At 45.8% G+C, this 121,896-nt stretch overlaps 2 protein-coding genes across 2 annotated transcripts; one reads left to right on the top strand and one right to left on the bottom strand.

The window, feature by feature from the left end:
- The first annotated feature begins 576 nt into the window (after positions 1–576).
- LOC145714371 (transmembrane 9 superfamily member 2-like) lies at positions 577–88,382 on the top strand. The gene is given in 18 exon segments (XM_081793866.1): positions 577–1,078; positions 10,974–11,041; positions 12,627–12,720; positions 17,909–18,036; positions 18,712–18,841; positions 34,863–34,990; positions 39,823–39,934; positions 52,334–52,413; positions 56,274–56,382; positions 57,620–57,704; positions 57,707–57,751; positions 58,997–59,116; positions 59,318–59,375; positions 69,032–69,191; positions 70,812–70,960; positions 73,484–73,595; positions 75,483–75,654; positions 88,217–88,382. Coding segments are annotated over 18 exon segments (2,004 nt in total). The 5' UTR covers positions 577–892; the 3' UTR covers positions 88,285–88,382.
- An 8,870-nt stretch (positions 88,383–97,252) lies between these two features.
- Positions 97,253–98,915, bottom strand: GPR101 (G protein-coupled receptor 101). The gene has a single exon (XM_081792813.1). The coding sequence runs from the start codon at positions 98,913–98,915 to the stop codon at positions 97,464–97,466; it is 1,452 nt and encodes a 483-aa protein (XP_081648939.1). The 3' UTR covers positions 97,253–97,463.
- Positions 98,916–121,896: the final 22,981 nt, after the last annotated feature.

The raw sequence follows: 121,896 nt of genomic DNA, 5'->3' as shown, positions 1-121,896 counted from the left end.
AACAGCTTAACTGGCTAGTTTGTATCACTGAATGGCTTTTTTGGGTCTGCTGTATTTTTTTGTGGCATTTATGTTAAAATTGCTTTAACAAAAAAATATTACGCGAGCCACGTCACTGTAAATATTCTATGTTCTAGCAGCCACACTTTATTTTTAAAAAATGTTTTATTTAACGCAATAGACCCAAAATATTGTCATTTCGACCTGCAATCAATATACGAATGCAGAGGTTTGCACTCCTTTTTCCAGGCAGTCTCTGATATTGGGTGTGCATTTGACACTTATGGAACATCCATTTCGGACTGGCTGCATTTCTAGCGCCTAATACCCATCATCCTGTACGGTCTGGCCCCGGAATTCCCCCCCCTTTCCCTCTTTTTGTCCCCCCACCTCGCAGGAAGAAGTGAAGATGATGGGGGGCGGTAACACTGCTACTTTGGGGCCGAGGCAAAGTCGGGGAGGACGCAAGACCCTGTGATGTGACGTTGAGATGCTGAGAGACCTCTCAGCCAGACTTCCCTGTTCCCCCTCCCCCGCACCGCGAGACAGCGCCAAAGGCAGCTCTCGAGGTACAGCCAACCGCTGGAAAGTGCCGGGCTGCGGGCGGGGGGATGGGGGAATGGGGGACGCGGCGGGGAGGGGGGTGGAAGGCGCAGCGGGGACCCGCACGCATGCGTATTGCATGCGCTCGCAAACACTGCCTGGCGCCCTAGCAACGGGTTCCAAGCCACTGTCTCGCCGGAATAAGTGGCCTTCCCAGGAGTTCTCGTCCAACCAGCCGGTCTAGGCTCCTCCCGGTCCACGGTTCTTCCTTATCATTCCCGCTTCTCCCTTCCACTGGTTCAATCTCGCCTTATGGTGTGCGTTCCCGAGCCCTGAGGCGGTTCCTAAAATGAGTACTCGTTTCCGCCCGGGAACCAACCCCTGGCGCCTCAGGCTCGCCCGGCCCGGGCTGAGGTGGCTGCTGGGGCTGGGGCTGTTCCTGGGGCTTCAGGCTTCCCGCAGCGCAGCTTTCTACCTCCCCGGGTTGGCTCCAGTTAACTTCTGCGAGGCATCCCGAGAGACTGCAACCTGCAAGGTGAGGACCCCTGGGAGGCAGTGAGATGTGAGGGGAAGGCTTTGGGTTGGTGTATCGGGCACACCAGGGGAGACCATGGTCGTGAGCTCTTGGACTCGGACCCGGAACGCCAAAGCCCTGTCCATAGGTCTGTCTCAACGACCCAGTCTCTGAGCCTCGCACTTGGGAGTATCTGGACCTTTCTTGTTCCCGGATTCTATTTCCCTCCCTTTTGGCTCCTGCCCCGTGCTGTGCCTTCGTCCAACTCCCGCTCAGCTCCTCCCTCATAGCTCCTCCTTTCCCCCTTTTCCCTCAGCTCCCTCCCTTTTATCTCAGCTTTCCTCTTCTCTTCACTCTGGGCTCTGCTCCTCCCTTCCCACCTTCCCTGATAGCCTCCCTGTCCATCCAGGCCCTGCCCTTCCCCTTTCTCTCTCCTGTAGGCCCCGCCCCTCCACTTATCTCCCCACTCTAGGCCCCGCCCAGCCACCCAGGCCCCGTCCCGTCCCTTTCCTCTCCCTTCTAGGCCCTGCCCCTCCGCGTTCCTCTCCCCTCAAGGCCCTGCCTCTCGCCCTTATTCTACCCTCTAGACCCCGCCCTTCCGACAAGGCCCCGCCCCTACACCGAGACTCGGTCCCTCGACTTTTATCTCTTGTCTAGGCACCATCCCTCCCCTTTCCTCTCGCCTCTATGACCCTCCACTCTGCATGCCTCTCCCTTCTAGGCCCTCCCCACCCCATTCCTCTCACTTTAATGCCCCACCCCTCCCCTTTCCTCTCCCCTTTGTGCTCCGCCCCTCCTATTTCCTCTCCCATCTAGGCCCCGCCCTTCCACGCAGGCCCGGCCCCTCCGCTTTCCTCTTGCCTCTAGGCCCCGTCCCTTCAACCACGCCCCTCCCACCCACTTTTTTTTTCCCCCCCTCTAGGGTCGCCCCTCCCCTTTCCCTTCTCCTCTAGGCCCCTCCATTTCATGCAGTCCCCGCCCCTCCGCATTCCTCACCCCTCTAGGCCCCGCCCCTGCGGCCAGGCTCCACCCATTACCTTTCTTCTCCACGCTTGGCCACGCCCTTCAACCAGGTCACGCCCCTACTCTATTGGCCATGCCCCTCAAACCCGCCCCACCCATCCAGTTTTTTCTCCCCTCTAGGACTGGCCCCTCAACTTTCCTCTCCCTTCAGTGTTCCCGTCCTCTCCCTAGGCCCCTCCCCTCCCCTCCCTTCCCCTCCTCTCCCCTCCTCTCCCCTCTCGAGGCCCAGGCCCTCCACTTTCCTCTCCACTCTGGGCCCTGTCCTTCCACTAACGCCCCGTCCCTCCACCCAGGCCAGCCTGGCCACTTTCATCTACCCTCTAGGCCCTAGCCCTCTTTTCTCTCCCCTCTAGGCCCGCCTCTCCAACCAGGCCCCGCCCTTCCACTTTCTTCTCCACTCTAGGCCCCTCCACTCCCTGGTCTTGTCTTCTCTAGGCCCTGCCCCTCCACACTGGCCCCACATTTCCCCTCCGCTCTAGGCCCCGCCCTTCCACCCAGGCCCCACCCCTCCACGTTCCTCTACTCTCTAGTCCCCGTCCCTCCAACCACGCCCTGCCCGTCCAGTTTTTTTCTCCCCTCTAGGACTCGCCCCTCAACTTTCTTCTCCCCTCAGTGTTCCCATCCTCCAGCCCCCTCCCCTCCCCTTTCCTCTCCTCTCTAGGCCCAGGCCCTCCACTATCCTCTCCACTCTGGGCCACGCCCTTCCACTATGACCCCGCCCCTTCACCCAGGCCTACCTGGCCACTTTCATCTACCCTCTAGGTCCTGACCCTCTTTTCTCTCCCCTTAGGACCAGCCCCTCCTCTTCTACTCTCTAGGCTCTGGCCCTCCACTTTCCTCGCCCCTCTAGGCCCCGCCTCTCTATCCAGGCCCTCCCCTCCCCTTTCCTCTCCCCTCTATGCCCCACCCCTCTCATTTCCTCTCAAGATTCCCAGCCTCCACACAGGCCCCTCCCCTCCCCTTTCCTATCTTCTCTAGGGCATGCCCCTCCACTTTCTTCTCCACTGTGTAGGCCCCGCAACTCCCTTTTCCTCTCCCCTCTAGACCCTGCCCTTCCACGCAGGCCCTGCCCCTCCGTGTTCCTCTCCCCTCTGGTACTCACCCCTCCAACTACGACCTGCCCCTCGAAGCACGACCTGTCTGTCCAATTTTTTCTACCCTGTAGGACCCGCCCCTCAACTCTCCTCTCCCCTCTGTGAACCTATCCTCCACCCAGGCCCATCCGCTCCCCTTTCCTCTCCTGTCTAGGGCCTGGCCCTCCACTTGCCTCTCCACTCTAGGCTCCACCCCTCTCCCCTCTAGGCCCGCCCCTCCAACCCGGCCGAGTCCATCGACTTTCTTCTCCCTTCTAGGCCCCACCCTTCCACATCACTCTCCCCTCTAATACCTGCCCCTAGAACCGCGACCTGTCTGTCCACTTTTTTCTACCCTCTAGGACCGTCCCTCAACTTTCCTCTCTCCTCCCAGGAGCCTCCCCCGCCTCTCCTCTCTTGTCTAGGCCCTGGCCCTCCACTTTCCTCTCAACTCTAGGCCCTGCCCCTCCACTCCCCTTTTCTCTCCCATCTAGGCCCCGCCCTTCCATGGTCCTCTCCCCTCTTGGCCACGCCCCTCCAACCAGACCTCGCCCAACCATGCTGCTCCCCTCTAGGCCCCGCCCTTCCAACCATGCCCCACCCATCCAGTTTTTTCTCTCCTGTAGGACCAGCCTTTCAACTTTCCTGTCTTCTCTAAGTCCCCATTTTCCACCCAGGCCCCTTACCTCCTCTTTCCTCTTCCCTCTTCCCTCTAGGCCCCACCCCTCCCCTTTCCTCTCTCCTCTAGGCCCAACCTCTCCCCTTTCCTTTCCTTTCGGCCCCTCCTCTTCCTTTTCCTCTCTTTTCTAGGCCCTGCCCTTCCACGGAGAACCTTTCCTTCCAAGTTCCTCTTCCCTCTACGTCCCTCTATGTCCCGCCTCTCCCCTTATCTTTCCCCTATGGCCCTGCCTCTCCACCCAGGCCCCTCTCCTCCCCTTTCCCCTTCCCTCTAAGCCCTACCCCTCCCCTTTTCTCTCTCCTCGTTGCCCAGGCCCTCTCCTTTTCTCTCCCCTCTAGGCCCTTCCACTCCCAGGTCTTGTCCCCTCTAGGCCCCGCCCCTCCACACTGGCCTCCCCCTTCCCCTTTCCCCTCCTATCTAGGCCCTGCCCTTCCACTCAGTCCCCATCCCTCCTAGCTCCTCACCCCTCTAAGCCTTGCCCTTCCAGCCAGGCCCTGCCCATCCACTTTCTTCTCCCCTCTAGGCTCCGCCCCCGCGTTCCTATTCCTTGTAAGCCCTGCCCCTCCAACCATGCCCCATCCTCCCCTCTAGGACCCGCCCCTCAACTCTCCTCTCCCCTATCTACATCCTCCACCCAGGCCCCTCCCCTCCTCTTTCCTCTCCTCTCTAGGACCCGGCCCTCCACTTTCCTACCACTCTAGGCACCCCCCTCCCCTTTCCTCTCCCCTGTAGGCTCCTCCAGTCCCCTTTCCTCTCCCTTGTAGGCCCCGCCCCTCTGCTTTGGTCTCCTCTCTAGGCCCTTCCACTCCCCTTTCCTCTCCCCTCTAAGCCCAGACCTTCCATGCAGGCCCCACCCCTCCACGTTCCTCACTTCTCTAGGCCCCGCCCCTTCAACCAGGCCCCGCCTGACCACTTTCTTGTCCCCTCTAGACCCCGCCCCTCAGCTTTCCTCTCTCCCCCCTTATGTCCCCATCCTCCACCCAGTCCCCTCCCCTTCCCTTTCCTGTCCTCTGTAGGCCCTGGCCCTCCACTTTCCTCTGCAATCTGGGCCCCACCGTTCCACCAAGGCCATGCCCCTCCACCCGGGCAACTTTCCTCTTTCCTCAAGGCCCTGCTTTTCCCCCCAGGCCCCGCCCCTCCCCTTTCCTCTCTTCCCTTGGATTCACCCCTCACTTTTATTCTACCCTCTAGCCCATGCTCCTCCCCTTTCCTCTCCCCTCTAAGAGTCGACCCTCTCCTTTATTCTACCCTGTAGGCCCCGCCTTTCCCCCTTTTTCTACCCTCCAGGCCCCTCCCTTCTACCCAGGCCCCGCCCCTCCATGTTCCTCTCCCCTCTAGGCTTGGCCCCTCCACTCAGGCACCTCCCCTCCCAATTCCTACCTCTCTGTGCTCCCCCCCTCCCCTATAGACCCTGCCACTCCATCCAGGCCCCATCCCCTCCCTCCTCCCTCTAGGCCCCAAGGCTCCCTTCCCACCGCTCCTGTCTGGGTCCCACGTCTCCCACCTAACTCCACCTCGCCCTCTTTCTCTTCCCTCTTGGCTGGCTGTCTTCTCGTAGTTCCTCTGCTTCCTCTTTTCTAGGCTACTTCTCCACTGCCCTTCTGGGCTCCTCCTGGGCCTCCTCCCTCTTCCCCCCTCCCTATTGGCTGCTCCTCCTCCTCTGTCGGGCCCCTCTGCTTTCCCCCTCCTTGGCTCCTCCCTCTTCCTGCCCCTCTCCCTCTCCCTATTCCTTTTCCCTATCCCTGAGCTCAGTGGGTGGCTCAGATCTCTTGCAGGTTTTTGGGTTCAAGTCCTGCCTGGGGCTCTGTGGTGACGGCTCAGGGCCTGGAGCCTGCTTCAGATTCTGTCTCTCTCTCTCTCTCTCTCTCTCTCTCTCTCTCTTTCTCTCTCTCTACCCCTCTCCTACCCAGGATCTGCCTCTCTTTCTCTCTCTCTCTCAAAAATAAATAAACATTAGAAAAGGACTTATTTTTCTGACTCCTAGTTGCCTGATCTAGTGTATGAGGGAGTGTTCTGGCATACCACAAGGGCACTGGGAAGCTCAGAACAGTGCTGGGTGTGGTTTGACTACATTCTTAACCAACTTGAAAGTTCCGGGGTTTTCTAAAGGCCAGTTGTAGGTGCAGCAAGTTTGCTCTTAAAACTTGGAATTTGCCTTTTCCTGCGAGAAGTATTGATAGTAATTTCCTACAGAAATGGCCTTTAGGGGCACCTGGGTGGCTCAGTTGGTTAAGTGTCTGACTCTTGATTTCGGTTCAGGTCATGATCTCACAGTGCATAAGTTCAAGCCCCACATTGGCTCTGCGCTGACCGTGCAGAGCCTGCTTGGAATTCGCTCTCTCCCCCCTCTCTCTGCCCCTACCACGCTTGCTCCCTCTCTCTCTCTCTCTCTCTCAAAATAAATAACAACAAAAAAAGAAATGTCCTTTAAAAAATATTTTTATGTCTGCTTTCTCTCTGGTGATACCTCATCTTGGCTGTCTATTTCAGCAGGCTTCCTAGCAAAGAAACATCTTTAATCATAACAAATATCTGGAGTTTCTTTTCTGTGAGCTCTTTTCTTTTTAGGCTGTTACTTGTATCCCTAATGTGTTCTACTTTTTATTCTGAGATTTTGCCTTCTGTCTTTTGGGGAATCTCTCATTTCTAGGTTCAACACTCCAAACTTCCTTCACTTGCTAGTGTCCAGCCCCTTGATTTTTTGAAATTTTTTAAAATTTTTATTTATTTTTGAGAGAGAGAGAGAGAGAGAGCAAGCACAAGCAGAGGAGGGGCAGAGGAGAAGCGAGACAGGGGAAGGGGAGACCCATGAACTGTGAAATCATGACTTGAGCCGAAGTCGGTCGCTTAACCAACAGCTACCCAGGTGCCCCAAGCCCCTTGATTTTTTAAAAAAGTTTATTTATTTATTTTGAGACACACACACACACACACACACACACACACTCTCTCTCTCTCTCTCTCTCTCTCTCACATGAGAGCCGGGGAGAGGCAGAGAGAGAGGATGAGAGATACAATTCCAAGCAGGTTCTGTGCTTTCAGTGTGGAGCCTGACATGGGACTCGAACTCACGAACCATGAGATTGTGACCTGAGTCAATACCAAGAGCCTGATGCTTAACGAACTGAGCCAGCCAGGCGCCTGTTGATTTTTTTTTTTTTTTAGTTTAAAAATTTTTACTATTACAAAAGCAATAGCGCCTGTTGATTTTTTTTTTAGTTTAAAAATTTTTACTATTACAAAAGCAATAGCAGAGAAGCAAAAATAAGAAAAGAAAAGCATTTATAATAACTATAGAATTACTACTTCTGATATCTTAGTATGTATTCCAGGGGCGTCTGCCTGGCTCAGTTGGAAGAGTGCGTGACTCTTGATCTTAGGGTCACGAGTTTGAGCCCCACATTGGGTGTAGAGATTACTTAAAAAAATAAAACCTTGAAAACCACATATATTGTACATTTTTTTTCTATATATACTAATATCCACATTTGTATATTTAAAATTTGTTTCATGTTTATTTATTTTTGAGAGAGAGAGAGACAGAATGCCAGCAGGGGAGGGGCAGAGAGAAAGGGAGACAAGATCTGAAGCAGGCTGCAGACTCCGAGCTGGCAGCACAGAGCCCAATGCGGGGCTCGAACTCACAAATCATGACATCATGACCTGAGGTGAAGTCACTCCACAGACTGAGCCACCCAGGCCCCCTGCCACATGTTTATTTTTAGTAATATGCATTTAGTGTTCCTTTGTGCCTTTCCATGTCTTAATAGCTCATTTCTTTTCAGTTTTGAATAATATCCCACTGTCTGAACGTACCACAGTTCGTTTATATATTCACCTACTAAAGGACCTCCTGGTTACTTCCATGTTCTGGCAATGATGAATAAAGCCGCTCTAGACATCGTGTAGGTTTTTGTGTGGACGTAAGTTTTCGGCTCCTCTGGCCAAATACCAAAGAGTATCATTGCTGGATTGCACACTAAGGATATGTTTAGTTTTGTAAGAAATTGCCAAGCTGTCTTCCAAAGCGGTTGTACCATTTTGCATTCCCACTAGCAATGAATGAGAGTCCACCTGCATTTTTTACCAACATCAAATCATAATATCCATGTTATTTTGTAACCCGCACTTTTGTATTAACTCCATCTTTCCATATGAACACATTTTTAGGGGCACCTGGGTGGCTCAGTCGGTTAAGCGTCTGACTCTTGGTTTCGGCTTAGGTCACGACCTCACAACTCGTGAGTTTGAGCCCCGCCTAGGGCTCTGTGCTGACAGTGAGGAGCCTGCCTGGGATTCTCTCCCTCTCCCTCTCTCTCTCTGCCCCTCCCCCGCTCGTGCACAAGAGCGTGTGCGCGCTCTCTCTCTCTCAACAAATAAGCATTTAAAAAAATAAAAAACTGGGGCGCATGGGTGGCTCAGACGGTTAAGCGTCCGGCTTCAGCTCAGGTCATGATCTCACAGTTTGTGGGTTCAAGCCCCGCGTTGGGCTCTGTGCTGACAGTTCAGAGCCTAGAGCCTGCTTCAGATTCTGCGTCTCCTCCTCTTCTCTGCCCCTCCCATGCTCATGTTCTGTCTCTCAATAATAAATAAACCTTAAAATTAAAAATAAAATAAAATAAAATAAAATAAAATAAAATAAAATAATAAAAAACTGATTTGTGGACACTTTTAAATTAGGAAATGGGTCCCTTGCCTGTGACATCGTTTTCCTGTTTGTCAGTTGCCTCTTGGTTTTGCTTCTTGTGTTTTGTTTTTGTTTCTGTTTTTTGCCATTTCGAAAAATTGACTTCTAACTTATCAAAAGAAATTTTTAGGGTGGCTCAGTCAGTTAAGTGGCCGACTTCAGCTCAGGTCATGATTGCATGGTCCCTGGGTTCAAGCCCTACATCTGTACTGTCAGTGTAGAACCTGCCTGGGTTCTCTCTTTCCCTCTCTCTGCCCCTCCCCGACTCATGCTGTCTCTCAAAATAAATAAATAAATAAAACAATTTTTTTGGGTCTGAGTTTTGTGCCCTGTTTCAAAAGGTTTTAACTAAGCCAGCTGAGATTCGAAAGTAATTCTCCCCTGGTTTCTTTTATTACTTTCACGGTTTAAATTGTAACACATAAAATTGATATTTCCTGGTGTAATGTATGAGGTAAGCATCCAACTTACCTTTTTTTTCCCTCAATCACCGAACAGTTGTCTCACCACCATTATAGAATAATTTGTCTTTTTTCCACTTGCTCTGAGAAACTATTAAGGTTCTTTTAAATACATTAAGCTCCAAATGTGCATTTTAAAATATAGTTCAAATCTTATGTACGTTGTGTTTTGGGATTCTAGATAAGAAGTATTATCCTTAATTATCTGCTGTCCTTTTGTTTATTTATTTAAAAAAAATTTTTTTTTTTCAACGTTTTTTTTTTTTTTTTTTTTTTTTTTTATTTATTTTTGGGACAGAGAGAGACAGAGCATGAACGGGGGAGGGGCAGAGAGAGAGGGAGACACAGAATCGGAAACAGGCTCCAGGCTCCGAGCCGTCAGCACAGAGCCTGACGCGGGGCTCGAACTCACGGACCGCGAGATCGTGACCTGGCTGAAGTCGGACGCTTAACCGACTGCGCCACCCAGGCGCCCCTAAAAAAAATTTTTTTAATGTTTGTTTATTTTTGAGACAGAGAGAGACAGAGCATGAACGGGGGAGGGTCAGAGAGAGAGGGAGACACAGAATCTGAAGCAGGCTCCAGGCTCCGAGCCGTCCGCCCAGAGCTCGACGCGGGGCTCGAACTCACGGACCGTGAGATCATGACCTGAGCCGAAGTCGGCCGCTCAACCGACTGAGCCACCCAGGCGCCCCTCTGCTGTCCTTTTAGAAACTTTTGCCTGTTCACCTTCGCAAAACTATGACTGATAAATGTTGCTATTGCTAACTGCCTGATTAGATTTCAATTAAGTGAAGATACGATGCTCTTACAGTTATAGTAAGGCTTGTATTTGTTCCCAAACTTGATTTTCTACATCCTTTTATTACAAAAAATCTAACCATATGGTAAAGCAGTTTACGGAATTTTGAATAAAATGATTACCCAAGTTCTGCTGCTCTAGTGGTTTTAAAAATCCTGTCTTGTAAATTATCAGGAACACAGCTGAGGTCCAGGAAAGGAAGAAGAAGTATCCTGTGAAAAGCCAGGATAGATGTCCTAATATTCATGTACCAACTCTCAAGCTCTTTAACAAATCTGCTGATTTATTCCACAAATTGAGGGCTTGCTTTCTAGCAGATGGGGGGGGGGGGTGGGGAGAAGGGAGAAGAGGCGTCACAACAACTGACAGTTGAAAAGAAAGACAAAATCTTTACCAAGAAGTTTAAGTTCTTTGTTAGGGGTGAGGAATGTGGGTATAGGAGTGTGGGTAACACCAATGGCAATTTGGCTTTGGAGTAAATCATTCTCACTTCAGATACTAAGTCACGGAGTCAAAGCTGGCACAAGGACGAGAGTTCAAAGTGACCCTGAACCATCAGGGAAAGTTACACTGTGATCATCACGTTCTGTTTAAGATAGGAAAGAGTGAAGTGTATTTTAGAATGATTCTTATAAAAGTGGTTAAAATAGTACAACAGGTAGCTTTCCGACATGGGGCTTGAGCTCATGAAACTGAGATCATGACCTGAGCCTAAATCAAGAGTCAGATGTTTAACCGGCTGAGCCACCCAGGTGCCCCCCTCCTTTAAAGAAAATAATTATCTCGTTTTCTTAACCTGAATTCCATGGACTCCAAGGGTCCTATGAAGCCTCTTAAAACAGAGCCGTGACTTTGGTGAATACGTGTGCTTTTCCGGGGAGAGGGGCCATGGCTTTCATCAAGTTCTCAAAGGGTTCTATAATTAAAAAGGGTTAAGATGGCTGAGGTATCTGAAAAATTTATGTAGTCAGAGAATCCAATGATTCCGGCCAAATGAAATGTTATGAATTTATAGCTACACTATGTTAAAAATTTATAACACTGTACTAAGTTATACATTTATAATTTCACAGTTATAAATTGATGGGAGCAATAGACCCCATTACCTTTCAGTGACTTCATTATGTATTTTGCAAGTGCTACCTTATTTTATCTTGTATTATTAACGAGTGTTTTCTTTCCATTTTGTAGTCCACAGTAGCACTATTTGTAAATAGATTGGACTCCGTGGAATCTGTCCTACCTTATGAATACAATACGTAAGTTATAAGTATTATAATTATATCTGATATAATTGATATAATTGTGGTTATATCACAATTAGGATATTATTGTGTTAAAATGTGTTAAAAAGATTTTTTAACGTTTATTTATTTTTGAGAGACAGGGAGAGACAGAGCATGAGAGGGAGAGGGGCAGAGAGGGAGGGAGACACAGAATCCGAAGCAGGTTCCAGGCTCTGAGCTGTCAGCACAGAGCCTGATGCGGGGCTCCAACTCACGAACTGTGAGATCATGACCTGAGCAGAAGTCAGACGCTTAACCGACTGAGCCATCTAGGCGCCCTAGAATGTGTTAAAAAGTTTTTAATGATAGTGAATGAAAGCCCTGGATATATTAAAGATTTATGGTGCTAATTTTTGTAATAAAGGTAACAGGAACGAAATGATTAGAATATAGAGATTTCAATGTGAGACAAGTGTTTAAAAATTTAAGAAGTTGCCATATTTGATTTTTCTAAGAAAAGCAAATTATAAATTTACTACCTTTTGAAGTTACAAAAATCTTCACAGATTTGTAATGTATTTCTAAAACATAGGCTAGTTAGGTTTATCCTAAGGTTTTTAATGAATGCACCTGCTTAGTTTAATAGTGAGCATGTATCACATAATCCAGGTTAAGATCAGTCATTTGAGAATAACAACAAATGATGTACTTAAAAATTTTTTTTAATGTTTATTTATTTTTGAGAGAGACGGGCAGAGCACGAGCAGGGGAGGGGCAGAGAAAGAGGGAGACACAGGATCCGAAGCAGGCTCCAGGCTCTGAAATGTCAGCACACAGCCCGCCCGACCTGGGGCTCGAACTCACAAACTGTGGGATGGTGACCTGAGCCGAAGTCAGATGCTCAACCTACTGAACCACCCATGCGCCCCACAAATGATGTACTTTTTAGAAAAATAGTTGTAACTCCCTTTGATATTGCTTTATTTCCATTCATGAAACAGAGGTAAAATCAGGTCTAATTTTCATTAAAATACCAAGTTAAATGTTAAATGTTAGTATAAGCATTTAAAATATTACACAAACCCACCAACTGATTTTATCTTCTACCATTTTATATTCAATTTTGTATATTCACATTTACTTAAAGGCAGTTGTAATTCTTTTCATGTAGTAACCATTTGATCTGTGAGTGAATTTGTGGGCATATATTTGAGGAGGGGTTTTGTTGTTTCAGTTTTCCTTTGATCAGAACCGATAATTGCAGTTTCTAGATGTCTCAGGTTAGAATTACTACACATTTTAAGCTATTGTTTGCTTATTTTTGTGTAATTTGAAGTTTAGCCCTGAAAATACCATTGGTTTTTTTTTTAAGATTGGGATTACCTACATTACAGAAGTCAAGAGCAGTAACATGAGCATTTTAAATAATGAATTCATAGCTATAAAAGATTAAATAATTTTAAAAGGAATCTACAATGAAGTCTATAAATCATAATTAGACACCTCTGGGTCATGTTTTTAGAAGCATCTACCATTAACAGTGGAGACGGTAGACAGATTACAAAGATGGATTTCTTTGCTGATGTTTTTTTTTATCTTATCTGAGCTTCTCTTCTAGCTTTGACTTCTGTAAAGACTCTGAAAAGAGAAATCCTTCTGAAAATCTTGGACAAGTGCTATTTGGAGAACGAATATCATCATCTCCTTATAAGGTTATTCAACTGATCTTCTTATTAAATATTATTTCAAATTGAATCTTTTCAAAACTGGGTGGTTAAACTGTAGCAAAGAGTCTTTGTTTTATTTATTTATTTATTATTATTATTTTTTTTTAGTAATCTCTATACCCAAAGTGGGACTCAAACTTTACAACCCAAGAACAAGAGTTGTGGGCTCCTCTGACTGAGCCAGCCAGGCGCCCCGAAGAGTCTTTGTTTTATATATTTTTCATTTTTTAATGTTTATTTATTTTTGAGAGATAGAGACGGAGCGCAAGTGGGGGAGGGGCAGAGAGAGAGGGAGACACAGAATCTGAAGCAGGCTTCAGGCAGGCTCTGAGCTGTCAGCACAGAGCCGGATGTGGGGCTCGAACTCATGCACCATGAGATCATGACCGGAGCTGGAGTCAGACGCTTAACTGACTGGGCCACCCAGGCCATCCCTAAAGAGTCTTTGTTTTAAAAGGAGGTCGGGAAAAAGGAAAGGAGATAGAATGTGGTGTTGCCAGAAGAATGCATTTAATATGTGCTCTTCAAACTGTCTGAGGTTCCACGTAAAGGTTTTGTCTTTCAGGTTTTACTTTTGCTTTGTAAAGGAAAGAAGCTTAATTTATGGTTCCTGCATATTTTGGGTAGGGTGATAGAAGCAGATGTAATTGGACTGTCGTTCTCTATTGATTTTGCCTTCAATATCTTAATAATATTGGGATAGAGTAAGGATCTTTTCATAAGCAGTTATGATTATGAAGGCATTAACTTTTTCCTTCCTTCTTTCCAAATTCATTGAAATATACTTGAAGTACAGTAAACCGTGTGTATTGAAAGTGTGTAGTTTGGTCAATTTTATTTTTCTTTAATTAATAAAGTTTATTTATTTATTTTGAGAGAGAGAGAAAGAAAGTGCATGTGTGAGTGGGGGAGGGAGACAGAGAGAGGGAGAGAGAGAATCCCAAGCAGGCTCGATGCTGTCAGTGCAGAGCCTGATGCAGGGCTCAATCTCAGGAACCGTAAGATCATGACCTGAGCCGAAATCAAGAGCTGGACATTTAATCAACTGAGCCACCGAAGTGCCCCAATTGTAATATATGTAGACACTTGTGAAACCATCAGGCATTAGTTTCTTTTAAAACTTTTTAGTTTGAGGGGCGCCTGGGTGGCGCAGTCGGTTAAGCGTCCGACTTCAGCCAGGTCACGATCTCGCGGTCCGTGAGTTCGAGCCCCGCGTCGGGCTCTGGGCTGATGGCTCGGAGCCTGGAGCCTGTTTCCGATTCTGTGTCTACCTCTCTCTGCGCCCCTCCCCCGTTCATGCTCTGTCTCTCTCTGTCCCAAAAATAAATTAAAAAACGTTGAAAAAAAAAATTAAAAAAAATAAAACTTTTTAGTTTGAAATGATTATAGATTCACAGGAAGCTACAAAAAAATCTTGAACAAGGAGGTCTTGGTACCTTTGCCCAGATTTGCCCAACGGTAACACCTTCCTGTTTTTAAAGTTTACTCATGTATTATTTCTGAGAGAGAGACAGAATGCAAGCGGGGGGAAGGACCAGGGCGGGGGAGGAAGTCACAGAATCCGCAGCAGGCTCCAGGCTCCGAGCTGTCAGCACAGAGCCCGACGCGGGGCTCCAACCCACGAACTGTGAGATCATGACCTGAGCTGAAGCCGGACACTTAACCGACTGAGCCACCCGGGCACCCCTCTTTTCAAGTCCTTTAATTTATTGCTTTGATTCCAGTGTAATTAATGTACGGTGTTACATGAATTTCACGTGTACAATATACGATTCAGCAATTTTATACATTACCCAGTGCTCATCGCGATAAATGGTTCTCCATACCCATCATCTGTTTCACCCATCCCCCCACCCACCTCCAGTCCTCTCTGTTTCTACCATGTTATTGCAATTATGTTACACAAGTGGAATCATGCTGTCTGCAACCTTCTTGGGATCAGCTTTGTTTTCTGTCAGCATCATCCCCTTGAGATCCACGTGGGTTGTGGGCATTCACAGTAGTAGTGCATGGTGTGGATATTCCGGTTTGACTATTTACCCCGTCGAAGGACACGCGGATTGTTTCTCTAGCGTCCGACTGTGATGAGTAAGACTGCTGTGAACATTCAGGTGGAGGTTTTTTTGTGTGCGGCTGGGTTTTCATTTTTCCGGGGTAAACATCCAAGAGTGTAACTTCCGGGTAATGTGAGAGTGGCCGTGCTTAATTTTGCAAGACACCGCCTTTTTCCAAAGTGGCCATACCATTTACGTTCCGACCAGCAAAGTAGGAGTGACGGCGTTTCTCTGCATCTTTGCCAGCGTTTGGTGTTGTCATGACAAAAATCGTTCTTGAAGTATAGTCGACATACAAGGTGTTGTCATTTTTTGTTTTAACCACTCCGATAGGTGAGTTTCGCCGAAGCTTTCATTTGCATTTTCCTAGCCCCTAATGATGTTGAACACCTTTTCATGTGGGCGTTTACTATCTGTATATGCTCTTCAGTGAGATGTCTCCTCTTCGACCCATTTTCTATTTGAATTGGTTGTTCCTTTACTATGGAGTTGCAGAATTCCTTACATATTCCGGGTGTGATTCCTTTGGTGCAACAGTAGTTCACAAATTGTTTCTCCCAGTCTGCAGCCTGTGTTTTTATCATCTACTTTTAAAAAAGATTTTATTTTTAAGTAATCTCTACACCCAATGTGGGGCTTGAACTCACAACCCCAAGATGGAAAGTCGGGTGCTGTACTGACTGAGCCAGCCAGGTGCCCCTTCTTTTCTTTTAAAGCCTATTTATTTATTTATTTAATGTTTATTTATTTTTGAGAGAGAGAGAGAGAGAGAGAGCACGAGTGGAGGAGGGGCAGAGAGAGAGGGAGACACAGAATTCAAAGCAGGCTCCAGGCTCTCAGCTGTTAGCACAGAGCCCAACATGGGGTTCAAACCCATAAACTTCAAGGTCATGATGTGAGCTGAAGTCAGACGCTCAGCCAACTGAGCCACCTAGGCACACCGACTTATTTATATTTTAGAGACAGGGTGCGAGCAAGAATGGGAGGGACAGAGGGAAGAACAAAGGGAAAGAGAGAGAGAGAGAGAGACAGAAAGAGAGAGAATCCCAAGCAGACTCTACACGTGGAGCCTGACTCGGGTTTCAATCTCATGAGTGTGCTGTCATGACCTGAGCCAAAATCAAGAGTTGACTCTTGACCAACTGAGCCACCCAGGTTCCCCTATTTGTTTATTTTTAAGTAATCTCTATACCCAACATGAGGCTTGAACTCATGACTGAGATCAAGAGTTGCATACTCTTCCAACCGAGCCAGCCAGGCACCCTTATGTTTTTTTTTTTTTTATTTTTTTTTATTTATTTTTTTTTAAATTTTTTTTTCAATGTTTTTTATTTTTATTTTTGGGACAGAGAGAGACAGAGCATGAATGGGGGAGGGGCAGAGAGAGAGGGAGACACAGAATCGGAAACAGACTCCAGGCTCCGAGCCATCAGCCCAGAGCCTGACGCGGGGCTCGAACTCACGGACCGCGAGATCGTGACCTGGCTGAAGTCAGACGCTTAACCGACTGCGCCACCCAGGCGCCCCACCCTTATGTTTTCATCTAAAAAAATTTTTTTAACGTTTTTAATTATTTTTTAGAGAGACTGAGTGAGCAGGAGGGGGACAGAGAGAGGGGGAGACACAGAATCCGAAGCAGGTTCCAGGCTCCGAGCTGTCAGCACAGAGCCCGACGCGGGGCTCGAACTCACGAACCGTGAGATCATGACCTGCGCTGAACTCGGATGCTTAACCGACTGAGCCCTCAGGCACTCCTCACCTTCTTAACAGAGTCTTTCACAGAGCAAACTTCGTTAACTTTTTATGAGGTCCAATAGTCAAGTTTTCTTTTTATGGGTTGTGTTTTTGGTGTCAAGTTGAAGGAGATGTGATACAGCCTTTAGGTCTTGAAGATTTTCTTTTACGTTTTCTTCTAAAAGTTTCATAATTACTTTATATATTTAAGTCTGTGTTCTATTTGAGTTATTTTGTATGAGGTATGAGATTGGGTTGAAATTCTTCTTCTTCTTCTTCTTCTTCTTCTTCTTCTCCTTCTCCTTCTCCTTCTCTTTCTCCTTCTCCTTCTTCTTCCTCCTGTGCCTGCAGATGTCCAATTGCTTCAGCACCTGCCGGTGAAAAGACTATCCTTCCTCCACTGAATTGCTTTTGGACCTTTGTCAAAAAAAATCACATGGACATAGTTATGTAGATCTATTTCTGGGCTCTTTGCTGATCTCTTCCTTTGGTCTCTGTGTCAGGCATTAGCTTTTTGACAATTAAAGTTGCCCAACATACCCTTGTGGCATACCACTGACCTCATGGAAAAGTGAACTTTTTCAAGAAATGGTGTCCCTTGGAATGAAGAAACAAACATGACAGTATTAAAAAGAAAAGAAAGAAGCACGAGAGTGTTCTCCGCAGCTGCCAGTAGGGAACTTTGGGATTAATATTCGTGTGCTTCCAGGATATGAGGTGCTAAATATAACACTTTTCATAGTTTATTCCTGCTCATGATTTCCTGATTAATAACATTGGCACTTTACCCTGAGAATCCCTCATAGCTAGACTTTGTAAACAAGAGGCTTCATATGAAAAATATCAGATATTTTGTTATCACTTTTTTGGGAACAGCTCCACTGAGAGTTTCACATACCAAATAATTCACCCACTTAAAGTGTCCAGTTTTTTGTTAAGTAAGCTCTACACCCCAGGTGAGGCTTGAACTCATGGCTCTGAGATGAAGAGTTGCATGTTCTGTTGACTGAGCCAGCCAGGCACCCCTTAAAGTGTCCACTAAAACGTTTTTAGTATATTGAGAGAGTTGTGTGACCATGACTACAATCACTTCTGTTACCACTTTTAAGTGAAGGGTTCTATATGAGAGTTATTGAAGAAGGCAAATTGGTCTTAGTCATGAAAGCATATTGTGTGTGTGTGTGTGTGTGCGTGTGTGTGTGTGTGTGTGTGTGGTGTAATCATTTCAGGTATAAATGGAAAGTTAAAGAATATAGTGTTGAGGATGATGGCACACTGAAGTCTCTGAAGGAAAGGTTTATCTGTAAGATAAATTGCCTATTTTGCGACCCTTGATTTATAAAGACTTAGTCAAAACTTTTAATCTTTGAATTCTTTCTCAACAGTTTCCTTTTAACAGGACAGGAACATGCATAAAAGTTTGTGTAAAATCCTATGATACAGCAAATGATGACCAGGAGAAAAAGCTGGCCTTTTTGAGGAAAGGAATACGACTGAATTATCAGCATCACTGGTAGGTTTGGCAAATGAGAGGACATGATTTAATTTTTCAAGTCCTTTCAGAAGTAGTTTTTTTAAAAAAAGGAAGTAGGTTTTTAAACATTTTTTTAAGTTTATTTTGAGAGACACAGGGACAGCACGAGAAGGGGGGTGCAGAGAGAGAGAGAGGGAGAGAGAGAATCCCAAGCAGCTTCTACACCATGAGCATAGAGCCGACACAGGGCTTGAGCCCACGTGAGATCATGACTTGAGCTGAAAGAAAGAGTTGGATGCCTGGGTGACTGAGCCACACCCAGGTGCCCCTAAAAAAAAGTAGTAGTTTTTTTAAATTTTTAAAAAGTTTATTTATTTTTGAAGGAGAGAGAGACAGAGTGTGAGTGGGGGAGGGGCAGAGAGAGAGGGAGACACAGAATCCGAAGCAGGCTCCAGGCTCTGAGCTGTCAGCACAGAGCCCGACGCGGGGCTCGAACGCACAAACCGCGAGATCATGACCTGAGCCGAAGTCGGACGCTTAACTGACTGAGCCACCGAGGTGCCCCAAAAGTAGTTTTAATAGGTCCTTGAAATTGTATGCTATTTTTTGTAACTTTGATTAAAAATTTGAACTTAGATCCATGCAAGATGATGTTGGTATTGCTTGGTGTGAAACGCTTGTTAAAACTTTTATTGGTAAAATATTTGTATTTAGGATTATTGACAATATGCCTGTCATATGGTGCCATAATACAGGGGATGGAACCAAGTACTGCACACCAGGATTTCCAGTAGGATGTTTTATTACCAAAAGTGGCGAATCGAAACATGCCTGCCTTATCCATGTAAGTGTTGAGAACTTACTTAGAAATATAAGAATGTTGCTTCACTTAATAATTTGCTTTCTAGGGTAGTCACTTAGCAAACATTAATGGGACACCTACCATCTTCTAGGTTTTGTGCTAGGTGTTGGGAATACAAACTCAAGTAGACGTGGTCTTTGTCCTCTAGAAGTTCACAGTCCTGACTAAGGAGACAGACCTGTAGATAGATCAATACAATAGAATGTTCTATGATAGGAGACTGAGAGACAAGGAGGATATAATGGAGGGAGTGAAAATGTATTTGTGAAATAAATGGGTGGGTGAGCATTTCTAGGAGGGAAATCAGTGTGATCAAGAACTTGGAAGTCTGGGGGCACCTGGGTGGTTCAGTTGGTTGAGCATCTGACTTCAGCTCAGGCCATGATCTCTCGGTTTGTGGGTTCAAGCCCCGCGTCGGGCTCTGTGCCGACAGCTCAGAGCCTGGAGCCTGCTTCAGATTCTGTGTCTCCCTCTTTCTGCTCCTCTCCTGATTGTACTCTGTCTCTCTCTCTCTCTCAAAAATAAATAAACATTAAAAAAAATTAAAAAAAAATAACTTGGAAGTCTGAAACAGGATGCTATGATTGGGGGACTGTGAGTAGTTGAGCATGTCTGTGGCATAAGGTTAGGGTTTGGGAGGTGCAGCTAGAGATGATGCTGAAAAGGTGGCTGGGCAGAAGCTGGGTCATGGAGGGAGGTCCTGTGTGCGATATTACTTCCTACAGTGCCTGATTTAATCCTTAGAACAGCCCTGTTGCTAGGACCCTACTGCTGCCATTTTATAGGTGATGAAACTCAGTCTCTGAGAGGTTAAGTGACATGACTAGAGGCATACAGCTTGTTAAGTGCAGAAGTAGGAATCCAGCTCAGAGCTTTTTACCTTGGAAGTCCCAATCTCACGGTTGGCCTTGTGGCTCTCCAGCAGTCTCCTATATAGGATGACTGCCCAGTTTCTTGCTTGGTTGTCTAACTGATGGTACTCTTTTTTTGTTTTTTTTAATTTGTTTTTTATTTTCTAAAATTTACACCCAAATTAGTTAGCATATAGTGCAACAATGATTTCAGGAGTAGATTCCTTAACGCCCCTTATCCATTTAGCCCATCCCCCTCCCACAATCCCTCCAGTAACCCTCAGTTTGTTCTCCATATTTAAGAGTCTCTTCTGTTTTGTCCCCTTCCCTTTTTTTATATTATTTTTGCTTCCCTTCCCTTATGTTCATCTTTTTTGTCTCTTAAAGTCTTCATCTGAGTGAAGTCATATGATATTTGTCTTTCTCTGACTGACTAATGTCACTTAGCATAATACCCTCCCGTTCCATCCATGTAGTTGCAAATAGCAAGATTTCATTCTTTTCGATTGCCGAGTAATACTCCATTGTGTATATATACCGTATTTTCTTTATCCATTCATCCATCGATGGACATTTGGGCTCTTTCCATACTTTGGCTATTGTTGACAGTGCTGCCATAAACATGGGGGTGCATGTGTCCCTTCGAAACAGCACACCGGTATCCCGTGGATAAATGCCTAATAGTGCAATTGCTGGGTCGTTGGGTAGTTCTATTTTTAATTTTTTGAGGAACCTCCATCCTGTTTTCCAGAGTGGCCACACCAGCTTACATTCCCACCAACAATGCAAAAGAGATCCTCTTTCTCCGAATCCTCACCAACATCTGTTGTTGGCCTGAGTTGTGAATGTTAGCCATTCTGACAGATGTGAGATGATATCTCATTGTGGTTTTGATTTGTATTTCCCTGATGATGAGTGATGTTGAGCACTTTTTCATGTGTCGGTTGGCCATCGGGATGTTTTCCTTGGAGAAGTGTCTATTCATGTCTTTTGCCCATCTCTTCACTGGATTATTTGTTCTTTGGGTGTTGAGTTTGCTAAGTTCTTTATAGATTTTGGATATTAGCCCTTTATCTGATATGTCATTTACAAATATTTTCTCCCATTCTGTCTGTTGCCTTTTAGTTTTGCTGATTGTTTACTTCACTGTGCAGAAGATTTTTATTTTGATGAGGTCCCAGTAGTTCTTTTTTGCTTTTGTTTCCCTCACCTCTGGAGACGTGTTGAGTAAGAAGTTGCTGCGGCCAAGATCAAAGAGGTTTTTGCCTGCTTTCTCCTCGAGGATTTTGGTGGCTTCCTGTCTTACGTTTAGGTCTTTCATCCATCTTGAGTTTATTTTTGTGTCTGGTGTAAGAAAGTGGTCCAGGTTCATTCTTCTGCGTGTCATTGTCCAGTTTTCCCAGCACCACTTGCTAAAGAGACTGTCTTTATTCCATTGGATATTCTTTCCTGCCTTGTCAAAGATCAGATGGCCATACGTTTGTGGGTCCATTTCTGGGTTCTCTATTCTGTTCCATTGATCTGAGTGTCTGTTCTTGTGCCAGTACCATACTGTCTTGATGATTACTGCTTTGTAGTATAGCTTGAAGTCTGAGATTGTGATGCCTCCTGCTTTGGTTTTCTTTTTCAAGATCTCTTTGGCTATTCGGGGTCTTTTCTGGTTCCATACACATGTTAGGAATATTTGTCCTAGCTCTGTGAAGAATGCTGGTGTTACTTTGATAGGAATTGCATTGAATATGTAGATTGCTTTGGGTAGTATTGCCATTTTAACAATATTTGTTCTTCCTATCCTGGAGCATGGAATCTTTTTCCATTTTTTTGTGTCTTCTTCATTGTCTTTCATAAGCTTTCTATAGTTTTCAGTGTATAGATTTTTCACCTCTTTGGTTAGATTTATTCCTAGGTATTTTATGGTTTTTTGTGCAACTGTAAATGGGATCGATTCCTTGATTTCTCTGTCACTTCATTGTTGGTGTATAGGAATGCAACCGATTTCTGTGCATTGATTTTATATCCTGCCACTTTGCTGAATTCATGGATCAGTTCTAGCAGTTTTTTGGTGGAATCTTTTGGATTTTCCATATAGAGTATCATGTCATCTGCGAAGAGTGAACGTTTGACCTCCTCCTGGCCGATTTGGATGCCTTTTATTTCTTTGTGTTGTCTGATTGCAGAGGCTAAGACTTCCAATACTATGTTGAATCCCTGTCTTGTTCCTGACCTTAGGGGGAAAGCTCTCAGTTTTTCCTCGTTGAGGATGATATTAGCATTGGGTTGTTCATATATGGCTTTTATGATCTCGAGGTATGCTCCTTCTATGCCTACTTTCTTGAGGGTTTTTTTTAAAATTTTTTTTAACGTTTATTTATTTTTGAGACAGAGACAGAGCATGAACGGGGGAGGGTCAGAGAGAGGGAGACACAGAATATGAAACAGGCTCCAGGCTCTGAGCTGTCAGCACAGCGGGGCTCGAACTCACGGACCGCGAGATCACGACCTGAGCCGAAGTCGGACGCTTAACCGACTGAGCCACCCAGGCGCCCCTTGAGGCTTTTTATCAAGAAAGGATGCTGTATTTTGTCAAATGCTTTCTCTGCATCTATTGAGAGGATCATATGGTTCTTGTCCTTTCTTTTATTGATGTGATGAATCACATTAATTGTTTTGCGGATATTGAACCAGCCCTGCATCCCAGGTATAAATCCTGCTTGGTTGTGGTGAATAATTTTTTTAATGTATTGTTGGATCCGGTTGGCTCATATCTCGTTGAGGATTTTTGCATCCATATTCATCAGGGAAATTGGTCTATAGTTCTCCTTTTTAGTGGGGTCTCTGTCTGGTTTTGGAATCAAGGTAATGCTGGCTTCATAGAAAGAGTTTGGGAGTTTTCTATTTTTTGGAACATTTCTATTTTTTGGAACAGTTTTAAGAGAATAGGTGTTAACTCTTCCTTAAGTGTTTGATAGAATTCCCCCGGAAAGCCATCTGGCCCTGGACTCTTGTTTTTTGGCAGATTTTTGATTACTAATTCAGTTTCCTTACTGGTTATGGGTCTGTTCAAATTTTCTATTTCTTCCTGTTTCAGTGTTGGTAGTGTATATGTTTCTAGGAATTTGTCCATTTCTTCCAGATTACCCATTTTATTGGCATATAATTGCTCATAATATTCTCTTATTATTGTTTTTATTTCTGCTGTGTTGGTTATGGTCTCTCCTCTTTCATTCTTGATTTTATTTATTTGGGTCCTTTCCTTTTTCTTTTTGATCAAACTGGCTAGTGGTTTATCAATTTTGTTAATTCCGTCAAAGAACCAGCTTCCGGTTTCATTAATCTGTTCTACTGTGTTTTTGGTTTCGATAGCATTAATTTCTGCTCTAATCTTTATACTTCCTGTCTTCTGCTGGTTTTGGGTTTTATTTGCTGTTCTTTTTTCCAGCTTCTTAAGGCATAAGTTTAGGTTGTGTATCTGAGATCTTTCTTCCTTCTTTAGGAAGGCCTGGATTGCTATATACTTTCCTCTTATGACCGCCTTTGCTGCATCCCAGAGGTTTTGGGTTGTGGTGTTATCATTTTCATTGACTTCCATATACTTTTTAATTTCCTCTTTAACTGCTTGGTTAGCCCATTCATTCTTTAGTAGGATGTTCTTCAGTCTCCAAGTATTTGTTACCTTTCCAATTTTTTTCTTGTGGTTGATTTCGAGTTTCATGGCGTTGTGGTCTGAAAATAGGCACGGTATGATCTCCATCTTTTTGTACTTACTTAGGGCTGATTTGGATCCCAGTATATGGTCTATTCTGGAGAACGTTCCATGTGCACTGCAGAAGAATGTATATTCTGCTGCTTTAGGATGAAATGTTCTGAATATATCTGTTAAGTCGATCTGGTCCAGTGTGTCATTCAAAAGCAATTGTTTCCGGGGTGCCTGGGTGGCTCAGTCGGTTGAGCGTCCGACTTCAGCTCAGGTCACGATCTCACGGTCCGTGAGTTCGAGCCCTGCGTCGGGCTCTGGGCTGATGGCTCAGAGCCTGGAGCCTGCTTCCGATTCTGTGTCTCCCTCTCTCTCTGCCACTCCCCCGTTCATGCTCTGTCTCTCTCTGTCTCAAAAATAAATAAACGTTAAAAAAAAAAATTAAAAAAAAAAAAAAAAAAAACAAAAGCAATTGTTTCCTTGTTGATTTTCTGATTAGATGATCTGTCCATTGCTGTGAGTGGGGTGTTGAAGTCTCCTACTATCATGGTATTACTATCGATGAATTTCTTTATGTTTGTGATTAATTGATTTATATATTTGGGTGCTGCCACATTTGGCGCATAAATGTTTACAATTGTTAGGTCTTCTTGGTGGATAGACCCCTTGATTAGGATATAATGCCCTTCTGAATCTCTTGATACAGTCTTTATTTTAAAGTCTAGATTGTCTGATATAAGTATGGCTACTCCGGCTTTCTTTTGTTGACCATGAGCATGATAGATTGTTCTCCATCCCCTTATTTTCAATCTGAAGGTGTCTTTAGGTCTAAAGTGGGTCTCTTTTAAACAGCATATAGATGGATCTTGTTTTCTTATCCATTCTGTTACCCTATGTCTTTTGATTGGAGCATTTAGTCCATTGATGTTTAGAGTGAGTACTGAAACACATGAATTTATTGCCATTATGATGCTTGTAGAGTTGGAGTTTCTGGTGTTCTCTGATCCTTTCTAATCTTTGTTGCTTTTGGTATTTATTTATTTATTTATTTATATATATTTTCATCTTTTCTCCCTTCAGAAAGTCCCCCTTAAAATTTCTTGCAGGGCTGGTTTAGTGGTCACAAACTCCTTTGATTTTTGTTTGTCTGGGAAACTTTTTATCTCTCCTTCTATTTTGAATGACAGCCTTGCTGAATAAAGAATTCTTGGCTGCATATTTTCCTGATTCAGCACACTGAATATATCCCGCCACTCCTTTCTGGCCTGCCAAGTTTCTGTGGATAGGTCTGCTGCAAACCTGATCTGTCTTCCCTTGTAAGTTAAGGACTTTTTTCCTTTGCTGCTTTCATGATTCTCTCCTTGCCTGAGTATTTTGTGAATTTGACTATGATATGCCTTGTTGGTGGTCAGTTTTTGTTGAGTCTAATGGGGGTCCTCTGTGCTTCCTGGATTTTGATGTCTGTGTCTTTCCCCAGGTTAGGAAAGTTTTCCACTGTGATTTGCTCACATAACCCTTCTACCCCTATTTCTCTCTCTTCCTCCTCTGGGACCCCTATGACTCTGATGTTCCTTTTTAATGAGTCACTGATTTCTCTAATTCTTAAATCGTGCTCTTTTGCCTTCATCTCCCTCTTTTTTTCTGCTTCATTATTCTCTATAAGTTTGTCCTCTATATCGCTGATTCTCTGTTCTGCCTCATCCATCCTTGCCGCCACGGCACCCATCCGTGATTGCAGCTCAGTTATAGCATTTTTAATTTCATTCTATTTTTTACTTCTTTTATCTCTGCAGAAAGGGATTCTAATCTATTTTTGACTCTGGCTTGTATTCTTATCGTGATTCTAAATTCTGGCTCAGACATCTTGCTTGTATCTATGTTGGTTAAATCCCTGGCCGTCGTTTCTTCGTGCTCTTTCTTTTGGGGTGAATTCCTTCGTTTTGTCATTTTGAAGGGAGAAAAGGAATTAATGAGGTAGAAAAATTGAAATTAAAAAAACTAAAATTAAAAAAAATTAAAATTAAAAATTACGCACACACACACCCATACAAATTGAATAGATGATGCTAGATCCTAGTTGTATTTTGGTCTGGGTGTTGAAAGTGGTTTGACAGATTAGAGAAAATAAAAGGGGCGGGGGGGAAAGAAAAAAAAGGAAGTCTTTTGAGAATTTGAAAACATGAATACACTGAAGTAGACTAAAATGAGATGATGCAGGTAAAATTGAATTTGAAAAAATATACACAAAAGTGAAGAGTATAGTAAAGTTAAAGAAAAATATTTTTAATAAAAATTAAAAATAAATATGAATTTTTTCTTTTTCTGTATTTAAGAAAAAAGAAAAGAAACAAAGAAGAGAAAAAAGATAAAAAAAGAAAAAAGAAATCGTTTGTAAATTTGAAAAAGTGAATACACTGTATTAGACTAAAATAAAATGATGGAAGTAAATAGAATTTGAAAAAGTTTACATAAAAGTGAAAAATATAGCAACAAAAATTAAAAGTATTTTTAAAAGAAATTGAAAGTAAAACTGAAGTTTTCTCTTTCTGCATTCAAGCAAAAGAAAAGAAAAAAAAGGAAATTGTTTGAAAATTTGAAAAGGTGAATACACTGAAGTAGACTAAAATAAAATGATGGAAGTAAAATAGAATCTGAAAAAATTTACACAAAAGGAAAAAATATAGTAATAAAAGTTAAAGAAAAATATTTTTAATAAAAATTGAAAATAAAAATGCATTTTTTCTCTTTCTGTATTCAAGAAAAAGAACTGTGAAAGAGAAAAAAGAAAAAAAAGAAAGAAAACTGAATAGATGAACCTAACAGATTAAAGTAGGACTGAAATTGCTTTGTTTTCCCTTAGATGTTAGCATATGTAGCATGTTATAGTCCATAAACTAAGCCGGCAGTGAGACTTGTGTTCTTGAGAGCCAGGTTGGCCCAGGTGGGTGGGGCTCAGTGTAACGGCTCCGCTCTCCACTAGATGGCGCCGCTAGCCTACTGGGGTGGATTGTTGCAGTGCTCGTAGGTGCCTATGCGCACGCGCGGGAGTGGTGAAAATGGCGCCACCCAGCCTCCCTGTTTGTTCTCCTGGCTCAGCAGTCACGCACCCGTCCTCTGTCTTCAGCTCTCGTCCACTCCCCGCTTTTTCACTTTCCATGACCAGGCCCCAGGCAGTACCTCTCTCCGAAGTTTTGTCTCAGATGCGGCTGTGGTCCCCGGCCCCTTACTTCCGAAGGACTTCGGCTTTGACCCGTTCCGCCCCTCTGCGGGAGGGTCTCACAGAGCAAAGGCCGAATGAGCGATGGCCGAATGTCGGCTGCACCCAGGAACGCGGGCGGGACCCCTGCCGCTGCCGGAGCCCCGAGACTGCGGCCAGGTGCCAGCCCGCCCCAGAAAAAGTCCGCGAGACAGCGTAGCAGCGGCGTCTCGGGGATGATGGAAAATCACAACGCACACCTGGCACCAGGCTTCCCCCTCAACGACCCTGTTGCAGCACCAGCTAATGTGGCCGTTTTGCGGGGTCTGCCGGGACCAGGTGGCTTCAACAGTCTACCAAATATCCTTCCAGGGGTGGAACCGCTTCTCCCCATGTGGCCCGAGAACCTCCCGGACCCCACCCTGCTCCTGGGGATTTGCCCTTCCCACCAGAGCACCGGCAGGTATCGAACTGCAGAGTTGCAGCCTTTGCTTTCCCCTTGTTTATGGTCCTAATGGAATTTAAGCCCTCTCCTTTCTCTTTTCTCCCTTTTTAGCTCAGTCCCTGCGGCTGTTTCCAATTTTCCACTTTCTCTCCAGCTGCTTTTGGGGAGGGGTGCTGTTCCCGTATTCTCCCCCCCCTCCCCAGTCTCCGTCCTCTCTCCGCCCGCAAAAGCAGTTCCCTACCTTTGGCGGCTTCTCGCTCCCCAAATTCACCTCTCCGCGCCGCGTACCTGCTGAATTCGGTGGTTCAGGTTGTGCAGATGGTTGTGTTTATCCTCCAGTCAGTTTTCTAGGTGTGTAGGATGGTTTAGTGTTGGTCTGGCTGTATTTCATGGACACGAGACACACAAAAAACTTCCGTGCTCTAACTGATGATACTGTCAACTGTTTCTTTCCAGAGAAGAGGGCAGGTGCTTCCTAAATTTCAGTCATTTGTACACCATCTTGGTTATTTTTGCCAGATCTGAGGCACCTGTGTTATTTATCTATTTAAATTAAAAAATTTTTTTTAATGTTTATTTTTTTGAGAGAGAGAGACCGAGTGCCTGGCTAGCTCAGTTGGTAGAGCATTTAACTTTTAATCTCAAGGTTGTGAGTTCGATCCCCACATTGGTGTAGAGATTACTAAAGATAATTAAACTCAAAAAAATTTAAATAGGGGCACCTGGGTGGCCCAGTCGGCTAGGCATCCGACTTCGGCTCGGGTCATGATCTCATGGCTCACGGGTTCGAGTCCCACGTCGGGCTCTGTGCTGAAAGCTGAAAGCCTGGAGCCTGCTTCGGATTCTGGGTCTCCCTTTCTCTCTGCCCCTCCCCTGCTCATACTCTGTTTCTCTCTAGCCCCATTATTTATCTATCTTTAAAAAATGTTTATTTATTGGGACACCTGGGTGGCTTGGTCAGTTGAGTGTCTGACTTCAGCTCAGGTCATGATCGCCTGGTTTGTGAGTTTGAGCCCCACCTCGGGCTTGTGCTGTCAGAGGGGAGCCCACTTCTGATCCTCTGCCCCACTCTCTCTCTCTGCCTCTCCTTCACGCCCGCTTTCTCTTTCAAAAATAAACATGTTTAATTTATCTTGAGAGAGAGAGAGAGAGAGAATCCCAAACGGGCTCCATGCTGTCGCTGCAGAGCCGAAAGCAGGGGCTGGATCCCACAAACCATGAGATCATGACCTGAACCAAAGTTAAGAGTTGGACACTTAACCACCTGAGCCACCCATGCACCCCCTTCTCCCCCTCACATGCATAGAGCCTCCCCCCGGGATCAATATCACTCACCAGAGTGTGGTACATTCGTTATAATTGATGAACCTACATTCGTGCACCATTACCACCCAGTTTATGGTAGGGTTCATTCTTGGTTGTACATTTTGTGGGTTTGGACCAATGTGAGACGACATGTGTCCACTGTTACGGTATCATACCCAGGAGTTTCACTGCCCCACAAATCGCCTGCCTTCTGCTTTCTGCCTATTCCCGGGTAATGGCTGTCCAGCGCCCTCTACTGACGAAACTTCTTTCGGCGCCAGCTTGCAAAGGGAAACTAAAGGGCCTAGATGATTTTCACAGAGACCAAAGGGAATGGATTTGGAGATGAGGGGCAAAAAGACAAGGACTGGCACACTTTATACGCGTGTACTCATCAATACTGTGATGAAAGAGAGCCTTCTGCGTACCTCCAGAAAGCTCTGGGTAGCTCTCTTCTCTCTGGTTTTCTGCCCCACACCATCTAGCCGCTTGGTGTCCCTGGACTGTGAACTTGTTGTCTTCAATTCGGGGAGCCTGCAGGGCGCTGCTTGGGGCCCCTTTCCTTGCACCACAGCCTGGGAACTCTCTCTGGGAAGTAAGCTTGATGCAGTAGTAGGGCTCAGCGTATTTGTTGCCTTTCTCTTGGTGATCACTCTCTTAATGTTCTTTGTTGTCTGAGGGTCAAAAACTGTTGTTTTCATATACTTTATTACCCATTTTGGTTTTAGTTGTTTAAAGTGAAGGCGTAAGCGGCGCCTGGGTGGCTCAGTTGGTTACAAGTCCGACCTGGGCTCAGTTCATGATCTCATGGTTCGTGAGTTCGAGCCCCACGTCGGGCTCTGTTCTGACAGCTCGGAGCCTGGAGCCTGCTTCGGATTCTGTGTCTCCCTCTCTCTCCGCCCCTCCCCTGTTCACACTCTGTAACTTGGCCCTTCCTTTCTTTTTAATTTTTCAGAAACTCTTTATTTTCTTCAAAATTTTTAAGTAGTTTCCACATCCAACATGGGGCTTGAACTCACAACCCTGAGATTAAGAGTCCCGTGCTCTACTGACTGAGCCGGCCAGGCACCCCAGAGCCTTTTTGTTTTAGATGTTTCTCTTATATACAATGTATTGTTGAGTTTTGCTCTGTGGTAACTTCTGAAAGCCCCTTTCCTCTTAATAGGTGAGTTAAACATATTTACATTTATGGATATGACGTTTGGTCTCAGTTCTGTTGTATTATTTTATGCTTTGTAAATTATTTTTATATCCCACATTTTATTGATTCTAAAACTCTATTTTCCCATATTTTAACATTTATGAAATTAGGATGTGTCTCTTTCAGATGATGGGTTGTCAAAGTTTAATTGGCAATGTTTTTTCCTAGTAGCACATAAAATAATGATGTTTTATAATTGGTGGCATTTGGGTTCTGTGAAGTATGATTAAAAATTTTTTTGGGGCGCCTGGGTGGCGCAGTCGGTTAAGCGTCCGACTTCAGCCAGGTCACGATCTCGCGGTCCGTGAGTTCGAGCCCCGCGTCGGGCTCTGGGCTGATGGCTCGGAGCCTGGAGCCTGTTTCCGATTCTGTGTCTCCCTCTCTCTCTGCCCCTCCCCCGTTCATGCTCTGTCTCTCTCTGTCCCAAAAATAAATAAAAGACGTTGAAAAAAAAAAAATTAAAAAAAAAAAAAAATTTTTTTAATGTTCATCTTTGAGAGACGGAGAGACAGAGCTTTAGCTGGGGGAGGGGCAGAGAGGGGGGAGGGGCAGAGAGAGAGAGGGAGACGGAATCCGAAGCAGGCTCCAGGTTCTGAGCTGTCAGCACAGAGTCCGATGCGAGGCTCGAACTCACCAACTGTGAGATCATGACCTGAGCCAAAGTCGGATGCCCAACTGACTGAGCCACCAAGATGCCCTGTAGTATGATTTTTTTTAAGTAGGCTCCATGCCAACATGGAGCCCAATGTGGGGCTTGAACTCACAACCCGGAACCAAGACCTGAGCTGAGATCAAGAGTTGGATGCTTAACTGACTGAGTCACCCAGGTGCCCCTGGATTGGTGCCTTTTATCAGTTCTGGAATTCTCAGCCATTGTCAGAACTTTTCTTCTTTCCTTTTCAGACTCCGATTAAACCTAGGTTAAAAGTTTTTATTTTCTCCTCCGTGTCTCTTAACCTCCCTTCTGTATTTTCCATTTTTTTCCTGTGCCGTGTTCTTCTGCCCTATCTTCTAGTCTATAAATTTTCTTCCTCACTTGTTTCTTCTCTTATGAACACAAACATTGAGTGCACTTGTGATGAGCACTGGGTGTTGTATGTAAGTGATGAATTACTAAGTTATTTCATCCATAAACAAGCCTCAAAAATACTGAAAAAAAATAAACATAGGCATTGATTTTTTTTTTTTTTTTTGAGAGACAGGGAGTGCAAGTGAGCGAGGGGCAGAGGGAGAGAGAGAGAGAAGCGGGGCTCACCCGAAGCAGGGTTCGTGTTTGCCCTAAGCGGGGCTTGTGCTCACCTGAACATAGGGATTGAATTTTTAATTTCAGTAATCATCTCTCTCATTTCTGCAAAAATTTTTAAAAGTTTTTATTTATGTATTTATTTTGAGAGAGAGAGAGAGAGTGTGCATGCAAGCAGGGGAGGGGCAGAGAGAGAGGGAGAGAGTATCTCAAGGAGGCTCCTCACGGTTGGCGTGGAGCCCTACACGGGGCCTCCCATGAACCTTGAGATCATGACCTGAGCCAAAGTCAGACATTTAACCAACGGAGCTACCCAGGCTGAGCTGTCAGCACAGAGCCTGACGAGGGGTTCGAGATCATGACCTGAGCTGAAGTCAGAAGGCTCAACAGACTCACCCACCCAGGTGCCCCAACATACACATTGTTCTCAACAATTGTTTGTGGAGTTTCTTTGAGCCCTGGGGTCAAAGTACTTTCCTCCAGAGAGGATTTTCATTGACTTCTTCCAGGGGTTTTTGGGAAATACCAGTCTGGGGCCGCCTGAAAGCAAATTCATGACTTGACTTTCCTGGGGCCACTTCGGTGATGGGACTCCAAACTGCATATATATGTTAGGGCTGGCCTGTGGCCACAACTGTTCAAGGACAGTTCCCCCACTGCCTTTTCTGTTTAGCACCAAGGCCATCTTCCCTGTAGTCCTTTGGGGGAGGAGAAAAAGCTTGCTTCCTGTTCGTCTTTACCCTGAGGGTATTGGTTTTGAGCGGGGTGGGTGGTCTCAGAGCCTTCTTGCCTGGGAGGGCCCTCCTCGAGTTCTCTGCCCTTTATTCCAGGAGGCTACCTAAACTGTCTTTCCAAGTTTGCCCAGGTCAGATGTCCCCAGGGCAAGAGCACCATCAATGCTCCCTCACAGAGGTTACCTCTCTGGCTTCCTGCTTTAGAATTTGACATGGCAGTTCTTTACTTTCTTGTCAGCTCACGTTTTGTTTTTGTTTTTAATTTAAAAGACTTTACTTTGGGGGCTCCTGGGTGGCTCAGTCGGTTAAGCATCCGACTTTGGCTCAGGTCATGATCTCACCGTTCACCAGTTCATGCCCCGCATTAGGTGAGCTGGAGTCCCACTTCTCTCTCTCTTTCCCTCCCCCTTCCTCTCTGCCCCCATGGGATTCTCTCTCTCTCTCTCTCTCTCTCTCTCTCTGCCCTCCTTCACTTTGCCCTCTCTTTCTCTCAAAAAAAAAAAAAAAAAAAGAAAAATTCATTTCCTGTTATGTGAAAAGAAAGAAAAAGAAAACTAAGGCGAATAAAGACTGACCTACAGAGGATTATATGGGGCAAAATCTGAATTGCATCCCAATGGTTTTTGATCCAAATTCTCATCTCTTTGCAATATACCTAACTACCTCTTGCATTTTTTGACCCCCTGTAGGATATTAGCTCTTCGGACACAGTCAAGAAGTGCCTGGCACATAGTAGATGTTCAAAAATATTTTGCTGAATGGACGAATGGATGAATGAAGCAAAGTTCCCAGCCTTGCGATCCGCTGGGGAACACAGTTGACTAGGGGATGTAAACGTGTGAGTACACTGACTACAATTTGATGTGGTCAGTGACTGGCATACGAGCCCAGTGCTGTGAGAGCACAGCATAAAGAATTCTTTGTAGTCATCTACCTGGTTAGACGTAGAGGCTGTGGCGGCAGATGAGGCTGGAGAGAGAAGCAGGATCCAGATCCTTAAGGGCCTTGTTACCACTTTACCCATCACATTGGACCCTTTTGTGTCCCAGAGTGGGGGAGATGCTGTTCCCGGGGTGATTTAATCCTCACAGTACCCATTAAGATAAGTGCTGTTATTGGGTGCCTGGGTGGTTCAGTCAGCTAAGTGTTCCGCTCTTCATTTGGGCTCAGGTCACGATCTCATGGTTCATGAGATTGAGCCCTGCGCCGAGTGCAGAGCCTGCTTGGGATTCTCTCTCTCCCTCTCTCTCTGCCCCTCCCCCACTCACTCTCTATCTCTAAAATAAAATAAAAAAGGTAAGTACTGTTACGATTTCTGCGTCATAGGTGTAGAAACCCAGACACTGAGGGGTTAAGCGACTTGGTCACACAGGCTAGCGGATGCCGTACCCGAGCTTTCCACCTTAGGCGGTTTGACTGTGGAGTCCACATCCTTAACCACTGTGCTGTGCTGCTTGTGCCGCTTCTGTTAGTACAGATCATGAACATCCAATACCGATACATGGTATCCCTCCATCCTAGTGCATGCAAATCTGCTAGCTGCATTTTATTGCTCTATATGGTTATTCCATATTTCATTTCACTGTACTGATGGTCTTGTTTTCCAGTTTCTAATTCTTTGCAATAATGGACAGCATTGCCGTGAGCAGTACTTACTCTCCACCCCAAGCTGATTGTGATACTCCCCCACGGGGGCACTCTTTTTTTTTAAATATTTTTAAAAGTTTATTCATTTATGTTGAGAGAGAGAGAGAGAGAGAGAGAGAGAGAGGGAGTGTGCACAAGCAGGGGAGGGGCAGAGAGAAGGAGAGACAGAATCTCAAGCAGGCTTTGCACCATCAGCACAGAGCCCGATGCGGGGCTCGAACCCGCAAACTGTGAGATCATGACCTAAGCCAAGATCAAGAGTCAGATGCTCAACGGTCTGAGCCACCCAGTCGCCCAGCCGCCCAGCCGCCCAGCCGCAGTAGGATCACTCTTACCCTCTATCATCACTGTACTAAAGGATCTCAAAAGTTCCTTCAGGCCCGTCACTCTCAGTTCTGGGATTTGCAGAGCCATGATTCTTTTTTTTTTTTTTTTTTTTTTAACATTTATTTATTTTTGAGACAGAGAGAGACAGAGCATGAACAGGGGAGGGGCAGAGAGAGGGAGACACAGAATCCGAAACAGGCTCCAGGCTCTGAGCTGTCAGCACAGAGCCCGATGCGGGGCTCGAACTCACAGACCGTGAGATCATGACCTGAGCCGAAGTCGGGCGCTTAACCGACCAAGCCACCCAGGCGCCCCAACAGAGCCATGATTCTTAATCTAGGAGTCCTGCGTGTTGCAGATGACTCAATATGGTAATTGACAAGGTTCATTTGGACTCATTTTCTGAAGATTGAAGGGCCTGGGTGATGTAACAGCTAGTATTTATTCAAGGCTTCCTATGCTAAGCACTTCACTAAGTACTTTACATACATGATTCTATGTAGTCCTCAACAGTTCTATGAGCAATCTTATTTTTTTAATTAAAAAAAATTTTTTTTAAGTCATCTCTATACCCATCATGGGGCTCAAACTCATGATCCTGAAATCAGGAGTCACATACTGTACCGACTGAGCCAGCCAGGTGTCCCGATTGTCCCTGTTTTTAAAAAGAGGAGGGGTGCCTGGGGAGTTCAGTCTGTTGAATATCCGACTCTTGATTTCGGCTCAGGTTATGATCCCACAGTTTGTGGGATCAAGTCCTGCATGGGGCTCTGTGCTGACAGCATGGAACCTGCTTGGGTTTCTCTCCTCCTCTCTCTGCCAGTCCACTGCACGGGCATACTCTCTCTCTCAAAATAAATAAACATTAAAAAAATTCTTAAAAAAATAAAAAGAGGAAAGTGAGGGTCCAAGAGGTTAAATGACTTGTTTATGGTCATGCAGCTAGTAACCAGCTGTTTGATTGCAAAGCTCATATTGCCAAGCCCCTCGTTTGCTAGGGCTGCTCTAAAAACACACTACAAAATTGGGAGCTCAAACCAACAGAAATTCATTGTCTCACAGTTCTGGAGACTAGAAGTTCAAGATCAAGGCGTCAGCAGCGTTGGTTCCTTCCGAAGGTTCTGAGGGAGAACTGGTGGTTGCCAGAGGGGAGGGGTTGGGGGATGGGCAAAAATAAATGAAGGGGATTATGAGGTACAAGCTTCCAGGTATAAAAAAAAAAGTAAGTTATGGAGATGAAAAACAGAATATAGTCAATAATATTATAGTGTATCTCATTTTTATTCCATGGCCAGATTTTATGTTTTTTAGTTTTTAAGAAAAGTTCAAGCTTCTTTAAAGTTTCTTTATCTTTTTGCAGCCTGAATTCAACAAAAGTCATATTTACTTCCTCTTCAACCACGTTGATATTACTATTGCATACCACGAGGACAGTGGAAGAAATGGGGGTTTTGCGAGATTGGTTTCTGCTAGACTTGAGCCCCAAAGGTAATTAGAGAATATCTTTTTTAATTAGCTCCATTAATTTAAAAATTAATTCAGAATATGGAAGTTCTCAACTAGAATTCTCATTTTTAGGATACATGTGTGATGTCACCTCAGACATACAATTTGAAAAATCAAATAGGCAATTTATTCCCTTCTGCTTGTAGTTAGCATTTGAATACCATGTGATGTGAGAAAGAATTGACAGATCTGGAAGGGAATAGACCTACTGAGGGCATCCTTACTCTCTTCTTTACTTGCTGCCCTATGATAAAGAGCTTAGATTTCAATTTGTGCTTCTTCAGAGGACAGGTCTATTACTGGAGTCTATTAGGCAGGTATCACCTGAGTATAAGGAAGAATCTACTAACAATTAGAGTTCTCTAACTCTAATTAAATAAGCAATCCCAAGAATTAATGAGTACTGTATCCCTGGATGTTACAGAAAGAGCCTAGATGACCCAGGTGTTGGAGAGTTCATAAGTAGGCCTCCAGCATAGTGTCTGGTCCCTAGTAAGTAAGTGCTCAGTGAATTGTAAAGGACATTGGGTAACAGATTCGACAGGCGACCTTTAATGCTCCGACTCTAAGATCCTATAGGATAGATTAGTACTCTTCCATTAAGACAGGTAGACAGGGGAATATGGCACACAATGTATAAAATCATGGTCCGTTATGGGAAAAATATACAAAACCTGAAATGTTAAGATGAGGACGTTGTCCCTTGAAACTTCCGTGAGGTGTATTAAAGGAGGCACGTGTGGTAGAATTTTCTGAACACGGAGCAAGGAATTAGGAAATTTGGCTTTTTAGTCTCATCTGTCCTGGTTCCATTTTGGAAGGAAACCCTAAGTTTGTAGAAATGAGCCAGACTTCGTTATTTTTAAGGCTACTACCCTATCTTCCTTTAGGCACGGCTGTTCCGTCTGTCACACATGATGCTCAAAGAGAAAGAATAGAGAATGTGTCGTGCCAAGCTTTTGACCATGGGTAGGTTCACTTGATCTGTCGTAGGCTTAATTTCCTCATCTGTGAAAGGAGAGGGCTGAATTAGGAGTTTTTCACGTGGCCCCTGATGTGTCAAACCCTGGAAATTTTTATTGACGTGTATTTTTCTGGGGAAAAGGATCAGGGCGTGTTTTTTGAACAATAGGGAATAAACATAGCTACCAAGAGAGGCCAGGAAATACTCATCATTGTCAAGGGCAATCACCCGTGCTTTTTTTGTGTGTATGTCACTTCTGATATCTGGCAACAGAATTTTAGGACGATGGACCGTGAGGTCTATCTCAGGATGGCTGCTCATATTCAACGTCATTAGGTAGTAAACATACAAAGTATGATCATCCAGGAAGAAGCTAGTCTCATCAGCTATATGAAAATCAAACTTAAGGCTTTACGGTTATACCTCGTATTCTTAGACTCAGAGTAAAAAGCCAAGAAAATGGTTTTTTAGAGTAGCATGTATCTAGTCATTGTAAAGGTCATTTTTGTGGGCCTCTTGAGAACGAGGACTGTGTTATAATTAATTTTTTTTTTTTTAGAATTAGACAGTCTGTTCAAGGCCATAGCAGTGAGTTAGGCCTAATGGTGTTCTAAGCCTACCATCTTGTGTTGTCTTTTAGGTACTGTACCCAGCTAATTTGCCTGATGGTTACCATGGTTGATTGTTCCTTTTTCCTAGAATCACTTGCTTAATTTGGCTTCGAGAATACCATACTTCACTGATTTTCTCCTGTCTCACTAGTCGCTTATCAGTCGTCTCCTCATTTCTCCAACATCTCAATATTGGAGGGTCCCGGGACTGAGTCTTTGAACTTTTTTTCTTCTTTATATATACTTACACATTGGCAATCTTACCCTGTCTCCTGGCGTCAGAGCCCACATTGACTCTTTGATCTGTAGACTTGTATATGCAGCTGTCTACTTGACATGTTCATTTGGATGTCTAGTAGGCACTTCAAATTTAACACGGCCAGAAATGAACTTCTAATCGTTCCTCCAACCTGTTTTTCCTAGTGTCTTCTCCATCTCCGTAACTGGCAACTACATCCTTCCAGTTTCTCAGGCCCCCAAACTATGGCCACACCCTTGACTCCTCTTTATTATTCTTCATTCATACCCTATATCCATGCCAACCTTTGGCAGATAACGTGGCTCTCTTCTTAAAATATATTCAGGATCCACCACCAGTTCTCATCACCTCCACCACTATCATCTGGTCCAAGACATCATTATATCTCAAGTGAATTAGGGCAAAACCCTCGCTGGTCTCCCTGGTGCCACCCTTGACTTCCAGCAGTCTCTCCTCAGTACAGCTTGCAGAGTATTCCTTTTGAAATGTCAGCTCATGTCAGCCTTCTGCTCAGAATCTTCCAGTGACTTCCCATCTCACTTAGAGTAAAAGCCAGTTTTGAAAATGGCCTACAAGGCCTTATACAGCCCACACGCAAGGCCAGTGGTTTAAAATAGGGCTTTTACATTGATTAGAGATCTTTTTTTTTTAATATGAAATTTGTTGTCAAATTGGTTTCCATGCAACACCCAGTGCTCATCCCCACAGGTGCCCTTCTCCATGCCCATCACCCACTTTTCCCTCCCCCCACCCCCATCAACCCTCAGTTTATTCTCAGTTTTTAAGAGTCTCTTATGGTTTGGCTCCCTCCCTCTCTAACTATTTTTTCCCCTTCCCCTCCTCCATGGTCTCCTGTCTTTCTCAGGATCCACATAAGAGTGAAACATATGGTATCTGTCTTTCTCTGACTTATTTCACTCAGCATCACACTCTCCAGTTCCATCCACGTTGCTACAAAAGGCCAGATTTCATTCTTTCTCATTGCCGAGTAGTGTTCCATTATGTACATAAACCACATCTCCTTTATCCGTTCATCAGTTGATGGACATTTAGGCTCTTTCCATAATTTGGCTATTGTTGAAAGTGCTGCTGTAAACATCGGGGTCCATGTGCCCCTATGCATCAGCACTCCTGGATCCCTTGGGTCAATTCCTAGCAGTGCTGTTGCTGGGTCATAGGGTAGATCTACTTTTAATTTTTTGAGGAACCTCCACACTGTTTTCCAGAGCGGCTGCACCAGTTCGCATTCCCATGATTAGAGACCTTAATACAATTTTTGCCGCATAATCTCATTGATGTGAAATGCAGATATTTCATGTGCTGGGTTCAAGGCCCAGACTTAAACAGGGAACCTTGATATGCATTATCGTGCAGTCATTGAATTTTTTTCTGTAGATGTTATTTGTCGGTAGCCTTAACAATGATCATTTTTAAAATTCATAGCTGTTTCACAACACAATTTGGCTTTCAATGAATTCACCCTCCAAACACTTAGTAAGGACATATCATATGTCAGACACTAGGGTGACAAAAAATGAATGGGAAGAGGTGCACACGAATGGCATCCGCAATGGTGAGTGAATGGCGTTATTGCACACGTACTTCTAGAAATAACAGTCCCACAAGGATTGCATATTATTCTTTAAACAGAAGCCAAGAGATAAATTGTATGTTGAGCAAATAATTCAAAAGGGAAGCATCACTGTTTCTCTTTTTGATTTTTCCATCTCCTCTTTATTCCTCTTTTATGTTTTGCGTGATATTGCGGTCTCTTTATTCTTTTTCTTAAAGATTTTATTTTTAAGTAATCTTTACACCCAATATGGGCCTCGAATTTACAACCCGGAGATCCAGAATCATGTACTCTACCGACTGAGCCAGCCAGGTGCCCCATGAGAAGGTTCTTAGCGACACATTTTCTCTTGCTATCTGAAAGTAGAGCGTTCCTCTGAAAGCTTTTGGAAGTCGAAATGTCAAAAGCGAAGAAGCAATTGCCATTCATTTATACGGAAAATTTTGTGAGCATTTCCAGACTCCCCAAATCCCCTTTCTTAGGCTTTTCTGATACCTTAAGGCACATCTTGCTAATGGATGCACAACATAAGCCAAGATAAAGCGCAGATGCTCACACAGTTCAGAGCTCTGGGGGCTTGATGTCGAAATGTCGAGTGTAGTTCCCCAGGAAGGAGCTGGGCGGCGCCACTCTCGCTACTGGGTGGGAGGGGAACTGCCTCTCTAATGGCTCCCTGCAACACCAACACTGAATGCGCTTTTTGATTTTTCAGAAAAGTGAAAATCCTCTTCGGATTTCTCTCACTTAGTGAAAACAGGTACTAATGGAGGTCTTTCGTAAAAGCGAAGTGGCATAAAGTGAGCTTTGGAAAAGCAGGGGATACCTGTTTGATGTGTTGGGCAGTATATTGACTCTTATTTGAGTGTTAGGGACATTTAGAAACAAGGCTATTTTTTTTTTTTTTTAAGTAGGCTTCATGCCCAGCAGGCTTGAACTCATGCCCCTGAGATCAAGACCTGAGCTGAGATCAAGAGTTGGACGCTTAAGCAACTGAGCCACCCTGGTGCCCCAAAACAAAAGTATTTAAAATCATAAAGTTTTGGGGTGCCTGGGTGACTCAGTCGGTTAAGTGTCCAGCTTCAGCTCAGGTCATGATCTCACACTCTGTGAGTTTGAGCCCTGCGTCGGACTCTGTGCTTAGCAGCTCAGAGCCTGGAGCCTGCTTCGGATTCTGTGTCTCCCTCTCTCTCTGCCCCTCCCCTGCTCATGCTCTGTCTCTCTCTGTCTCAAAAAAAAAATAAAAAACATTAAAAAAATAAAATCATAAAGTTTTAAATACTAATTATAATGAAAGGCAAATTTTTTCAACCTGCTACTGTTACATTCCTGAATAGCCATGAATTGGAAATTTACAACGGTAGTTTGGTATAAAAATTACTTTCTCTTTCTTACCCCCTTCTTTCTTAGCTATAAGCATTCAGGTGAAGGCCGCCTAGCCTGTAATGGACCCCCTATGGAAATTCCTGAAGAACATACAGAGAAGTTTAATGTAACCTACACTTACTCTGTGCAATTTGAAGTAAGTATTCCACGCCATCATCTTACTTTTGTTCCAAATCAGGTACATAACTATCATATACTTCATTAATATTAAAGCCTTAATTTTGATCATCAGGGTTGTATAACCCAGCCAAAAGCCCGAGAAAGTAGGTAAGGTCTTTACATTCAAACCATTCAGAGGACCATCCTTAAAGGAATATCTGTATTAAATCTGCCACATTTCAGGTACCGTGCCAGGTAATTTACTTTCTCCTACTTCCTCAGAGGTTTGAAGGAAGTACGTGGGAAACTGGAGGGGTGTTGCCTGGGCTTGGCAGGTTGCTCAAGTGGGACCTGAAAGGAAGAGTATGTTGTGGAAGAGACAGAGGATAGGATATGTAGTGAGAAGAGCATCCATATTGGGCTCAGACTGACCTGTGGTTCAAATTGAGGCTTGGCCACTTACTGGCCGCGTGAGCTTAGGTAAGTCGTGGGATCTCAGGCTCGATTTCTTCTCTGGGCATTTGTTCCTCGTTTTCAGAATATATAAAGACCTTAGCATTGCACAGAATAGGTCCTCAACATATGGCCTTCATTATTGTTTCTACACATTTAATTCTTCTTTTGTAAGTAGCTATTTTTATGAAGTGGTGTGTATCTTCGGTGGCTAGACAGACGTACAGACTGACTATTAACAGTCTGGTGAATAATCTAACAGCTCTCTGATGCCCGTGTTTCCCAAAGGTTTTTCTGCAAACTGGTTGCTTCACATTTTATTTATTTTTGCTTTATATTTTCTTTTCTTCATATTTATTTTAAATTCATTTATTTTGACAGAGAGAGGGAGGGGCAGAATCCCAAGCAGGCTCAGCAGGGCTCGGTGCGGCCTCGAACTCATGATCTGTGAGATCACGACCGGAGCCAAGATCAAGAGTCAGACGCTCAACCGACTGAGTCACCCAGGCGCCCCTTATTTTTGCTTTGTGTTTTAAAGGGTGTTAGGTGAGAAAAGGGTCCTGCGATGAGGTTACTTTGGAGAATGCTAGGTCAAGCAATGTTAAAACAATGCATTGAGAGTATTCATTATGTTAAAAAACACTGAATTTTCAAAAGATAATTATAATACTTAGCATTTCATAGACCATGGCAGAACTCATGGGGATATAATGTTCTTTAGAATATACAAGGGAAACACTGCACGTGGTGCCAAAAAATATACGATTTTGTGCAAATGAGACATTTACATGTGCTGTTTTCACTTCATGTGTACATCATGGATGTCTTTCCGTGTCAGTAGAGTCACATCCTTTTTATTTTTTAATTTTTAAAGATTTTTTTTTGATTAGAAAAATTTCTTTATTGTTTATTCCTTTTTTGAGAGAGAGACACACACAGAGCATGAGCGGGGGGCAGGCAGAGAGAGAGGGAGACACAGAATCTGAAGCAAGGTCCACGCTCTGAGCCGTCAGCGCAGAGCCCGACGCGGGCCTCGAACTCACAAACTGAGATCATGACCTGAGCCAAAGTTGGATGCTTAACTGACTGAGCTACCAGGTGCCCCTATTTTTTAATTTTTAATATTTATTTTTATTTTAGAGAGAGTGCATCAGTCAGGGAGAGGGGTAGAGGGAGACAGAGAGAGAGAGAGAGAGAGAGAGCGCGCAGATCTTAAGCAGGCTCCGTGCTCAGTGCGGAGCCCATGTGGGGGCTCAATCCCACGACCCTGGGATCATGAGCTGAGCTAAAAATGAAGAGTCAGATACTCAGCCGACTGAGCCACCCAGGCGCCCCAGAGTCCCATCCTTTTTTTTAATTTTTATTAAAAAATTTTTTTTAATGTTTATTTTTTACACAGAGAGAGAGAGAGGGAGAGAATGAGTGGGGGAGGGGCAGAGAGAGAGAGGGAGACACAGAATCCGAAGCAGGCTCCAGGCTCTGAGCTGTCAGCACAGAGCCCGACGTGGGGCTTGAACCCACAAAAAGTGGGATCATGACCCGAGCTGAAGTCGAACACCCAACCGACTGAGCCACCCAGGCACCCCCCCCATTCTTTTTTTAATTTACTGCATACTACATTTAATGTGTAGGCCATGGTTGACTTATTTAGTGCTTCATTGAGAAAAACAACCCAAATGTCTAATTTTTAATTTAGAAACGGTGCTTTAATGAACATTCTTATGTTTCTTCTTGTGTGATTATTTCCTAAAGTTCAATTCCCAGCACCAGGATTATGTAGGTAAAAGGGTGTGCAGATTTCGAGAACACATTGCCAAATTCTTGTCCAGAGAAGTTGCTGGGCCCGAGGATGTGCTGTTTCCTTACATACTCAGCAGTGCTAGGTTTTTGTCAATATTTTAAAATTTTGCTTCAGAGTTTTATTTTATTTATTTTTTAACATTTATTTTGACATTTATTGAGAGAGGCAGAGAGAGTGCGAGCGGGGAAGGGGCAGAGAGAGAGGGAGGCAGAGAATCCCAAGCAGGCTCTGCACTGTCAGCACGGAATCCCATGCGGGGCTCGAACTCACAAAACCGTGAGATCATAACCTGAGCCCTGACCAAGAGCCGTCCTGTGCTTCCAAATTTTAATTCTGTGACTATACCAAAGGGAGATCGATTCATATTAAGCAAACCCCTAATTGTCCAATGTATAAACCAGAATCCCGATTTATTAATTTACATGGAAAAATATGAGTGCCAGGGACCACACCATTCGTGTTAGCTGGTTAGCACATCTGCCTGTGATAACGATATATGAGAAAGCAAATAGAAATAGAATAGCATAAATAGAAAGTTTGTTGGTGAGCCTAGGACCCCAGAGCAAAAGGAAGTGGGTATTAAAACATGATATTCATGGCCCTCTAGTCCTCTGCTTGCCCATGGACCAGATGTTTATATTCATGGGCTGGGTACTCTTAGTCCTGGACAGTATTACAGGTGTTTCATCGAAAGATTAACTTGGGGGCTTTCCTTTTATAGGGAAAGCTTTTTAAGACTATATAGATTTATGCATTTCTCTTTTTATTTTTTTTAAGGCAATATCTCATATTTTTGAGTCGGCTTTGATCATACTCGATTTGGTGTAAATGACTTATTTCTTAAAGCTTTAGATGTGCTTTCTTGAGACCAAGCCCTAATCACATTATTGGGGATTAGGTCTCAAATTTCTTCAAACATTTACAAATTGTGCTCAGCTTGTGTCATTTCTATACATGACCTGCCAGCCATTACAACATGATTTTTTCCTAATCTCAGTCTGAAAGCAATCGTATCTTAGGGCTGCCTTGCTTTTGTCCCTATGTATCACCTATGTGGTTATATCCATTTTATAAATGAGGCTACTGAAGCCCAGTGAGGTGGGGTAATTTTCTCAGGATCATTGCTGGCGGGAGGCGCAAGTGATATTCAAACTGTCTGGCCCCCAAACTCATAGCTTTTCTGCTATACCATTCTGGCTTTCCGTATTAAAGGTCTATTATATCTTCTGTCCACAGAGTTGCTCTAAAGAAAATGAGAAACGTTTATATTAGAAATGCGTGTGTGTGCTTTGGATCATCTGGCTAGAGGTCAGGATTACTTGAGCCTACATCCTGCGGTTTACGCAAAGTACAATCGGTGAAAACAGGCAATTTACTAGTCCAATATGGTCAGCCTTCTGATCTCTGGATGAAATACAGAAGTGTAATCTGGGAGAAGGAATGGAATACACCCTGAAGAAATTAAAATAACTTTCCCTAATGATTGAGAACATTATTAAAAGTCTAAGTTATTATCAGAAGTTGATCAGGGGCACCTGGGTGGCTCAGTCAGTTGGGCGTCCGACTTCAGCTCAGGTCATGATGGGTCTCATGGTCAGTGAGTTTGAGCCCCGAGATGGGCTCTGTGCTGACAGCTCGGAGCCTGGAGCCTGCTTCAAATTCTTTGTCTTCTCTCTCTGCCCCTCCTCTGCTCACATGCTGTCTCTCTCTCTCTCTCTGTCTCTCTGAAAAATAATAAATAAACATTAAAAAAATTAAAAGAAGATGATCAAAGAACTGAAGCCCTTCTACATTTTTATCACTTATTCGTCAGCTATACACATTTAACTGTAGTGGCACGCCTGGCTGGCTCAGTCAGTAGAGCCTGCAATTCTTGATCTCAGGGTGGTGAGTTCAAGCCTTGCTTTGGGCATGGAGCGTACTTAAATTAAAAAAAAAAATTAAATGTAGGAACTTTTATGCTTGCTGTAAAAGCCAAGGGAACGCACATCTAAATTGAAGTTCAGATTCACACCGGGAGCCTCCACGGTATGGAGCTAGTGGACTGTCTGCCTGTCAGGAAGCAACTGTGGCTACCGACCGAGCTGAAGCTCAAGTTCAGATGCAGCTGTACCAAATGGGGGAATTTGGGGGAAGTCACGTTATTTGGGGTTAGGGCTCAATCCCTTGGTCCTTAACACGCCTACTCTTGGAAGCTTTTCCAGAAGAGGGAATTCTTTCCCTCTCCTTGAAACTCACTTAGGGTTCTTAGGAGGCCCTTGGCCTCAATAAGTGGCATGGTGCAAAGGCCCAGACGCGCCTGAGTTTGAAAACTGGTGCTGACGTTTATTAGCTGTGTGAACTTCCTCATCTGTAAAATGGGGATAAAATCATCACCTCCGGTGATTATTCTGGGGTATGTGAGCTCACATAAAACGTTTAGCACCGTACCTAGCCTGTAGTAGGCACACGATCCTTTCCATTCCTTCTTGCGGACACAGGAGCACTTGATTTACAGGTGTCTCACACAGCAGCGTGAGATTGTGCGGTGAGAAAACACCACGCCGCCATAGTCTGTATCTGAACACCAGCGCGTTGCCGTTGTAGGCGGGGGCGAGCATAAGGAAGCGTGCTGTTACACATCTCTGGTGCTGTTCATTTTATGGTCTTGAGTTGAAAAATGCTTTCTTAACCCGGTGATAATGATGCACATCAACCCTTCCCAAAGTGCACTCCCTAGAACACGAGTCAGTCAAGTTTGGAAAATGCTGCTTTCTACGACTTCATTTCTGAGCTTCCCAAAGCACATGAGTGAAATATGTAAAAGTCTCCTAATGAAGAAATCTTTTGACTGAGTCTAACTCAGTCAACCACACTTGACTCTGGAGTACTCTTGTGGAGTAAAATCTATATTGCATCGTGGCTCCCACTTGGGGTGTCTCAAGTGTCCATGGTGGTTGCATCTTAGAGTACCTCACAAAATCTTATTGAAACCACAACAGAGCTTGAGTTTTCCGCCGACAAATAAGAGGCAAACCTTCATATGTTGGTAACTGTAATATAAAAGAACTGAAATCGCATTATAGCGTAGGAAGGATTTTGTCAGTTAGCTGGGTTGATATTATTTATTGAATTGCTTCAGTGGTAATAACTACTTGGAGTGGAAATTGAACGTGAATTTGAAAATCGCTATTTTTCAACCTCCAATTAAGTAATCGATTCAGGCCGATAGTATCAATGGATGTTAAAATCGGAGATGAACGAGCGTTAGGAAAGCTGGTTGTTCTCACAGTGGGAGAGTGTCACCCCACGCATGACTTGCTAATTGCAAATGGGAAAATATAAAAATAAGTGAGTGGATAAGGAAATAAATGAACACGAGTTCGTATCAGTATCTCTGACCATAATGCAGCACTACAGCGTTTGGGCTAGCCCTCTCCCCTTGCTGACTGCTAACTTCTTTCTCTGATGCTGAGAAATATGGCCCCCATCTTCTATAATGTGTTGATTTATTTGTTTTTTTAAAAAATTTTTTTGATGTTTATTTATTTTTGTGTGTGTGAGAGAGAGACACAGAGTGCGAGTGGGAGAGGGGCATAGAGAGAGAGAGAGAGAGAGAGAGACACAGAATCTGAAGCAGGCTCCAGGCTCCAAGCTGTTAGCACAGAGTCCGATGCAGGGCTCGAACCCATGAACCGTGAGACTGTGACCTGAGCCGAAGTTGGACGCTCAACCAACTGAGCCACCCAGGCACTCCTGATTTATGTGTTCAGTCCTAGCATACATGTAGTGTCAAAACTGATAACCCATACCCCTGTGAGAGATTAATTAATTAATTAATTAATTTATAAATGGGAAATTCTGATACTTGCTGATTTTTTAAAATATATTTTTAATGTTTATTTTTGAGAGAGGGAGACAGAGCACAAGCAGGGGAGGGGCAGAGACAGAGGGAGACAGAGTCGGAAGCAGGCTCCAGGTTCTGAGGGGTCAGCACAGAGCCCGACTCGGGGCTCGAACTCACTGATCATGAGATCACAACCTGAGCCAAAGTCAGATGCTTAACTGGCTGAGCCACCCAGGGGCGCCGAGAAACAAATTTATTAACTGGAATGCAGTGTTTCTATAGCACTCATTTTAGTAAAGAAATACCTTGTGGTTTTTTTTTTTTTAATCTTTTTTTTTTTTTTTTTTTAATTTTTTTTTTTTTTTTTTAACGTTTTTTTTTTATTTATTTTTGAGACAGAGAGAGACAGAGCATGAACGGGGGAGGGGCAGAGAGAGAGGGAGACACAGAATCGGAAGCAGGCTCCAGGCTCTGAGCCATCAGCCCAGAGCCTGACGCGGGGCTCGAACTCACGGACCGCGAGATCGTGACCTGGCTGAAGTCGGACGCTTAACCGACTGCGCCACCCAGGCGCCCCTTTTTTTTAATCTTTGAAAGCCAGCTCATATTTCACACAGCTCATCTCACTTAGGACTAGCCACATTTCAGGTGCTGGATAGCCACATGTGACTAGGGGCCACTACCTTGGCAAAGATCTACACCTCCGTGCTTCCTGGGAATTTCCCCTCGGGTCCACGCTTCCGCGTGTTTCCCCCCCTTCCTGCTGCTTCTCACTTTCAGTACAGAAAATCTCACCAGGTCTTGTGACACGGATGGATTCCAGGCCCTTGGCTGGATGAACTACACTGTCTCACCCCGTGCGGACTGCGGAAGGCTTCCATGTACCTCTGGCACACGGGTCGTTCTCGGGGTCAGTGGGGGAGGGGCAGGCACAATCCCGACGCAGGGATGGGGCAGGGAGATATGGACAGGAAGCCACACCCCATGCATACGTCAAACCACTTACAGGTGTCAGGACCATGCAGCAGCTGGGGCCCTCGACCACCTGAGACCTCCTTGAACCTCCTCGACAGCCACCTGCAAACTGCTGTTTGGAAGCAGAGCTCACGGTCATCGGTGAGGTTGTGGGCCTCAGCCCCTGGTCAGGCAGCTACTGGCTACAGAAAGGTCCAGAGGCGGTATAGTGTTTAGTTACAATTCTTTCCGGGTTTTTAATTAAGCGTCTTGTGGGGCACCTGGGTGGCTCAGTCGGTTGAGCGTCTGTCTCTTGATTTTGGCTCGGGTCACGATCCCGGGGTCGTGAGATCGAGCCCTGCGTCAGGCTCCACCTGAGCTTGGAGCTTGCTTAAGAGTCTTGCTCCCGCTGCCCCTCCCCCACACTAGTTCACGCGCTCTCTTTCTCTCTCTCTCTCTCTAAAAAAAAGAAAGCATCTTGTGTATTTTATGTTTTCAGAAAATGATTCATGTTCCCAAATGGGTATACAGTTTGGAGTGTATATAACAAATATGTTCAGAAGTTATTGAAGGATGGGTCATAAAGATTAATATCTGAGTGAAGACCTTTTATTCATACATTTATATGACAGGTATTTGTCGAGTGCCTACTATATGCCTAGCCTGGGAATTTTTATTAAGTAACTTCTTTACCTTCATTTTTCACAATAGTCCTCTGAAAGCAGGTACTGTTTTAAAACTCCACTTTATAGAAAAGAAAACCGAGGGGCACGTGGGTGGCTCGGTCGGTTGAGCGTCCAACTCTTGGTTTCAGCTCAGGTCATGGTCTCACAGTTCGTGAGGTCGAGCCCCGCATGGGGCTCTGTGCCGATAGCGCGGAGCCTGCTTGGGATTCTCTCTCTCTCTCTCTCCCCTCTCTCTGCCCTTCCCCCACTCTCGCTTTCCCAAAATAAAGAAATAAACTTAAAAAGAAATAAAAACTGAGACCCATAGAGGGAAAGCCACTTGCCAAATGGCTTTTACAAATGTAAAGGATTATAAACCAAGATTAGTTTGACTAGAGAGTCCAGGCTCTTGACGCAGCCTCTATAATACATGGTGTGAGTTTAAAATGGGAAGGAATTATGGCAGGTGAATGGGCCAAGAAGGCTTTAGAAGAGAGGAGTGTGAGGCATTGTGGGAAGGCCAATGGACTGAGTTAAGAGACCTAGATTTTAGGCATTTGGAGAGGAGCTAGGGTAGGGCTTTCTGGGTAAGAGTGTACATGGGAACAGTACCTATGGGGAAGAGTGAACAAAAGTCCAATTGAAAGAAAATTGTCTTCATTTGCTTATTCATTCATCAGATGATAGTAAATGCATTTTATGTGCCAGGGATTAGGTGCTGGGGTCCCTAAGGGCCAAAAAGATTCAGTTTGACACCTCAGACTTTAATCGTTTATATAGTATTGGTAGGAAGTTTAGAAAGATAGACTTGGGCCAGATTTTGAATGGCCTTGAATGCCAGGCTACGTATTACTATTCACAATACTTTTATTTCAGAAACTTACCGTTTTTATACCACGAACCAAAGGTTTTGTGGCTTCATTCTAATCACATTACTCTTAGCCATGTATGTGACTTACATAAGCTTCATTTGTGGGTTGGCCTGGGATCCTAGCCACATTTATAGCATTGGGTTTTTGTTCCCCCTCCAAAGCATATTCTTGATTTGTAGGCAGCATGGGCCAGTAACTGAATTGAGAAGCAGAGAATTTTGGTGCTGGCTTGCCTCAAGCTCATACTGTGACCTTGAGCAAGTTCGTTTTGCTCTCTGAACGTCAGTTTCCCCTGTAATAAAATGAGAGAGTTGAAATGGATCAGTAGTTCTCAACCCTATCAGACTGATGTTCTCTTTTTTTTTAATTTAGTGAGAGAGAGCATGAGTGGGGGAGAGGGGCAGAGGGAGTGATGAGAGAGAGAGAGAGAGAGAATCAGAATCTTAAGCAGGCTCCATGCTCAGTGTGGAGCCTGACATGGGACTCGATCCCAGGACCCTGGGATCATGACCTGAGAGTGGAACTCCAGATCCCGACACTCCACTGTCTGGGCCACCCAGGCGCCCTGATGTCTTATTTTAATATCAGATGTTTTCTCTGTCTCCCTTTACTATTGTAAATTCATATTTATAGACACTAGATGATTGAACCTGTCTGTACACCTAGTTTCAATAAATATCAATATAACATCCTAACTGTAATATAAAAGAAAGAAAAAGAAAGTAATTTTTAAGAAAATAGCATGTATTTCAGTACATATTTCAGTCCCCGTCAGATGCATGCACCAATGTGTTTAATCACTGTAAATGTCAGGGCTGTGAATGCAGATGAATATGAGAATATCGTCCATTGGTAGCTCAAGTACCACATCTTTCCGAGAGAGGGCATGATTTTCTGAGATGTTGATCAACTCAGTTCTGTGTTGTGCTCGTCTCCCAGGGAAGTGCCGTGTGGGTCCCGCCTTCTCTGCTGCTTAATCCCTGAAGTATCCCCTACGCATCCTCATCATGCCCCTTAGGGGGTGCTGCTCCCTCTGTTGCAATCACCTGGACCAGAAGAAACCCCAGCTGTCTGCCCATTTGATTCTTTGAGTCCCTGCGTGAATATTCTTTGAGTGACATCCATCGTGGGGTCCTGCGTCAGGATTCAAGAAGTCTGGTTTTGTTTCTACTTTTGTGGCTCGTGCCTCCGGTAGTAAACACGAAGGACTTGTTTACCTGCTGTGGTTTTTGTGAGAACTGCCATGTAAAGAAGCGGAATAGCTCATTAGTGTTCGGGGGATTGAGGAAGTAGGTTTCACCACTTAGTTACCTTTCTGCGTTTGTCATTTTGCTCTCAAATGTGCCTTAGGAGTTTTAAATCGTTTCTTATTTTCTTAGGGCAGAGTACCACGTGTTATGGTCTGTTATTGCCAGCAGATGGCGATGTTTGGTGCAAAAACTGTCAGGCTTACCAGCTGCAGATTTTTCTAGGCTCTCTTAGTATTTAAAATTCAAACTTCATGGTGCATACTGGAGGGTATCTCTCCTTTTTGAAAGACCCGATATGAATTAACTTGCTTAAGGCAATGGGTAGGCTGGTGAAGAGAAGCCTGTAATTCAAATTTTTACAAATTAAGTCACATTTGACGACAGGCCCAGTATTTTAGTAGAACAGCTAAGATGTATGTTTTTATGCAGTGAGTAGTTGATCCCTTGATTTATCTATAAATTCTGATTTCCTATTTATAGGTTTTAAGTGATAATTTATTTTGAAACAGTTTCAGACCACAGAAGGATTGCCAGAACAATACAAAGAGCTCCCCCAGTCCCTTTAATCAGAACCCCCCAATTGTTAATATTTTACCTCATTTGCTCCATGGTTCACCCTTCTCTCTGTGTCCATTATCATTAGTCTTTCTCTGAATCTTTTGAGAGCTAGATGTTCTATCGCCCCTAAACGCTCCAGAGTCCCCCAAACAAGATCATTTTCCTACTAGAATAGCATACAACTAGCATATAACTCTGCAAATCAGGAATCTGTATTGCTATCACATTACCATCCCGTCCACATGCATCCATTCAAATGTTGCCAGCTGGCCAACAATGTCACTTTTTCCCTTTGTGGTTTGAGGTCCTATCTAGGAGTATGTGTTGTTTAGTTTGTGGTCTCCAATCCAGACCCGTTCTTTAGTCTTTCTCTGTCTTTCACATCCTTGAAATTTTTATAGAGTACAGACCTTACAATCTGCAGGATGACCAGCAAACTGGGTCTGATGGTTCTTATTTAAAGAAAATTAAAAAAAATTTTTTTTATGTTTATTTATTTTTGAGAGAGCACAGTGGGGGAGGGGCAGAGAGAGAAGGAGACACAGAATCCGAAGCGGGCTCCAGGCTCCGCGCTGTCGGCACAGAGCCCGACGTGGGGCTCGAACCCACAAACTGTGAGATCATGACCTGAGCCGGAGTCGGACGCTTAACTGACTGAGCCACCCAGGCGCCCCCTGTCTGATGGTTCTTTATGACAAGGCTCGGGCTGTACGTTCTTGGCAGGGATCGCACCACAGACCCGATGCTGCATACATCAGGAAGTACGTGATGTCAACCTGCCCCATCACTGGTAATGTTAACCAGGATCACCTGGTCATCAGGTTTTAACTAAAATCCATCATTGAATTAAAACCCAATTAAAATCTATCATGTGGGTTTTTTTTTTTTTAAGTGGCATACTTTAGGGGCACCTGGCTGGCTCCGTCAGTAGAGCGTTATCTCTTGATCTCAGCGTCATGAGTTCAAGCCCCATGTTGAGTGTGGAGCCTACTTAAAAAAAAAGTAGGAAAAAAAGCAGTGTATATTAATTTTTCTCCATACTCCAACTCTGAACTTCGGGAAAAACACCTAAAACCCAGTTTTAAATAATAAGTCATTTCAAACATTACTTAGTCAATTTGCACCAGCATTTTCCTTTTGCTAAAAGCATGTTATTGATTTGAGGGGTGATTACACTGTATTAATGGTGTAAGTGTTTATTGGGGATTCCCAGTTCCGAACTTCATCTATTGGGGATATTTTGTAAGAAAGCTGACAGTTTGAGGTTGATCACATGTCACAGAAACAGCTTGATTGGTAATTGTATTTTCTTTCTTTTTTTAAGTTTATTTATTTATTTTGAGAGAGAGAGAGAGAGAGAGAGAGAGAAAGAGAATAGGGCTGGGGCAGAGAGAAGAGGGAGAGGGGAAGAGAGAAAAGGACAGAGAGAATCCTAAGCAGGCTGCATGCTGTGAACACAGAGCCTGACTCCAGGCTTGATCCCACAAACCGTGAGATCATGACCTGAGCCAAAATTAAGAGCCGAATGCTTAACTGACTGAGCCACCCAAGCGCCCCAGTCATTGTATTTTCTTATGGTTTATTCAGTATTGAAAACTACAAACCTTAAAAACAAAGCATCTTTTATAAACTTGTTGCTACGACATCTCAAAATACTTAACATATAAAAATGTAGGGGCACCTGGCTGGCTCAGTCAGAAGAGCATGCGACTCTTGATCTTGGGGTTGTGAGTTCGAACCCCATGTTGGGTATAGAGATTACATAAATAAGTAAACAAACAAATAGATACTGAGTCTGTTTTTTTTTTAAAGGTGCTATTTCTGGTGAACAGTGGCAAGCTACAAGTACTTTCTTCCTAGTTCCTTCCTGAAATGAAGAAGAATATCACTTCATAAAAATAAGATAAAAATGTCAGGACACATCTTACTATTCCAGGAAGTTAGTAGTAAAGAAAAGGCGAAAATATATGCAGAATAACCTTCTGTCTGTTTTAGGATTATAACCAGCAAAAGTCACTAGAAGTTTGGTCATATAACTGTATATTTTTGTTTGTTAGGAAAACAAAAGCATCAAGTGGGCATCTAGGTGGGACTACATTTTGGATTCCATGTCTCATACCAACATTCAGTGGTTGAGGTAAGTACTTTATTTTTATTTTTTATTTTTAAGTTTATTTTCTTTAGTAACCTCTGCCCAACATGGGGCTCGAACTCAGCATGCTGAGGTCAAGGGTCGCATGCTCTTCTGACTGAGCCAGCCAGGTGCTTCTAGGTAACTACTTTATTTAATTAATTAATTAATTTATTTATTTTTAAATGTTTATTTTTGAGAGAGAGAGAGACAGAGAGACAGAGAGTGAGTAGGGGAGGGACAGAGAGACAGAGGCAGACTCTGAAGCAAGCTCCAGGCTCTGAGCTGTCAGCACAGAGCCCAACGCGGGGCTCAAACTCATGAGCCGTGAGATCATGACCTGATCCAAAGTCGGACGCTTAACCCACTGAGCCACCCAGGCGCCCCCCCCAGGTAAGTACTTTATAAAACAAAGAGTAGGTAGCTTCAGTAGGAGAAATGTAAATATATATTTGTATTAAATATACGTATATATATATCTTATATATATCATATGTATATCTTATATCTTATATATATGTACATATATATATATATATATATATATATATATGATATATATCTTAAAGTTTATTTTAAGAGAGAGAGCAGGGGAGGGGCAGAGAGAGAGAGAGGGAGAGAAGCAGAGAGAAAATTCTGGGCTGAAAGCAAGGAGCCGGACGCGGGGCTCGAACCCATGAGTGGTGAGATCTATATACCTATGTGTTTTAAAAAGCTATTTTGTTACCGCAGATGATCTTGAGTGACACCTTTTCCTCCCTGTGGCTGGTTTCCCCTCTCCTTCCTCGCACACACCTTTCCACGTGCACAAAGAAAGAGAAAAAGGAAGACGGGCCTTAAATACACGCCTGCGTATGCCGAAGGGAAGAGCGGCTTGAGGTGTCTGAGAGGTGCCTTGCGGCCTGCAAAGAGCATGGGGGGGGGGGCGCGAAGTGGGCAGGGTGTGACTGCGGAAGGGGACACCGTGCACGAGATGAGAGGAAAACACGGTAGAGACTTGTGCTCCTGGGTTCAGAAAGTCTGAGGAAGAGGGCCAGGAGGAAGGTGGAGGCATTACATGTGAGACACCAAGACCTTTCAAGGGGCCCTTCGTTCCCTCAGCGGGGCGGGTGACGGAGAGGACCGTGCGGGGGACAAGGTGTGTCGGGGAGGGGCTGCTCATGCCACTGGTGTGCTTCCTCGTCCCTGCGAGGCGGCCAGACGCCCTGCTGGGCTCTGGGACAGTGTGAGGGAGACAGACGGACTTCTGCTCCCGCGAGGCTTTACGTTCTGGTGGATGCAGAGGACACGCGCTTGATCGCTCGGGAACCTTCAACAGGGCCAAACCGCAGAGGTGGAAGTTTCAGCCTGAAATGGAGGGAGGAACCAGCTGAGAACGTGACAGTTGGGCGTGACTGTGGCCAAGTGCTGAGGGAGGTCGGGGGGTAGGTCAGTTTGGGGTGGAAGAAGACTGTGAAAGTAAAAATGAAAGTGAGGGAAGGTGTGGTTCCGAGCATGGTCTCTTGAGGTGATGACCCTCCTTATATACCCATTGCCTTTTAAGTGAGAATAACGCCCCCCGCTCCTGTGTTTCTAGACTTATTCCTTCGTGTCTTCCTGCTCTCCCTCCTCCTCCTCTTCCTCCTCCTCTTCCTCCTCCTCATTATTATGATCATATGGTAGCTTTTCCAGAGTCTTCTGTTTGGGCAACTGTCCAGGTCCCATTTTGTCACATCCCTAGAAGTCTCTTCAGGTAAAATTTATTTAAATGGTTTCTCCAAAGGGATTGTGAGACCAAAGGGCCTCCAGATACACTGTGGGGGCTAATCTCTAGTAGTATTCGTATTTATAGCGTAACAAGGAATGTACTTTGTTTCAGCCATGATCTAACTCACTTACCACATTAACAGACGTTTTAGACATCAGTCATCTTTAAAAATTTTTTAATGTTTATTTTTGAGGGAGAGAGAGAAAGCATGAGCAGGAGAGGGGCAGAAAGAGGGGGAGAGAAAATCCCAAGCACACTCCACGTTGTCGGCTCAGAGCCCCACATGGGGCTCGAACCCACGAACCGTGAGATCATGACCTGAGCTGAAACCAAGAGTCAGACGCTTAACCGACTGAGCCACCCAGGCGCCCCTAAAAGTTTTTATTTATTTATTTATTTTGAGAGGGACGCCTGGGTGGCTCAGTCGGTTAAGCGTCCGCCTTCAGCTCGGGTCATGATCTCGTGGTCTGTGGGTTTGAGCCCCACGTCGGGCTCTGTGCTGACAGCTCAGAGGCTGGAGCTTGCTTTGGATTCTATGTCTCCCTCTCTCTCTCTGCTTCTTCCCCACTCATGCTCTCTCTCTCTCTGTCTCTCAGAAATGAATAAATGTAAAAAATTTATTTATTTTCAGCATGAGAGTGTGCACACGCAAGCAGGGGAGCGGTCGAGAGAGTGGGAGACAGAGAATCCCAAGCAGGCTCCGCGCTGTCAGCACAGAGCCTGGCTCAGGGCCTGAACTCACGAACCGTGAGACCATGACCTGAGCTGAAGTCGGACGCTCAACCGACTGAGCCACCCAGGCGCCCCTCCTATGCTGTACCTTTTATCCCTGTGACTTATTCGTTCCATAGCTGGAAGGCTGCACCTCCCACCCCCTGCACTCATCTTGCCCATCCCCCCACACCCCCTCCCCTTTGGCAGCCACAAGTGACTTATTTATTTTATAACTGGAACTTTGCACCTCTTAATCTCCTTCATCTATTTTGCCCATCCCCCCATACTACCTCCTCTCTGGCAACCATAGACATCAATCATCTTATTGGCATCTTTTTTTTTAATTTATTTTTGAGAGACAGGGAGAGTACAAGCAGGGGAGGGGCAGAGAGAGAGGGAGGGAGACAGAGGATCTGAAATGGGCTCCGCGCTGACAGTAGAGAGCCTGATGTGGGGCTCAAACTCACAGACCGTGAGATCATGACCTGAGGGAAAGTCAGATGCTTAACTGACTGAGCCACCCAGGCTCCTCCTTATTGACATCTTTCTAGAACAGTGTTGGTCTTTTCAGATTCTGGTGAAGCTTTGTTGATGTGTTCGGGTTTGGCTGGGTGGTGGGATGGTAGAAGGGATTGGTTTTGATTTGGGAATAATTTTGAAGTTTAAATTTTAGAAACAGTAAGAGCTGGGAAGTACAGTGACCATGGGGTCATTACCCTGAAGCTCATAAAAAGACTACAACCTTGGTCTATCAGTTAAGAAGTCAGTCAGCCATTAGTTCAACCTTGATTCCTGGACTTTCATTCTCAGTTCCATGCCCTGGAATTGAGTTTCTGTTAATTGATCTTATTTACTTCTTCTTGCTTCTTTTTGGGAATGTACCCTTAAAAAATTCTAAAATCACCTTAAGAATAATGTTGCTTATATTGCTTTATTTGGTTTTGTTTGTTTCTTTTTAGTGTTTATTTTTGAGACAGAGAGAGACAGAGCATGAGCGGGGGAGGGGCAGAGAGAGAGGGAGGCACAGAATCCGAAGAAGGTTCTGAGCTGTCAGCACAGAGCCCAACGTGAGGCTTGACTTCACGAACCGTGAGATCATGACCTGAGCTGAAGTCGGACTTAACAGACTGAGCCACCCAGGCGCCCCTATATTGCTTTATTTGTAATACAGTTTTGTGGATTACGTGTATTAATACATAATATCAATATATTGTGTATTATAATATATTAAGTTCATTTAATATACTGATGTATTCAGCTTTTGATCTAAGTTTAACCTTGGAAAAGTGATCAACATGATGGTAATTTGAATGCCTTTCTTTTATATGTACCCACATTTTCTTCTCACTGTTTAAATAAGGAACTTGAGGTTTAACTTGTCTTTTTTCTTCTTTAAATTTTCTAGTATTATGAATTCCTTTGTTATCATTCTCTTCTTATCTGGCATGGTGGCTATAATTATATTGAGGACTCTTCATAGAGATATTATCAGATACAATGAGATGAGTTCTTCTGTAAGTAAAAATGCACATATTTGATTCAGCAAATATTTGAATGCCTACTCTGTCCACTTGTCAATGTTATATTTTTACTTAGGGCATATAATACCTCGAATACAGCACATTTCGACATCTAGCAATTTAGCCTGTTATACCAAATCAGAAAGTATAGAGTTGGGTAGGTTCTATCAGAAAGTATAGAGTTGGGTATGCTCTGTAAAAGTAGAAGTCAGTTTATTAGAGAGGTATTTGTTACCCACTCTGGTTCTATTCCTTTTTATATGTTTCTGAACTTTTAAAGTATTATTTAATGTTTCCATTAATTTGGAGTATGAGATAAATATATCAAACATTGCAAAATGTTATCATTTGGGTTAAATTTAGTTTAAAAAATCTTTTTTAACATTTATTCATTTTTTGAGAGACAGAGAGACACAGAGTGTGAGCAGGGGAGGGGCAGAGAGAGAGGGAGACACAGAATCGGAAGCAGGCTCCAGGCTCTGAGCTGTCAGCACAGAGCCCGACGTGGGGCCTGAACTCACAAACTGTGAGATCATGACCTGAGCCGAAGTCAGACACTTAACCGATTGAGCCACCCAGGCACCCCTCTTTTTTTTTTAATAAATTTTTTTTTGAGGTTAAATTTAGTTTTATCTCATTTATACTGTTTTGACTCTTATAATCATCTGTGTATTGGTGAATTTTAGATTTCTTTTTTTTTAAAAAAAGAGAATCCTTTGTTTTTCTTTTCTTTTTAAGGTTTGTTTATTTTTGACAAAGAGAGTGCAAGCGGGGGTGGGGTCAGAGAGAGGGGGAACAGAGGATCTGAAGCGGGCTCCACACTAACAGCACAGAGCCCTATGCGGGGCTCGAACTCACACACCATGAGATCGTGACCTGAGCCGAAGTCAGACGCTAAACCAAGTGAACCACGCAGGTGCCCCGAATTTTAAATTTCTATAAAAATTGGCCGAATTCCCTCTGTATATTAAATCATTTCACTTTCTCCATGCAATTAAGCCAGGCGTGTTCCTTATATGAGGAACACATTCCCTTTAATGCAAAACTTAGAGTAAGGGAGTGCCTCATTTGGATGGCAGGATCACCTACCTTCCAGAGGGCTGCTGTATCCAGAATGAGCCATTGGCTTCCAGTTAGTCTGTCTTTAGAGGAAAATTCATTTCCGTCTAACTTTCAGAGTTCTGGTAACTTTCTGCCACAGTGTGTTTACCAAAGATTTTCTCATATGCAGGAAGATGCCCAGGAGGACTTTGGTTGGAAGCTGCTTCATGGGGATGTATTCAGACCACCAAGGAATAGAATGTTGCTGTCAGTTTTCCTGGGCAAGGAACACAAGTTTTGATCATGACGTTTATCACCTTACGTAAGTAGGCTCAGATCGATATGCGTCATCTTAAACATTCTTAGCGAACTGTTGCCGTATGTTAAATTTTGATCCACGTGTACAAAAGGGCTTTGAAAATACCCTAAAGTTTAAGAAAATGTATGTATTATGGTACTTACAATTCTATCTTCTCAAATTAAGGATAGGAGTCTGAATATGTTCCTGTCTCCGGGACCTTTCATGGCTTCTTCAGTTGTGAATAATTTATTGTGCTGTCCAATACACAAAGTCCTTGCTTTGCAAAAGAGATGCTTTCTTGAAAATCAGCATGTGGGTAGAATCATATTTTAAGTGGACTAAGGGAATTCATAATTAAACACTAGCATTTTGAAATGCTGTGGCAAGCCTAAGTGCTGGTCTTTAAACGTATAAACAGAATGGCATCTTTAGGAGGCTCACAATGGCTGTTGAACCCTGGCTGCCTTCATGTATAAAGTAAAAATGGAGCCTGTCAATTTTTGATAGCCAGAGTGGTGATTTTCATAAACAAGGCTGCTGTAAAAAAAAAAAAAAAAAGGCTTGTTAGGTGTTTCAGATGTCAGTGCTAACTTCAAAATTCAGCTTTCAAGATTGTATTTTCCTGAGACCAAGTCTCGCTTTGATTAAAAAAAAATTTTTTTAATGTTTATTTTTGAGAGAGAGAGAGAGAGAGAACAGGGGAGGGGCAGAGAGAGAGAGGGAGACACAAAATCTGAGGCAGGCTCCAGGCTCCAGGCTCTGAGCTGTCAGCACAGAGCCTGACATGAGCTCGAACTCATAAACTATGAGATCATGACCTGAGCCAAAGTCGGATGCTTAACCGACTGAGCCACCCAGGTGCCCCACTGCTTTGATCTTTTTTTTATTCTTCCCCTTGAATACAAGGAAGCAGAAGGAAATTTTTGTGGGAAAATGATTTTCTGTTTACGGAATGATACTAGAGTAGGGGGGATTGTTTATTTAATTTTGATTTAAATGGTGAGGTAAAGACTAGATCCAACTTGGAAACTGAACTTCACTTGCCTTGTCTTGAAAATCACACCTTTTCATTAAGACAAAATTGTCATTAGTTAAGTGAATAACATTCATTCACAGTGTCACTTAAGATCTCACATGACAGAATATCCTTGTGTGCTGTTACACATAATATGTCTTAATCAGTGGGTCTTTAATTTATTACAAAGTCTTGTGTGCTTCTGAGGCTATGATTGTAACTGGTTTGATATTTCTTTTTTGTGCCTTTAGTTCTGGCCTGCCTTGGTTTTCTATCCCCCTCCAACCGAGGCGCTTTAATGACCTGTGCCGTTGTGCTCTGGGTCCTTCTGGGAACCCCTGCTGGATATGTGTCTGCAAGAATGTATAAGAGTAAGCATTACATCTGCTCTCATTCCAGTAAGTTCCTGTGTTCAGTGTAGAAATTAAAAGGCCGTAAAACACAACATTTGAGAATCGCATGGGGCATTTTAGCCGACCCATCCAAAGGTACTTGTGTCCTGGTTATAAAGTAGGTCTAAAGTGGACTGAATCAAGCTGCGACAGTAACTCTTCTGTCTTTTCCTTCCTCAGCACTTAAAGGTGTTAAATGGAAGACAAACTTTTTGCTGACGGCACTATTATGTCCTGGGTGAGCATTGCACGTTCTCTGTTCTCTATGCAATTACACTCTTCCTTAGACTTCGTCTTGGAGAAATCATCGTAGGCGATAATGAAGGGTCGAAGGGAGAGGAGTTTTCTGTAGCGGCAGCATTCTCTCTTTGTACAGCGTAGCCTCGAGTGCAAAGAGATAGCCAGGGTGCTGCTGTATTGAATTTTGATCTTCGGTCTTGGAGCACATTTCATAAATGCTCATCTCAGTTATACATCTTGCATTATATACCATATTAGAATGGCAATTTAGGCACCACCTTGTGTCAGTCCCCTTGTCGCTGTCTTCTGTGATTCTTTCTTCCCGTCTCCCCTAGTGACTGCAGTGTCATTAGTGACTGCAGTTCGGGGGGTAGAGTCATTGTCCAAGGGGGAGTGGGCGGGGCCGCACAGTGGCTGTGTGAGTAGCGCCGTCAGCCCCCTAGTTACAGACGTGCGGGATTGGTGGCCAAGCCGGGGAGCAAGTGTTCAAGGTCACGTGGGATGTCAGCGCTATATATAACCGGATGTTCCCCCTGCATCCCGTCCTGGGATCTTCCCACAGAACCTCGCTGATGAAGTGCTGACTCACTTAGGGTTTCATCTCCTTAGTCAGCTCGGGCTGCCCTACCAAAATCCACAGACTGGAGGGGCGCCTGGGTGGCTCAGGCGGTCGGGCGTCTGACTTCGGTTCAGGTCACGATCTCCGTTTGTGAGCTTGAGCCCCGCGTCCGGCTCTGTGGGCTCTGTGCCGCCGGCTCAGAGCTCGGAGCTTGCTTTGGATTCTGTGTCTCCTTCTTTCTCTGCTCCTCCCCGACCTGTGCTGTCTCTGTCTCTCAAAAATAAATAAATGTAAAAAAAATCCCTTAGAGTGGGGGGAGGGGGCTGAAACAAAACAACACACATTTGATTTCTCATAGTTCTGGAGGCGGACATGTTGGAGATCAGGGCACCAACAGGGTTGGGTCCTGGTGAGAAATCTCTTCCTAGCTTGTTGACGACTGCAGTCTTGCTGTTTCCCCACATGGCAGGCAGAGACAGTAAACTCTCTAGTGTCTCCTCTCATAAAGGCACTAATCCCATCATGAAGTCCTTCCTCATCTAAGCTTAATCACCTCCCAAAGGCCCCACCCCCAAATACCATTACCTTGTGGATCAGTGCTTCAATATATGAATTTGGGGAGGGGGACACAACTCAGTCCATAGCACTGTTTCATTTCTCATATTCTTTCCTTGATGTTATGAAGGAAAGGTCTTTTTAAAAAAGGTTTATTTATTTTGAGAGAGAGACACAGACAGACGGACAGACAGCACAAGTGGGGGAGGAGCAGAGAGAGAGGGGGAAAGACAGTCCCAAGCAGGGTCCGCACTGTCAGCCAGGAGCCTGATGCCGGGCTCGATCCCACGAACCACGAGATCATGACCTGAGCTGAAATCAAGAGTCAGATGCTTAAACGACTGAACCACTCAGGCTCCCCACCTCCCCCCCCCCCCACTTTTTTTTTGTTTTTTAAGGAAAAACTAGTGGATTCTATCTTAATTGTCATGTACTTTAGTTCCTATTTGTTACAAAATTCCCATGTCCTTGATGCTAGGAGTATGTCCCCATAGTGGAAGAGGTCCTGTAATGAAAGTTATACATAGTAAACTCAGTTACATTATATGCTGATTGGTGACAAAGGGAGAGCAAAATGCATTAACAATGCTCTGTGGCTGTGCATGATGCCGTGAATGAGGCAACGCAGTGATAGATTCTGTAGACCCATAACCTTTTATCTCCATGTGGCTGGTTTTCCTTGAAACTCCAGGGAAAAAGAGGAGATCATTGAGAGGATTGAACATTACAAGTTTGCACATCAAATACAGGAACCTCAGAATTTTTGACTTATTTAAAATAAGGACAATGCAGTCCCCTCCCCCTCCCCACCTTGACTAGAGCCATCTGCTTTTCCTGTAACTGTTTTCAAGGGAACTAGAATGGGTGGTCTTCTCTGAGGTGAATGCTTTATTACATTTATGTAAGAAAGCAATGTCCTTGACAATATTTCAGCTATTTGTTGCTTCAAGTTCAAGTCTCAAATGAATCCCACACTGGATAAATTTGGCAGCAAAGTGCCATTGTGCGAGTGTCATTATACTGGGTTGTACTACAAGGGCTATCACGTGCAGGAACCAGTCCACAAACCGTCCGCTGTTCTCTGCTTTGGTTCGTTACTCATTCGGCACACCCAGCGTGGTCTTTTTGGTTGTGTTTTGCTTTCGTTCTTACCCTATCTAAGGCATTATCCTAGGCACTGTAGAGGAAATTAAATACAAATTGTCTCTGAAACTCTGTCTTCGTGGCTTAAGAGGACTAATAATGGCCCAGCGTTCATCACACAGATGTTCCATCTTACTGTAAAAAGAAGTTACATCATAGAAATAGACAATGTAAAGGGGCGCCCGGGGGGCTCAGTCAGTGAAGCGTCCGACTTCGGCTCAGGTCATGATCTCACGGTCCGTGAGTTCGAGCCCCGCGTCGGGCTCTGTGCTGGCAGCTCGGAGCCTGCTTCAGATTCTGTGTCTCCCTCTCTCTCTGCCCCTCCCCTGCTCCTGCTCTGTCTCTCTCTGTCTCAAAAAGAAATAAAAACGTTAAAAAATTAAAAAAAAAAAAGAAAATGTAAAAGAATTAGAATATATCATATCGCTAAGCTTGATGAGCCAAATTGAACAATCAATGTCTGAGAAAAGCATTAGCATTCCCAATGCGCTATGAGCTGTTTTCATCATGTTTTCCGTGAGATTGATTGTGAAGCATGTTTTACACAGAGAAATTCAAAAATTCGAGTAGAAATCCATAATAACACGGGTCAGGTTTACATGGACTTTGAGATGACGCGGTGTCAAGACACAGTTTTGTCAAAGTAAAAAAAAAAAAAAAAAGTTTTTGATTTGAAAAGCAACCGGGAACGGTGCTTGTGTCCTGGGTGGGTTTTCGGGGGGCCGGGGGACAGGAGTGTGAAGGAGACTATTTGTATTAGATTTACTTTTCGCTTTTTTTTTTTCCACCTTTTTGCATCGTGTACCATATGCACGTGTTATCTATTTTTAAGTAATTTCATTATGAACAACAGTAACACCAACTCAGAACCATATATTAAAGGGGAGAGGTAGTGCCAGAAGCTGACGGCACAGGCTTTAGAGTCGGACACACACGCGCGTGTGCACGCACGCACACGTACCCTATACTGCAAACGTATAGAGTGGTTCATTCCCAGTTCTACCTCCTCCTAGTTACCGGGCCTTGAGCACATTGTGAATAACGCTGCGACGAACATAGGCGTGCACGTACGTCTTTGAGATCTTTGTCTTCCGTTCCGTTGCATAGATATTTTCTGCGGTGCCATTTCTGTTCCCTTGTCATCTATTTTACCATTTTTTTTTTTTTTTTGAGTTCTTCTCTTAGTGGTTACCTTACAGATTACAATTAGTGTCCCAATTTACACCAATCTGGTTCGGATGAATCCCAGCTTAATTTCAATATTAGACAAAACTTTGCTCCTATCAGGCTCCTTTCTCACCTCCCTTCTTCGTGCCGTCACTGCCATACAAGTTACGTCTTAATACTTTGTATGCTCGTCAGCACAGATTTAAAATTATTGCGCTACGCAGGTGTCTCTTAAATTCGGCAAAAAAGAGCTTCAGATAATATTTACTAATCACGGCCTGTTGGGCAAGTGATGTTCCCTGTCTAACCCTGGGTTTCCTCATGGGTAATATGGGAATAATGGTATCCCTTTCTTCCCCGTTGAGCTGTGAGGATTAAACGGGATAACGTATGTACTGCATTTGGAACAGTGCCTTTGCACATACTAAGTGCTCAGTGAATGGTAGCCGTCGTTCTTAGCAACCCTTCTGCTATCATGTCTTTGCTCGTGCTGTTCCATCTTTCTGTGTTGTTCCACCTTTTTGTAATCGCTTCTTTCCAACCCTCCGATGCCAAATTTCTATTCATCGTTTTAAGCCCCAGCTCAAATGCCACCATTTCCATGTTTGAAATTGTACAGTGTCTCTCACCATCGCTATACTACTTATCACAGTGTTCCTTAGATTACAGTTATTTGTGATATGTCTCATCTCCTTCTGCATTCTAACGTTCATGAGGGTGAGCATGGGGTCTTATTCATTTCTGTATCTTTCACAGTGTGTAACCAAGTGCCTTATACAGAGTATAAGTGCCTCCTTATATGGAATAAGTACTCAGTAAATAATCACTGTATGGTTGAATCAAGTGAGTAATTTAAAAGTGCAAAACAGATTCAGTTTCCTAGTTCTGTTAGTAGAACTAAAGGCAATTAAAAATTTTTAAATTTTTAAAATTTTATTTTAGAGAGAGAGTGTGAGTGGGGGAGAGGGACAGAGGGGGGAAGAGAGAGAGCATCTTAAGCAGACTGCACACTCAGTGGAGAGCCCAATGAGGGGCTCGATCCCATGACCCTGGGATCATGACCTGAGCCGAAATCAGGAGTCGGACGCTCAACTGACTGAGCCACCCAGGCACCCCTGCATGCAGTTTTAAAGCAGTAAACAGGCATGATACAAAGGATATATTTCCCTCAAGTGGTTTAGGGGCCCTCTTAGGTCGATGGGAGAGAAAATCGTAAGGTACTGGCATTCTTATTTCTTAGAAAGTAGTAGGTTGAAAGAGAAGTTCAGTGCCTCGCAGTGTATAAATGTGAGTAGCTGATACAGTGCCATAAACAGGCAGTGTAAAACTGGCTTCAAATTTATTATTTAAAAAAAAAATCAGGCTTTATATTTAAAAGGAGAAGCATTTAGACTAATGAACACTTATGCTCCCTAGAAGAAATTGAAGAAAGTAAGATTATTAAACTATATACGTTTCCTTCATGTAACCCCAAAAGTGGTAGGAAGGGAAAAGAAGAGGCAGCATAGTTTGATGGTCACGCACCCAAACTTAACAATTAGAAGAAGCAAGTCTGAATTCCAGCACTTAATATTAGGCAGTCAGTATTAGCTAAGTGACTTTGGGGAAGTCCTATCCCCTTCCTGATTGTCCATTTCCTTGCCTGTGATGCCTGTGTCACAGAGTCGTTCAGAGAAATAAATGAACTAATGGATTGTGAAATTGTTTTGTGAGCTATAAAGTATTTTTGGTCACTCTTTTCTTCTGTGTTCCTACTGCTCTGTGTTTATCATCTGCTATAGCATTTTCCGTGTCGTGTTGTAATTTATTTGTTTATCTCTGTCCCCCACTAGACTGAGCTTTGCAGAGCAAAGATTTTTATTTATCTTTGAACACCAGGGCCTAACCCATAGGTACTCAATAAATGTTTGATGAGTGTGTGAATAAATGTTTCAGGTAGGAGATGAACCCAGATGACCTCTCAAGTTTCCTTTTAGTTTTGCTGTTTAAGATTCCATGAAAAGGTCTAGAAATAATTAGAGACCAACAAAGGAAGAACTATTTAGAATATAAAAACTTGAAACTGAAGGGCAGTTACAGAATTGTTAAACACATATTAACATTCTAGAGTGTACTTTCAAAAGGGAAATCGTCGAGACAGGTTAATTGAGTTTATGTATAAGAAGGGAGGTTATGATTTGTCAAGTGAGAAGTAATTTTTCCTGGCCATGGAATGATAACGGCTGAAATGAATCTCTCAAAAGCTAGGAAATTTGGCAGAGGAATACTGTGGCTCAACAAATTCATTAGAGCAGAAAGGTATTAAGAAACATTTGAAGAAGTATGGTTAAATCATGGGAAACCAGCCTCCCTTATTAAGATGCCAGAAACCAATGAGACCTAAGGTGGAGGTTTTCTGTGGTTGTATTTGTTGTTGTTTGAAAGGGTTCAAAACCACAGCTCCTGCAGGGGCAAAGTATGAGCCTTGAAAAAGCACAGTCAATGTCCCTACCGACATAGATTTAGTACGCAGAAGAGATCGTACACACAAGGCGGGGGTGGGGGGGGGGAGGTGAGGCAGAAATAGTAAAATGAAGGAACAAATGGCTGAAGTCAGTTTATCATGAGAGATGAGGAACATCCAAAAAAAAAAAAAAAAAGATCCCGAATCAGAAATTGGAAGGCAGCATTAAATCCTAGAATTGGAATGGACCTTGAGAGAACTTCCAACTATAGGACTAAACCAGAGATTCCCTCGACGGGAGACCTCAAAGCCTTACCTGGTGCCTCATAATGTGGATGTTACCATGTTCCCTCTCTCTGGTCTTTGACTAAATGTCTGGGGGAAGAGAAGATACACCCGACTGGTGGTGGGGGGAGGTCCCCACCATAGAGGCTTTAGTATAGCATAGTGGGATGGAAACAGCTTGCCCTTAAACAATCACACACACACGTGAATTCGAATCCTAGCTCTGCCTCTTATCAGCTGTCTGACCTTGAGGAATTATTTAATATCCCTAAAAGACATTAAGAACTCTGTCTAGGGGCGCCTGGGTGGCTCAGTCAGTTAAGCGGCTGACTTCGGCTCGGATCGTGACCTCACGGTATGTGAGTTCGAGCCCCGCATCAGGCTCTGCGCTGACAGCCTGGAGCCTGTTTCCGATTCTGTGTCTCCCTCTCTCTCTGACCCTCCCCCACTCACACTCTGTCTCTGTCTCTGTCTCTCTCTCTCTCGAGAATAAACATTAAAAAAAATGAAAACAGAACTCTGTCTATTCAAGTAACTCCTATTTTGCACGTGCCTGGGTTGTCTAATTTTCCTTTCTTTCGTTTTTTTCTTCTGTTCAATTTTTTTTCTTTTTCCTCCAGTTTTGTTGAGAAACAATCGACATACATCGCAGTTCAATTTACATATATTGTGAAATGAGTCCCACAAAGGGTTCATCTCACGTCCGTCTTCTCACGTAGATACAATAAAAAGAAAAGAAAGGGAAAAAAAGGAAAACAAATCTCTCCTTGTGATGATGAGAACTCTTGAGGATTTACTCTCTTAGCCTCCCTGTCACACGGCCGTGTTAGCTGTAGTCATCACGTTGTACATAACGTCCCCAGGACATACTTATCTTCTAACTGGAAGTTTTGACCACCTTCCTCCAATCCGTGCCTCCACCCTGGCCCCAGAAACCACAAGTGTGATTTTCTTCTTCCAGGAGTTTGGTTTGCTTTTGTTTGCGTTTTAGATTCCACGTGTAAGGAAGATCATACGGTGTTTGTCTTTCTCTGACTTATTTCAGTCAGCATAATGCCTTCAAGGTCCATCCATGTTGTGGCAAATGGTAGGATTTCCTCACTTTTTAGGCCGAATGATATGCTAATGTATATGTATGTGCACCACACCTTCTTTATCCACTCATCCTTCAACGGGCACTTAGGGTGTCTTCATTTCTTCTTCTCTTCCCCTCCCCCATCCTCCTTCTGACGTGGGACTCAACCCACAAGCTTTGAGATCATGACCTGAGCCGTTACCAAGAGTCGGACGCTTAACCAACTGAGCTACCCAGGCACCCCTAACGCTGCTTTCTAAGACATATCATTAGCTTTATATCCCAACCCTTTTACTGAGGTTTTAATTCTCCTTGTCATATTTCTAATTCCTCTTGCTTCATGGTTGCAGTGCCTCCTCTAATCTCTCTGAGGATGTCAGTCACAGATTTTCCTTTTTGAAGTTTTCTTCTGAGCTTCAGGGACCTTCTCTGAGAGACTAGACCTCCAGTCTTCTGCTGGGGTCAGGAAGGGAAGTTCCTTGGCTCTGCAGAGTTGGGAGGGAGCCGGCAGCCGTGTCAGTGTCTTAGGCTGACTTCCAACCAGTCCTGGTTTTAGCCACTCCTTCCCTCCCACTTCCAGAGGAACCTGGTGCTACAAATCCCTGAGCCTTTGTTGGAGCTCCTTGGTGTCAGCGGAGTTGCCTCTCAGCTTTCCCTATGGACGACTCGGGATCCCAGGTCTCCCTGTTCTACTAACTCAGTTACTACTTGTCCTTCTGCTGTCTGGTTTACAAAATTGGTTGCTTCTCTCCTGTGTCCCCCACCTTTGTGTATTCATACCCTTTTAAAGTTCTTTTACCATAATTTTATCAGAGTTTTGAGGAGGGAGCAGAGCCAAAGGTGTGATTTCCATGTACCATCTTTTTTTTTTTTTAATTTTTTTTAACGTTTTATTTATTTTTGAGACAGGGAGAGACAGAGCATGAACAGGGGAGGGTCAGAGAGAGGGAGACACAGAATCTGAAACAGGCCCCAGGCTCTGAGCTGTCAGCACAGAGCCCGACGCGGGGCTCGAACCCACGGACCGCGAGATCGTGACCTGAGCTGAAGTCGGCTGCTTAACCGACTGAGCCACCCAGGCGCCCCTCCATGTACCATCTTTGACCAAACCTCTTAATTCTTCATGTGTTTCATATCCATCACTTAGGTTTTAACCATCACCACATTATACCGTTTCTTACCACTTTTTATCTAGTCTCCTGGTCTCTAGTTTCTCTTCCTTTAGGTCTGTCCTTTGCCATGCTGTGGACTCATCTGCCGGGAAGACTGTATTATGTACCTCACAGCTTTGAGCGTAAAAACCCTCTGGCCGCTTCTGGACGTCTGCATTCCTTACCCTGCCATTCAAAGCCTTCCACAATCTAGCCTCCGCCCACCTTTTCAACCTCATGTTTTAGGCTTTCAGAAACACTCACATCCATATGGTTGCCCATACTCACCTGTAGCACTGAGCCAACTTGTCTGGAACAAATAGGGGCACGACAACTGGGCTTGCCTGGTGATTTATCCAGTAGATTCATCAGCTGACCTGTTGATTTTGAGCGATTGACTTAAAGCTCTTGCTTTAAGTGAACATTTATTGGACTTGAGGCTTGTAGCCTATTTCAGTCTAGGATTCTAAAATCTGTCTTTAGGGGCGCCTGAATGGCTCGGTTCGTTAAATGCTCGACCCTTGATTTCTGCTCAGGTCGTGATCTAGCGGGTTTCGTGAGCTCAAGTCCTACATCGGGCTCTGCACAGGCAGCTTGGAGCCTGCTTGGGATTCTCTCTCTCCCTCTCTTTCTCTCTGCACCCCCCCCCCCCCAGGGTCTTTGTCTCTCTCTCAAATAAAAACTTCACAATATTAAAAGAAATCTGTTTTTATTATGCATTTTCTTTTTTTTTTAAGTTTATTTATTTATTTATTTATTTTGAGAGAGAGCATGCAAATGGGTGAGGGGCAGAGAGAATCCCAAGCAGGCTCTGCACCGTCAGCACAGAGCCTGATGCCAGACTCCACCCCACGAACCGCGAGATGAGATCATGACCTGAGTCAAAACCAAGAGTCGGACGCTTAACCGACTGAGCCACCCAGGCGCCCCTAGTCTATGCATTGTCTTTATTGTGTTCGCTCTGTTGCATATTGAGTTTTTCCGTGGCATATTACTCCCCATCTCATTTATTTTCTGCTGGACTCTGGGGGTGCAAAGATGAGTAGGATGTGGAAATGATGTCCTATAATGAACTGCTATCTTATTATATGGTATTGGGTTTAAGTCCCAGCTCAATGACTGGTTTCCCACAGTGAGATTTACTCTTCTTTTAGGGTATAGCCTTATAATTTATTATATCCTTCTCACCAAAAGAACGTTCTGATATTCACCTCAAGTATGAGTTTAACATTTTCACGAAAGCATATTGCTTCCTGATGACTCTTTTTCTCCCCAGTGTCGTCTTTGCCGACCTCTTTTTTATGAACGTGATTCTTTGGGTGGAAGGTTCATCGGCTGCCATCTCCTTTGGTACTCTGATAGGGATTCTTGCAATGTGGTGTGGAATTTCAGTACCCCTAACATTTGTGGGTGCGTACTTTGGAGCCAAGAAAAAGGTAAATTTCTAAAATACTGCTTTTGACCATTGACTGATGTCTGAAATAATACCTCAACGTGTATATTACTATACATGGGATGTGAAATGTACCATTGGAGAAAACTACGAAGAATAATCCTATTTATCTATTTCATCATTTATTTAAATGTTTATTTATTTTTGAGAGAGAGAGAGAGAGAGCATGAGCAGGGGAGGGGCAGAGAGAGAGGGAGACACAGAATCCGAAGCAGGCTCCAGGCTCTGAGCTGTCAGCACAGAGCCTGACACAGGGCTTGAACCACAGACCGTGAGATCATGACCTTAGCCGAAGTTGGACGCCTAACTGACTGAGCCACCTCAGCGCTCCTAGAATAGTCCTTTTTAAAAATATTTTATTTTTAAGTAATCTATATACCCAGCATGGGGCTCGTACTCACAACCCCGGGATCGAGAGTCACACATTCTTCTGACTGAGCCAGCCAGGCATCCTGGGATAATCATTCCAGAATAAAAGATTTAAAAATTAACAAAAATGGAACCCAGTAACCCTTTAAAAGACATTATTTAGAGTACTCCCCACTTTATAGGTTGTTTAAATTTCTGTCTCTGTTGGAGAAAATTAAAAGGATATATAGTAGTAGGAAGGCTGACTTTAACCGAGTCAGAAAAGTATACAGCAGGGGAGGAAAGCTAAGGTACAGTCTGAAAAATGGAACTGTTGAGTTTATAGATTTGAAGTTAGCTTATTCTACATATAGGGTAAAGGAGCAGGACACTGAAAAGACTACTCTGCAAAAGGAATGTATAAAGACATAGTGTGAGTTTGCACACTGTGTGCAAAGGGAGAAATCAGACAACACAAAACGGAAGCTGGAGGTCCACACAGAGCAGAAAAAAAGAAAAAATGTCTGAAAACTACCGACAGATTTTGAGGGAAATGCGTGAGACAAATTCTGAGACGACTTTTTGACATGTATTACTTCATATTGGAATAGGCACCACTAAATCTTGTCCAGTCTCTCCCTTGAAACTGACAGGAAACGATAAACATCCTTATTGCCTAGCTGTGTGCTTTCTAGTGTGGTGGCCACTGGCCACGTGTGATTTTTGAGGGCCTGAAATGTGGCTACTTCCAAACTGGTATGTGCTGTGAGGAAGTGGAAAATACACAGTGGATTGCAGACAGAACAACAGCAGCCAAATAGAAAACATCTATTGACTACTTCTTTTTTTAAACAGTTTTTTTTGATGTGTATTTATTTTTGAGAGAGAGAGAGAGAGAGAGAGAGAGAGAGCGTTGGAGAGACTGAGCCTCCCAGGTGCCCCTACTGAGTCCTTCTTATAGCAATGACACAGGCAACTGAGAACATTTGTTAGATCCGATGAAATGGATTCACAAATTAATTCCACCTGTTTCTTTTTACTCTTTAAAATGCGGCTTCTAAAAAATTTAAAACTGCCTCTGTGGCTTGCATTATCTTTCTATAGCACAGTGTTGGTCTAGCCTCTGCCCACATGACTGCTCTGGGAAGTGTTCTGTGTCCAGTTCCGATTCAGGATTGTGTCTTGTGATTATATGTCTATAAATTCACTTCAATTTCATGTCATTCTGATTTTCACTTGATTTCTCTTCGAGCAGTTTAGGTTTCCAGTTTGCACGAACCAGATTCCCCGTCACATTCCGCGGCAGAGTTTTTTTACGAAACCACCTTTTGGCATCATGATCGGTGGCATTTTACCTTTTGGCTGTGTTTTCATTCAACTCTTTCTCATTCTGAACAGTATTTGGTGAGTACGGTATCGTCACAACTCAAAACATCTTAATTGTTGATAAACGAAGTTTCCTATATTTCGAGGAGGTTAGAGTCTGGGTATGGCAAAACTTCATTTGCCTCTGGTTTTATCCAGGAAATAGCCCTCTGACCCCTGGGGTTGGGGGGGGACTTCCTAGGGAACTGAGACTTAATTCACAAGTTTTTAAAGACAGTTTTTGATGGAAATTTCTACGCAGGTTTCCTTTTTTAAAAGCAGTAACCTCTTTTTAAGCCTTTCCAGATGACTTACAAAGTTGGCTCACACCATACTTCTCCGGGCCTTCGCAGGGGGTGGGGCGGGGGGAGGGGTGCTGTCCCTTGGAAGGAGGCACCTAAAGACCGGAAGAGGCAGCCGTGATGTGTATCTCTTTTCCATACCAACCTTCCATGCAAGAGTTCAGAGTTCCTCTGCTAAAAATATTTTGAAGACTTACAGCTTCAAAGACTTACTTTGAGCTGTAAGTCATGTTTTTCGGCTCTCCTTTCTGTCAACTGTTAGTTCTGGTGTCAGGATGCCTGCTCTTTCCTCACAGCTTTCCTCGTTTTATCTGCTGCTTTGAATCTGTTGGGGTTTAAGAATTCTGATAGCCGGGGCTCCTGGGTGGCTCAGTCGGTTAAGCGTTCGGCTTCGGCTCGGGTCATGATCTCACAGTTTGCGAGTTCGAGCCCCGTGTCGGGCTCTGTGCTGACAGCTCAGAGCCTGGAGCCTGGTTCGGATTCTGTCTCCCTCTCTCTCTGCCCCGCTCACGCTCTGTCTCTCTCTCTCTCTCAAAAATAAATAAACATTAAAAAAAAATCTCTAAAAAAAGAATTCTGGTAACCAAGGGGCGCCTGGGTGGCTCAGTCTGTTCAGTGACCGACTTCGGTTCAGGTCATGATCTCACGGTCCGTGGGTTTGAGCCCCACGACGGGCTCTGTGCTGACAGCTCAGAGCCTGGAGCCTGCTTTGGATTCTGTCTCTCCCTTTCTCTCTGCCCTCTCCTGCTCATGCTCTGTCTCTGTCTCTCTCAAAAATAAATACGTATTAAAAAAAATGTTTTTTAAAGAATTCTGGTAACCAAGACAGAAACGCATGTAAGGTGAGAACCCAGGCTTTCCAAAGTGCGCCAGTTTTTACTTGCAAAGCTCCAGGTCCGTGACAGCTATTTCAGTTTCTCCCGGTCCCTTTTTCCTTAATTCCTGATTCTTGACTGCATTCTGGTTTCAGGAGCTGGGCAAGTGGGGTGTCGCTGCAGAGGGAGTTTTGGAGATGGGGCAAAGGCCCCATAAAATCAAATGGAGTAGCCAGCTGTGTATATTTCTAACACTTTCATCCTAAAGCAATCTTTCAGACAAAGCTTTCAAGTCCTCAAAAGTGAGGTTTAATCATGCGCATTAATTGCTCACTTTTTAAACAGCATTGTGGCAAATTGGTTTAAAAGATAAGCAGTAAAATCTGTTACCTTGTCAGCAACGAAATATTTAACATGCTGCAAAATAGATTATGTAACTGTATTTTCCAGATGTTTTTGATGGGATAATTTTAAAGTGAAAACTAAAAGCTTCTTTGGACAAGTTAACTTTTGTTTCAATGAAAAAGAGGGTGCTTGCTGTGTACAACATTGTATATACTTATTATCTATATACATGATGCTCCCCAACCCCCATTCTTCGTCCTTGCAACCAGGTATATACTCTACACGAGATTTAAAAAAATTTTTAACGCTTATTTATTTCCAAGAGAGAGAGAGAGAGGCAGGCAGAGGGCAAGCAAGCAGGGGAAGGGCAGAGAGAGAAGGAGACACAGAATATGAAGCAGGCTCCAGGCTCTGAGCTGTCAGCACAGAGCCCTACGTGGGGCTCGGACCCATGGACTGCAAGATCATTTCCTGAGCCGAAGTCAGATGCCCAACCGACTGAGCTACCCAGGTGCCCCTGACTCTGTGGGGTTTTTTTGGTTGTATAATGTATTTGCTGATATTTATGGCATTTATAACCTTCCATTGCTAAAAAGAAAGCATGGCTTAAAGTGTGCGTGAAGAGGGGCGCCTGCGTGGCTCAGTCAGTTAAGCGTCCGACTCTTGATTTTGGATCAGGTCATGATCGCAGGGTCGTGCGATCGAGCCCTGCGTCAGGCTAAGCCTGCTTATGATTCGGTCTCTCTCTCCCTCTGCCCCTCTCCACCGCTTGCTTTCTCTCTCTCTCTCAAAAAACAAAACAACCATAAAATGTGCATGAAGAAAATGGTAGAGATACTGATGGTTCTTTAGTGAAAACTGAATTGCACGAGCAGAGAAATAGGGGTAAGTAGGAACACGGATTCGTACTGGAGGAGATCAGGCCAAACTCTGAAGCCACATTGGTCGGTCAGGGAATGGTTTCTGGATGTTGGATGGATCGATGAAGGTCTGGAGTGAATCTCTCAGGTTAGACAAACGTGACCGTCTCTTGTATTCATTTGGAATGGTCTTTCTGTGTATTGTGAAGTTAATTTTAAGGCTATCATTTTTATTTTCAGGTCTCATCAAATGTACTTCATGTTTGGCTTCCTTTTCTTGGTCTTTATAATTCTCCTGATTACCTGCTCAGAAGCTGCGGTTCTGCTGTGTTATTTCTACTTGTGTGCTGAGGTAAAGACCTAAGAAACGAATGCATCTTCTCCTTCCCAAACTCGCACTATTGGAAGTGGAAGCCTGTGTTGAGAAAGGAATTGAAGCACATGTTAACTGCCTGGTTTCTACAACTTGGGATCAGCTTCATATTGTGTTTTCCTGATGACACATGTTGATTTTGATGCAGCTTTGATGGAAAGTTAATGCTACTTTGGTGGAAAATCTAAACAGAAAGCAATTTCTCTCCGGCTAGTTACTATAATTGCTGCATAATATTCAGTTAACATAGAAAAGAGCAGGGAACTGATTTGATATTTAGACATACAAAAGATCTGGCTCAATTGGTGTTTTGTTGTTTTTTTTTTTTTTTTTGACAATTAAAGTTTTCACAGCTTGGGCCAGGATTGCATTTTATGGGTTTGAGATTGCTGCTAAAGGCCTTTTCTCTTACTTTTGGTTACCATGGGCAGAAGTAGTTTTGTTTACCCCACTGTACCCCCACTTTGTTTCTGATGTCCTTCTGGGTAACTAAGGTGGTAGTGAACATTATTTTCTTAAATCCCCGAAATCCCTCTTGTTTTGGTAGTTAAATGTGACTCTCTAAACGTAACAATAGAGAGTTTTGGGAACGAGGATCATATACATGATGTTCTTAGAGCATTTTCTTCTTGAGCTACAAGCATAAGGGTGAAAAAATTAGAATTTTGTATATATTATACTCAGCTTCTCAGTTCTACGGTGTATTTTTTGTCACAGAAAACCCGCGACAATCGTGAATGAAGTATATACTCACAGGCAGGTGATGTGTATATTTCTGTTTCTTAGAAGTGCTTTGAAGGCCCCCAAGACCACCCACGTGTCTGGTGGTTCACTGGAAAGACTCGTGGGACTCAGCATACAGATGCACGCCTGGCTAGGGCTTAATATAGCCAGAGGACACACAACAGGATCAACAAGGGGAAAAGACACAGGTGGAACCTGGAGAAATCCACGTCTGGTCTTCCTGTGCTTTTTCTTTTCCATGAGGGGACACACCAATTACGTTCCCTTTTTCAGCGATAAAAAATATAGTCATATATGTGCAATGTTTCCGCCCAGGGAAGCCCATTAGAGACTTCACATCCAAGGTTTTTACTGGGAGCTGGTCACATAGGCACCCTCTGCCTAGCAATTACAACAATCCCAGACCCCCAAAAGGAAAGCATGTGTTCACCATAAATCACACTGTTCGTACGGCCTAGGTATGGCCAACACGTCTTATCAGTCAGGGGATGATTAAATGCCGAATTCTCAGATATAAGCCAAGGGCCAGCCTTGCAAGCAGGCCCTTCTAAAGATAGCAACTTCAGACCTGCTATGTTAACTCTTTTCTGCACTGTAGGTTCCCTTGGCCCTTGACCACAGTGCCTTTACAGTAAAATGAGCATCAGTTGGAGCCGTGGGGAATTGACCTGTGTATTGACCTCACTCATGCCCCCATGGGTCCTGAATTCAGCTGGGTGAGACAAATCCCATTCACCATAAAGCTCTATATGCAGTTTCTGTACTAACCTTTGTCTACCTGGCCCGAAACATCAATTCAGGCCCAGCTTCTGCCAGTAAATTGAAGCTGACCCGAAAGCCTTCCAAGGCTGAGGCAGTGTCATGACAGAAAGGATGCGTGCATTACAAGTACGGTCCCCGAGGGCACACGTGGTTCCCCTGGAAACAGGGAGTTTATCAATGTTAAGGCACCCCAAGCAGAACGTACATTAGTCCGACGGTTTCTTATAAAACTTCCCCTTGGATTTCTTCTAATCCATAATCTAATGGAGCCTGTTTCATGTGGTTTGTTATCACAATAATTGCTAACCCGTTTAGAGTTAGGTTTCACCTAAAGTGATTTTTTTCTACTTCTTTTTGCAGGATTATCACTGGTGGTGGAGAGCCTTTTTCACTAGCAGTTTTACAGCTGTTTACCTTTTGATATATACAGTTCATTACTTCTTCGCCAAACTTCAAATCACAGGCACGGCAAGCGCCATTTTGTATTTTGGGTACACGATGGTCATGGTCCTGATTTTCTTCCTTTTCACAGGTAACCACAGAATGACTTCATGCGTTTCACACTCTCTGAAGAGACTTGGAGATAATAATGTGATAAGCATCAATTAACGACTAATGGAAGGAATAGGGAACAAAGTCATCATGTTCATTTTTATGCTTTGGGGATAAAAGATTGTAAAGCCTGGGGAGCCGGAGGGACCTGATGTACTTAGCTTCAAGATTGTCCCTTGTGAATGTTTCTAAACAGTAGGGATGTGTTCCAAAGCACATAAAGGGTTATGTGTAATCACCTTTGAATAGCCTCCAAGCATAAAAATGAACTGACTTGAATAAATTTTAAATTAGCAAAAGTAGATGAAGCAAATGTGTGGCCATATAAGCAATTAGATGTGAGGGACAAGATGTATACTCCCCAGGATTACTCATTTGGGGTTGTTATTTGGGTTCAAGATGTGACAGCAGCCTTTCTGTAGATGAAGGCTTGTTGAAGTACGTGACAAAATGGAGTGGTTTATAAAATGATCCGGTTAAGGAAATTATGAGGTCAGAGAGCTTGGAACCCTTTTCAGTACAAGTGAGGCAGTGTTCCATCTCTATCTGCCTCACGTTTTTAAAAAAAGAGTTTATTATTTTATATTTTATTTTTTTTAGATGTTATTTTTAAGTAACCTCGATACCCAATGTGGGGCTTGAACTCACAACCCCGAGGTCAAGCGTCACAAGCTCTTGGGGCGCCTGGGTGGCTCAGTCAGTTGGGCTTCTGACTTCGTCTCAGGTTATGATCTCGTGGTTTGTGGGTTCTAGTCATCAGTGTGTCCACTATACTGACAGCTCGGAGCCCCGAGCCTGCTTCGGATTCTGTGTTTCCCTCTCTCTGTCCCTCCCCCACTTGCGCTCTGTCTGTCTCTCTCTCTCAAAAGTGAATAAACGTTAAAAAAATTAAAAAAGAGTCGCATGCTCTTATGACTGAGCCAACCAGGCACCCATCTACCTGCTTCACTTAAAAAAAAAATGTACTTATTTTTGAGAGAGAGAGAGAGAGAGAGAGAGAGCGAGCGAGCACAAGCGGGGGAGGGGCAGAGGGAGAGGGGGACAGAGGATCCAAAGCAGGCTCCATGCTGACAGCAGCAAGCCCGATGTGGGACTGCAACTCACAAACTGCGAGATCATGACCTGAGCCGGTCGGATGCTCGTCAACTGACTGAGCCATCCGGGCACCCCATACTTTTTCTTCATTTTAAGTTCTAGTTTTAGCTCAAGTCACAGGTCATTTTGACAAATTTTAAGTTACTGTCTCGGATTTTAAGTCTCAGGTTCAACAAATGTGTAAAAATCCACAGTGGAAACTTGTCAGAAATCCAAGCCGAGAGGGGCGCCTGGGTGGCTCAGTTGGTTAAGTGTCCAATTCTTGGTTTCGGCTCAGGTCGTGATCTCACAGTTCATGGGATCGAGCCCCATGACAGGCTCTGTGCTGATAGCCTGGAGCCTGCTTGGGATTCTCTCTCTCTCTCTCTCTCTCTCTCTCTCTCTCTGCTTCTCTCCTGTGTGCGTGTGCACTCTCTCTCTGTAAAAAGAAATAAACTTAAAAAAAAAAAAAAAGAAATAAAAGTCCCGAGACAGGTGTAAATGTCACTGGAGAAACCAAGGCATCTCGGTGGCGGCTCCTTTTTGATACCGTATTACCCGTGAGCTGCCGGTCTCAACTCCTCGGTACACAGAAGGCTGTGCAGACTTCCTCTCGTCTCTCAGCCACTGGACATTCTACACCCCTCGTGCCTTCTGTTTTGGATTTCTCCCCCAGGGACTGACTGGCTTTTATATTTGGGCGATATGGAGCTGGCTGTGTTGAGCACGGTAATTTCAGGCTTCTGTTTTCTTCATTACCTAGCACTTTGACTCCGGTTGCTTTTTTTCTGGAAGCCTCGTATTACAACAGCTTCTTTCCGAAGGTAGGTAGAATCCCGAATGGTCACACTGCGGGCAGAAATCTTCTCCCATTGGTTGGCTCCACCGTTTGCGGTGTCGTCTGTCACCCTCCCCCCGAATTCTGACTCGTGAAGGTTCCCGGTGATCCTTTGCCAGATCCAGTGGCCTTTCTCTAGCCTTCACCCTCCTTGGCTTCTGCAGCTCACTCCCCAACACCTATTCTGTGGAAGTCTCTCAGTGTGATTTGTGTCATGTTCCTTGTGCCCCTCTGGGCTTTCTTTTGCTTCCCTTCCCCTATCCTGTCACCTACCTCTAGCCTTTATCCAAGCTTCAGTTCTTCAGCATTTCAGTCTCCTCTTTGTACCGCCTCCCTGGCGGAGCCCGTTCGGTCCTGTGGCTTTGTTTACCTCCTCGATGCCGACAGCTCCCGAGTCAGGAATTCTTAACATAGCCCTTTCGTGCCTGATAGCCGATTAAACTTCCCTAGTCGTGCTTCTTCGGAAGTTTCTTATCTTTGTTCATTCTGCCCACCTCTTGCTTTTGGTCTTGGTCGAGGCCTTTGTTCCCTGATGCCAGAATTGCTCCGACAGCCTCCTATTCAGTTGGCTGGACCCAAGTCTCTTCTTTCTAGCCCACTCCGCACAATACCTGATGGTGAACTTCTGTCGTTTTTTCATTATATTAATGCAATTCGGTCCAAGATTAATTTTAATATGTCAACACATATTTATAGAATGCTTACACTGCACAAGACACTATGCCGGGTGCTGGGGACATAGGGGTGAAGAAGACATAGGGGTCCCATGTTTTTGTGGACCTTATATTCTAATGCAGGGAGACAAGCAATTATTAGTTGGATGAGCTTCATGGAAGAAATGATGTTAAAGAAGAGGTGGGTGGTCAACTGTTCCAAGCAGAGGTGACAGTGTGTTCAGAAGTCTTGACATAGGAAGGAATTTGACATCTTCAAAGAACACAGAGAAGCTTAGGATGGCGTTAGAGGGAGGGGGGCTCTGGGAGACAATAGTGATGTTAGAGAGGTAAGGAGGGGTCAGATCTTACAAGGGTCTTAGAAACTATATTAAAGAATTTAGATCTTATTAGAGGAGCCATAGGAAGTTCAGGGAGTTTAAACAAGGGACTAATGTGATTGTATCATTCTTCTAATTAAATGTTTGCTTATTTTTGAGAGAGAGAGAGAAAGAGCGACCAGGGGAGGGGCAGAGAGGGAGGGAGACAGAGGATCTGAAGCAGGCTCCGTGCTGACAGCAGAGAGCCTGATGAGGGGCTTGAACTCATGAACCGTGAGATCACGACCTGAGCTGAAGCCGGACACTCAACCGACTGAGCCACCCAGGCGCCCGTCATTCTTCTAATTAGAAAACTTTAATAGTGACATATGTCCTTGTCTATCAAGGGTAAACTGACCTTGGGGGTTGGGCCCCTGTTCTGCCTACTCAGTGTATTTTCTAAGCCTCCTCCAGACGTTTGAGCATGGAACTGGAATCTCCTTGAGAACAGGGACTATGTCTTATGCCTATTTTGTATCCTTCATTGTGCAAAGCACATGTTTCTTCTTGACTTGTGTAGAGTGTGAAAGAGAGGAGATACAATTATGGCGTGATGTTTCCATATCTTTTTTAAAAATTACATCATAGGGATGAGAAACCTCCCGGGTAAATTCTGGTTATCGTTCGTATCAGAAAAAACATTAGTAAAATTATGAAGTGTGTTTTTGACGTCTATTTTCTAGAATTGTTTTTTAAGAATCCCTGTCTGCTCACAGACCTGTAAATGGCATCTCCTTACATTTCATCATCATATAGTTTTTTCCTGTTGCATTGCTTTTATTTTTTCATTATCATTGTATCTTGAGGTTCACGGCAGGAAGCAGGTCTTATTGTCTATGTTCATGTTGTTTCACTTTTGAGGAAGGCATCCTCAATTAAATCATTAGTCTTGAGAATATAGATGTACACAAGAGTACGGTTATTAATTGCTGATTACTCTTGCTGTAGACACATGCTTCTGAAAGTGATTTTTTTATTAAAAAAATTTGTTTCTAATGTTTATTTATTTTTGACAGAGAGAGAGAGAGAGAGAGAGAGAGAGAGAGAGAGAGAGAACGTGAGCGGGGGAGGGGCAGAGAGAGAGGGAGACACACTCCGAAGCAGGCTCCAGGCTCCGAGCTGGCAGCACAGAGCCCAACGCGGGGCTCGAACTCACAAACCGCGAGATCATGACCCGAGCGGAAGTCGGATGCTCAACTGACTGAGCCACCCAGGTGCCCCTGAAAATGATTTTTTTTTAATGGCAACTTGGAAATTAGCAGTGTCCACTCATGGTAAAAAATGCTGAGGAGTTTCACACTTATTTAGAATAATTATGCATTCATCCGAAGCTATTCCTTGTGATCACCACATTTATCTTTGGTATTTGGATTCATCTGTGTCATCACAGCAGAAGGCTAGGACTTCACAGCTGTCATCTTTTAATATTGAGTATTGTGACTCTAGGGAAGACTCTTTATACACTAAGTCTATTTCCATGTTGCTACAAATCCTTTATTTTTATTTATTTATGTATTTATTATTTTATGTTATTTATTTTTTAATTTTTTAAACATGTTTATTTGTTTTTGAGAAAGAGAGAGACAGTGTGAGCAAGGGAGGGGGGCAGAGGGAGGGAGACACAGAATCGGAAGCAGGCTCCAGGCCCTGAGCTGATGCGGGGCTCAAACTCACAAACTGTGAGATCATGACCTGAGCTGAAGTCGGACGCTTAACCGACTGAGCCACCCAGGCGCCCCTATTATTTTAATTTTTAAAGTGTTTTATTTATTTTTGAGAGAATGCAAGCAGGAGAGGGGCAGGGAGAGGGGGACAGAGGATCCAAAGTGGTCTCCGTGCTGACAGCAGTGAGCCCGATGTAGGTCTTGAACTCATGAACTGTGAGATTATGACCTGAGCCGAACTTAGGCCCTCAACCGACTGAGCCACCCAGGTGCCCCTTTATTTATTTTTTAAAAATGTATTTATTTAAGTAATCTCTACATCCAACATGGGCCTCAAACTCATGACCCTGAGATCAAGAGTCACACAGTCTACTGACTGAGCCAGCCAGGCACCCCAAATAAGTTAAAGGCTTAAGAAAATGAATTGAAATAATAGATTTTTATATTGATAGGAAGGACAGAAGATCACAATAACCAATTAAGATCTAACCTTAGGATTCCTTCTCTAAAAGTCTATAGTGCTATGTTGTATTATAATGTATAGCCTAATGTAAACCTGGCTTCCATGGATATTGTGTAGTAAATGAAATATTTTATGTGATGATGTATATTTTAGGCAAGCAATGAAAAATGCTTTCATTTAGCCACAATCTATTATTCAGCCATTGAGAGCAGTGGTTCTCAACTAGGGGTGAATTTGCCCCTAGGGAACATTTAGCAATATCTGGAGACTTTTTTTTTTTAGTTTTTTAAAAATGTTTTTTTATTTTTGAGAGAGAGAGAGAGAGAGAGAGAGGAGACAGAGTGAGTGGGGGAGGGGCAGTGAGAGAGTGAGGGAGACACAGAATCTGAAGCAGGCTCCAGGCTCTGAGCTGTCAGTGCAGAGCCCGACATGAGGCTTGAACTCACCGATTGTGAGATCATGACCCGAGCTGAAGTCGGATGCTTCACCGACTGAGCCACCCAGGTGCCCTTGCAGACATTTTTGATTGTCATGACTGGGAGGTTGGTAGTGACATCTAGTGGGTGGGGGCCAGGGATTCTGCTAACCATCCTACTATGTGCAGACCAGCCCTCTACCACAAAGAATTATCTGGCCCCAAATGCCCAACAGTGCCACTGTTAAGAAACCCTGGTCTAGAGTGAACTATTTCTGAACCTCACTTTTACCTGGGAGTTGATGCTATTTTCAAAAGACAATTTTGATCGTCTCAGGAATCAAGATTATGTTTAGAATCTGAGACTCCGAACCACCAATCACTGTGCGGTGTTGAAGCCAGTGTGGCACAAGGAGCGTTTGAGACCCAGAAGAAGTGTCAGCCAGGTGCAGAGTGCCTTTCTGGTGGCTTTCTCACTAAGTGTCTGTGCTTTGAATGTATTTCTATTCATTAAAAGAGCCTCACGACGCTCAATATGTTTTGAGAGTTTCTACTGTGTAATAGTTTATCAGTGTAAGATGAAATATCCTGAAGGAAAAGTCCAATTACCTTAACACACAAATGTTAGCTCTAGTGGGCCTTTTGTATTTTACGACACCAAGTTGTCTCCGCCTTATTAAAGTTTTCGGCTCTAAAGGCCAAAAAATCAAAAAAAAGGGATAAAGACGTATTAATGCTAATTGTTAACTGACAAACAAATATTTATTAAGCTTCTATGGGCTTGGCAATGTGCTAATAGGGAATACGGAAACACAGATCTGAGACTATTTATTTTTTGTTGAGTTGACTATGTACCAACTGTTTGCATATATTTATCTCACTTAATTTTCACCTAATTGTCTAATTATCACGACGTGTTAGGTCATGTAAGTCCCATTGTATGGGTGAGGAAACTGAGACCCAGAGAGATTAAGTGACTTGTTCAAAGTCACTCAGCTAGTACGCATTGGAGCTATGATTCAGTCAAACCCAGGTTGGTCTGACTCCAAAGCTCATTCTCTTAAATACAACTCTGCATGTCCTCTTCAAGAGAGAGACTCTCCTTGGGCGGAGGCCAAACCAACAACGGAAGAATGCCCACGGACTCTCCTCTGTGGTCCTCTGTTTGACCAGGTAGATTGCTCTTAATCGGGAGAGCTGATCAGCGCACGTAAGACAATACAATATCGCCCTCGGGAATCCATGATGAAAACAGAGTATCTCAAGTGTTTCCCATGCCCTTTTGACCCTTCTTTCAAAAAAATAGAGGCACATTCTTCTAGTTTTTCCTCTGGAATAGTTTCGTTACTTCTTCAGTCCCAGCTCATTTTGATTTCAACTTACATTTATGGCCCTAAATGCTAAGTGCTGTAGAAATGAGCAGGACAGAGTCCTGTCGATTCTCAAGGATATTGAAAACTTCTGGCTCCCATTGTTTTTCCCAGCGCAAGTGGTTGCTGGCCTCCTCCAGCTCTGGGCCCCTAGTAGCCGGTATTCCTCTAGTTTGGAAGGGAAGCGTTCCTTTTCCCCGAAGGGAAGCAGAATCTGCATTCTCTGGTGTTCTCGTATTGTGTATTTTACATTCCCTGGCATCTCATACCTGAACTGATGTCTACTCCCTCCACCCCAAGCTTTTTGTGTCCACCTGGTGCTTATTCTTCGAGGTCTTTCTGCACAAAGCAGTTCATGGTCACCTCAACCTGTATTGATCTCCCTAACCTGGAACAATCAGACAGGGTTGGCTTTGAGCTCCAGCTGTATTGCTTATTGGCTGGGTGTTGTGAGGCAAGTCAATGGGCTGTCTGAGCCTCTCTTTCCTCGCAGAGTGGGGAAAATCCTAGAACTTACCTCGGAGACTTCAACTCAATCTGATCGCACATGTAAGCACTTAACCCAGAGCTGAGCATGTAAGTATTTAGGACACAGCAGATATGCTCATCATTATTAGCATTATTATCATCATTATTGTCATCGTCATGAACTACAGGTTTGGTCGTCTCATTCTCTGGCTTATGTGCCTTTGTTGGCTCCCAGGCGCCTGCCTGATCAAATCCAAACTTCTTAACTCGGCATTCCCTATTTGGCTCTCACCTACTTTTTCTCCTATATGCCGTCTTTGGTGTTCCCTTAATTCGTACTTTTTTTTTAATTTTTGAAAAATATATTCAAAGTTTATTTATTTATTTTTAAGTAATCTCTCTTCCCAACATGGGGCTCAAACTCACGACCCCAAGATCGAGTCGTGTGTGCTTCTGACTGAGCCAGCCAGGCTCCCCAATGTTCCTTTCGTTCTTTGATGACACATCCTTAATGTCCCAATTCTTCTGCCATGGTTCTCGCTGTTCCTTAACACTGCCGGGGTTTAAGTGTTCCAGGCCTTTATGGGTACTTTTTGCTCTGTCTCAAATAGCTGTCTCCCATCCTCCAATGCCCCTGAGTCCTGCTTTAGAGTATCTTCTCTGTGATGCCCTCTCCAAATTCTTGCCATTCATTCAAGAAGTATATATTGAATACCTACTGTGCGTCAGTCCTTAGAGGCCGGGACTTTAGCCGTGAGCAAAACTTTATATAACGGGATAAAGATCTCTACCCTCGTGGAGCTTACATTGCTATGCAGTTCATTCAAATGGTTCAGTTTAACAAACGAGTGTTGTCTGCCTACAACGTGTTCAGCACTATGCTAAGCACTGGGGGTACAAAACTGAGCAAGGCTTAACCCCTAGCCTCACGGCTATAGTCTGGAGAGAGAAGACCTCCAAATAGATCACTTCCATGCATTGTGGCAAGGAGCCTAGTAGAGTGAAGCCCAGGCTTTTGTGAAAGCCCCGAACAGGGCCTCCCAGCTCAGGCATAGGTGGTGGGGGGAGCGAAGGAGATCAGAAAAAGTTTTGCTGGAGAAAGTGATAGAGTGGAGTCTTGAGGGAAGACTGAGTCTTAACAGGGTGAAGGGGGAACTGACAGGCTGAGCAAGGCATGGTATGTGGAGATCTATAGGTAACTTTGGGCTGCCGGAGTTTGAAATGTAAGACATGGGTGGGGTGCCTGGGTGGCTGAGTCGGTTGAGCGTCCGACTTCGGCTCAGGTCATGATCTCGCGGTCTGTGGGTTCGAGCCCCGCGTCGGGCTGTATGCTGACAGCTCAGAGCCGGGAGCCTGCTTCGGATTCTGTGTCTCCCTCTCTCTCTGACCCTCCCCTGCTCATGCTCTGTCTCTCTCTCTCTCTCTCTCTCTGTCAAAAATAAATAAACATTAAAAAAAAAAAAAGAAATTTAAGACATGGGATGGCAAGTGGCAAGAACAAGTCCTAAAGAAGTAGGGTAGGGCCCAGTCCTGGAGGGCTTCGTGTGCCAACCCTAAGGAGTTGGAATTTTTATATCCAGTCGTCGTTTTCAAATGTGGGTGTGCATCCCATTCATTTGTGAAAATTATTTAAAACCAATATATCTGATGCCCATGGCCCATCGCACAGCCCTGAATCAGAATCCTTGCTGATGTTTATTTTTAACAGCTTAAAAGGCTTCTCCTACACTCCAGAGTTTGAGTGCTTCTGCTATGGGAAACAATGTAAGGTTTTAAGTAGAGGCATGGTAATCAAAATTGTGCTTTGGAAATCTCACCGTCACTCTGACAGAGTGGAAGATAGATTTGAGAGGGAGAGAGAGAGAAAGAGAGAGATTGGAGGTAGAGACAAGCCGAGAGAGTTTTCTAGATGAGAGACGAAGAGGATGTGGCTGGAGGCCCAGTCGCTGTGCAGTTGGGCAGACGGATGGAGGGGGTGATTCCAAAGGTCATAAGTAGTTGGAACTGGCAGGTCTTGGTGATGTGGACCCACAAGATGTGGATGCAAATGAAGAAGGATTTAACGTGTTGTCTATGTAAGTAGAGATAGGAGTGTGTAGACATCACCTGAGATCAGTCCCTACAAGAGCCCTTGTCTGTCCTTCCCATTGGCCAGCAAGGGCCAGGCCCGGGGAGAGTGCTTCATGAATACTGAATCAAACATGGCTGAAGGGAGTCACGACCCTCAAGACTCTCTTCTCCAAACAAGCTTTCTCTTCATTCCTTCGTGCAACGCACGGTCTTAATTCCAACTTGAGGAAAAGCTTTTGTCTGCATGGTTTACTCAGTGCTGCACATTCTTAAATTAATGTGTATTGGAATTTAGCGCCCACCGTGGCTGTGGGAAGACCCTTTAAAGGTTGGTTATATTGAGTAGAATGTGCTAGGACTGCAATTAGGGAAAAGACAAGGGGAAAAATGGGCTTCTCTGCTTGTCTTGGAGTGCCTCATCAAGATTCTGTGGTGAGATTGCCTTTTTCTTATGTATCCCCTGACCTAACGGTAAAAGGTTATGAAGCTTAGAAAGAAACCGGGACATTTCTCGTATTGCTTTAGTACTTTCTCTGACCTGAGGCAAAAGTAGACAGAGACACCGAAGCGATCGTTCTCTCCCTTTTTGGCCCGTCTCTGTTTTTCTACCTTCAAATTGTGCTACACACAATTGAGTTGTAGAAAAAAAAAATTAATTTCTCCAGATCCTTTTAAGTTATTTTTTCAATTGTGTGGTTCAGTGACCTTCAGAAGAGAAATTTCCCCACCTCTCTTTATACTTAATTATGTTTGCTTACATATAATGAAGGAAGGTAGGAAGGCAGGCAGGCTAGTCCAGAGGTTCTTTTTTTAAAAAATTTCTTTTAATGTTTATTTATTTTTGAGAAAGAGAGAGAGCACGAGCAGGGGAGGGGCAGAGAGAGCGGGAGACACAGAATCCGAAGCAGGCTCCGGGCTCTGAGCTGTCAGTACAGAGACCGACGCGGGGCTCGAACTCATGAACTGTGAGATCATGACCCGAGCCGAAGTCAGATGCTTCACGGACGGAGCTACCCAGGCGCCCCGCTAGTCCACAGATTCTGAAACCCTGGTTGCATGTTAGAATCACCTGGGGAGGTTTTAAAAATCTTGATACTGAGATTGCATCCCAGATCAATTAAATCAGAATCTCTGGGGGTTGTGACCCAGGCATTAGTAGTTGTTAAATCTCCCTAGATGATTCCAGGGTACAGGCAATCTTGAGTCCTACTACGCTAGTCAAATAAGCCCCACGTGACCATATTTTTCAATATGAACCTATTTTTCAAATCAGAACATGAACGGCAGCTGTAATTTCTTGTAATTTCTACTCTGACGGGCACGCTCATGTATCTTACCTTTTTCTCTCAGGTCAAGCCTGTTATTTGGGTGGGAATATAACTCCTTTTCACTCAGGAGGAGCAGGAGAGATGGGTAGCTTGTTCTGTATCATATAGCTAAGTGCCTGCCCGACTCCGAGGTCAGCTGACTGAGCTCAGTCGACTATCAGAACAGTGTGAGGGTTGCTGGGTATTTGTGTCTCGGGTAGGAGACAATTTGGGTATTGTAAGTAGAGCATCAAAAAGTTGAAAATTCATAGACGTTTCCGTAGGTTATGGGGATAATATGCAGTAAATTGAAGCCAGGAATGTCTTAGATTCGGAGGCACGTGTTAGCTACGCATCGTTGTCTCCCGAACCCCTGAAGTTGCTGGATTCGGAAGAGGAAGCTTTGAAGGGACGGAGGGAAGTGGCATGACAGTATATTGGATGGGAAGTTATTCTGAGCTTGGAGAATGGCAAAGAAAAAGGGACCAAGTCCTGCCTAATGCTTTCTGTGGTTAAGATGTTTTCCTAGACGATTGAATTGCCTTGGGGTGCCCCATTAGATTATAGGATCTGGGAAAGAGAACTGTTGGAGTTCTCTTTGATTGAGTCATTGAACCTTAATGTCTGAGAATTGCTTTTATAACCCGAACATCAATGAAATCCTATGGTGAAGAAAAATTTGCCCAGGATTGTATCACCGTAAATATAAAGGTATTTTCTTTTGTCCACGCTCTGCTCTATCTGGTCCTTGGGTTTAAGTGTATATACCGCGTCCACACTGGTGAGTTAAGGTCCGGCTTAACCTAACGCCATATGACAGAGATTGCCCCATGCTGCTTTAAATTTGTCATTTCTTGAAACGTTTCATTTTGAGAGAGAGAGCAAGCAGGGATGGGGCAGAAAGAGAGGGAGAGAGAGAATCGCCAGCAGGCTCCGTGTTGTTATCACAAAGCCCAAGGCGGGACTTGATCTCACAAACCGGGAGATTATGACCTGAGCGACCATCAAGAGTGGGACGCTTAACCAACTGAGCCACCCAGGCACTTTTGACGACTGTCTTATTTCATTGAGCACTTAGTCCAGCATTGAGCTAAGTCACCTATTTGGGGGCATTTGGTTTGTTTTTCATTTTTCAATATCATAAATCATAGTATTATGAACACCATTTTTGGATGTAATTTTTTTTCCTTCTATGGGGTCATTTCTTTTAGATAAATCCCCAGAAATGGGATATTTCTCAAGTCTAATAAGACAAAACTTTGATTTATAAAACTAATATGGGGCGCCTGGATGGCTCAGTTGATTGGGCGTCTGACTTCGGCTCAGGTCGTGATCACACACTCTGTGAGTTTGAGCCCCATGTCGGGCTCTGTGCTGACGGCTCGGAGCCTGGAGCCTGCTTCGGATTCTGAGTCTCCCTCCCTCTCTTCCCCTAACCCACTCGCATTCTGTCTCTGTCTCTCTCAAAAATAAAGAAATGTTAAAAAAAAAAAAACCCTAATATATGTCCAGGGTATGCAAGTAAATAATAGATTATTGCCACTTTTGTTACATAGAATGATAACGGTTATTTACATTTTCTAAATCGAAGCAAGTTCTACCAAGTTTATTATATTAGGAACAAGCCTTGGACCTCTTTGTATCCTTTTTGAAATAGAGAACTTAAGCTACTCCAGCCCTTCTGCTCATCCTCTTTGCTCGGCAAGAGAGCCTGGTGATTTTTTTATTTGATAAGGTACAAGTCTTGAGACTTAGAGAATCAGTGGCCCACCTCAAAACTGACATGCTTTGATTTGCTATAGTGTCTGGTTAACAAGGATCTTTTTTCATTTTCTTTCAGGGACAGTTGGGTTTTTTTCCTGCTTTTGGTTTATTATTAAAATCTACAGTGTGGTGAAAGTGGATTAAAGAACGTACCCAGGGGCTTCCGGGCACATCACCGTGGCTTTGGAATATATACATCTGTATCTAAATGAACATCTATAAATAGATATCACTTAAAAATCTCATTGTCTGGCTTCCGTTTGTATGACACAAAATACCGAGTGTGTGGAAAAAACAGGCTGGGAAACAGGTTTATTCAAAGTCAGACCGTTCTGAAAAGATAGCATAAAAAAAAAGGTTTAATTGAAAGCAATTAGAGCAAGGGAGGCACATTTCCTTACAAAATGAAAGGTGAGCACACTGGCTTTTCAGATGAAATGTTTTTTTTTTCTTTTTCCTTTTTCTTCCTCATTTTGTATACGGCATCAGAACTATTGTCAAATAAATGTTAAATAAAACGTGAATTTTTCTAACGTCAGTGAATTGGACAAACTGTATTCCATTCTTGTAGTTGATCATTTTGTCTATCTATCTATCTATCTATCTATCTATCTATCTATCTCTATGCCCATTGTGGGGTTTGAACTCAGGACCAAGAGTCACGTGCTCTACTGACTAAGCCAGCCAGGTGTCCCTGGATGACCATTTTAAAAATGCACATTGGTTTAGCATATAAAGTTTATGAAATACCAGATACCGCTGTCATATTCCTCAATTAAATCTGCACATTTCTGGTTATTGGTTGTCTTTTTCTGTTTGCTGTCCTTTGGAGGTTGAGAATGTTCAAGTTGGACTTAGCTGTGTGTAGATTAAAAATCTTGGGACTCAATTTTCTTGGATTTATTTGCTTTGACTAAACAATAGTCAGGTGTCATAACTCCCCAAATGTCAGGAATTTGTGTGGCAAATATTCTCCCAGCTTGTCGTTTTGGGGAAGCAGTCATGAAAATCCTACATTTCCTGTGATAAATTTTATTGATAATTATTGGCCTTGTTGGGGGAAACGTTTGAAAACAACGTACACATATGCTTCAATTCATGAACATTCTCAAAGCCGTCCTTAAGCTGAGGAGTACTTGTTTGTGTGTGTGCGCGGGGGCGGGGGGGGGTGGGGGAGGAATCAAAGAAGTCGGGTTACCCTTGAAGGGGAGATTGAAATTCAGAAGGACAGGGTCAGAGAGTTGCATTCTGAAGGAGAGTTGGGGGGACGTGGAACTCGACTGGTTTCCTCACGGAGGGAGGTAATTCCCGAACCACTAGGATGCCTTTGTCTACATTGAAGGATCAGGGCTCTGATTGGTGGCAAATAGGCCTGGGACCTGGAGCTGGCCGGTGAGAGAGGAGGGAGTGGCTACGCAAGGTCAAAGGTGTCTCTTAACAGTGGAATTTTCAGATCCTCTCGACTTTCTTCCATTCAGTCTCAGGATCATAGGCTGAGCCCTGTGAGGAGTAAGTGCAGTTATGAGATTCATTGGAACCAATTCCATTCTCCTCTAAATACTTTGAACTAAGCAGTTGTTATAGTGAGCTTCGGGGGACTCTTCTCCCGCCGGGTTGGCTGCCTGATAGTTTTATTTAAGCTCACAAGCCCTCCTACTTGCATTAATGGTAGTAGTTTGCTCGAAAGGCAAATTTATTAAAAGAATGAGATCCTGCCATTTGTTACGCATGGATGGAGCTAGAAGGTATTATGCTAAGTGAAATAAGTCAGACAGGGGAAGACAAATACCATAGGCTTTCACTCATACGTGGAATCTAAAAAAACAAAACAAAACAAATGAACAAATAAAACAGAAACAGGCTCACGGATGCGGAGAACAAACTGGTGGTCGCCAGAGGGTAGGGGTGTGGGGGGATGGGCAAAATAGGCAAAGGGGATTAAGAGGTACGCACTTCCAGTTGTAAAATAAGTCACGGAGATGAAAAGTGCAGCAAAGAGAATACCATCAATAATATCGTAATAATGTCGTGTGGTGACCGACGGTGACTATACCCACCGTGGTGAGCGGTGAGTAACGTATAGAATCGTCGAGTCACTACGTCGTACACCTGAAACTAATATAACATTCTAAGTCAACTATGCTTCAATAATAAGGGCTAAAAAGACAAAGAAAGGCAAATTTATTTTTGCAGCAGGAAAAAGTCGCCGCCTAGACAAGGCATTCACAGGCTAAGGTGAAGGTAGCCACATGCGGTTCTCATGGCAGCCATCTCTGAACATCTTGAAATACAATGTGTCAGTCAGTATTTAGCTTGATTTTGGAGTGAAAACTGGAGAAGGGCTCTTCATTTGATTGAAACGGAGATGAATAGTTCCCTGAGCCTCTGCGTGTGGGCCCTGAATGCCACTCGGGAAGCACGAGGCATGCGATTCCTTGAGCTACTGCTGATGAAATGACAGAAGAAGAGCTACGAGTAGGTCAAGCACGTCAGCTCCAGACGAACTCACGGGCTCTTAAGTTTCAGACATATTTGACTATTTCATCCGTGTCCCGTGTGTACATATTTCATGGTCGGCGTTCGAGGTGTCACCGTTTTCTCACCCTGGGGCTCCAGGGAATATGCACTTGCCCTCTTGTCCCCCAGACCTTGGTGAGCTGCGGTGGCTGTGACCGGATTGGGCCCAAGGAGGTGTTCTAGTCCTGACTGGCGGGGCACCGGGGGGGGGGGGGGGGTCAGGAGCCCAGTGGGGGGTGACCCGGGTGCTGGGCAGTACTGTTTCCTGAAAATGAAGGCTATTCCCTGCCCCGCCCCCCCCAACCTCATTGCCTTGGGAATAAAGACAGGCACTGGTAGCCCCACAGGCCACCGGCTCTTTCTCCACTCTGCCCACCCCACCCTCACTTTGACATCCTTTTCATTCATAGAGGGCTAGGCACCCACCCCTCTTCCGGCAAGCCCATCGGGACGGCTCCCCCGTCCCATTGCATACTTCTTATATCGGGATAGCACAATAGGAAATCTCAGAGCCCCCGTCTTTCATTCTGTGTAATACAGTTAGTTCATCCCGCGTCTTCCCTTGCAGCGAAAGAGGAGGCACGAACAGCTGGTTGTGTCTCCCTCGCTGTCTTCCCACATAATGACCAGATACGCACGTTAAAATTAGACTTTATTTAGCATATTTAAGAAGAATACCAAGGACAGATTAACAGCACCTATTTAAAAAACACAAACATTACTCAATAATAATTAGTTAAGCCACAAACATCAAACTCTCTGCCTTCCCCAAGCAGGAGTCCATTATTCCTGTCCAGCAAAAAAAAAAAAAAAAAAAAAAAAAAAAAATGCATGGTAACCATTTTAGAAACGATCCAATTTAAGCCAACCAATATATGAAACCTTGTCCTTGGGCAGAGTCTCTGAGACACTGGTCCGTGTAACAGTATTGATTTATGAATTTGACTGGGGTGTGATGGGGTTTCTCTTCTTGCCGGGTGAGGAGGACAAAGCCCCACCCCTTTTGTGCACCTGAAGGTAAGTTGTGCCAATGGGAACCTGGCCCCAGGATTGTAGTTTGGCAATCCTTTGAAAAGGCACTTTTAAATGACAAATTTTGGGGGGAAAAGGAAAAGGAACATTTTAAATTCAAGATTTAAAATACTAAGGAGAACTGTTCGTTGACTAAATGAAGATTTCTATTGTTTTCAGTCTCAAAGTAGCACATACAATTTGGTATTAAAGGCAGTTTGAGAAATTATTCAGTGAGGGTATCCATATATACACAGTTTTCTAGTTTTAATATTTTTGTTCTTAAAATATAATAAACTCATGGTTCTCTCTTTTTGTCTGACGCAAACGCTGTCGATACACGATTGTGATATTCTCAAACACCTTAGCTGTGACCCCTGGAGGAGTCCCACTACTTTATTTACCCACCCGTGCTCTGTCTTCTGTCTCAGGTGACCGACCAAAGAAAAAACCCAGAGCAGCCTTTTTCTGGTTTGGGCGCTGCTCTAGGGGGCGGGGAGGGGTACGATACAGACCTGCTAAATGCAAATCCTGTCGGTTCACGGTATTTTTTTTTTTTTTTTTAATCCTGCTAACAGGACTCCAACAGCCTATCCGGGGGTCTTTGCTCTTTGAGGGGGAAAGGATTGTCTTCTCGGATTCTGCATTCTATACGTTCAACTCGTGGACGACAGGCATACCAGTGCCAAGAGTGTCGTGGAGAACTGCCAGCGGGGACTTCAGCCGAGATGATTAATTCGCATTAGTGACCAATTGTACCAGAATGAGTTCTCACCTGTCAGAGACTCTACCAGGGGCTTGAGGAATTAAAGGCACCGTTACCTGCTACCCCACCTTGGAGCCATGTTATACAGCCTGTAGTATACACTTTAAAAATGAAATTTTACAAACGAATGTACTACGTTCTACTTCAGAAACGGACCAAGGTGTGGGTCACACAGAGAATTCCGCATGCACTTGATTAACGTTACATGTACATCTACCCATTTTCGAGGGTGACACTATCTACGAACACAGAAGATCTAATATCTAGCACCTTATCTCCAAGAACACTGGTATTATATATACAGTTACAGCTTACAATTCGGAGAACTACTACAGAGAGAAATACACCACCGAAACGGACAAAAATATCAAATTTTTAACATCAGAGTTGTAACACGGATGCAGCGGGGGTGGGGGGTGGGGTGGTGGAATCCGCTCAACTTTAAAGCACCGAACCGAAACCAGTCTCGTTTTTGGAATAAGGGAGATCCGGTAATGAACCCTCAGGCACGGCGAGCCTCTGGCGAGTGTGGAAATGATGCGGTCTCCTCTTGGTGTGTGTGTGCTTTGGGATCGAAGAGCTTTGGGAGGTGACGGTGGGAACGTCTGACTCCCGTTGGCAACCTTTGTTTACCTCGAGGGTGCCTACTCTACTTACCAAAGAGCGGTGAACTTGCCGGTGACGCGGCAATCAGTGGTCAAGTTCTGCAGATTGTGGCTTTCCTACTTCTGCCTCCAGCCAGTCTTGCTGCTTTTAGCAGAAGACTGCTGCCAGCAGGCAGGGCACGGGCCGTAGAAGAAGAGAGCGTTTGGAAGTAACTGGAAAGAATTTATGACAAGGGCTTCCATTCTTTCTACGTTTTCGGCGGCGGCCTGTCTCCTTATGCCTAAGCTGGGAGGGGCTTCGAGGGGGGTCAAGAGCACCTGTCCGGCCCGCAGAAAACGAGAGGGACAGAGATAAGGAGGGACAGGGTTAAAAGCCATGACTGACCAGCTTTTCTCTCCTTATCTTGGTAACTGGCTGGCAGCCAACTGTTCCTTTAATCTTTCGTCTGCTCTAGGAGGAAAAGACGGTTTGCTTTAGAGAAGCCTCTCCTGACGGCATGGGTTTTGTCTTAAAGAGCAATACAGCAAAAAAACATGACGAGGGGAAAACACTTCTTTTGATTTTTTTTGTCCTCAAAATGTGGGCGAAGCCTTCCTCCCAACCACCTCGGAGGCTTCGATTTGGGGGCTCTCCAACTACCAGGTGATACAGGATTCTTCTCTTCCAAATGGTGTATCTCAGACATTTTTAAGAGCATCTTGGCAAAGTCTAAGAAAGAACGCCTAGTTTAATCTCATACGTTATTCCTTAAGGTGGTACGAAAACAAAACCTTCTGAAGTAACTTCAGCTCGATTGGCTAATTACGTATCAAGTAAGGCAACGCTAGGCACCTTGTAATTTTATCGGTAAGGGATTTTTTTAGTGTTCTGTGGGGTTTTTTTTCTGAAATAAGTGGACGGTGGTCCACAGGATTGAATGTGCCCCCGAAGATGGGTGGTAGTGGGTGCTTTTCTGGGTAAGAAACAAGGTGCCTACCTCCTAAATGATAAAATGGCCCTCTTCCTTACGTCGGATTTGAAGTTGATATCCCGTCATCTCTAAATTGTATTGGACGGAAACATGCCTTTAACTGCTGGCCACTCCTATCCTTCACTTCTCTCCTTCCCTGCTTCCTCGGGCCCCCGGGGTCCCTTGGAGAATGTGCCAGCTCTGGGTGCCTGAGGAGGAGGGGACTCATGGGAGAGGGTGAGCCCACCGAGTGCCCGGCAAGGGGGAGGGGGAGTGAGGCAGGTGGAGGCAGGGGTGTGATGGGCAAGAGGGAGGCAGGGAGCTGGCAGTGCAGAGGACTTCCCAGCAGGTGCCGTCGGCGGTGCCTTCGAGAAGATGGACCCTTGCATCATAGGAGCCCTGGGCTTGTTCCTTATTACCGCCTTCCCAAGCTTGTTGAAATTGGTACGTTAGCGAGAGCACCTGCGGCTCCTCGGCAAAACTAGATGCTTTATTATTTTTAAATAAGGAAATCATTAAGTTGGAAATCACATCATTTCAAAGTCTGGTTCGTCTGGCCCCTGTACTTTAATGGGATTTTTACTGCACATATGAAGTGGCCTTGGCAAAAGAATACATCCTTTAGAAACATTTAGGGAGAGCTATTGCACATGAGGATGTGTGAGGCTGATGATGACTTTTTTGTGTGTGTTTCCAGAGTTTTAAATGACAAAAGAGTATGTGCGGTAAAACCTCATTAAGTTGATAGTGTTTTATTCGAAATGGCACAAAATTGGAAGCAGTTGCTATCTCGAGCTAACTAGAGGCCCCACTGTTCATTAAGCAGAAAATGTCAGCAAAGCAGAGTGCTCTCGATTCGAAGGTCCTCTTTTCCAGTCTATTTTCAAAAGGTTTTCACCTTTGAAAAATCCAATTTGCCATAAGAACAGACAGTGACTAAAACAGGGAGGAGAGGAGCTCTGAGAAGGAAGTTGGCGAGTGCTGGCGCCCTGGAGAATGTTGTGTGTGCTGTTAAATGAACTTACCACACTCGTACAGGTTCTGGTTCCATTCTGATTTGGGATTTTGGCAAACAATTTTCTCTGATACACTTGGGAGGGGTTGAGCTTTAAAAATAAAACGAGAAGTTCAGTTTCAACATCATATTTGAGGACACGTACGTTTGAAAGCCTGTCTCCTACCCAGGTAAGCATGTCTACCCACAGGACAGGCCGGAGCTGCTTGGAACTCTTGACCGTGACAGACCTCCGAGGCAATACCCCTCCCCCCATAAGAGGATCGCCCACACAGGCTATTTCCGCACCCAGATATCCTCTGAGGACGGGGCAGTGTGAGAATGTGGCAATGAACGGGCGTCATAAATTGACGACCCTGAATTCGCTTCATACGTTTTGGTAGAAAAATGAACGATAGCGCGAGGGTAAACAGCAGCCCGCGTGTCTTGTCTCAATTGCCACACACTCCAGGTTAATGGGGTCGGAATTAGTAAGTTTATCGTGGTCGTGCTGAGCTGACAGGCCAGCTTAATACTGTTTGCATCAATCCCGGCTACTTTCCTAAATCCTGAACGTGGCAAGCCCAAATCTCCAGGCAGACTTATTCACAGCTCAAATAATGCTGCTGTTTACCTCTCCCCCTTGAGAAGCTCGGGTTGGGATCTGTGAGGAGGAAGAGATAAAGAAAATATCAGTGAGCCGGGCATTTACATGGCTGAAGTTTGAGTTCTAATACAGACACGGTAACCGCACAAGAATGAGGCTAAACTCTGAACGTGGCCATCTTTATATGCAACCGTCCGACGAACATTTTTCAGCCAAATCCTCCCACCTGTGCCTCCACCCATATTAACATTGGGTTTCTGCATGAACAGTTGACTGGCCACCAGTCGGCTTTAGTTTGACCTTCAGGACGATCAAAAACACTCTCTTGACCGTTTTGGGGGCCCGTGTTATTTGGTCATGTCGACGTGGTCTGGGCCCCCAGGAACACACAGGGATCTCAGAGTGACCCAGAGTGATTTCAGGGTCGGAGATGTGAAAAGCCCTCCCTCTGCACTGACCCTGGGGATAATTTAGATATTGTAACGGTGTTCCCAAAGCAATACATTTCAATAGCAATGATCGGGACACGTCTGACCCGAATGCTTTGAAACTAGGGTTGCTTGAAATAGGTCGGATGCTTGCTAGGTATTGAGAAACCATCCTCTCTGCTATTTCTGACTCTCTTGTATTTCTCTTCCACATCTCCGGGGAGCTTAAGGGCTTTAAGGGAGAGCCACAGGTAGAAAAAACCCATGGGTGTGCCTGGAGGAAGAAAAATGTTTATTCTGCCTCGCTTGCTCCCCACGTGGAGGTCACGTTTCTGGTCTACGATCCCCTTGACACAAAAGAGATTTCTAATGGGCACGTCACTCTCGATCGGGAGTGTGAGTTTGAGAAACTTTTGGCCACTCCTAGTTACATTTCTTTTTTTTTTCTGGAAAAATCTGTTTGACCGAAAAGGCCTCCGGGACTGGCAGAGGAGATGTGGAAGATTCTGACGGGCATCCCAATTCGACCACAAGAGGGACATTACAAAGTAGTGGCGTGATTCCTGCGCCACCGTGGCTCAAATAGGAGACAGAACAAACACCGTTTTAGCGTCAACTGACAATTTTCCATGCGTATGGAATGACCTTGGTCCCAGCCCATGCACAAACCCAGGGTTTTACAGAAAAAGAAAACAGCCAACTGTTTAGCCTCGTGGATGTGTGTTATTTCTCTAACTGTTCCCTTGGACCGGCTTCCCATTTCGAACATGCCCTGATATCCTCTTCCACTTCTCTGGGTCCCTTGAGAGGATCTGGGAACCTTCTTCGTATCTTCAACACACGACGCCCTTTGTCTTAGGTTCCAAAACAGTCTTTGCACCGGACTGTGGGTCTCTTCAGTTTACAACACTGATCAGTCAGTCGGGTTCTGCTTCCTGGGCTCCAGGAACGATTTGGTCCACTGCTTTTCTTTCAGTTGAACCTAGGCTGTAGCTCTCACCCATAATCTCTTGACCCGAGGGCCTAGAAGTCCCCAGGTTCACAGGAGTCATCTTCCTCTTCCTTTTCCCTCAGAGCAAAAGCTGGGACGTTGTAGCTCTGGGGAGACAGATCGAGGACCCAAGTGGATAGCCCTTGTTGCCTTAAGAAATTTAGAGCCTAATAATTTGGGGCGGGGGGTGGTCGGGGGGGGGGGCGCGAAATTTCAGTCAGAATCCTCAAGTCCGTGCTTTGAGGGGCACACTTTTAAGGGAAAGCTCCAGTTCCTACCTCTTCCGTATATTTATCTGTCTGTCTGTCTATCTCGTGGTGAGAAGGATGTGTGCGACACCTCGGCCTGAAATGGTACGGGTTGGCGTGAGTGGGGCTGTGGGGGGTCCGCGTGAAACAAAGCCGCTCCCGTTTTCTGCACTGTGGACAGTTCAAGGTTTGCCTTCCGGCTAGCTTCAAGGCAAAGTGGCGGAGTCGTGCGAAGGGACGGTCTTGCCTTCGGTCCCTCCCTCTGTGCCGGCTTCTGTTCCCGGCAGGTCCGGGTGGCTGTCTTCTTTCGGGGGCTTTTCCTTGCAGAAGAACTTCTTCAGCATATCCTGGATTTCCTTCCTGATGGTCTTGTGCATGTAGCCGTAGATGTAGGGGTGCATGCAGCACTGCAGGAAGAAAAGCCAGATTATTATGGTGATCACCCACTGGGGCACCTTGGTTTGGACATCCACCCACACGGCCAGAACCGCCAGAAAGCAGTAGGGCCCCAGGGAGAGCACGTAGGAGAAGACGATGAGGAAGATCACTTTCGCAGCCTTGCACTGGTAGCACCTGGGCAGAGGGGGGTCGCCGGTGCTGTTTCGACGACTGGGCGGGAGGCTCTCGGGGATGTTCACTGCCTCCACGTCCTCCTCGCTGAAGTTGAGGTCATCCTCGCCGAACTCCACGTCATCTTCGCCCAGGTCGACGTTGCACTGGCTGACCTCCACGCGGCCCTTGTCCGCCTTCACGCTGCCGGCGGGTTGGGGGCCACCGTCCCGGACCTCCTCGCTGCCCGCGGCCGCCACCCTACCGGCACTGGCCTCCGCGCTCTCTTCCTCGGCCTGCACGCCGCCCTCCTCGGCCTTGGCCTCACCTCCGTCCTGGCGCCGGGACGCAGCCCTCCTCTCTCCCTCTTCGTCCTCGTTCTCCACACGATCCTTGGCCCGGACCTCCAAGCTGTGGCTCCTGACGTTGTACAGCAGGGCATGCTGCCGCCGGGCGGCACCGAACACCACGGAGTAGCAGGCGATCATGACGACCAGCGGCAGGATGATGAAGGACACCACGCTGACAATGGTGTAGCTGGGGCTGGCCCCCCAGATCATGGAGCAGAGGGCGTTGCGCTGGTCAAAGGCAGCCTGGCCCCAGCCGTAGAGAGGGGGGGTGCTCTGCAGGATGGCCACGATCCAGGTGCCGTAGAGGAGCATGTAGCCCCGGCGGGGGGTCATCTTAGCGGGGTAGGAGAGAGGGTGGATGATGGACAGGTAGCGGTCCACGGACACCACCACGATGGTGTTGACACTGGCGAAGGCGAACAGGTGAGTGAGGCTCACCAGCGCGGTGCAGAAGTGGCTGTTGAGGGGCCAGAAGAGAGGCACGGAGGTGGCCACCACCCAGGGGGCCACGAGCGAAATCTGCAGCAGGTCAGTGACCAGGAGGTTGAAGATGAAGCGGTTGGCGACCTGCAGCAGCTGCGGCTTGCGCTGCAACACGAGCGCCAGCACGATGTTGCCGACGAAAGAGGCGGCGAGGAACACGAGCAGCACGCTCGAGCGGATGATGCCGTGGGCCAGGCTGATGGGCATTTTGGACAGGGGCACGCACGTGTGGCTGCTGTTGCTTTCGCGCGTGCTGTTGGCGCAGGTGGACGTCATGGCGACAGAGGGCGGGCGGCGGAGGCGCGCCGGGACCGCACTCAGTGCCTGTGCCGGGGACCAAAGAAAACACGCGGGCTGGGTTAGTCACCCCGCCGAGCGGGGCCGCTTCGGGGACCCCCGCGCCGCGCCAGTCCGCGCGTGACCGCGGCTCGTCTGAACCTCCTCTGCCCCTCCGGGCCCCTCCGCCCCTCCCTCTCGGGGTCTCGGCGCCACCCCCCCCCCCCACCGGCCCCTCAGCGGGCGCGCGCGCGCTGCGCCTCTCTCCCACCGTCTCTCCGTCTCTCCAGCGATCTCTCCCGCCGGCGCATGCGCGCGCGCTGTCTCTGCCTGTTTACGTGTCGCTGTCTCTCTCACCCCAGTGTCCCGCACTAGCGCACTCGTCACGTGTCTCTCGGGGGGTGTGTGTGTGCCGCGTCTCACCGGTTTTCTCCGACTCTCTCGCCCGCCCGTGTCCCGCACGCTGTCTCTCCTTCCCGGTCTCTCGCTAGCACGTGCGCGCTGTCGGTCTCCGTCAGTCTGTCGTGCTCTCTCTTGCCTTTCTGTCTCTCCGTCACTCCCGTCTCTCCCTCCAAGTCTCGGTCAATGTCTCTGACTCAGTCTCCCTCCCCATCGCCCCCCCCCCATCCCCTTTCGGCAGCGCACTCTCTCTGTAGCTGTGTGTGCACGTCTCTCTGTAGCTGTGTGTGCACGTCTCTCTGTCTCTCACTGCCTTTCTCCCGGCCTTGTCCCCGTCTCTCCCTCCGTCTCTTTCTGCTGCGCTCCCGTCTCTCCCTGTGTCCCTGTCACTGTCTATGCCTCTCGCTAGTGCGTGCGCTCCTCCGTCTTTTCCCAGTGCGGTCTCGTCTCTCCCCGTCTCTCTCAGCCTATCTCCTCGACGATCTCTGTGAGTCCCCGGTGCACCTGTTCACCGTCCCTCGCTGCGTGCGTGTCCCTGTCGGTCTCCGCGTCTCCCCAAGCCTCCCGCTTCCGCGTCTCCGTCCATCTCTTCTCTATCTCTGTCTCCCCCGTGTCTCCCTGCGGTTTCTGTCTCTCCGCGCGCGAAGTTCCGTCTCTGTCGCCGTCCGCCTGTCTCTCGCCGTTGGCTCCAACGATCTACGGCTGTCTCTCCTAGTTGTCCCTGTCTCTCGTTGCTCCGGCTGTCTCGCCAGCGCGTGCGCTTGGAGAATCGGAATCTCTGTCTCTCCCTCTGTCCCCGGGACTCTCGCGGAACAGTTTCTTCGTATGTTTCAGCGCGTGTGCGTCTCTGTGGCTCTCCATTTGTCTCCGACGAGCCCTCACCTCGGTTTTTCTCTGTCCCCGATCTCTATCTCTCGCTTGACTATTTTGCCATGGAAACCAGCTGCCGCCCTGGCTACCGCGGGCTCAGGCGGATAAATCTCCTAGTTTCTCAGCGGCACCGCCGCGGCTGGATGCGGGGAGGATGCCTCCCGCGACCCCCTCCCTATTCGGCCCCCTCCCCGAATCCTCCGGTCCTCCCGCGGTCTCTCTCGGCGGCGGCGGCGGCGGGGGGCGGAGGGTGGGTGAGGAGGGGGAGCTCGAGGAAAGCAGGAGAGGAGGCAGGGGTGCCGGGCGACGGGAGAGTCTGAGAGAGGCAGAGCGGGAGACGCTGGGAGGCAGAGAAAGAGAGAGAATGAAAGGAAAAAACAAAACCAAAAAACAAACAAAAAAAAAACGAGACCCGGAGAGACAGAAAGAGGATGGGAGACAGAGACGGGATGAGAGCCCACCCAGGGACGCAGAGAAAATGACCGAGAGGAAGAGGGATGGAGACGACGAAATGAGAGAGGCAGCAAGCGAAGGAGAGGCACGGAGAGACAGGAAAATCGAGGAAGGGCAGGCTAAGAAAGGGAGGGTGGGGAGCAAGGGGGGAGCGGGAGGCCGCGTGCGAGAAGTGCGAGGCCAAAGGCGAGGGCCGCGGGGCGCACGGGGGGCGCGTGGCGGGGCTGCCGTCGGGGCCGCGGCGGACCGGGCGTCCGGGGCGCCGGAGCGCGGGGCCGGGGAGGGCGGCGGGGTGGGGGCCGCGGCGCCGGGGAGCCGAGCCGGGCCGGGTCGCTTACCTGTTGCTGGCGGAGGCGTCGCGCCGCGGGAGCTGCGTGCCGCTCCCTCGGGGACTCGCCGCGCGCTCGTCCGGGCTGCCTCCCGAGGCGCCGGCGGCGGGGAGCCCGCGGCGGGGCGGCGGGGCGGCGGGGCGCGGGACGCGGCGGGAGCGGGGGCGCCCGAGCCCGCACGTCGTCCGGCCGGCGCGCAGCGCTGCGAAGCTCTGAGCGGCGGCGGGGGCGCGCGGCGTCTTAAGGCGGCGCGGGGCCCTCACCTTGCGGCGCCCCCCTCCCCTCGGCCCCCGCCCGCGCCGGTGACGCACGAGGCCGCGGGCGCCCGGAGGCGCTGGGGCCCGCGGCGGGGGGAGGGGGGAGGGGGAGAGGGGAGGGAGAGGGGCGCGCGCGCGCGCGCACGCGCGGCCGCGGACCCCGCTCGGCTACTTCTCGCCCCGCGTCTCCACCCGGGCGGCCCCGAACTCGTCGAGACCTCACCGACTAGGGATTGTCGCCGGGACGGATTTTCGGGCAGACCTGTGCCTCCCTTGCCCCCGGATTGCGGGCCGGGCCCCGGCCACAGACCTGCACAGTTCTTCCAAAGAGGCGCAGAAACCTGGTCCCGGGGCCTCGGGCCTCGACCTTTGAAGACCCCCCCACCCCCACCCCGCTCCCTTCCCCTCCCCCCCTCCAAAGTAAGAATTGCCCCCGGGCCCGAGAGAGGAAGGGTGACTTTGATGTCACCAATTTTCCACAGTTTTCTCTGGCTCCCGGCAAGAGCTGAGCGGTAGTTCCTTTCGTGTGGGTTTGGGGAGCCTTTCGTGTGAGAGAAGCCGCTTCATGATCCACGGTATCATTTGATGGAAGTCTGTCTGTAATACAGTCAGCCACCCCCGCCCCCACCCTCCATGCCAGGTAGCGTGGCACTGTGGTAAGCTGTTCACGCAGAGAATGCCGCCGAATCCGCACCTCAGCCTCGTGAGAGTGGTACTGCTATTACCTTCGTTTTATAGACACAGGAGCCGAAGCCAAGAGAGATTCCCCTACTTGCCCAAGTTCAAGTCAGTGTGGCACCTGCTTTATTAACCAAGACTTTCCGGTCTCCCCCAAACACATACAGGGTGTTTGCTCTGTGCCACGCCTGGGCAGATACCAGGGCATAAGGCATCCCCCCCCCCCCCCCACACCTACCAAAAGAAGAAAAAAAGGGAGGGTCAGGCCTGGGAAGGTAGCCGTGTACAGGGGTCATTTGCATCTGGTTCCCGAGGGATGAGGAGACAGTTTTTCTAAGCAGGACCGAAAGGAAAGCATGTTCTGCAAGGAGACGCGCTGGCAGAGATAAGGCTGCAGGAGAGAGCTGGGGGCCAGGAGAGGCAGCAGCGCGGTGAGCTTCAGGAGGTAAGCTGGAAAAATGGGGCAGGAGCCGATCCTGAACGGCCTCGAGTGCCAGTCTGGGGACTGGCGACTGTATCCTGAGATCCCTGGAGGGCTGCTGAGGGTTTGCTTTATGCTGAGCCATCTCGAACGTACAGGGGTGTCATGGGAATAAGAAAATCACCTCCTCCCATGTTCCCACCATCTAGCCTTAACAATGATAAACATTTTGCCATTATCGTTCATTGACGGTTTCTGTGCAGGGTGATGCGATGAGATTGCTGTTTTTCCAGGGTCCTGTAGAAGCGGGACTGGGGTGGGGGTGGGGGAGACACTGAAGGGAGAAAGAGCAGAAAGGAGGGTGTGGCAGGGGACCAGCTGGGTCTTGAGAGGTCACCCGGAGGGGGCCGAACGGAGACCCACAGAGAGGCAAGATTGACAGCGGTGAGGGAGAAGGGCAAGGAGGTGTTGGAGAGGGCCGACAATGAGCACAAGGTTCTGAGTCGGTGGATGGGCTAGAGAGAGATGCCCCCCCGCCAACTCCTGCACCCCATGCCTTCTGGACAGGGAGACAAGGCAGGTGTCTAATCAGGCTCCAGGACGCTCTTTGGATTTTAAGTCCTACATTTGCTGTAGATCATTTGTCTTTTTTCTGCTAGGCCTGATTTTATCTTCCCAAGGTTGAATGGTATAAACCTGGTCGTTTTCCCTGGAGACAGCTCCCATGATAATCGCTCACAGTTATTAATTCCTAGCCTCACGCTGGCCGTGGTACAGAATCCTGTGAGAAGTGGCCACAGCACAGCCCAGTTCGGTCCATCCTACCCTCTCCTGCTCCTCACTGTGGTCCTGAGAGTTCTCTGGACTGCTGGAATCCGCTGGGGGACAGGGCGCAAACCTCTAGGTACATATTAAAGGTGGGTGCCTCAGGGTGGCAGGCTCATGGAGGCTGCAGCTGCCTCCCTGGGGACTAAGCGGGCAGAGGGGGGTGTGGAGGAGCCCGAGCGGGATGAGGCCTCTGGAACAGGCCAGTCGGCCTGCAGGAGACGGCAAGAAAGCCAGGGAAGCTCTGGGAAAGAAATGAAAGGCGCTCTTCTGGACAGGGAGATATTTGAGGGTTGTAAATCCTCAGGTGTCTGGTTCCTCTTATTCCCTCCAGGCGTGAACAGAGTTGGTGTCCTTGAATTTCAAAGGCATTCAAGTATCAGCATCCCAACTGGAGGTATGTGGGGGGCCTTGGAGAATGTGGATTTGGCTTCAGGCCCTGCAGGCTCCGATTCTGATGGCCTTGGAAGAGCCCTTCAACGGACAAGCCTCGTTAGATTCTGGAGAGGTTGTTTGGGACGAGACAGGGAGAGTTTGGGGTGATGGCACAAGAAGCCACCTAGTCCTTTTCCCTACCTTCATAATTCAGTAGCAGCAGAAATCAGCTCGGGATAGTGGTATTAATGAGGTGGGGCTGGAGAGCAGGAAGTTTCTAGAAAGGGGTCTAGGGCCTGATGACGGTCAGACACAGCAACATTGGCCAGCAGCATGCCAGCCTCGTCTTGTTCACCTCATCGGACTGCCCCGATGGATGTAACCAACTGCTGGACGAGGGAAATCGCAGGCCCACAGCCCAGCCAGGTATTGGTTCTAGAAACAATGGAGGTACAAGGGTCCTTGAGTGCCTACCATGTGTCGGGCCCTATGCTTGCTTTATCCTATTTAATCCTTGAGGAAACTCTGCAAGTTACAGATCAATACAGTATTTTTAGAATCCAAGGTATCATTTATCATTAAGAAAGAAAAGCTGCAAATTTAGCTGTCACATCACTCATAGCAATATACCTCTTGATTTCAAAGATGCTAAAGTAAAAAAAAAAAATTAAAAATGTGCTTCAGAATCTGTGTGTGATAGTACCGTCCCTGTCCTTACAGAGAAGTTAAATAACTTACCCAAAGCCACACAGCAAGTAAGCGTTGGAGCTGAGAGGTAAAACCTGTTCTGACTCCGACGCGAGGACGTTTCCTAGACGGCTTCCTGGAAGGCTCAAGAAGCAAAACAGAAAGGCTCCCAGAGACCCAGCTCAGGAGAAAGTTTGGAATCCAGGTGAGTTGCCAGAATTGTGGGAAGACAAACGCAGTCGCGCTGAAAATGGCTTCTCTTAGTAGGATACATGGCTCCCATAGGTGGTGAAATGACGAGATGAGTTAATCTAAATTCTAAGTCACACTCCTTCTTGCTTAGCGGGTTCGTAATAAGTCAGCGGGGAATGATATATGGTTTCGTTCTGGAGTGCCTGCCCAAGGGGGCGTTTTGAGTTTTTTCATGTTATGAGCTGCTCTGGCATTCACTTTAGGCCATCCCTAGAGGTTGTGTTTGCAAAACCCAGGGGAGATTAAGTACCATCTGGGTGTAGGCTTGGGCAGGACAGAGGTCTGGATTTCAAAGTCACGCCTGTCCGAATCAAATGGTTTGGAAGAGAATATTGGCAGGAAATAACTGGATGGATTAGAGATGAAGGGCAGGAGACCTGATTTCTAGTCCTAATTCTGTGGCTAACTTGCTGTGTGACTTTGAGAAGATCCCCTCCCCTCTCTGATCTCAGTGTTATGAATCTACCAAATGAGGCGAGGGCAGGGTTAGATAATCTCTACGGGTCCTCTCAGTTTCTGACTTTTGATTCCGTCTACTTTCTATCAGGGTGTTATTCAAAATCCTCTGAACTGGGACACCGGGTGGCTCAGTCAGTTAAGCGTCTGACCCTTGGTTTTGGCTCAGGTCACGATCTCACAGTCATGAGACCGAGCCCCTCCAGGCAACACGCTGAGTGGGCATGGAGCCTGCTTGGGATTCTTTCTCTCCCTCTCTCTCTCTGCCCCTGCCCCTCTCAGATGCCTTCTCTAAACAAACAAACAAACAAACAAACAAACATACATTTAAAAAAATTCTCCAAACTAATCCAACCCAGATCTTTAAAATGTGATATCTGGACTTCTGCTTCTGGCAATGAAATAATGATTGTCACACACCGCAAGACAGGAAGTACAGGACAATAATCCTCAAGAAAAGAGAGATAAATGAAGTGAGCCCTACCATTGGCCCAGTTTACTACATAGAGTTTCCAGGGTGGGAACTCCGGCTGAAACTGAAAATCTGCCTAACTTGAGGAGACAGAGTTTAGAATTCAGGGAGGTGAGGGTGGCTAGAATTTACAAGGTAATATACTAGAGAGGAGCTTTCCGGAGGGAGAAAGAGAGAGCAGAGAGAGACAGAGAGAGAGCACACTCGTGCTCCAAAGATCTGTAAAAGGTACCCCTCGGATTTTTGACCAAGTACTGATCAGCACACGTGTGTGAGAGAACTACCCACGGCTGGGGAAAGAATGACACAAAAGGAATAGGTGGAGCGATTTCTAGGGCTCACACACGGCTGGCTATAGCCCAGTTTCCCGGAAGTCAGAGAGAAGAAACTTCATACCGTACAGGGTTATCAGTGCTCAGAACGGGATTGCCTTAGTAGTGGAGCCAAATTAACCTCAGTCGAAAGTTTGTTCTGATCCCACACGACAAAGCTTAAAATCAGGCTTTTGAAAGGACAGAACAATTTCCAAGTATCTTTACCACAACTCAGAGCAAGGCTCGGAAATATGTAAAGGAGTACACAAATTATCTAGCAGCCAACAGCATAACATTTGCAAAGCCCAAAGTCCAATCAAACGTTACGCAGTATGCGGAACAGGAAAATGTGGCCCGTAATGAGAAGGAAACCCCTTAGCTAGAAAACAGACACAGATGATAGAATTGGGAGACAAAGACATTAAAGTGGTTTTTTGAAAAACAGACTCCATACGTTCAAGAGGGTGGAGGACAGCATGGGCATGTGAAGGAGAGACATGGAAGAGAGAAAACAGACTCAAATCTTACTTCTAGAGTTAAAGAATATAATGTCTGAGATAAGAAACACACTGGATGACATTGTTAGCATGCTCGACACCGCAGAAGGAAACGTTTGTGAACTTGAAGACACGGCAAGAGAAACTGCCCAAAATGAAACCGAAAGAAAAAAGAGAAAAAAGGAGCAAAGCAGCAGTGAGCTGTGGGACAATTTCAAGTGTCACTAAAGTCCCACAAGGAGTTAGGGAGACAGGAATATTATTTGAAGACCTAATGGCCAAAACTTTCCCAAAGGGAGTAAAAAGTAGACACCCATGGATCCAAGAGCCTCAACAAAACCCAAGCCCCACAGATCGGAGGAAAACCGTATCACAGCAGATCCTAATGCTCGTTTCTCCACATAGGTCATGAGGATTTGGAGAAACCGTAATCTTCACGCACTGCTTTTGGGATGGAAAATAGGACAGCCACATTGGGAAGTGGGTTGGTTAAAAAAAAAAAAAAAAAGTTAAACATACACCTACTGTATGACCCAGCCCTTCCACTCCTAAAAGAAATTAGAACATTTTCCCGTGGCGTACCTGAACGTTTACAGCTCCTTTATTTGTAACAGATAAAAACTGGCAACAGCTCCGATGTCTACCAACAGGCAAATGGTATATTCACACATTGGAATCCCATTTGCAGCTACAAAAGAGAACAAATTGTTAACAGACATGGCAACATGGGTGAATGTCAAAATAATTATGCTGAGTGAAGGAAACCACACACAGAAAGAGTACATAGTGTGTGATTCCATCCACAGAATGTTTCAGAAATGCACACAAATCTAAAATGACCTAAAGTGGGGCGCCCGGGTGGCTCAGTCGGTTAAGCGACCGACTTCAGCTCAGGTCATGATCTCACAGTCTGTGAGTTCGAGCCCCGCGTCGGGCTCTGTGCTGACGGCTCGGAGCCTGGAGCCTGCCTCCGATTCTGTGTCTCCCTCTCTCTCTGACCCTCCCTCGTTCATGCTCTGTCTCAAAAATAAATAAACATTAAATAAATAAATAAATAAATAAATAAAATGACCTAAAGTGGGGCGCCTGGGTGGCGCGGTCGGTTGAGCAAAGAACTCTTGATTTAGGCTCAGGTCGGGATCTCACAGTCGTGAGGTGTAGCCCTGTGCCGGGCTGTGCACCGAGTGTAGAGCCTGCTTGAGATTCTCTCTTTCTCTCTCTCTGCCCCTCTCCCCTTCTCGCACGGGCACGTCTGCTCTCTCTCGCTCTCTCAAAATAAGTAAATAAACTTTGAAAAATAATACAACTTGAATTTAGGACAGACTCTGACTTTACAACATGGCTGCTTAGCTGCTACGCGACTTTGCTTCCCTGTTGTAAGCAGCTCTGCAAACATATCACTGACGTGCAAGGCATCTTATACACCTTATCTCATCTAATTTCCCAACGGTCTTATGAGATGGGTATTGCCAATATTTCTTATCTTATAGACGAGAAAACCGAGGCTCAGAGAAGCTGTATAATTTGCTCAAAGTCCCCCCAGTAACATGTGGAAAAACCTCAGAGCTCGCTGTAGCTGCTTCGCTTTCCTGTTCAGATTTCCAGAACAGAAAACCCTCTTATCTTTGGAACCACGCTTACTCTTCTTGAGTCAACTTGCCCAGAGGCTCAAGAGTTTCACAATGTGACCTTGGTGAAGTATCAGGGGCCAGGAGCATTGCGCCGGCCTGCTGCATTCTACATGTATTCCTTGGGTGGAGGGCTTGGGTGGTTAGAACTGACATATTGCTAATTGGTAGTGAATATTCAGAGCTCCAAACGCTTCAAACCTCCCCTGGCTGTGCGTTGAAGAACAGGGTCTGTGGAGTTTTTAAAGGCTGGTTTATATTTTGTTTGTAATTGAATTAAGACATTTGGAAGTTCGACTTCATAAAACAGTAAGAACCCTGAGTTTGATGGCAGCTGAGAATCAGCAGAGAGCCCCCGGGGCCAGTGGGTTGACCAGAGTAAGGCAACTCTAGCGTGTTCAGGTGCCGTCCTTGAACAGTTAGCGTTGCTTGGGGGTTGTGGCGACGTTGCCAGAACGCCTCAAGATGGAGTCTACAGAAAATAGGATTATATTTCCACGTTTAGGAAAACATTCCTGCCATGCTCAGATATCAGCATTAGAGGGGGGAAATAGCAGCTTCTTCAAGCCAAACTGTAATGGCCATAGACGGTTTTGAGTTTTTGCCCAAATGAATGCAAAAGGTGGCACTTTTATGGAAGATTCGTGTGTGTCATCCTTCAAAAGGAGTATTCAGTGCTTACAGTGAGGTGCCTGGCGACAGTCGGTACCGGGTTTGCGAGAGCCGACTGGTAAGTCTCCAGGAAGTTTGCAAGCACCCGTTAAAAGTTATATAAACCTACAGTTAAATGAATCACCTTCAAAACACAGGTAATAAATCCTCAAAACACACCACTTCCTAATTATTTTATCACCTTTTCCTACCACGTGTGATCTCGAGGTTATTTACGTCCATTGTGTCCCCATGAGGCACGTGCTTTATTTTTAAAAAAAATTTTTTTTTTCAACGTTTTGTATTTATTTTTGGGACAGAGAGAGACAGAGCATGAACGGGGGAGGGGCAGAGAGAGAGGGAGACACAGAATCGGAAACAGGCTCCAGGCTCCGAGCCATCAGCCCAGAGCCTGACGCGGGGCTTGAACTCACGGACCGCGAGATCGTGACCTGGCTGAAGTCGGACGCTTAACCGACTGCGCCACCCAGGCGCCCCAAGGCACGTGCTTTATAATGGCATGCCTTAACACGTCTCGTCCCAGCTCTGTATCTCCCGACACCACGTTGGTCACTCGAAATGGGTCAAGGGACCCTTCTCACCATGGAAATAATCAAACACTACAAAGGAGGACTTTTTTCTCTGAGATCCAGATGTTAAACATTTACCAACACATCACTGTCCGTAGAACACATTACTTTTTTTATCCAGCTTTACTGAGATGTAATCCTTACGCCCTACACCCTATTTAAAGTGTACAGTTCAACTGATTTTAGTATCTTCATGGACGTGGGCAACCATCACCAGGGTCCGTTTTAGAATATTTTTACGGCCTCAGAAAGAAACCCCATACCCTTTAGCTTATAGTCCCTTATCCCCCACTCTACACTTCTCAGCCTTAACCAACAACGAATCTCCTTTTTATCTCAATAAACATCTCATGTAAACGAGATTACACGATATTTAGTCTTTTGTGACTGGCTTCTTTCACTTAGCGCAGTGTTTTCAAGTTTCATCCGTGTTGAAACTTGGATTCAACTGATATATCCAACTATGTACATCCAACTGATGATATATATCGGTACTTCATTCCTTTTTCTGACCAAGTAATATTTCCTTGTATGGATAGACCACCATTTCCTTATCTGCTCATTAGCTGCTGGACATTTGAGCTGTTTATACCTCTTGGCTGTTGTGAATAGTGCGGCTACGAGCATTTACGTACAAGTTTTTGTTTGAACACCTGTTTCCAATCCTTTTGGGTCTATGCCTCGGAGTGGAATCGGCGGGTCGTATGGTGATTCCTTTTAACGTAGGATCTGCTGAATTGTTTTCCACAACAGCTGCACCCTTTTGCGTGTCTGCCTGCAGCGTATTGGGGTTGTGATTTCTACGCGTCCTTGCCAACACTTGTTATCTTCCATTTTTTTTTTAAATTAGAGCCGTCCTGGTGGGTGTGGCGTGATATCTCGTGGTGGTTTTGATTTGCATTTCCCTAATGATTTCTTCATGTGCGTACTGCCATTTGTATATCTTCCTTAGATAAGTGCCTATTCAGATCCTTCTGTGGAGCACTTTTAAAGTGTCTCTAATCCTCATAACAGCCTTGCATGATTCCTACCTTACAGGTAACGAGACTCAGAAAGACTCGGAAAGATTGAGCCACTCGCTTAATTTGTACACAGCTCGAAATGGGGCTGGGATTTGTATGTGTCTGGCTTGCAAAGCCATGGGCCTCTATCACACCACATTATTTCCGTGACTCTTGATCTGTTAGCCGATGCTTAAAGACTAATACTCCTGGTGTGTGCTCCTGGTTCTAGACCTGGCTGGGTCCCCGGGTCTCCATATTCTCATTCCTCAAAGGAGGAATTTGAGTGGATGACCTCTATGTCACTCCATCGGTCTAATGGCAAAATTGGCCCTTTCGTTTTGTATGCAGATGTCCCGAGGATTTGTACAAAGGAGGCTTGATTGCTCCGTGTGTTATTTTGAGTGGTTAATGGGATTCTTTTTCTCAGTGCATTATGTTGCACTTGCCTACACTGACGCTCACCTGCTACTTTTCAGCCCACTCACACAGCCTCTCAGCATCTTCCTGCAGTTTAATCTAAAGAGCTTAACATGTTACCACCCAGAAGGGTTGGGTGTTGCCTGGAAACCTGAAGTTTTTACGAGGCTGACTTTCTTCCACCTAATTTTCGAGTAAGTCAAATAAGCTAGATCTCCATCAATTTTTTTTGGGGGGGGGGGAGTCTGTAGTATCTACACTTCTCTCCTTAAGAGAAAGTCAGGTTTATCCCCGTGTCCTTGTCCTTATGCCCACTGCTTATCCGTGATACAAATATACTCTCAATCCCGTAGTGATTTGGCACTATATCAAAAAGCTTCTATTCTCACGTTCCCTTTTTATTCATGCTTTTTATTTACTGCCTATTTGCATTTGAGCTGCTTAAAATTTTCCGATAGATTGGCCAGGCATGACTTCATCTTGTGTAAACTGAGGTCTAACTGGTCATGGAGCTCATTGTTCGTTATACAAATTAGGCATTTCCCAGCCTGTGCCCCAAGATCTCTTTAGGACCCTACCTTATGGATGGAACTCATACTGTCAATGTGCCCGCCTTCGTCATGGGGGCTACTTGGTAAGGACAGGTTGCACCTTCTGCCCTAATTTCACTGGGGACACTTTGCCGCTGTGTTCTAGTGAACGCTATACTTTTAGCCTATTCTGTAGGCCTTGGACATCCTCAGCATTTGCCACAGTCTAGTCTCGCAGCTTGGACACTTCCAGTGAGAGCTTAGGGAACAGACATCCCAGTGATATCCTGTGTGGTATCACTTCTTGGCCTCCCAAGCATGGCTGTTATCCCAACTGTCAGTTGTCCTCACTGATCATCTTGCTGGCATTCTTCCTAGACTATAACTGAAGAGGCTCTTGGCTTTGGCTTTCAGGTACCTTGCCTGGTTTCTCTCCAGTTCCCTCAGTCCTTCCTGATTTTCAGTTTGCCTCTGCCCTGCCCCTTTTGGGTAGTGTCTCCGTTCCCTTCTCTTGAGCCACCTTTCCATTTGGAGAAGGGGCCTTTTTCACACTGCTCCTCTCTTACTTGGCTACTTGTTGCTTGAAGATAGTTGTTTCCAAGTTTCTGGTGTTTGAGATTTTTTTGCCACACACAATACCCTGGTATTTCGGTTAAGTAAGTTTTCTAAACCATCTACAGGCCTCTTGAGGTTCTTGACTTTCTTAACGCCTTCACTTCCTCTTTTGACTAATGCTCACATTTGGTCAGGGCTCCCTTTGCTGCAATGAAGTAAACGAGTGTATAGTGGTGGCGCTGGTTATTCTGACATCAGCGTTTTCAAAGGCTTCACTCACTATGACCTGATCAGTAGCCATTACTGATTATAGGCCCAGGGTGCAGGAGGGTGATAGGCGAAACCAATGGGTGCTTCGTGGCAATCTGTGGCGTCCGAGAATCTGGCTTCTGGCCTGTCTCAGTCACAGTTTCCCTGTATGATAGTTAGAAGGCCATTTCCCTCCTCTGGGCTCAGTTTCCTCCTTTTAATGAGGGGACGACCCACAGGAAGGACAGGGATATATAACTGAGGTCCCAGTGATTCGGTTTCCATTACTACCTTTTTAATGTGTACCCTTGTCCATGAGTAAAGCGTTGCACTGAGACTTGGGCAAGAGTTTTGGATCCGTCCAGTGTCTGAACCTTGGAGTCAGCATTTAGATCTGGACTGATGGCTGTGGTTGGGCTGTCTGGCTCTGGAGAAGAGGGTCCTGAAATCCCATTCTCAGTTCTACCATGCCCTTCCCTGTACTCTGGCTCTCCACAATGTCTTTTCCACAATGGTCTGAGGAACAGAGCCAACCAAGCCTACCGTTTCTTTGACAACAGTGATTCTTAACTTTTTTTTTTCTGGATCGGGGTCCCCTTTGAGAAGCTGATAAAAGCTAGGGACCCTGTCCACCCAAGAACGCATGTACCCGCATCCATACCCACAGAGACATGTACCTGTCTGAACCCAATCGTAGAGTGTTCGTGATCTTTGAAGACAATCCACAGAGTCTGGGTTCTAGGGACCCTCGGTTAACCCCTGCTCTACAAAATGGCTCCTGGCCTTCACGGAGCCCAGCATCCTCCCCTGCAGCTTGGTTGTGCTCTGACTTTATGGACTAGGACCAGTGTGGGTGATCAGCGAGCCACCAGACTCGATCCAGAGCCTTGACTGTATCTGGAAGGAGCCAGCTCCCTCTTGGACGGTGATTCTGTAGCTGAGAAGCTGTGCTAAGCTCTGCCAATGATAATAAGGAGAGGGAACGGGGGCCAAGTGGGCAGATTCTCACGGCATCTCAGGTCGAAGGGCTTGTCTGGCCAGAGACTTGCTGGTGGCTGTGGAATGGCTGGGAAGTGCTTCTGTGGTTGGCAAATGAAGAGGAGAATCCATGCTTTCTGCTATAGCAGCCAAGATCTATGAACGAATAGCCAAGTAAAGAGTAAGATAAAGGCCCAAGTGAGAGGGATGTATGTTCAGATGAAAAGTGGCTGAGTGAGGGTGAAGGACTGCTCCTGGGCGAAATGAGCAGACTTAGAGAGCCACTGGCCTAAAAAAGAAGCAAGCCTAAGGAAAAGTAAATGGTGGGGGAGGGGGGATGTTTTTAGGGAGAACTTCCCTCACACTGATATTCTATTTCTTTATGGAGAGGTCACGATTTCCTTTGCCGAGAGCCCGCTCATCTGTGCCATGGAACTGTGAGGTGTCAGGGGGATGTTGAGACCCAGAGAGTGGAGATTAGAAGGAGCTGGGCAAAGGGCACTGGCGTCGTTTGGTTTATGCAGATGCACCCTTAATGTACCTACATTTGGTCCATTTTGAAGCACGATGTCCGTGCTGGAGGCTGAGCTGTGTTGAGTGCCGGCTGTAGGCACCCTCCGTGGTGAACATTTATGGAGGGTAACTGTCCAAGATACGGAGCTTGTGAAAGAGCTCTGGCTAGACTGGCAGCATCGGGGCAAAGCTCCTTTGGAGCCAACAGGCGGAAGGAAAAGGGGTCAGCTAATTGGAATTAATTGTGTCGGCCTGGGGCATCTGCTTGGCATCCTGAATTTACCCTTGGCGTTGGACCCAGCCAGAGAGTTGGCGCGGCAGCGGGAGTGTAACTGTGGCAGGAGGAGAGTCCTGCTTTTCCTGTGGTGGTGTTCAGGTGGCACAAGCCAATGGGGCTTAGAGGCTGAATAGCTTCTTTGGCTCAAATGTAGCACTTTCCCTGCCTAAGGCAACGTGCCATTTCTGTGGGTGGTTGTAGGTGAGCTCATGGGGAAATAGCCAGGGAAATGTTTGTAATCAACCACTTCAGGGGCGGAAGGGTGAATTGCTGCTAATGAACCACTCGCCATCACTTATTTGCCCCACCACAAATAGAGACAGTTTGGGTTGCCCAGAAGTTGTTTCTCTTTCTTCTTGGACCTCTTTTATCCTCTTTATGGTCAAGGACTTTCAGGAGAGAACTTGGGAGAGTTGGTCACCAGAGTGAAGGTGCTGAGGACGCGTACCTGGCCTGTAGAATTAGTGAACCCCCTAGGTTGCTGGGGGCTCTTTGAGTGTCATTAGTCTTCACTTGGGTCCGTGGGCCTTTCAGAAGACTTTGACTTCTTCTTTAGCTTTTGCCATGCAGCGCTAGACCGGGGTACCTGCCATCACTTTTGCTCATCCGTGTTGGCAGGCCGTGCTCTGCGTCTCAGACTCAACTGCCAGAGCCACATCCAGCGGAGGCAGTGCCAGAAACGCAACAGCTCATGTTCTGTTCCGTGGGCAACGGGAATGGGGGCTATACGGAACATACTAGAGTCTGCTGTACTGAGTTTCTGCTTCTAGCGCAAACAGCCTGTTCTGCAGCCCCCTACGCTGGCACCGAGGACTTTGCCTCAGAGTGGCCCTGGCAGTCAGCCTGGCCATGCGGAAAGTGCCCTCTGGGTTGTGGACTAGGGAATGTCAAGACGCTTGTCAGCTGGTCGTTACAAGGGCACGGCAAGAGCAGAGACACCGGGAAAGATAATGTGGCACAGGAGCAAGAGAACTGGCGGGAGTAGCGGGTCCCCAGAGAAGCCTTCCTTCCTGACGACTTTCAACTTCCAAGCTCCTCCTCTCACTTTTTAATTATTTTTTTTTATTGTGGAAATTCTCAAACATATGCAAAATTGAAGACAATAGCGTTATAAGCCATACGTACCCATCACCTGGCTGAAGCCATTATCAGAGCCGGTCGTGTTTCATTTCATTCCGACCCACTTCCTTCTCCCATCCCCTGGAGCGCTACAACAAAAACAGCTTTATTGAGGCATAATTTACAAACCATAAGACTCACCCATTTTAAGTGTAAAACTCAATGGCTTCTAGGAAATTTACAGATTTGTACCACTGTCACCACATCCAGTTGTAGAACATTTTTTATCACCCCAACGAGATTCCTCATATGCTCATTTCACTGCACTGTCTTTCCCACCCGAGCCCCCTGCAACTATTAATCTACTTTCTGAATATGTTTGCCATTTCTGGACATTTTATATACACGGAATCATACAATATGCAGATTTTTGCATCTGGCTTCTTACACTTAGCATAATGTTTTTGAGCCTGTAGAATGTATCAGTAGTTTGTACGTTTTTTATGGCTGAATGATATTCCATCGTATATGGACATACCACATTTCATTTATACATTGACCAGTTGATGGACCTTTGGGTTGTTTCTACTTTTTGGCCATTATCAATAATACTGTTAGTAATATTCACTCCTGGAACATTTTGAAGCAAACCTCTGACATCATTTCATCCGTAAATAGTTCAGGATGTATCTCTGAATTAAGCACAGGAGCCTTTAAAAAAACCAACCATAAACACAATGCCATTATCACATGTGAAATAATCAACAATAATTCCTTTAAAAACTTTTTTTAAAGTTTATTTATTTATTTATTTTTAGAGAGAGCACGGGCAGGGGAGGGTCAGAGAGAGAGGGAGAGAGAGAATCCCAAGCAGGCCCTGCACTGTCAGCACAGAGCCTGATGTGGGGCCCAAACCCACAAACCGTGAGATCATGACCTGGGCTAAAAATCAAGAGTCGGACGCTTAAGTGACTAGGCCACCCAGGCGCTCCTATTTATTTATTTTTGAGAGAGTGAGCGAGCAGGGGAGGGCCAGAGAGAGGGAGACAGAGAATCCCGAGCAGGCTCTGCGTTGTTAGTGCAGAGCCCGATGTGGGACTCAAACTCAGAAACCGACCTGAGCCGAAGCCGAGTCTGATGCTTAACCGACTAAGTGACCCAGGTGCCCCAACAATAATTCTTTAATAATCCAATCAGTACTAAAAGTTCCAGTGATCTCTTAGATGCCATAGGATTTTTAAAGTTATAGTTTGTTCAGATCTGGAGCTAAATAAGGTCTTTAACTGAGATCGCTTGATATAGATTTAAGCCTTTTTATCTACAGGTTCCCCTATATCCTGTCTTTCCAATTTATCTGTTAAAGAAATGAGATCATTGGTTCTGTAGTTTCCCAGAGTCTGGATCTTACTGATCGCATCCCTGTGATGTCTTTCTTTTTTTTTTTTTTTTTAAATTTTTTTTTTAATGTTTATTTATTTTTGAGACAGAGAGAGACAGAGCATGAACAGGGGAGGGTCACAGAGAGAAGGAGACACAGAATCTGAAACAGGCTCCAGGCTCTGAGCTGTCAGCACAGAGCCCGACGCGGGGCTTGAACCCATGAACCGTGAGATCATGACCTGAGCCGAAGTCGGACGCTTAACCGACTGAGCCACCCAGGCGCCCCCCTGTGATGTCTTTCAACACCTTCCTCAGTCCTTTGTATTTTCTGTAAGTTAGTAGTTGGACGGAAGCTTCGTCAGACTCCGGTCTGCCTTTCAGCAAGACCCCTTCACAGAAGGTGCCATGTACTTCTGTCAACAGATGAGCGGCGTCTGGTTGTCCCTCTCTTGGCGATGTTAACAGCCATTGCGGATCATTACCTAGATTCAGTTGTTCGTGAGGTGGACCATTTTCTGAAGGGATCCTGGACGAGGCTCTGTCCTTTTCAACCAAAGCACCTCAGGGAGCTTGCGGAACTCATGTTCAAACTGAGGCAGCAGCTCTGCATGATGAGGTAGGTCTGCAAACTCTGGAGCCTTCGCAGGGGTGTGTGCTTTGGATGGAGCCACTTGGGTGGCCTGCCATGGTCTATCAAGAAGTCTCAACCCTTTAGGCCTTCTTCCGTGTCCTCATCAGTTCGGGCTGCTGTAAGAAAACAGAAATTAAACAGCAGACATGTGTTTCTCCGCGTCCTGAAGGCTGGGAAGTCCAAGATCAAGGCACATTTGGTGCCTGGTAAGAACCCATTTCCAGGTTCATAGCTGTCTTCTCACTGTGTCCTCCCATGGTGGAAAGGGTGAGGGGAACTCTCTAGAGTCTCTTTTAGAAGGGCACTGACCCCGTTCATGAGGGCTCCACACTCACGACCTAATCGCCTCCCAAAGGCCCCACCTCCAAATAGCCTCACACTGGGGGTTAGGATTTCAACACGTGGATCCTGGGGAGACACAAGCATCAAGACCGTAACACTCCGTCTCTCCAGCTACTGGGTTCTGTGGTGTCCACACTGCCCTGTTGTGTTTCCGATTTCCAACATCCCGACCGCTGTTCTGCCTTTTTTTTCATCACGTTTCTTCATCAGCCCTTGCTTTCTCCCCCTCACTGCCCATCTTTCCATTTCTGACCAGTGACAGCCAGTTTGGGCAGTGCATTATGGGGAAGAGGGAGAGATCTCCAGCCCAGCACATCTGATTGCTCCACAGCACTCGAAACACATTCTAGCAAATTGTGGAGAAGACGGGAATTGGCTGGACAGCAGTGTTTCCTATTAGCATTAATTTGCATTTGGCTTTCTGTAGCATAGATGAGTACCTGTTATCAAAATGCAGGCGCAGAAAGAGACAGAGGCAAACCAAGAAACGGACTCAACTATAGAGAACAAACCGATGGTCACCGGAGGGGAGGGGGTGGGGGGATGGGTGAAACAGGTGACGGGGACCAAGGAGGGCATTTGTCGGGATGAGCCCCGGGTGACGTGTGGAAGTACTGAATCCCTATATTGTACACCTGAAGCGAATGTTACGCTGTGTGTTAACCATGCCGGAATTCGCACAGAAACATAAACAAACAGAGATATGAAACGGGCTGCAAACGAGAAGAGTGGATACAGTGGTGAACGTTGCATTGTGCAAAGGAAGTGATTCACATTTTCACGACTGCTGTTGTCTTTTTAGCAACTGTACCGGTCAGCGGGCCTCACTGTTTCTAATAAACAAACCTAAAAACCAGGAGAAAAAGCAAACAGGGCCACCCTATTTAATTGGTGGAAAGTGACTGATGCTGCAGGCGGAGACACGATCATAATTCAATTTCACAACTGCCTGAGAGCTGCTAGTGCCCAGTGCTGACACGACCTCTGCTCTTGTGGTTCTCGCCAGCTCCCTGGGAAGACACACACACACACACACACACACACACACACACACACGAGACAGCCAGAGAACGGGAGGTAGAAATGAGCAAGTTGCTACAGGATGGCTCCTACAGTAAGTGCCGGGGGGGCGGGGGGGGGGGGGAGGTCAGAGGCAGGAGAAGCTGGGAAGCTGGTGTGGGCCGAGGGAGCTGGCACAGGCTTCTGGAAGGAGGTGAGACCCTGGCATCGGCAGCTCATAAAGGGTCTTAACCATTGGATGCTTCTCCCTTCTGCTCTGCGCGCGGAAAGCAGATCTTGCAAATGTTGACAAGACCCGTGCCTGAGAGTCTGAAAGAAAAGGGTCTGAGTGTCTGGGGCCACCGTGGATCCTGTTGGGAGTGATGACCTCCTGACTTAAGTGGGGAAGTGTCCCTCAACCAGTCTGAGATACCGCAGTGAAAGGGCACCAGCGGAAAGCTTTGGGGGTTATTTCCCAAAGGGAAAAGGGATTACAGCCCGAGTTATTTCTATGAATTCACACGCGTCCTTTCAGCTCTGACAGCTCCTGCTGCCTTGAAGAAGTATGGAAGCAGCCATGTAAGCAGAAGTATGTGTTCCCCATCAGGGAGGCCTTGCATTCAGTGAAAAGAACGCGGCTTCTGCGCGAACCTGGACGGGTTCTACGACCCCGTGGGCCACCGTTTCCCCATCTGCAGAGTGGGGCTGAGAACGCCTCGTGGGATTCCTCTGCGCATCGAGGAAGATGATCAGCGTGAAAGTAGCCAGGGCAGCGACGGCAAACAGTAGGTGCTATTTTGACCATTTGTGATGCCGTCCTGGGGCGTCGCACACGGGAAGCCCCCTTGGTGGGGCACCGTTGCATCTGAGGCGGAGGGTGCCTCGGGACACAGGCAGCCCCCAGGGGCTGTGAGGTGCCGCAGGAGAGCGTCTGAAGGCGCCCGCTCATGCTCATGCAGTTTAAAATGACATTTGCTTGAGCTCCCGTAGGTGTTATGGATGCTTCCCCCTCCTTCATTTGCGTTTTGCTGGGTTGTCATCAGACCGTATCTGATCGGGTGTGCCGGAGAAGTGCGGGACCGCACAGGGTGGCCCGGGGGCGGTGCGGGCGACTAGCGGCGGTTCGGGCGGGCTAAGGAAGATCCGCTGGGGTCCCCACCCTCGCGGAGGCCCCCAGCTCCCCGACCTTGCCCGGCTCGCACCTTAAGCAAGCTGTGCGCACGGCGCCCTCTGGTGTCCCGGCGCGGTCACTGCGCCCGGAGCCCGCCGGCCCCCTCGGTGGGTGACTGCCGGGACCTCCGCCCTGCCCCGCGCCTCCGCCTGCACCCCTCCCCTCCCCGGTATCCCGAGTCCCCCTGGGTGCACAGAACGCGGACCCGGGGGCGCTTCCAGACTTTTATTTCTTTAGCGAAACTGTGCCTAAGACGGGGCGCCCCTTGGGCGCTGGGCTTGGCCGCGCCTGCCCCGAGGGCGCCACCTCCTGCCGATGGCAGAGCCTGCAGCTCAGCGCGGCCGAGGTCTCCACCGCGCCCTGATCCCGACGCTGCTGCCGGTCCCGGTCCCTCGGGGCGGCGTTCCTGCCGGGCCCCGTCTCGCGACGCCCTAGCGGCTGTCATCTGCTGCCCCCACCCCCATTTTCGTTTCGGGAAGCACTCAAAGGAGGGGGGGGCGCTTATCTCTCTGCGGCCCATTCGTAACTAAATGTCATCTGCAGCCCCGGGCATAGCCTCTTCTCCTCGGAAGCCAGAAGGTGCCCGCGTGTCCGTAGAGCGTGGGTGCTGCTGGTTAGAAAAGCCGGTATTTGATCAGACGTAGAAATTGATTTCCACCCCCACGCAGCGTCTGCCGATTGCTCGGCAAACTATTAAAGTAAACTAGATTTAACAAAGGGAAAATAATTTTGCAGGGGCCTGCTGTGCCGAAATGTGGGTTGCTATCGGCACCGGAGCTTAATGAGGACTGAATTATTGTTAATACGTGGACGAAATTTATAGTGCATCATTAATACTTTTGAAAGGCAACATTCCAGGCATTGTTACCTCTCCCTTCTGCAAATGTGGATGCGATTCAAAATGTGTGCCTGAATCGCCTGTGCGTGTTGATCGACAATCTAATTACCATTCCACTTCTGAATTTGGCCATGGGGCTTGTGACACCGGCCTTCATTTTCCCCTTGCTGGGTGTTCTTAATGCCACCGAGATTTCTCTCTGCTCCCTCCTAATGAGTTGGGTTATTGAATAGCAGAGACTGGGAGGATATGCATTCATCACTTCAAATGTTAAAATGTTTTTAACGGCAAAAGTAAGAAGAAGAATTATTATTGTCTCAATTATGGCATTATCTTCTCTTACTTGATTCCCCCCACCCCGCCCCCCGCCTCCCCTCTCCTTTTATGTAAACTCAGCAGGACAGGTTTATCACGAGTATAGCGTTCCGATTCAGTACCCATCACCAAATGCGTTTTCTCTGAAAGGCAGATCTGTAAGAGGTTGGAAGGAGGAAATGATAAGAGAAATACAATTGCAAGAAACAATTGCATGTCCCATTTAAGAAAGTCCAAAGCTTGCAGAAGCACTTGCATCGTGTGGATCTTCTTAAATGTGTTTCTTCTTTTTCTTTTTCCCTTACGTAGCCCTTATATTTTTAATTTTCTTGTTGCACATGTGTGAAGTTCGGAGGTCAAACTTGATTTCTTCTGCCAGTGTTCAAATGCTTCGTTTCCCTCTGTAACTGTGCAACCTCTGCTTCCTTTGTTTTGTTTACTTGGGTCTTCCTGGGAGATTGGGTTGGTCGGTAAGCCTCAGACTGGACTCCCAGAAAAGGCCATTGGGTGTCTTGGTGGTATTACTAGTACTTTTCAAGATGTGAAGGATAAGGGGAGTGGCCTGACTCGCTCTGTCCCAACTCTTGATCTCCGGGGCGTTTTTTTGGGGGGGAGCTGGGCCAACCCGAGGTCACCCAGGCGTTGTGGGCACCTAGGAGTTAAAGCTTGGAATCTCATTTCCACCAAGGGCTAGTACTGTGAGCACTTCTTCTATGATTCTGAGCCTACGTTTCCTCACGTGGAAAAGGAGAACAGCAACCTGTAGAGCTGAGTGGGGGTCAGAGGGGTTCATCAAACGGGCAGCAGGGAGAGTTCAAGTTATTGTTGTTCTTTCTACTTTGTTGAGATTGTGAATCCTGAGCAGTTGTGCACACACGTGTGTGTGTGTGTGTGTGTGTGTGTGTGTGTGTGTGTGTGTGTTTGTAGGAAGGGAGAAGAGAGAGAAAGAAAAGGAAGTCTTCCATTAGAGGAAAGACATATTGTGCTTGTGAATTGGAAGAACCAATATTATTAAAATGTCCATGCCACCCAAAGCAATCTATGCCTTCAGTACAATCCCTGTCAAAATAACAATAGCATTTTTCACAGAACTGGAACGAATAATCACTAAATGCGTATGGAACCACAAAAGCCCCTGAAAAGCCAAAAGAAATCTTGGGAAAGAAGAATAAAGCTAGAAGCATCCTGCTTTCTGTTCTCAAACTACACTCCAAAGGTATAGTAATCAAAACAATATGGTACTGCTACCAAAACAGACACATAGATCAATAGAACAGAATAGAGAGCCCAGAACTAAACCCACACGTATACGGCCAATTAATCTACAGCAAAGGAAACAACACTTTACAGTGGAGAAAAGACAGTCTCTTCAATAAATGGTGCTGGGGGTCCCTGGGGGGCTCAGTCAGTTAAGCCTCTGACTCTTGATTTTGGTTCAGGGCATGATCTCGCAATTCATGGGATCAAGCCCCACATCAGGCTCTGTGCTGACAGTTCGGAACCTGCTCGGGGTTCTCTCTCTCTCTCTCTCTCTCTCCTCTCTTCCTGCCCCTCCTCTGCTTGCTTGTG

This window comes from Panthera onca, chromosome X (assembly GCF_046562875.1).
Source record: "Panthera onca isolate mPanOnc1 chromosome X, mPanOnc1 haplotype 2, whole genome shotgun sequence".
Taxonomy (NCBI): Eukaryota; Metazoa; Chordata; class Mammalia; order Carnivora; family Felidae; genus Panthera; species Panthera onca.
The sequence above is the reverse complement of the archived record's forward strand: the minus strand, read 5'-3'. Positions and strand labels throughout refer to the sequence as shown.

Bases quoted from the DNA above. Each gene is read 5' to 3' on its own strand.
- GPR101 (XM_081792813.1), bottom strand. From the start codon at position 98,915: ATGACGTCCACCTGCGCCAACAGCACGCGCGAAAGCAACAGCAGCCAC.